This window comes from Amphiura filiformis, chromosome 11 (assembly GCF_039555335.1).
Source record: "Amphiura filiformis chromosome 11, Afil_fr2py, whole genome shotgun sequence".
NCBI classification, from domain to species: Eukaryota; Metazoa; Echinodermata; class Ophiuroidea; order Amphilepidida; family Amphiuridae; genus Amphiura; species Amphiura filiformis.
Genome location: NC_092638.1, coordinates 55,629,654 through 55,773,832, shown reverse-complemented (window position 1 = coordinate 55,773,832; position 144,179 = coordinate 55,629,654). Strand labels below are relative to the sequence as shown.

At 37.4% G+C, this 144,179-nt stretch overlaps 4 protein-coding genes and 1 long non-coding RNA gene across 5 annotated transcripts in view; all 5 read left to right on the top strand.

Moving 5' to 3' along the window:
• The window catches only part of LOC140165025 (probable tubulin polyglutamylase ttll-15), a 76,246-nt gene extending 47,870 nt beyond the window's left edge, over positions 1-28,376 (top strand). Inside the window, exons 10-12 of the mRNA XM_072188439.1 lie at positions 21,227-21,314; positions 21,731-21,844; positions 26,248-28,376. Coding sequence (XP_072044540.1) covers positions 21,227-21,314; positions 21,731-21,844; positions 26,248-26,367 — 322 coding nt within the window. The 3' untranslated portion in view covers positions 26,368-28,376. The remainder of the gene's footprint in view (positions 1-21,226; positions 21,315-21,730; positions 21,845-26,247) is intronic.
• On the top strand, positions 3,792-12,963 carry LOC140165030 (probable tubulin polyglutamylase ttll-15). The gene is made up of 5 exons (XM_072188444.1): positions 3,792-4,147; positions 9,306-9,473; positions 10,669-10,791; positions 11,477-11,559; positions 12,827-12,963. Exons 1-5 carry the CDS (start codon positions 3,959-3,961, stop codon positions 12,831-12,833), a joined length of 570 nt encoding a protein of 189 aa, XP_072044545.1. The 5' UTR covers positions 3,792-3,958; the 3' UTR covers positions 12,834-12,963.
• Positions 28,377-64,385: 36,009 nt separating the features above from the next.
• On the top strand, positions 64,386-95,347 carry LOC140165026 (probable tubulin polyglutamylase ttll-15). The gene is made up of 12 exons (XM_072188440.1): positions 64,386-65,200; positions 66,467-66,628; positions 67,080-67,202; positions 71,346-71,427; positions 71,584-71,855; positions 77,953-78,013; positions 78,278-78,377; positions 86,737-86,809; positions 89,856-89,980; positions 92,300-92,387; positions 92,909-93,021; positions 94,923-95,347. Exons 1-11 carry the CDS (start codon positions 64,985-64,987, stop codon positions 92,996-92,998), a joined length of 1,392 nt encoding a protein of 463 aa, XP_072044541.1. The 5' UTR covers positions 64,386-64,984; the 3' UTR covers positions 92,999-93,021; positions 94,923-95,347.
• Positions 95,348-103,826: 8,479 nt separating this feature from the next.
• On the top strand, positions 103,827-119,045 carry LOC140165024 (probable tubulin polyglutamylase ttll-15). Its single transcript, XM_072188437.1, has 12 exons — positions 103,827-104,082; positions 106,268-106,444; positions 106,904-107,026; positions 108,165-108,246; positions 108,763-109,037; positions 112,986-113,046; positions 115,586-115,685; positions 116,239-116,311; positions 116,830-116,954; positions 117,578-117,665; positions 117,820-117,933; positions 118,314-119,045. The coding sequence occupies exons 1-12, from the start codon at positions 103,843-103,845 to the stop codon at positions 118,431-118,433; spliced, it is 1,578 nt and encodes a 525-aa protein (XP_072044538.1). The 5' UTR covers positions 103,827-103,842; the 3' UTR covers positions 118,434-119,045.
• A 24,467-nt stretch (positions 119,046-143,512) lies between these two features.
• LOC140164050 (uncharacterized) overlaps positions 143,513-144,179 on the top strand; it is a 3,293-nt gene continuing 2,626 nt past the window's right edge. Inside the window, exon 1 of the long non-coding RNA XR_011860480.1 lies at positions 143,513-143,602. This is a non-coding gene — a long non-coding RNA (uncharacterized lncRNA). The remainder of the gene's footprint in view (positions 143,603-144,179) is intronic.

Here is a 144,179-nt window from a genome sequence, read left to right as displayed (position 1 = left end):
AATCCGATTATTACGTAACTTCGCCAGCGTATAGAGGTTGTGCATATTTACGTATCATACCGTAAATATGGCGGAGTACTCAAATGCATTCAACAAAAGCATGATTGCAATCTACCGCGACAGTTCGTCTCACACACATAACAAATGCCAGGGGGGTGACACTAAATTCACGGCTTTTATTTAGCCACGCAAACCTATGGACATTTTGTTGGCTTGCTCTCAACAAAGTGAGGCAAGGTATCGATCGGTTATGAATAATTCACATCAACTCTTACTCAGCCCATGTGATTGAGGTCACCACATAAAGGTGTCGTAAGTTTAGCGAATCGAACCTGTTGAAGATAGTAAAAAGCGCCCCCAAGCAAGGTTAGACCGGGCGGAAGTGGGTCAACTACTATGATCCCATCAGGCCACAGTGATTTGTTTCTGCAAGAAAGTCTTTTAATTTGATAATGGAATGTCTTGTTGATATAGTAATGTCGAAATTGAGACTAACTATCGATAATACAAAGGAAATATACGACAAGCATAAGATATGAAATACAGTGAGTATTTGAAGTCAAAAAATCACGTGACCTTCCAAAATGGCATCCGCGGCAATAGTTTTTGCCATGTGCTTCCTCCCTGTGGAAAAGTATCCCGAAAAATATCAATCTGCACTAATACACTTATTGGTGTAGCCTGCCAGTATGAATTATTGTTGAAAAGTAGAAAAGCACCGTAATTTTGACATTTAATTGTATACCGCCACTAATAATCCAAAAATCCGATCTTTATTCATCACGTCTATTGGCTCATTTTCTTACATTGAACTATTATAGGCACTTCAACATCGATGATAACCAGCGTACACCTACAAGACCCCAGAAAAAAAATCATAGGCTCACGTCAAGCCGTCTGTACACCTGTCTCCAATCATATAATAGATTGAATACAATACCGTTCTTTTCAAAGAGACTAATCTTACAGGTGCATGAGTGATTAGCATTTCTTTGACATCTATGGTTCAATGCATCGGTAGGTCCTACTGCATGAACGTGAGTGCGGGCGATATAGTCAAAATTGTATTCATCTATTGTTATGGTAGTTAATCCGATTTAAATACGTCACTTCGCCAGCGTGCCTATAAACGTATTCTGTTAGGGAGTAGCCTACATTAAACAATTACAATTTCAAACTTTGTGATTGGCAATAGGCCCCTACCGGTATGCAAAAAGTATGCATGGGTGACACCCAGGAGCGATTATAGTATTTGTTTCCTTGCTACATCATATTTTGATTGTTTCCGTTTGCCATAATTTAACACAGAATAAAAGCAAAACTCACTGAAAAATAACATTTGCTGAAAATCAACTATTTAGGGAGTGTTCAGAAATACTTTGGTGGGGGACAATATATTTTTTCGTGTTACAAATTTTTTAACCCCCCTATCCCCTCTTCTTGAACCCAAAACTTTGTTGACCCCCGGTCTCACAAGTTAATGGACCTAAAACTGTTATGACCCCACCCTCATATTAAGTACAAAACTATCCCCCCCCCAACCTGTACCATTGTACATCAAACGATAGAGGAAATAATGTTATTAAATAATACTAAAACTTGTATTCATGTCAGTGTTGTGAGTCGGTAAAGTACCGCTTAATTTACATGGTAATTTACCGCCATCTTAATTTACCGTAGTAAAATAGGGTAATTTAAAAGAAATTAAAACTTCAAATAATATTGTTTTTGTTTGTCTGTTTTAGATGACAATTACAGTTTCATGCAAAAGAGTTATGCAAATACTTAAAAATGTACGTTCGGCAATCGGCACATAGGCCTACGCGTCATGGCCTACTCTGCCTGGCAAAGCTAGTCTGGTCGGAATGTGCATAATAATTATGTTTCGTTCGGTAGCCGATACAAACGGCAACTACTCTGTCCCTTGATCAAACGTCTATTATATTAACGCCCTCTAGCCAGGTCAGACCATCATTTTAATAACAATATGCTATTAACATATGAATTGGACACATGCAAATTACGAAGTGTCACATCCTGATTTAATAATCCTTGCAAATGCACTACGATCAAATAGACTGCGACAACGTTTGATTGAATGCACTGCACTGCGTCATGATTACGGTGAAGGGCACCGGTTCAAATCCTTTGTTTGGAGCCAATCAATAATTTCACGCATAACCTCTATGGATAGAAGTCCCTAATATTCAAATGAGGTTATCCTTGAGTAGGCATCCTTGAGAGGGCACTCTATTCGCTGTCGTAGTGCACGTTACAATATGACCGTTGCTAGGCCAACTGGATCACGCTTATGGCAAGCCAAGGGGGCCAAAAGCGTGGAACAGCTACGCGTAGCTTCTTTCTCGTTACGAGCAGCTGTTTGACCAATCAAAATAGTCACATTTAATCACGTGGTTGGGTCGTTAGCTGCGCGTAGTATAGTTATAGGTATCCTCTTTCACAATTATTATCTTGTAATTAATTTACGGAATTAGCATAGATAACGAACGGGTAAAGGAGGCCAAATCACAGCACGTGTCAAGAGAACATGTTGCTATAAATGCCTGGCTAAAATGACACAAAGCATATTTATTTAGTGTTTCCAAGTTTACACCGTGTTTAATAGCAAGTAACTTTATACTCGGGCTGTATTAGCGGTGCAGGGGATATGAAGGTCAAACAACAACTACTACTGATGTAAAGCGCTGTGTAAAGATATTGCAGGGAAAGCGATATCACATGCCACTGTGTAAATATGGAGAGAGTAAAATGGGTCATCATTTTTTCGGAACGGGGGGGGTGGTTCCTAAATTTACAAAAAGTCGGCGTCAATAAATTGCGGCCCTCGCTATTTCGGCATCAAAATGTTATGACCCCCGACTCCCACCACCGATACACCTTACCCCCTAGACAGGCTAAAATTGTATTGAAATCAGTCTTTTTGAATACAATAAACACACTATCTGTAGTCATCTTGTGACTCCCTACATTTTGTCATTATCAATTTATGACCCCCCTCCCCTTATTTTTCTTTCCAAAAAGTATGACCCCCTATATTTGGGAACCCCTTCCGAAGAAAATGATAGCCCCCTAAATATAGAACAATCATTATTCTGTTCAGATATTACTTTAATAGCACCTATACCATTTTTTGCTGATATACTACAGATATTTTCATTTACAAAATTAACAACATAATATTTGTGAGAGAGGATGTTTACATCAGCTCCACGTGTTTAAAACCGCGAATCTGATTGGTTAATAAGCTGCACGTAACGAGAAAGAAGCTGCGCGTAGCTAGTCCCACGTTCTGAGCCGCTTAGCTTGCCATACACGCTTTCTTTGTTACGAACCACTGATCGAAAAGATCACAACACAAAGCCTATGGCATATCAAAATTCGGAACAGGTGTATGAGCCCAGGCTTGGAGCAGTAACCAATGGTTACTAACGTGCACTACGACAGCGAATTCATGTGGTTTCTTTTATTAAACCTCATTTAAATACTTGGGACTTCTATATGATACATCTACCCTATGTGTTCAGTGTAAGGGATTGAATCGCCAATCAGAATGAGTGATCCTTTGACACTGTTTGTCATATCTCCTTCACCAAAAGTTGACTATATATTGTTTTAATCCTTTATATCACAAGACGAATATGCATTAAACAGTAATCCAAGCTTTTTTTCATTTTGACCCCGGTTCCGTAGAAGTTCATGGCAATTAATGTCATCATGACAATGGACCTGCGTGCATTCAGGCTTGAAAAATCACGAGTGAAAAATTGTATTCATATATGACAAAGATATGTCGTGCGGAAAAGTTGTATGCATAACATAATAATACATTTTTTTGCCTGCTATCAGTAGTGGCAAATCCTCGAGAGCAAATGCAGCACGGATAAAGATCGTTTCTAAGCAGGCTTATTTTCATGTCAGTCATTTTTAGGATATTATAATGGTTTGGATGTTGCGATTGATGATACTGGTACAGGTTCTATCTGTAACTTTCTTATTATGCCTGACATATCTAGACAAACAGGACGGAAATCAGTGTGCACCTATGTGTAGTAAACGAGAAAATATTAGTGACCTATATGGAATCGTCAATAGTCGGCCAGTAGTTCATTTCTATCGACGGAAAGATGTGAGTAACTTGAAACACTGTATGATGTGTGGCACTCAGTGTGGGGGGTGTGTGTGTGAGGGGGATGTGTAATGTGTAAACACCTGTCAAATGCCAGTAGCCCTATATCTACTCTCTGGTCAGTAGTTTTATATCCTAATAGTGGAACAGTGCCTAATTTGCATAAATCCAAAATGGCTGCTTATGCAGGGATGAAATTTCAAGGTTAGTCAAATCTTGATAACAACCATACCAATGTATTGCTATCATCATAAGGATTCAAAAGTATAGTTTGACCAGTATCCGACATATAGTTCGTGAGTTATAGGCAAAAGGTCAATGGTCAAATATTTGGCCTAGGAGAGTTTGCATTATTGAAATATGGCCCAATTTGAACTGGTCTCAAATTGTTCCTTTGGCAAAAATAAATTGAAATGATAAAAGAAAAGTTGCATTGTTTTGGATGTTTTGTTACATAGGTAACAGTACAAAATAAGTCTTCTTTTTATTAAATGCTTTTGCAAGCGGAACAATATGGGCCGAGAAAGATAAATCAATGAAATGGACTCCACATTGGTAGGGCTAGCACAGGCGGCGAGTGGCATGATGAAGCCGGCAAAACCGCTTCGCCGTTCAATGTTATGGCATACTCCTTCCAGGCTAAGCTTTAGTATACCCTACCACATTTGTGACCCCTCGGCACAACTGAGCCCTGAAGTCGCCAATCATCATTTTTGAGATATTAAACCAAAATATTCTGCTTGCAATTAGCTTTAAAATGATGTATATCATGTCTATAGTACTTGACATTTAAGTAGTGAAAAATCAATAAAACAGTCAATAAATCCTTTGTTTCCTATTGTTTATTGTTAAGTTCGATGGAGCATATCTCAATAGTGGCACTGGCGACATCCGGGCTCAGTTGTGCCGAGGGGTCACATTTGGCCGTCGCCGAAGCTACCCTAGTTTTAGCCCTGCTACACCGACGGCGCGAAACTCGATGATAGGATTACATTGAATAATGTATGGATTAACTCAGTGCAATAAATTCAGCAAATTAAATAAACGAACGAGAGAGATTCAAAAACAACATTGTAGTAATTTAATTAATAATGCCACTATAATGAATTTAATTAATATTCATAATTATTGCTTTGATGTCCATAATCAGCCAGGAGTCATAAATCTGCATAATGATCGGTTTCCATTCATTAATTATCTTATTTAAAGAAGAGATTAATAATTATTAATTAACTTGAAAACATTAAATAAAAACATTAACTTTTAACAATACTCAGTCATTAATTATTATGTAAATTGTCTGATGCCCATGACGAAGGTTACTGTTGTTGCAGGGCTACAGCGACTTCGCCGTTTGATAATTAATCAATTAATTAACGTTCTTAAGCAATTAACTTTTATCAATATTCAGTCATTAATGTTATGCCCATGAGGAAGGTTATCGTTGTTGCAGGGCTACAGCGACATCGCCGTTTGATAATTAATGAATTTAATAATAAACAAACAAACAAACTTTCTAAATATTCACCCATTAATGCGATGCCTTTGAGGAATGTTATCGTTGTTGCAGGGCTACAGCGACTTCGCCGTGTGAACTTTAAACGACAATTTCTCAACAACCCTACTACCGATTTCCATGATTTTTGTACCAAATTTCATCTTTTTAAAAGACCTTGCTAAGTATAAATGATAAAAATTATCATGATTATACGTCGTTCATAAAACGCCCCTACCACTCACAAGCTTTACTTTACATTGACCGCGTTCTTGCGTTCAATACAAATCTGAATAAAGATGGAAGATAATTACAAGTTCTGTTTCATTCACAATGTTTTGTTGAACTTGTAAAAGAAATGTCTTATGATGCTTATTTTTTCACCTAATTAGTCGGGACTGTTTAGTGGTTTCAGTGGTCAGGGTCCTGTTTTTCAGTGGTCACGGTCCTGTGTTTATTTATAACAACTGCAAAGTATCAAACGCCGACATACTTTATTAAAAACCTGACTCATATACCTATAACTTAATTTAAATCTATCCCATTAATCAGTAATTCGCGCCGACGTCGGTGTAGTTTTACACAAAAAGGTGCAGCTTCGCGGCGCCGTCGATGTGGTAGGGTATTCTAAAGGTATTCCATTTTCCATATACTCAGTTAGTTTTGTGGGGTTCATTACCGAACCCCAATGGTTTTAGCTTGCATTTATATTATTTATCAACATAGGCCTATTTGTTTGTGATATTTCATGCGCTTTAAAATGTCAAAATAATCCCATTCAATTACACGGTTGACGATGGAAATTTACTGAATTTAGAGAATGCACTGCGCACACCACCTGGACTAGCCTGCTGGCTTAGGAAGCCTGACCACTAGCCATGGTTCGAGAAACCGGCCCTAAAAGGCCATTTTTTTAATCAAAATTAGAATTTATCATTTTTTGTCGTCCTGTGGAGTCCAAATTTTGACACTTTTCCCCTTACAACTCAAGAAATGTACATTGGAGATAGGTCAAACTATACTTTTTTGAATCCTCGTGACGAGAGCTATACACTGGTCTGGTTTTAACCAATTTTGAAATTTCACCCCTACATAAGCGGCCATTTTGGATTTATGCAATTTAGGTACCGTTCCACTACTTGGATTTTTGGGGACTTTTGATATGTTTTTATGAGCTTTACGGAGATGGACGCATGCGAACTGGATGCTGTTGCAATTAGTGGTAGGTAATTTTTTTTTATTTGACTAGCCTAGGCCAATAAAATTAAGGAAAATCAGGACTTAACCCACCACTGATTGCAACAGAAACCATTTAATTGCCATTAATGTCAGAAAAGTATATTAAAGAAAATATCAAAAGTCCCCAAAAGTCCAAGTAGCGGAACAGTGCCTAATTTGCATAAATCCAAATTGGCCGCTTATGCAGGGGATGAAATTTCAAATGACCAAGTTTCTTCCCTGCATAAGCGGACATTTTGGATTTATGTAAATTAGGTTCTGTCTACTGCTTGGATTTTTGGGGACTTTTAACATGTTTAGAAATGAATGGTGATTAAATGGTTTCTGTTGCAAGTGGTGGGTATTTTTTTATTAAAATTTGATAGACCTATAAACGACGAGCTTGGTGAAAAAAAATGAGGTCTACCGGGTGTCCCAGAAAAAATTACCGGGCGAATTAATTTGGACGTAAGTCGAGAAATAGACATCAGAATCAATTTGCTCAAAACTTTGACTACGATAGTGGTAAACATAGCAATGCCTAACTCCGATAAAACAAGCAATCTGATTGGCTTGAAGGGTACAAATGTCCAGGGCTGTATATGACGTCATCGCAATGCCACAAAAACGGCATTTTGGGCATATACAACGCTCTGTGATGCCGCAAAAGCGGAATCTCGGGTTCAAATGGTCAATGTTTTTGGAATATTTCCAAGAAATTGTAACGCAAATCTTTTAAAACTTCAACATAAATGTTACATGGTATCAAAAATCACACGTAAAGCTGTAAGCCCTTGATCATTGTCATTCTTGGCTCAAAATGTTCTTTGGAAAGTTAAAATATAAATATAACATATTTGCACAACATCAAGAATTAAAGTTGGATAGCTCCCAATTGCAGATATCAAAGTTTTATCGGACAAACTGTTATTCATCTTCAGTGAAAGCATGAATGACATAACACCGTCGGACTAAATTTAATGAGATATACAAACTTTAGGAAGCGGTGAGCGAGTATGAAAAAAGCGCCCGTTATCAAACTTGGAATGAACTACATTGGCTGAGGAGGAGACGGGTCATTTTGCCATGCAAATTATTTAGTTTCAGGCGTTTGATATGACCACGTGTCTATAGTACTGTATAATGGTAACGTATATGTAACACGTTGAAGCAAAGGCCTATTAATGTTTTTTCCACAAATCTCCATCTAATTTTATTTCAAGAATGGCATAGATTGGCATAGAAACAGTGGCGTACCCAAGAGGGGGGACAGCTTTCCTTGGGAGAAGTCTTGGGATTGGATGAGGGAGGAAGGAGGAGGATGGGATATGGAGAATGAGAGGAAATTGGAGGAAGAGAGAAATGGGAAGAAATGAAGAGAAAGCATTTAATAGGCAGCCATTCGATGACGTCAATGCCTTTATGCGTTACGTAATTGATACGCCCAGTCAGATGTATTTCACACCTGCTAAACACAAGTCACCAAATTTTTAAAACTGGACGTTGAATATACACTCTCATGAGTATTGATTGGCAACATTTTACAATATGTTAGCTATGTCACTATTAAATCACACCGAGATGTAAATTGGGTGATGTCATAGCCCATTAAAGTTTGTCACTAGGTGTATTGCAACATGTTGAATGCATTATTAGTTTTCCAATGATATGATGTTGGCGGAGCAATATATATGCCCTTTAACAGAATGGGTTGACCGAAAAGTCTTGATTACAGTAGGTTCAGGTGCACTAGTTCGAATCCTTTCGTATGAAATCACTTTTTATTGTTAACATTCTTCCGAAAATGTACTTAGAGACTACTAAAGTAAAGGGATGCCAACCGAATATGATGGGACAGGGATATGGGAAGAGGTACGATTTTAGAAGCACGAGAAATTAAAGGGAACCCGGACAAAAACCTGCGAGGACGGACATGGATCGGCGACGAATTTCACATGTGGCAACGCGGGGAGTTGAACCCGGGCCGTAATGGTGTGAAGCGAGTGAGAAGACCACTACACTAACCCGTCCTCCTTCATTGATATTAAAAGCATGACACGGTGTAAAACAATGGATGTTCGGAAGCCGTCGATTTATATGACGTACGGAGGATCGCATTGGATCATGCAGCCTCCTGTGGTTAAAAATTTAGGCTATTCAAAATAGGCAACCTTTGCTCTGCTATGACAAAAAAAAATATACAGTTGACTCATCAAAATAACTTTCATCCACATTTAAAGCTTTGCCAAAATTGTCATCGCTGATCTATCATCGATAAATTTGAAGTTAGACTTGTAGTGTAATTAAGAGCCCATTTGAAGGTTAAATGGTAAACGCAAGTCCAGTTGAACTGCTTTCCATGCTTTCTGCCTGTTGATATTCCCAAGTGAAAATCCTCTCTTCAGCCGCAGAGGAACACTATAATTCCACACCTCCTCATTTCAGAGTCCACTGAAGCATGGATTTTCATTAACTCACATCAGAAACGTGTTAAAGATGTTGGGCTTTGTGAACCAAGTATCTGAGGATGGTACTCAGTGGGACGTTTTATGGGCACACGAGACTCCCTTTGCATATGGAAACCTAACGAACGAAGTACAGCAAAATCAAAAGGTGAGATAGACCAACTGTATATAAACTTTTATCCTGATTTGGTCATTTTGCAGTCAGGCAATTTCTTTTTTTTTTTTATATATGGTAGTGGCTTTTTTCTACAATGTGTAAACCTGCACCTTATCTAGAGCCTTATATAGAGAAAATCTGGCTGCTATACTATAAACAGTGATAAAGGGTCATTTTAATAACGACAGGATACATGCTAATTTGAGTGTCACTTCCAGGTTTGATACTCCTTGCGTCGTCTTCGGCCGGAATTCCAGCAATCGATCGGCCTTAAGACGGTCTTGTTATTCATCACCAATAGCTATAAAGCAGGTAATATTAAAGACGTCTTTCAGATGCAGATTTAGAGCAACATAAGAAAAGTACATTGACAACACCCCAGGACAACACCAAGAGTACAAACTGCGATGCATTCACGCCCCCCCCAACTCAACACAAAAGTTGACAACCATGAGAGTTAACAAATCTTTCAAAGGCCCTCTTTGCAATGGATTTTCATCAAATTTACACCCCTTTTTCATGCAAAATCGAGGACACAATTTGGCCAAAAACAACCCCTTTTTGTATTTTTTAATGACCAGAATTTCAAACTTCCCTTTTCCATGTTTTCAATGATTAGGATTTCAAACACCCCTTATCAATGACACTAAATATTGACATAAAATTCGTATTTTCTCAAGGGAGAATTTTTATCCAAATGTCGCGGACAGTGCAAATTAAATACCCATATTTTGCTGATTTTACTGTCAAATTTCACGGACAGTACAAATTAAATACCCCCTATTTTGCAAATTTCGCGGTCCTTGCTACTGGTAAAAAAATAACCCCTTTTCTGCGCAATTTGGTAACTCTCATGGTTGTCAACTTTTGTGTTGAGTTGGGGGACGGGCACGCATTTCAATCAATCTTGATTTGGGGCCCATTTATGCTTATTGTCCTATCTCAAGGACGCAAGGTGTTAATTTCACCATATTTCGGCAAGCATTTCAAAGAGAATACAGTATTAAGATACACATTCTGACCATTATTTTGTTGTTTATACACCTAAGAAAAGGAGGCAAAGTTGGATAGTGCTTGTGTCGAAACACCGTGAAGTTCTTAATTAGACACGTAATTCGCATCGCCAAGATACAAAGGCAAAATATACGTTAATTTATTCATTCGCAGTTTTATCACCCTTTTACAGGTTAGTCAGGTTCCCGGCATGCATACAATTACCCACAAGGCACTGTTGACAACTCAAGGGAGACTAAAATATGTCCCAAAATCCTTTCTGATCCCGTGGAATACGCCACACTTTTTGGAAAAGGTTTGTGTTTTTATGTTTCTCCAGACATATTCTAGAGTAAGTGATTGAATGAATGAATCAGTGGCCTGTTTCTTTTAATACAAACTTTAAAACACGATAAATTACAACTTTTAATATTCCGTGCTCAAAAGTCAGCCGAGTAATTCTGCTTTTATAAAGATAAACGGCCATATCCGAGAGGTAACCTGGCGGACAGTTCTGGGGTTTCAGCCGATATAGTAAGGGGATATTTTGGATTTTAGTTTGACAAAACCAAGTGAATATTTGGTACTTACTACAATATTTCGTCCTACTCATCGGAGGACTTCGTCAGGTAGGACTGATATGGTCATCTGATCCCCTTTCCCGGGAAACAAGAGTGGTTTCCGGAGTTGCTTAGTCTCTTTTGCAGACTTCAGAAGTGGATCGTAGACGTGACTTAATAGGTATGTGCCATCCTCTCTGTTTAGGGTCTTGGTGCCCCGTCTCCTTGTCTTCATTGCTTCCCGAACCTCTTAAGTAGGACGAAATATTGTAGTGAGTAACAAATATTTACTTGGTTTTGTCAAACTAAAACCCAAAATGTCTATTTACTGAACAAACCTGAAGAATATATTCAACGATATGGTAAGGGATTCACGGTTGTATGTATTATTGAAATTGCTCATGTATGTATCAAAACAACTTGTCCACTTATTTCTTGCAGCTTAAGCAAAACAAAGACATAAATCGTTTATGGATGCAGAAAAACATTAACCACAGAGGAAATCAAGTAAAAAAAACTGAAAGGTAATGTATTCATGTCGTCTGCTAAGTGTAAGTAAAGAACCCGCTTTCAGAATCAGCAAAAGAGAGTTTATATATATCCTTCATTAATATATTCTGATTAGTTAAGGAGGTACTACACCCATGGCCAATTTTGTGCCTATTTTTGCATTTTTCTCAAAAGTTATAGCACATTGGTGACAGGTAAGATATGTATATTATAGGGGCAAAGACTACAAGTACTGTACCGAAAATTCAGCAACTCAAAGCAAGTAGTTATTGATTTATTGATCAAATATTGGTTTTCTTTAATTTTTGACTGTAACTCCACTAACTGTTGTGTGTGCTGAAATAAAATATCCAGTGCAGTAGTCCTTTCCCTTATAATATACATATCTTACTTGTCCCCAATGCGCTATAATTTTTGAGAAAAATGCAAAAATAGGCACAAAATTGGGCAGGGGTGTAGTACCCTTAAACGAGTATCATGTGAGTAATGTGACCAAAAATAGTTTTGCTATTTTGCAAAGCAGTCAAAAAGCCGATTGCCTCTGAGCGCGTATGACCTCATAGCCGCGTCGCAGTTCCTAGTGGTCGGTGCAACTCGCCACACACACGGGATATCAGTACCGGTTCCCGGGGTATTAATGTGTAGCAAGTTATGATGTCTTGCGAAGCACACAAGCAGTGAGGCGTGCATCAAAAATACGGCGGTTTCGTGGTATAATCTGAGTTACATCAGGATCAGTATCTTAATATTGACGGTGAAATAACAGAGAACATGGTTACTCGTTTCCACGCCGGCGGTATTGCAGAGGAATAACAACATTTTCACGGTAAGCTTTAGCCACTCAACTGTGTGCGTGCTTTGTGCACACCTACGTGCATTCAATCAAAACAAAGCAAGGCCAGCCTGGCCTTGACTAGGCCTAGCCTATACATTTATGCCTATGCCTGTGTCTATGGCAAAGGCCTTGTGTTTCTGATATTTTAACCAATCGATGAGCAAATATATTAATGAAGGATATAAAACAAATACTTACTGTTCTTAATTCGGGATCTAGTGGAATATATTGGTCACCTCGGTGAACTGGAGACCGTGAGCCCACTATTTTCCCTCGACCTGGCGGTCTCAAGAAAATATAAGGCTCACGGTCTCCAGTTCACCTCGGGGACCAATAAATTCCACCAGATCCCCCATGAGCAGTAAATATTTGTATACTATATTATTAAGTTCTGAGCAAAACACAATAGGGCTTTTATTTTTGGTTAATTTGTTCATTCTTTTCAGAGCTTGACCTGAAGAAGAAAAGTATAATTCAAGAATATATATCCAATCCATATTTGGCACAGGGACGTAAGTTAAGTCTTGGTATCTATGTGATCGTGACCTCAATTGACCCGCTTAGAGTCTATATCATGGACACGAAATATGTCATCCGCTGCTGCACAAAACTCTATGACCCGGAAGATTTCAGTGACCCGAGAACCTATATTACCGATGGTGTTGACCAGTCGAATGGAGAAATCTTTCGTCTCGAGTTGGACAAAGGGAAGGACCAAGTATGTACATATCTTAAGCTGGTTTCATACTACCATGCTGCCTGCCGCTGAGCGGCGTGGCGCACGCGCATTGCAGACAAACGAACACAATCAAGGCTTGTCATTGGCGGATACGCCATGCCGCTTGCCGCAGTGGCAAGCGACAGGAAAGCATGACGGCGGCATTAGTCGTCTACACCGTTAACAGTGTTTAAACCTTCTATAGCATTTCTTACAGTTTAAGGAAAAGGTGGTTCCATTTCGCAGATGCAAACTTGAAAAAAAAAGGGCAAATCACGCGTCGTTATTCCCATTTCAAATGCTTTCGAAAGTTCGAAAGTATAGTTAAATTCTATTGCGGTGCTACCACGGATAGGCACTCGGTGCTTGTAGCCGAGGTGAATGTCCCTCACTTCAAGACAAAGAAATACGATGGTTATTCGTACGTAATTTGTTAGTGATAATTTAATCCACTGTAGTTTGAGGTTTTGTTTTCGATCGTGCATTATGCAAATTTATAACACTGATTCTGGATTAATAATGGAGCGTCAAGTACAACCTAGGAACAGGTAATTAAAAAAGTTAATGTCCACGAATATGCCATTGATGGTTTTCAACGCACTGCAATAAGTTTACTTTCTCCCTTACTCCCTTTCTTGGACACATGTATCCACAAGATGACCGTAGCACCAAAGTCACCATATACAGGAAGCCCTGGATGTTTAAAACCCCCTTACCTAAGAGAAATAAAGATCCAAAGAAACCACCGGACAACTTAAGGGAAAAAATATCAGCATTCCTCTGACATAATATCAATGGACTTTCTGAGAATCCTTCTGAGGATCTCGCATCTTCCATGACCACAGAGTCAATGCTTACCACAAACCGGTCAATATCACCTGGTCCTTCTTAGTACATCTGAAGGACAAGACTCCAACAAATATGGTCATGTAATCTACAGCTGCCCCGAATGCAAAAACCACAATCCCGAACAGGAGTCGGTGAACACTAAGCTGATAATAGACTAGACATAGACATGACATAAGTTTGGTTGATGTGGAAGTTACTATAGGCTCTAGGGGGAATTCGTGTACATGACTCTTTTAGAAATTTAGTCCCAAGTCCTGATGACTATGTTTTCACTGTTACCCGTTACCTTTCTGCTCCACTAGACAGACAGATAACGCACTATGTTAGTCCAGCAAAATACCACAGTTAGTTGATGGAGATATTTTAGTCTGCCGCTTCTTTGAGTTGACAAAACGATAAAGCACTATTGGCTTTACTACCGCCTTTGGCGTATTTTATTCTCTCCAAAATACAAGAACCGCCAACCGAAGTTTGAATACTTCAATTATGGTACATGTTATTGTAACTTTTGTACCGCTACTAGCTAACATAAATTTCACAGAGTTCCCTCTTAGAACTTCATACTGCTGTCAAGATAAATTTATCTCCAGGTCTTATATCTTATTTATTCCTGGATCCCCTCCTAGAATACGCATCCCCATATATGGCACAGTACATCATTTCTAAAATAGCTCATTACCTCAACACAAACCAATCAGAACCATTCACCTGTATATATCATTTCTAAATATAGCCCATTACCTCAATACAAGCCAATCAGAATCATTAGTGTGTATACATGGTTTTTACTGTAATAGCGCCACCACCTATGTTCTAGAAACGTCTGGGAAAACCATGACCATTTCAGTGGTTTACATTATGTATTATCATTTTCCATTGAGTTTCCAGAATATTCCATCGAGTTTCCAGAACATTGCATGTACAAACCAATGGAGATAAATATCAAAACTAGTGAAAACTAATATCTGATGATAAAATATATAATTTTTAATGAATATTATGGATTATTTTGGGGACACATAACAGTGTGATCACATGGTAATCTGCTGTTGGTTAAAGGTTTAATTATTGTTTACTCGATTTTATCTAACGAAAATGTACGACTTAATGTTGACTGATTTCTACGTACTAATATAATCATGGTTTCGACCAAGGTCTTGGATATTGTTTAATTTGAGGCCACCAAGTATAACATTAGAATTTACCAGTCGAGTATGTTGTAACATCTGTTTGCTGTTTTCTATTTTAATGTTTCAGATCTCAATAAAGTACAAGTACAAAGGAGCTACTGCGGCTAATGTTGTGTTTGCAAGAGAAGGTGTATATTTATTTTCGTATATTTTTATGTTCATTGCAGTGGCTGCCAAAGCTACCCTGTACAGTCATGCGCGAATTTTCGTTGTGGCTTTGGTGGCGCGAGCCCCCGGGGTAAAGCCGGAGCGGCAAAAACGACGGGGCGGCGGAAGAAGAAAAAGAAAAAAGACGGCAAAAAGAATTTCTAAAGAAAAAAAGGCGGACATTTTTTAAAAGTTATAAAAAAAATTGTAAAAAATGGTACTATACATGAAAATGTGTAGTTCCAAGCTTGCTTCTTATTGCCCAAATTAGCGTTACCCATCCGGCACCACGTGGAGGTCTGGGTTGAGTTGCCCGCGAACAAAATACTATACCAGTTCTGCGGACCTTGCCTGACAACCTTCCCCGTACCTCATTTCTGTTTTTTCTTATCAAAATATTAGTTTTTATATTCTATTGTGTCAAACATTTATTCGCAACGCTTAAGAAAGTATTGGAGAGATCAGGTTGAAGATGTCAAGGTATTATGGCAAAGAAATCATATTTTACATACATCGTGAATACTTTTATCTAACCCAAATTTGCATTTGCCAACATCCGGCTCTTTAATTCCCTTTCTCGTTAAATCTCAGTACGTCTTTGTGATTGTCTTTGTTTAACGGTACATACATCACACCGTGGCACAAATTTTTACTATACATTGGTTTACCTCAAGTTCAGTAGCACAGTACTCTCCAAATTGAAAAGACCGATTGATGACACACGTTGACTCTATTCAATCTATATAGTCAAACATCTTGAACTATAATTGAAGACAAAGATAAAAAGACTAGTTTGCGTCTGACGTCACTGTCAATCAAATTCTCTACGATCCTTGATTGGTTAATTAGCGCGTAAAAGGAAGGTCGATTTATCTGGTGCTGATCGGAGAAAAGGAATAGCAGTGAATGCCGAAAAATTACGTACTTTTACAAGGCAAAAAGCAACTTTTCTAGGCATTGTTGACATGGTGCCTTCGCGAAAGAAAATTTCCTAGTATAAAGACCTAACTTTTGAGATGGTTTACAGGTTTGATGGTGCAAAATTAACAATAAGGCGCCCGGTTTTACCGCCGTGTTCAGCAACTCATATCATCACGACACTTGTAAACAAACCGTGCTCGACTTTGATTGACAGATGACGTCAGACGCAAACTAGTCTTTTTATTTTTGTCTTTATAAGCAAGTTTACACCACCACCGATCTGGACTGATCTGTAATTCTTTTTATCCAAGTCACGTGTCAAATTTTTATTTTATCGTGGTGAAATAAACTGAAACTTCGCACGTTCATATTAATTCTAATATTTTTCATTATTCGTTTTAAGACCAATCAAAACAAGTGTTTACTTTCTTTCTGTGCGGTATTTACTTCTATATTCACCAGGCTATGATACCTACTGGATTCAACGTCAACTATATGACGCCGTTAGAGATGTGTTTGAACAAAAATGGTCATCAATGAAACATTATATAAATCCTACCAAGTAAGTATATTAACATAGTTTTAAAATCTCGGCTAGGCCTAAATTAAAGGTATGTTTTTGATTCCATGATGGATATGACGTTTGACTTACTGTCATGTATCTAGGCACATTATCTGTTAAGGTGTTCTCTCTCAAAATGTCATATATGTCAGCTTACTCGAGCCCCCCCCCCCTCCCTCCCAAAAATAGATGAAAACTACAAGATACAAGATACGGTATGAAGTCGATAAGATTGTACTGTACACTGGCACGATTCAGAAAAAAGACTGGAAAAATCTGAACAGATACGTTATGACAGATACGCTACCCTCAATACGTACATGTAATGTTACTCAAAATATTACAAAATCACCCATGTATTGTTCCGTCTTTCTGAAACTATTAAAGTTTACGATTCTGAGTGGTTTTCATGAGTTCTTCGTGGTTTGGTATTTTGTCATTTTTGAGACCAAACTTGAACACTTTATCGGAGCTCTAACATCTTGAAAGATGCATTTATAATGAGAATTAATTTATCAAGTGAAGTATGACACTACTTATTTGCACCCAGACAACAGGTAACAATCAAACTGGGCTATTCCAGTTGAAATCCATACACCCCAGGCTTCACGGTTAATCTTCACTGTTAATCACAGGGACGAGTGCGATTTCAATGGGTTTACCTGAAAGTGTTACTCCATTTAAAATCGACACCCCAGGATGGGAGATAATTATAGTTATGTCTTCCATAGGGAGTGTATGGATTTTAAATAGCCCAATTCTGCATATTATAGTTTTTATGAATATAATTATATCATTAAGAAGGAATTTAGACTGGGGGACGTTGGGGCTAGCAGATGTTATGAAATAGCGTATAATTCAGCAGAACCTTGTTTGTTATCATGGTTATAGTCCTCGTTGAAAATAATGAACTCATCATCAATAACCTACAGGAGAGATTCGTTTTTTTGCATCACAAGATGGGACTTCGTGCCGGATGAGGACTTCAATTTGCATCTTTTAGAGGTAAGGAGACGAAAAAATTACGTACAAATGAGACGTACAAATGAATGCCGACCCAAATTTCGGAAATTTCAGGAACAATTGTTTTTTGTATTTTCTCAAATGGCAAATTGTTAACAGATTTTGGTGATTTTTTGGGTCATTTCCAAAAAAAGAAAAAGAAAAAGGCTGACCGACCGACCCTACTTGAAAGGTCCGTCCGCCCGTACAACAGGGTTTCTTTTTTTCGTCGCCTAAGCACATTATGTACCCGGATGTCGATGATGATGGGATGGATATGATGATGATGACAGTGATGATGACAATGGTGATGCCGATGAGGATTGTGCGACGATGAGGATGATGATAATAATATTAATATGATAAATATGATGACAATGACTACTATACAAGGACGCCGGTTCTGATGAGGATGATTATGAAGAAACTGCTGATAATAACGTCGTCATGATGATGAGACGATAATAATAACGACAATGACGATACAGCTGACAATAAAAAAATGTTTTGAATTTTTAAATAAAAATATGAAGAAAAACCCTTCTACCCTCTATTTTTTTTGGGGGGGGTCGGCCTGAACATTGCAATACATCTTTTTTGAAGCCAAATGATGACAATAATGAAGATGTGACGATAATATTGAAAATAAATAACGACAATGACTGCGTTGATGACAATGACGATGACGATGACAATGATGACTACGATCACGCGTTGAGGATTATGTTGCGATATTAATGATGCTCGTTTTATCTCCTATAGGCAAATATGTCGCCCAATATGCCTGACGCTGAACATAAGTTTCATGTTGCGTTTTTCACTTCAACTTTGTATAACTTATTACGAATATCTGGTGTTGAAGCCATTCGCAAGCACAACAGTACAAGGTATGTAATTGTCTGAAATAAGCGTAAGCGTCACAAAATTGCCGCTCGACATTATGCAGTTACTGTCCGTTTTTCCTATTCAGTGGACACACACCGCTCCAATTGATGATTGACCTCTAGCTCACTCACTGTACTGTAGGTATAGGCAATAAACTAGTTAGTGAGCTGGTGGGAAAACCCTTCGCCCAATATTAGCCATAGAGGCTCACATGTGAATTATAATATTCATCCTTAACATACTACAATTTGAAGTAAAAAAATGTCACGGGAAAGCTGTTGTCGAGCTATTTTTCCGAAGAGAGAATTCCACAATTTCATAGCAGTTGGACGTGTAATGGCAATGGCAAATTGTGCTTAACAGCTGACTTGTGATAGCTCCAACTTCGAAGGGGCGCCGTCGGGTGATCGGTTTGATCAATTTTCGCCATAGAAGCTGTAAATAAGCTTCAATTCTTTCCCTCTATGGTCATCTAAATATTATTAAAATGCGATTTTGGGAAGATTGCTGTCGAGCCCTCCCAAATATGGAGTTCTGACTGCCCGATAGGGAGCTAAAAAATTAAAAACTTATTTCCAAACCGTGTTAAGTCTAAAACCACATGTTTCTCATTTACTTGTGTAATACAATCACAATTACTCTGACAAGTGTGACATGAGTTGTACCATCAGCAAGCCTGGTTAACCATATGCAGACTATTGTTCTCATTTGGGAAACAAAGGCCACGCACAGTATTGTTACTGTGCGTTTGCTTTATAATGGTGCATCCAACTGAAATCATGATACCTATATCGCACAGGTAAATCAGAAACATGTGTTTGTGGATTTAACCATGGATTCAATGAGGTTTATCTTGGTTTAATGGGGTGTACGTCCTGCAAAGGTCGTGGTGAATTCTGCTGTAGACATGACTGCATAATGGTAAACGTCGACGTTCAGGTATTACAACGTGTCGTGTAATAAAAAGAGATCCTGTATAGGGCTCGCTTGAAGAGACGCTTCCGAATTATGAAGTAATAGATAAGTAAATGCAAGTGTCACATTTTTGTACCGTTGACTAGAATTTGCCCCACTCTGCAGCTGTCACCGTGCACAACCAAGATTACAATGTCGAAGGTCAGGGCCATAAACAGTGATAAAAATATAATATACTGCGCCAATAAAGTATCCTTACACTTGGAAAAATAATCACAATTTCCAAACCGGACAATATTGGGGTAAATTTGTTTTTTTAATAGATGCACTATCTAATCTTGCACATTATGACACCACATTGAATCCAATGTGACTTCAAGAAGCAAAGTTACAATCATTTGATTAGACGAAGGTCCAGTTTTAAAAGTGACAAACTGGCCTATTCAAAACTCCACACACTAGACATCTGGTTTGAGAGTAGTGAATGGCTGATGTATGCGTTTTAAAACAAAAAAGGAACAAAAGAAAACTGAAACAAAATAACTGACAAATAAAATGAAAGTTATGAAAAGTACAGAGAAGTAAAAACTGAAATAAAAGCTGCTTTAAATAACGCTTCATTGAAGAAACCGTTGTCTCTTTGTTGCGCCTGTTGGAATCTTTTTGCGCCTTGTATAGGCCAGTTTGTCACTTTTAAAACTGGACCTTCGTCTATTCAATTGCTTGTAACTTTACTTTTTGAGGTCACATTGGATTCAATGTGGTGTCATAATGTACAGGATTATATAGTGCATCTATTAAAAAAACAAATTTACCCCAATATTGTTTACCCCAAAATTGTGATTATTGTTCCAAGTGTAAGGATACTTTATTGGCGCAGTATAATAGCTAGCCCTACCACATTTCAAAAAGGATATTAGATAAGAACCTATATGAAAAAGTACGGTACGGAATGATTTTTCGTATGGGTAAAATACACTGTGGGTCAGGGCTATAAATAGTGATAAAAAATATATAAACCAATTTAAATAGCTAGCCCTACCACACATTTCAAAAAGGTTATTAGATAAGAACCTTTATATACCTCATAGATTCCTGTCATCTGATTGGTTGAATGTGCAGTCATTGAATTAACTATGCCCTCAAAATGAACTATGGACCGGTCCATGGAAATGAACTATGGACCGGTCACGTGCGTCCTGATCAAACTGCGCAATCGCAACATCCACGTATCCATTCGGTATATAAAACAAATATTGACTGCTTTATTCGGGACATGGTTAAGATTATAGGCCCGCGGTGATCTCAAAACCATGCTATGACCCTCGGCTGCGCCTCGGGTCATAGCATGGTTTTGAGATAACCTTGCGCCTATAATCTTAACCATGTCCCTCACCGCAGTCAATATTTGTATAATATAAAAAAGTCATCTTTTAGCTTCAAGAACAGATGAGACAAGACGTTTTAGCCCTTTTGGAAATTTACATTTAACCTTCGACCTTTTTGTTACTAATGTTCGAACAATAAAGTGGTTAAGAATAAAACCGATAGGGTAGGTCAAACTATACACTTTCTAAATGATAAGCGCAGTGACTTCTAAAATGGTAAAACAATACTTTTGCAGCCGGACTAAGTAACACCTGTTTTTACACTTCAGACCATCATACATCATACGAGACAGTGACGTCATGTTAAACAGTATTCCAAGTTGCTACAACTCATCAAACATATCATGTGCCAATACCGTAAGTAAAATTATGCTTAATGATAAGGGAAATATCTAATGCAAATTTAAATTGCGCCATGATAGAGGTTCGCCATGTTCATTAATTCAGAAAACTGGAATCATACACTAGCTTCCAGAAGAGTACGGCAGTAGTTTGCTCTGATTGGCACGAGCGCTCTGCCATGTTATTGAGCGACATGCGGAGCTTTGTGTTCCCTTCAAGAGCGCCGCTCTGCGCCTACCAACGCTTTGACGCGTTGATTGTCAGATGATTGAATCAGCCAATCAGAACCCTTCTCCCATGTTTACGTTGTGTACGCTCTCAAAATGTAAACTTAGTGCCGTTTTCTCTGCCAGAGACTTTTCACATACCCGGGATACCGAATGAGTAATAATTATTTCCGTATGAAAATGATATTTATTTCTTATTTTCAGGAGTGTTCTCTTTGCCCGCAGTGCATGACACAAAATCAGATAGAAATGTTGAAATCGTTAGTTTTTGAGCATCTCAATAGTCACGGCATGAAACGTGTATTCCACACGCAAAGGGTGAGTAGGTCTTTCAACGTACACTATGACAGCCTAAGTCGTTGAATAAATTCGATGCATCAAGTATTCGTTATTCAATCTCCTCTATAATCGCACATGTCATGTTCCCATTTGTAATTTAATTTTTAATTGTGCTAGTGTGCGATGCGTAATTCTTCTTTCCCCAGTATATTGATATAAACACAGCCAAAGGTTCAACCATCGTGAGCATAGGAACCGTTGTTTGGAAATTCGTGCAATTTTAAAAATGATAAATTACCAAATGACCACGCAAAAGCCAATGTATGGTATCAGCTTATTATGTGGCCCGAAGCAACCCGTACAGGAATCATTGTACACTTGCCTGCGCACAATTAAAAGAGCGGGGTATTTGATTTGCATTTTGACATGCTGGGTAAACCTTTATAACCCAGGTCAAAGGTCAATACAGGGGTGAACAATTAAAGTTTCTATGTGAATTCCAACTGTTCCTTAAGTTCAAGGGATTCAGGAAAAGAATAGTTTTTAACATCTGCGATGTCAAGTTCAGAATATAGATGATAATAATAATACACAGGCTTTTATAAAGCGCCATTTCAGGTGATCACAGCGCATGAATTTACAGTACATAAAAAACACAACAACAATTAGAAAAATGAAGCAAAAAAACAACATGATACAATGCAAGAACTATTATTGTGGGAAAAGGTGGGATTTGAGGCTCTTTTTGAAGACTGGAAGTGAGCCGGTGGATCTTATGGTTTGAGGCAGGCTGTTCCACATGGATGGTGCTGTAAAAAAGAACGTCTTGTCAGCGGCTGATTTGAGAGTTCTGCTGTTTATTTTTGGTAATTCAAGACGTCGGTGGATGAGCGCAATCCCCCACGGGCAGGAGCATGAGTGTACAAAGTCAGGAGGGATGACAAATAGACTGGTGCAATATCATTGATGGCCTTAAACACACACCGCAAGATCTTAAAAGCTATCCGCTCCTTGACTGGCAGCCAATGAAGTTGTTGGAGAAAGGGGGATGCATGGTTATATTTGGTGGCGCGAAAGATCAGCTTAGCAGACCAGTTCTGCAGACGTTGAAGTCTGGAGATCGGCTTGTCTTGCTCCTAGAAGAAGAGCATTACTGTAATCAAGGCGTGACAGAACTAGAGAGCGAATTAGGTGATTGCAGGTGTCAAAGTCCAGGTAACGACGGATGCGTGTGATATTCCTGAGATGTGTGTAAATAAATAATATACAAATTTCATTGAATCCTGTGGAATCCTAAATATTTTTTGACTCTTTGCTGTGTAACATGCTAATTAAACATCGCAGATAGTGCAAACTATTCTTTTTCTGAAACCTCTTAACTAGGCGAACAACTTGTCACAAACTTTTACGAAAATTTGAGCAACTTTGATTTTTGACCCATACACAATAAGCAAATCGACCTGTGACCTTTTGTACTCCATAACTTCTTAACGGTAGGTCGTACACGAACAAACATTGCATTTCTGGGATCCATGACGCATAATTTGACGTGTTCGAAAGTGTTATTTGCCCCCTATGCAATCCTATGGGGTCATTTTGAGGGTCACAGACTCAAAATATTGCTTGGCAGACAACAGATTCGAGTTCAGCATACCCAAGCTAGTTGCCAACTTGTACGCAACTTTGCCACTAGGAACGAGATTTTTTCACAATAGAACCAGTTTATTGCAATTTCATGTTTAAGGCACCAGAAAAAAATGTATTCGATCTTTGGATCGACCGTCGATTATGCTTCGATGCTTAATGAATTATAACTAATTAATGAGAATTGACGCTAAATTTATATTTAGAGAATAAAGGTATTGTTTTTAGTCCCTGGAGTGTATCTATCGTCTCATATAACACGGGCGACATCATTATTTTAAGTAAAACAACGAGGCGAAGCCGAGTGAGTGATGTTACGCCAAAAATAATGATGTCGCCCGTGTTATATGAGACGATAGATGCACGACAGCGGCTAAAAACAATACCTTTATTCTCATTCTTAAACACTTCAATTCAAATAAAAATATAATACAAATTTAATCAAATTAAATCCTACATTTTGGAAGGAATTACCTAGGGCTTAAAATCGATCAGTCCCGTTGTTGCTGTGCGCCTCCGATTGGTTCAAATAGCCAGTACACGTAACGCATCGACGCACACGCGCTGCCCCGCTGTCATATCACACGGGTAAAGCTGAGTAAGAACCAATAAGATTGCAGGAACGTTCTCAAGTGTTTAAGAATGGTCAATATCACTACAGGTACAATTACTATTTCATCACAATTAAAAATAGTAAATTAATTGATTTCATAAATAGTGAGGATCGACCAAGAATCGATGGTCGATCAAAGATTGATTTGTTTCTATTGCCTAATTGTGGTAGTGTGCGATGCGTATAATTCTTCTTTCCCCTGTATATCAAAATAAATTAACATATCCTGAAAAAATCAAGGCTTTAGATGTTATATTTATGACAAAATAGACAAAATCTTTAATAATACATCTGAGCAAGTTGTTGGGGCCGCCCGCTACTGGGGCGCCCGCTACGGCGGCGGCCCATTATTTGGCTTGACTTTGCAAAAAGCTTCTAATTTCGGTCTTGCTAGATTTACTTCGCAACTGTTTTGCTTAAAAGTATGCCCAGCTTGGAAATAAAACCACAATTTGCTTGGATTTTATTTTATTATTGTTTTCTGATATGCACGGGATAAAATGTTGTGCGTATATTGTTTGTTTAAAATACAAAATTAATGGACTTATAAAAACACTAAATAAACCGCGACCTTTGACCAGTTTACAGTCTCTTAGCGCCATCTCTTGAAATCTCTTGATTGCTAATAAGATCTTAGATTTCAAGAGATGGCGCTATACTAACACAGAGTATGTTCCGGATGATGTGCGACACGGTAAAACCGCTCACTCGTATGACACGTATTTTGTCCAATAAAAATATTTTTAGGTGTATTTCCACATGGGGAAATGCAATATTATCGGTGTTTAGACTAAAGATAATTTGTCAAACTACCTGACTAAAGGTGATGGAAGCCCTGCAGAGCTAGAGAGCTTCGATATTGTATGCCTACATGTAGTTTTGGCATTTAGTTATCAGTCTTGTTAAGCACATATTGAGATATGTATTGGCTTTATTCACAAATAAATTCTGGCTTAATTGCAATGATTATTATTTATGTATGCATGTATACTACACGTAGGCCCTGAACATGGGCTATAAAAATATTTTGTGAAAAATTAAATGTTTATAAATCACCTCAGTAACAACTTATAGTTCTTATTATCTATTTCTATAACATGTTAAGTGGTCTAATCTAGGACTAGTATGTCTCGTACAGGCCTAAAGCATTGCTATCTAAATGTTAATATTCATATATCTTTCAGTATTGATTTAATGATTGATATAAATCACTAAATAACACTTCTTCAGATTGTTTGTCCTTGTCTTCTTTACTGATGCAGTCAATCATAAGAAATTTATAAATACCCCTATTTGGAAAACAATCCATAAGAATTAAATATGCAAACCTATATTCTGAATAAAATAATTCTGCTCCAACAATTACCACCACCCCTCCCCCATCAAACTATTTCCTAACAAATGGTAACCTGATGCAGTCAATCATAAGAAATAAAAGCTGTTTTACAACAATCCATAAGGATACAATATGTAAACCTATATTCTGAATAAAATAATTTTGCTCCACATGATCTACCATTTCCTAACAATATTAACCGAAATGGTAACCTGAGCTTTATTCCTTTTTATTTGAAACCTATCCTCTTACATCCCATGCAAACGATTTTACACCTTTTTTTGCTATCTATGCTAATATTACATTATTAAATTTAAAAAAAAGTATCCAAACGGTTACATTGCAGCACATTACATGAAAGCTCCATTGGGCGCCCCATTCCTTTTTTAAAGGAATTTGTATTTAATTCACATAACCGAAATATCCAAAGCGTAAACAATGTTCAACACTGTACGTACATGACGGGAATGTTCCTGCACATTAAGTCGATCGTCCTCCGTCACGTTCAACGTACTGACACGCATTGGTGATATAGTAGATAAAATAATAGCGATTTTCTTTGTATTATCTACTTTGATTAATCGTTCCACTCAAAATTAAAGGGTGACATATCTGATGGTGAAAACTAACATTTTGTAGAAAAAAATAAATTTCATGGAAAAGTTATATATAGTATTACTTTAATATTTTTGTAGAAAATAATTTACATTTATGAGGAAGTTATTTTTCTCAATATGTTAATGCGTCAGCATTCCTTGATCAATTTATTGTCGGTTTTGTTCTGTTTGTTGTTATTGGTGTTAAATAATTATATTATTTATTTATTTATTTTCATTTCTGTCCCTACAGATGGATGATTTTAGCAGCAGCAATACACAACGTGTCAGCACCAATCTTGGCAGTAGCTTCGATTTATACCACGATTGGCTGTCGCACAAATGTCAGTTGGATATGTATTGGTGCTACTAACAGAGAGGCTACTGAAAAAGGATCACAAGGATACAAAAGGCACTTGGAGGAATTTTTGCTTAAGGGGGTACTACACCCCTAGCCAATTTTGTGCCTGTTTTTGCATTTTTCTCAAAAAATATAGCGCATTGGTGACAAGTAAGATATGTATATTATAGGGGCAAGGACTACAACTACTGCACTGAACATTCAGCAACTCAAGGCAAGTAGTTATTGATTTATTGATTAAATACTGGTTTTCCCTCATTTTTGACTGTAACTCCACAACTGTTGTCTGTGCTGAAATAAAGTTTCCAGTGCAGTAGTTGTAGTCCTTGCCCCTGTAATATACATATCTTACTTGTCACCAATGCGCTATAGTTTTTGAGAAAAATGCAAAAACAGGCACAAAATTGGCCAGGGGTGTACCCCCTAAAGTAACGCGATTCTCGTGCAAACACTTGAACTGTCTTAAGGATTCCGATCCCTAAGTTTATCATATCATATCATATCATATCATTTTATTTGCCAGCAAAAAGACACATATACATATAAAATATTGCACAATATCAAAATTACACATAAATATATAAATTACACATGCAAAGATATAAAAATGTAAGCCATGGAAGGTCATAAGCAAGAAATTGAAATTGAATTGACCCATGTTGGAGAAAATAGAGAGATGGCATGCCTTAACCAGGAACAATTTAAACAAAGGACAAGAGAACCCCTGGCAGGGATAGCCAGATAGTGACAAAGTCACTTTCAAAGTGGCTAAACCTAATTGATTCCCACAAGAACACAGACAATCAACACAGGGGAACAGGGCAAAGGATGAATCTACCTACATTCTCCAACATAAGATGAGGCGTGATAATACAATGTAGGCACAACCTTTAGATAAAAAATAAGCCTAAGCCCAACTAAAAACTATTTTGAATTCCAGCTAATTGTTTTGAAATGTTTTTTGAGATTGTCCAGGAAATTAAATATACTAAACAAGAATTGGTCTTTGAGAGATGGAGGAAGTTGATCAAAATAAACTGGAAAACGATTGAAGACAGTGTATTTAAAACTATCGGTTCTAGCATAAGAATGGGAGAACTTAAGAAAATTACTATGACGAGTATTGATGGAAATATACTCCAAAGGATCAATATCATGCTTGCAGTAAAAACACTTGGCAATAAAAGAAATAGCAGGATAATTGTATCTATTGCACACAGACATCAGACCTAGTTTTTCAAGGCGTACGCCATACTCAAGCTCTCCCCTGGGTGCTGGGATACAGGCACGTGCCAGACGTCCCTGTATTTTTTCCAAGGATTTTAAGTGTCCACTTTGATGTGGAAGCCAGGCTGGGATACCATATTCAAGAATTGGACGGCAGAGGGAGGTATATAATTTGACCAAAATATCTGGATCATTGCAGCGGACCAGTCGCCTAATAAATCCCAAAAGACGCGAGGTTCTTGAAGTGACTGATTTAACATGGTCCCCCCATTTCAGATTTGAAGAAATCATAATGCCGAGATATTTATAACTATGAACTACACCTAAGGGTTTGTTAAGTAAGGTGTACTGTGGAGTGGATCTATTAACACCAACTCTCCTGGACAATCTCATAACCTTGCACTTGTCTGGATTTAAAGACATTTTGTTAATATTGCACCAGTTAACTATACTGTCAAGATCATTTTGGACAGTGTTGATGTCATCTTCCGCCTGGATGGGTCTGTACAGGAGCGTGTCATCAGCATATTGCATATTGGGGGAGCGATGAGCTAACAAAATTTGGCAAGTCCAAAACAAAGAGATTAAACAACAAAGGCCCCAGGACAGAACCCTGAGGGACCCCGGACTCAACAGAAACCCAATTTGACGATGCCCTCGGAATTTAACACACTGTGAGCGACCTAAAAGAAATGAGGAAATCCAGTGCCAGAGAGGACCACAAATACCATAACGATGAAGCTTGGCTAAGAGCAAAGAGTGGCTGACTTTATCAAAAGCCTTGCTCCAGTCCAGGAAGATTACATCAACATCTGGTGGGGATCTTTGATCCAGAATTTGTAGCCAGTGGTGGCAAACCTTACTGAGGAGAGTGGTACAGGAACGCCCAGCAATAAAACCATGTTGCTGAGGAGAAATAAGACCATTTGTCCCAACATATATCCTCAAGAACTAGAAGTTCGCGATTTCCCCGAGTGATCTTCATCCATTCATTCTTTCATTCATTCATTTTATTCATTCATTCATTCATTCATTCATTCATTCATTCATTCATTTTTTCACTTATCAAATAACAAAAATAGAATACATACAAAATCATAATACAAAATGTGTGAGAAGAGGCCTGAAGGCCTATGACCCCTCATTATTTGACATGGCAGCAGAGTGCACCAATTATTTTGATACAGCCTGTACACCTGATCCGTGAACTTCTTGTTAAAGACAGTTCTTGTTAAGTTGTTATTTTACTGTATCCAGTCCAGTAAGCAAACCCAGTGACAATAGGCAAACGGCCTTGACTATCCGAATTTGTGTGCATAAGAGACTCCGACGCAGTCTTTGTAGTCGCACACTGTTAAAAGCAGTCTCGGTGCACTGCACGGAAGCATCCCAGCTAACCAAATAACGTTCTCAAAACGTTCTGAGAAAGTACCGTTGACGTTTTCTAGACGTTTCGATAAAACGTTTTAAACACGTAATTTTGTTGAAGGTTTTTTACGTTCTAAAAACGTTATTAAAAGACGTTCTAAAAACGTTTTCACAACGTAAACAACGTTTTAAAACCTTTCTTTCTGTCACCCAGGACGTATCCAGGACCTACAGAAAACGTATCGGACGTTGGAGCACGCAACGAACGTACTACGAACGTTGTAGAAACGTCCAAAACGTCCTGAAAACGTTATAGGAACGTAAAAACGTATTGTATATTTTGTTTTTATTGCAGGACGCACTTATGTTCGTTTCTACTACGTATTTAGAACGTTATAATGACGTATTGAAAACTTTTATTAGTACACTTTACAAAAGTACCAAAAATATCATACATAATATACAAAACTATAGGTCCGGCTTCTAGAAGAAAAAACGCGGTCCATGGCAGTTTTACAGTGACCAAGTGACGAAAACTGTAGTATAAACACGAGAACCGTTTGTAGTGATACGTCTACCATGATGATGATAGTATTCACACCAAAGGTAATACGTATGACCTCAACAGTTACGTGTTCGACAGCAGCAGCAGGTTCTTTATTTTACCGGCAGGAATATCAGCATGATCCCGGGAAAAATATACACGATAAGCAGAAACACATCCCTGTATGCATACCTGTTTGGGATAATTATTATGTTTGCACCTTAATAATTCCGCCAATACATGTACCAACAAGATACTTGCATTACAAACACTACAACACACTTTCCGTTTTCACAGGGAAGTGGTTAGTCGGTAACACAAATCAAGGAAAAAACATCACTATAGGCGGCCTACCTGAAAATGTCACTTCTTGGAAAACGTTGATGCTTTGATAATATATATATAGAGAGAGGAATTATTCCCGGAGCCATGTGTCACAGTGAGATTCCGGCATACATAATAATACAGTTGATACATACACGTTGCATATAGTACTGTACTTGCTTTGGTGAGTGACCGTTAAGGTCAAGTTCAACCTGATGCATTCTTTCCATATTCTGCGTGGGTGCTATCATAGTCTTGCTCTTGAGGTCAAGACACAAAGTGAAAGTGTATGTGTATACGCACATACACACCGTTTTCATGGGACCATTTGAAATCTTACTTCCCTTTCAGTTTTTGAAATGTTTGCGTTCTACGTGTACATATAGGCCTATAGAACTATTTATGCATGAGTATATAAATACAAAATCGCAATAATTATTTATATTGACTCCATAGGCCTATGCAAAATGCAAATAAACGCGTCATCTTCTTGTACACGTTTATGAATAAATTAAAATCAAATTTCTACTTGTAGAATTTAAATTCTTCTTTTAGGCTTACATTCTATTGTACATTTCCAATATTCTATTGATAAAGAAACGTTTAACAGACGTCAGCACAATATGTTTTGAGAAAGTTGCAGGCGAATGTTTTATACACGTCGCGAAATAACGTTCAGTTTATAACGTTCACAATACGTCTTGTGAACGTCCTAATAAGACGAAATTAAAGCTTCAACATTATAACCAAATCGCAACGTTTTAAATACGTTTTAAACACGTTTTGGAAGACGAAGACGTAAAAGACCTAACCAGAACCTAACAAAAACGTTTTGTAAACGTTTTGTGTTTGCTGGGATGTATACTAATCTAGCACTGAAATAATAAAAGCGAGTAAGATGTCAACATGGAAGAAAGAGATGAGAAGGAACCACAATGACTTCGATCGGCCAAGTTTTAATCCGCTTATCTATTGACGCATGAAAAGAAAAGCTACCAATGGTACTTTCATGTATGATCCATTTACCGCGATCGATGCTTGGCGAAATCATTACTGGAAAAAAACTATAACAAACCCATCCAAGAACAAACAAACGCTACCCAGAAGTAAGATTATGGAATTTCACTGATGCTCTGAACATGTATAGTAGCTTTGTTTTGGGATCTACAGTCAAACTGTTTTCTTGATCGTGTTGTGTAGAAAATGTCCTTTAACACATCGAAAAGGTCATCAAAATCGGCCGTTTTTTTGCTGAGTTTCATCTTTAGCAAATAAGGTAAGATTTTGGTGGCTTTTTCGATGAAAAATAGATGCAAAATGTTCTTAAATAATGCACAATGTTCCGGTTGAGTCCGGTACATGAAACCTGTTCAATTTAATAGTTTATATGTGTATAATCGTAACTAGCTAACTCGTTTCAGTGCCAAAGACTGCCAACTCTGAGAAAAAAGTCATCAAAGTTCGGGAAAAATGGGCGAAATGGAAGAAAAAGATGTAGGCCATCAATGACCGATGATCACGTCACCAGAGAAAATCCTATAGAGTGCTTGCACGGAAGGTCATTAGTTCAAATCATCCTTCAGACACGCGCCAGAAGACATGCAAATACATGGAGTACAATACCAATCACCTATTTAACGCGGGGTATTGATCAAAGTAAATCCTCATGAATAACAATGCAATTAAATGTCGGTAAAGGGAGTGGACAAAGTGAATGCGTTCGTTGTGGTTCCTTCTTATCTCTTTCTTCCATGATGTCAACAAATCAGTTAATTTTTAACATGCATAGACATATCGACTTAACCAAAAAAACTCACCAAAAATCGCTTGTCCCCCTCCTCCCGGACCGTTAAAAATCTCTTGCCCCCCCCCTCGGCCCGCCAAAAATCTTTCCCCCTCTCTTGCACATGTCAATGTTTTTGGATCCCAATTTGCAAACCTTGAATGGTCTATATACATGTTAAAAGGCGCCCCAAGAATGTGTGCCAAAATCACTTGCTCTCCCTCTCGCCTTGCCAAAATGTCTTGCCCCCCCCCAACTTTCCCTTCCCCCAGGGCTCATGATTATTGCACAGCCTTTTTGAGGTACATAGGAGCTCCCAGCAAACATAAAAACATTTAAAATGTCGGCTTTACGCACAAGACGCTAGTCAGTCGATGGCTATTGTTAAACAAGACACTTACTCACTTAATTAGGCACTGGAATCGATTTGGTGTTGAAATTAGCAAACTTGAATTTTTAGTAAAACCTTTTCACTTCATAATTAATTTTCTCGGTCAAATGAAAAGCAATAATTTTCATTTCTTTGGTAAATGTAAAAAAAAAATCAATGTTTGGTACTGTTTATATTTTTTTCAAACCCCGGTGTTTCTAGTGTAATATTTCCGATTTTCACTGGCTTCAACTTGACCCGTGAGCTCTTTTGGGGGCCAACGTTTTTGCTTTTCAAAGTAACACAATTCGCTAATGAAAACTTTCTAAAGCACATCATATAGGGCTATAGTCATAGTTTTATCGGAATTTCGGTTTTGCTCCATTTTTCAATTCCGACTTCCAATTGTGTCAAAATCAACTCGCGAATGTACCCATGGAAAAATGTGTGACCTGTTGAAACATGTGTGATTTTTCACAGTTTTTTTAAAGCAATCACGGCTTTTTGTCTCCTATCGATTATTTTTGCTGGTTATATTACAAATTAAGTACTGGTTGGACATTTTGGTAGTTGCAAGTGAAAAAAAGACACCCACGAGGTCTTACAGAAGTGGGAAATATCTTTCTTAGCGAACTTTATTAGTTTGAAACGCAAAACAAATTAATTCCGAAAAAAGCTCACGGATGAAGTTAAGGCCTATAAAAATCGAAAATCTTACAATAAAAGTAGGGATGACCAATGAACCATCAACTTGATTAGAACACTCCCATAGACATGCAGGGATCTCAACTGTGCACCGCTTGCACAGACATTTCTAAATTGATCTCATTCTTTTATTTTTCTATATTTTTCTCTAAAAATTGGGGAAGTTAATGCCAATTATATTTTGTAACTATCCTGCAAATTACAGCAACATAACTTATTTTGTTTTCCTGTAAGTGTGAGTCAAAATTGGTCCATCGCCACAGTGCGCTTAATTGCCAGTGGCTGAGTTCAGCACTGCTCAAGAATGGCACAAAATATTCAGATCAGTAAGATCAGGTGAAAAACTGGCCTACTGAGCTGTAATTTGGCAGAGTTGCTAGTAATACCGCTATCATACCCTCTGTAAAAAGGTTAACAAATTGAACAAGTAGATCTCGAGTTACAAATTAAATCACCAGCTTCCCTTTGGAATTTCCATACTCCTTTCCAATCATGTTAAGAAGACACCTTTCTGAACATTCGATGTATTTTTCACCTGATCTCAACCCTAAACGTTTTCTTATATTTAGGCCTATACCATCTACAACTTGCTGCTGGCTATACCTTGTTTAGGACTTTCAAAAGAAGTACCTGAATGTGCAACCATAACTGTTTCAAAATAGCCCGCGAAAGTCATGCAGGTAACTCCGAGGTCATGCATTGAATTGTTTTGAATGAGCAATGATGAGGAATTCGCTGTCGTAGTGCACGTTAGTAACAATTGGTTACTGCTCCAAGCCTGGGCTCATACACCTGTTCCGAATGTCATAGGCTTTGTGTTGTGACCATTTCGATCAGTGGTTCGTAACAAAGAAAGCGTGATCCAGTTGGCCTGGCAACGGTCATATTGTAACGTGCACTACGACAGCGAATACTGCGGGAACCAGCGCCTTTTGTTAGAAGTCACACATGAGCATGATGAGTGAATTGGATAACCTCTATTGCTGTGAATGAGTCAATGACCTTGAATGGCACTTCAGATTTTGTTTACATACACCTACTAATTGGTCATATTAAACCCAATAACATTGAAATTCTTGGTTGTGAAAAAAAGTTCACCTGGACTTAGTGCAATTTTGATTTTGTGCCATATCGGCCATCTTGGATGAGTTTTGGCAAATGTTCTCTAAATGCATGATTTCAATGCCTCGGTTTGAAAAAATAATTTATGCCAGTGACTAGTAAAGTGCCATTTAATAAGAAATCCCTTTGATACTTTCACAATTTGTTTGTTTCATGTTTGCATATATGTTAAAATAAAGAAATATATAAAGGTAAATATATGCTTATGCCAATTTTGCTATTTTTGGACCTTGTCATTTTATTTCGTTCCAATGACCGTTCAGAATGGGAAACTTTGATAATTCATAATTCGAAAAGTTTTTGACCGATTTTGACCATTTAACCACCAAAATACTTCTGTTGATGAGTTCTACCCAGAAAATCTTTTGTAGCAATAGGAGCAACATGACATACTAAAAGACACAATTTCATTCTCAAATTTAACACCAGGATTTTTTTTTTAAAAGGTATTTCCAAGCACTATATTTTTAACTGACATTACTGAAGAAAAAAATATTGCTTTATATTAATTTGACAGAGAAAATGAATTTCATAGCAAAAACGTGTATCGCTGAATTGTGCTGATTTCAACATGCACGACTATGCATAATAATTGAAGCTGGTCAATGTTTAATCATGCAAGTCCTTTTATTGTTTTCTCACTTTGCCGTGTACTGTAGAAGGTCAATGAAGTTCATCATGACAAACGACTGTCGTGTCCCCTGTCGTGCCTTCAGCCTTGGAAATTTTTATCCACAATATTAGCCTGCTCATCACCGTATCGTAGTGGCAATATAAAGATAATTTCGAAGCAGACTTATTTTCATGTCAGTCACTTTTCAGCTGATTTTAAAGTTATTTTTGCATTATAATGGTTTGGATGTTGCGATTGATGATACTGGTACAGGTATTGTCTGTAACTTTCTTATTATGCCTGACATATCTAGACAAACAGAACGGAAGTGCACCTATGTGCAGCAAACGAGAAAATATTAGTGACCTATATGGGATCGTCAATAGTCTGCCAGTAGTTCATTTCTATCGGTGGAAAAATGTGAGTAACTTGAAACACTGCTTGAGTTGTGGCAGTCAGGTGTGGGTGGTGGTGGTGTGGGTGTATTTATGTAATATGATTATAAAATATGTAAAAACCTATCAAATATCATGGTTGCGAAGGATATCGAAGTGCAGTACATACAAATACGAACATCTGCTCCCACTACCCAGCAAACACAGAAATGCTCTTAAAATGTGTGTTTTTTGTTTGTTTTTTGTTTTTTCAAAGCGTTTTAATAACATTTAAAAAATTTACTTTATGCTTGTTGATATTCCTCGGTAGAAACCTCCTCTCCCACCGCAAACATGGCAAAGGTAACTAACACTATAATTTCAACCCTCTTCATTTCAGAGTCCGCCGAAGCGTGGATATAAATTAACTCACGCTGGAAACGTGTTTAAAATGTTGGGCTTCGTCAATCAAGAATCTCAGGAATCTGGAGACGGTACTCAGTGGGACGTTTTATGGGCACGCGTAACGCCCTTTGTTTATGGAAATCTAAAGAACGAAGTACAGCATAATCAAAAGGTAACATAGGCCAACTGCAAAAACTTTTAGCCTGGTTTGACCACTTTGCTATTAGGGACCGTTCACAAACACTTGTAAGGGGGGCCTGATGCAAAAAGGGGGGCCCTGAAATTTTTGACCCTCCTAAGGGGGGGCCCTGAAAAAAATGACCACAATTTTTTCTGGGAAAATTGAGTTTATATGCTTTTCTATGGGGTTGACCGATAATTTTCATGTCAAAAAGGCCCCCCCCCCCCCTTAATAGCCTTGTCACTATCGAGTAACGCAGAACGGGAGAATCAATACCTACGGCCTCATTGTGATACACCAAAGCAGATTGATATATATAATATAATATGCCGTAAGAGAAAATTATATGGTACTTATCTCGCTATTCATCACTGCTGTCTGTTCAATTAGCTTAGATTCTTGTATGTTTAAGATATTTGAAAATATAAAACAATGTGGTCAAAGTCATCAAAGAAAAGTGTTAGCACAGCCTTAGACCCAACGTGATTTATACTTTTCAAATTCCAAAGTTCAATTTGAAACCCCATTTCTTTTCAATGTTGGTCTTTTCCCGCGATATTTTTTTAATAAAAAGCCGTAGAACATCGGGTACCATAAACTTTTCTGAATCAATCCATTTAGTGCAATGGGTACGAATACAGCAGTGATCGCCATACGCCAAGTGTTTCTAGAATGCTGCTAAAATAAAAAAAAAATTCAATGCTAATTTATTGCACATTCTAGGGAAGCGTGGTTACCTTTTTGAAATCGCCGAGTGGGAGGGTTTTCATGAATTTTTTTTAAACAGTTGACCGAAGGAGTCATTTTCATTGTCCTCATAATATTACATGTAGCTTGCCAATGATATGATGTTTGTCGGAGCAATATATGTGCCCTTTAAAGAGCTGCTGCTTGGATGGGATACCAGAAGTGGATAATACAAGAAAAAAATCGAGCGTTGTAAAATTTCCCTCAAAATCAGCCCTTTTTGGTAAACATAATTATAAATTTCTAAAGAAGATTTTTTTTTTATAGAGAAGTGATGATTGTTGATCATTTCTGTTTTATTTTTTTATGTATTTTCCTGTCATAATTTCTTGTAAACCTAATAAAGATATTCTGATAATTGAAAATCTGATAATAGAGGTTATCCGTGTTCTATAAGCTGCATATCCTACCAGCGACTCCTATACCTTGTTTAGGACTTTCAAACGAAGTACCTACATGTGCAACCATGACTATTTCAAAATAGCCCGCCAAAGTCATGCAGGTAACTCCGAGGTCGTGCATTGAATTAGTTTGAATGAGGAATACTACGGGAACCAGTGCCTTTTGTTAGAAGTCACGCATGAGTAAAGTGGATAACCTCTATTGAGACTGGATGACAGGGCCTGCATGTATGGTATGCATGGCATAATGAAATGCAACCACTGACCTATCCGTAGTAGATAAAGGGTGAGAAACAGACCATTACCATAGATAATCGGTGTCTTGTTGAGGTATGGTGAGCATGTTAGTCGCTCGGAAGGCGAGACCCCGAAGGGGTCGAGCCTTCAGAGCGACTAACATGCGAACCATACCTCAACAAGACACCGATCATCTATGGTGATGGTCTGTTTTGAACCGTTTATCTTACATATACGGCGAGCAAAAATAAACGAATTTGTTGTATTAAGTGTATTAATTTTCCAAAAAACAAAATGGAAAAAACTGATGTATTATTTTGTAAAAGTTGTGGGTTTTTTCCCAAAATAAAAACACCTCGAGATAGTTTAATATTCTTCCCATGTGTCCTGCGTGCGAGTCTATTTAATGACAAATGCAAGAGATTTAATCAAATCAATACAGAATTGATCTCAATTGACAATTGTATTTGAAGTGGTTTGGTAGGTTATTCACTTGCTTTAATCCGCTGGAGTTTATTCACCCCGTGACCATTGTTATTCAAATGATTAATGAATAATGCAAATTATATAGAGTTGTCAAATATTTGGACTGCAATCTGTTTCAACACCATGAAATTTATATCTTAGAAAAATGTGAGTATAAGCAGATATTTGAAAGACCTAGTAACGTTGTGTCCAATGGTGCTCCCCATTATGGGTAGGTCACAGTAAGGCTTTGCACCCCCAGCCTCTTGACTTGTAATGAGTACTGCAGGTTAGTTTGCGAAGCTCCCCTGGTCGGGTACTATCCCGGGGGTTCTTGCCTAGCAGCTGATTTGCATGGACCGTTGAGCGTTTTGGGTTGGGCAAGGATAAAGGCAGATTCCCTTCTAAAACCAATGGCAAGTTTATATACATGTACTGAGTTTACATTCAACGAAACGGTTACTTTTTATTTATGAATATTTACTTCGTTATGCTAATTAAAATTTAGTTTGCATAAATCTAACCGAGCACCAGTGGTGTTATATGAATTACTGTTATACGGACTGCAGGAGCCCTCTATAATTTTCTCTTGCCATGTAACATTTGCATTTAAATCGAGCTGTAGGCCTAAATGCATTTTTTTCCCAAAATTCTATCTGAGACTATTAACCAACTCAGATTCTACATGTATGTTGTGATCCTTTCCATAGTGTTTCTAGAATGCCCATGGTATTCCTTTTGTTTAGCTCGCTGCCCGAGACCGTTATCTTGAGCTATTGTGTTGATAACGGTCTCTGGGCAGCTAGCTACCTCCATTACTCTAGGTAATGATCGAGGCAACGAACCTCAAACAAAAGGAATACAATGGATAATCTGTGAATAGAAAAGGGCTAGACGTATATCTTAAAGTAGTTATCTGTAACGTGTGTACCACACACGTCAAGGGTTCAAACCCCATTGTGGTATTCTATTGTTAAATGGCATGTCTATTGCAAAAACAAAGTTGACACTCGTTGCAATTTGTTTATGCGTATTTCTCCTGAAAAAAGAGAAATTGTGTGGGTAAAGTTCGGGCTCGTACGTGTTCTTCCCCCGTTTGAAGTGAAATTAATTTTCAAGGCAGCGGGCTGATGACGTAAGTAAATGAAGCGGACACTATATCATGCTCTTATTTACTTGTGTGACACAATCACAATCACTTTGACAAGTTTGACATTAGCAATAATGAGTTGTACTATTATTTGCCTATAACAATGCTGCATAACAATATGCAGACTATTGTTCTCATTTCGGAAACAAAGCCTGACACAGTATTGTTGCTATGCGTTTGTTTTGTAATATGTGACCATCCACATCGAAACGCTCGTAAAGTCGGCCCCTGGTCAATTTTGTTTTCTTCCATGTTTAGAAAATATATATCATAAGCTTTACAATGATATATCATTGACTTCAAACGATATCCAGAAGTGGAGTTATGGCTTGTTAAACTTTGCTCCTTCAGTAAAAAGGTACATTATTTTGGTGCTACAATATATCTCTTTTTCTACATTGCTGGTATTAAATATCAAATGGTCATAATTGGCGGTCACTTCAAATCATCCCCAAGTCAACGAGGTTCAGAAATGTCCTCTCATTGTTAATTGTTGGTTAACCCACCACTTGAACAGGATTTAGCTAAATCAAACAAAGACTAAAGCTATTTACTATAAGTATAAGCTTATTATCCTCTTCAACAATAGGATTAAAGATTGGTATATGACTGGACTGAAATGAGAAACTTGTAGGACAATTATTAGGTACATTATGAATACAAGCTTTATGCACATTTTGGACTGTAACTCGAAATTCAATTTGCCGACTTTACGAGCGGTTTGAGATGGATGGTCACATATTTCATCCAACTGAAGTTATAATAACTATCATGACTATAGCATTGTAATATCGCACAGGTAAATCAGATACACGAGTTTGTGGACTTAACACGGTTTATATGCTAGTCTCAGATTGATCACACTGAAATTCTAAGCTCAAATTATTTTTTTATTTTTTAGCCCAAATATTTCTCATGATATTGATATACATATGAATTGTAATATCACAATTTACTAATATAAAAAAAAAGAAGCGGCTGATTTTATCCATATGTTTAAAAACAATTAAAATTGTAATACTTAATTCGGAGTTTTTTTCTGTGAACAACAACAGTATACATTCTGTGCATTGAGAATGTTTATAGTCCCTTATCGCAAACCAGGCACAGTCATTTCATGACGTCAACTTTATTCTAGGTCAAATCTGTCTCGTTCGAAGGAACTCATCGCTTAAGTTGGTTTTTGCGGAATATCAATTTTAAACGTCTTATTTTCTCAAAAAAGAGTAATTTTCATTGTCCTCATAATATTAGCTTGCGAATGATATGATGTTGTCCGAGCAATATATATGACCTTTAAGCGGCTAAATAGGGTGATTCATCATTTACTTTGAATGGGAGGTCTCACGTATATTTTATTTGAGGATAGCTGGATCAACCCCCTCTTTCTTACTATCTTCTCTGGTTCACCATATTTCGGAAAAGAGAATTCAGTATAAAGATGTTCAAACATTCCGATCATTTGTTGTTTATACATACACGTGAGAAAAGAGGTCAAAGTTGAATAGTACTTGTATCATATCACCCCGTGTAGATACCTAGGCAAAACTCCGGGGGGGGGGACTCAACGCAAATGACTATACGGGTATGTTCCCCCGGAAAGACCCCCCTTTTTGGATTTCGCAGCTCCGAAAGACCCACAATATTTGACCAAAATAGAGCTCCGAAAGACCTTTGATTTTGATAATTTCAGCTCTAAAAGACCCCAAAATTGCTCATTCCTCATATTTCTGAGTTTTTACCAGGCGATTTTTAACCAGAAAGCCAATAAAGATCCTTGATTTTGACTGTTCGCAGCTCTAAAAGTCCCCCATTTTACTTGTTCGCAGCTCCGAAAGACCCCCTTTTACCGGTACGACGTCAGCTCCCAAAGACCCACCACCGCGAAATTCCGGGGGAAAATACCCACCAAACTATGCGTTCATTTATTCATTCGCTGTTTTTCCCGCTCTTTTACAGATTAATCAGGTTCCCGGCATGGAGTTTGTTGCCCTCAAGGCACTGTTGACAACTCAAGGGAGACTAAAATATGTCCCCAAATCCTTTCTGATCCCGCAACAAAAACAACACTTTTTGGAAGAGGTTTGTATTTTCACGTTTCTTTAGACAGATTCTTGTCAATGGTCCTGGGACAATATTTTAAGAACCGTGGCAGCCGAGTAATTCTGCTATTATAAAGACAAAAAGTCATATTCGAGAATGTATGTGTCACAAAACCTTCTTGTCCTCTTATTTCTTACAGCTAGAGAAAAACAATGACATAAATCAATTATGGATGCAGAAAAACATTCATCACCGAGGGAATCAAGTGAAAAAAATTAAAGGTAATACTTATTCGGCAGAGTGACGAATAAGAAAATTCATCAAAAATTGAATTCCCTCCTGAGGTTGGTATCTGTCAATATGTTGACCACATCACCAGGCTGTCATTATAGCTATATAGAAGTAGTATATGGCACACATGGGTCAATGAGTTACATTAAAATGGCCATGTGTGGTATTTGGTTCCCAGGATGTGAGTTTTGCCTGCGGCAATTTTATTTGTGGTTAAATGTTGATCCCTCACTACAAGAGTTATTACCGTCGATTTGGTTGAAAAAGGAGGTGAGACATGATCAAATCTCCAGGTAACAAAACGTAATGTGCTGTTCTAAGTAAACAGCTTTTAAAAATGTTGGAACCATTCCATCGGTCATTACAAAATTTGACATGTATAAATTATATATGTGCCCATCCACCACAAACTGGTCGTAAAGTCGGCATTTACCATTTTGAGATACAATCAAAAACAATATATGGATTTCTATGTAAAATATATAAGAAATTTGACTTTGATGAACCATAACTTCACTTCCAGATGTCAGATGAAGCTGGTTGAGGTGTCATTCTAAAGCTGAAAGTACATTGTTACAAAATCTGCAATAAACAGAAAATGGTCTAGAGCCGACTTTACTACCACTTCGTGGTGGATGGTCACATATATTATAGGAGTAAAAGTGTGGTTTCTATTAACAAAATTTTTACATAATGATGTAGCTAAGAAAACGGGTATTATCAGCTATTTGGCTTAACAACCAATCCAAAATATATCTATGTCCCAACGTTGGAGCCGTTGGGGTAACATACTGATGTATCTTGAAACACAAAGCTCCAAAGGTCTCTGTCTTCAGCTGTTCTGATGAGCTGATGAAAGTCTAGACCAATCCTGTCTTTGGTGTTATTGGTGTTATTTAACCACGTTGAGGCCATTGGTGGATCTTGAATACTGATAATAATAATAATAATAATAATAATACGACTCTTATATAGCGCTTTACACCGAAGTCCCTTAGCGCTTAAACATATGATCTCCAAAGGTCTCTGTCTTCAGCTGTTCTGATGAGCTGATGAAAGCCAGCTAGACCAACCCAGTCTTTGGTGTTATTGGTGTTATTTAACCACGTTGAGGCCATTGGTGGATCTTGAATACTGATGGATCTTGAAACATATATGATCCCCAAAGGTCTCTGTCTTCAGCTGTTCTGATGAGCTGATAAAAGTCCAGGTCAGTCCAGTCTTTGGTGTTATGCATCCACGTGTTTCAAACTAATTTAGCTGCCTGCGTTTCACTATGGTTAACAGATGATAGTGTTCTCCGATATACATGATATGGCGTAACATCAGTTCCCTTACATGCTTGTTTGAAGTGTGAGAAGAGAAATTTACCTGGAGTATGCAGTTCATCTCAAAAGGATTGATTCGTTTTTTCTGCATTCAGCGTGCAGCTTTTACAACCATATAGGAAAACTGATGCGACCAGTGCTCAAAGTAACCCATTCTTGAAATGTTCCTGTCCCTCCATATGGGCTTCAGCTTTGCAGTGATGAGGTGGCATAGCAATCCTGATCTTTATTTCTTGCACTGATCTTGCGTCCTCTGTGATGGTAGTTCCTTTTTTAAATTCGATTCGTCACTCTGTTGAGTCATAACGTTATATACATGTCGTCTGTATAAGGGCTAAGTTAAGAATCTGGTTATAGTAATTCAGTGTAAGAGAATTTATAGAGTTTATATAGAGACTACCTTGTAAAATGGCGCTTAAAAACACTATTGTACGTCTTTTGCCCAGAACTTTAGTGTTTTCATTTTTTTGTTCGTTATTTCAGAGCTTGACCTAAAGAAGGAAAGTATAATTCAAGAATATATATCCAATCCATATTTGGCACAGGGACGTAAGCTAAATCTTGCGATCTATGTGATCGTGACCTCGATTGACCCGCTTAGGGTTTATATCATGGACACGAAATATATCATCCGGTGCTCCATAAAACCGTATGACCCGGAAGATTTTACTGACCCGAGAACCCATATTACCGATGGTATTACCCAGTCGAATGACGATCACTTTCGTCTCGAGTTGGACAAAGGACACGACCAAGTAAGTTCATGGTACATTGGTATAATTAATTAATTATATTTAAGCTACGGTGACACAATGTATGAAGGTAATTCCAGTTATTGAATAGGTTTTTAGGGGTCAGTGATTTAAGGTACTGGTACCTAAAAAAACTCTAAAATCTAAGATGATTGCCGAAATGATCCCTGGCAGACCCCATTTTATAGTGTATATATGCTAGTCTCAGTAAATGTCTTTCTTATAGGATATTTCTTATCTGATGAGCAAGTATAGACAACTTGCGTGCTAAGCAATTAATTTAATGCATCCTTCTTTCTTTTGAACAACCAAAATAGGTCTAAACTGAGCAATAATATTACACATTGCTAGGCGGTTAATGGGCTGTTACATTTAAAATCATACACCCCCTGTGGAAGACATCACCTTAATCTCCCACACAGGGAGTGTGAATTTCCATTGCTATGCTTCCACCCGTAAGATGAAGGATTGCATTTATATATTTTGCAATACTATTATTTCATATTTATTTTTAAAAGTGACTCACTCTTTTAGAGCAAATGTCGGTTGCATTGTCGTGTTACTTTTGAATAAGTACAACCCGGCAACGAGCGTTAATGTACGACTTAATTTTTCACCAATTGGTACGTATTAATATATCAATGACTACTTGGATCAAGGTCTTGGACTGTGTTGAATCTGAGGCCAGCATTGTGAAATTTACAAGCCGGGTCTCTTAAAATATATATGTTTGCTGATTTCTATATATCATAATGTTCCAGATCGTCGTGAAGTACAACTACAAAGAAGCTACTGCGAATAACGTTGTGTTTGCGAGAGAAGGTACAGATTTATTTTCGTATTGTTTATATTCATTGCAGTGGCTCAGTGCCAAAGCTACTCTTATATCAATATTAATGCGTGATCAATAGACCATAACAAATGTTGAACCTTTGGTAAAACTTTCCGCTGGAGGTGCGAAACAGAAATATTCTCACCCAACTACAAAGGCATTAAGCGAATGACCCGTTGGTATTAACTCATGCGTTTAGCACCGGGGTTTAACATAACACGTGTAGGTGTCAATGGGCATTTTTTTTTGTACAAACGAGATACGATTTAACCCCTACACATTAAGATCGTCGTACACAGCATTGCATTCTCTAAATTCAGTAAATTTTCATCGTTAACCGTGTAATTGAATGGGATTATTTTGAAATTTTAAAACGCTTGAAATATCACAAACAAATAGGCCTATGTTGATAAATAATATAAATACAAGCTAAAACCGTTGAAGTTCGATAATGAACCCCATAAAACTAACCGACTATATTGGAAAATGCCATACGGCCGGGCGGTTTCACAAGTTGCCGATGCTTGCTAACAATGCCCTCATCGGTGACATATGGAAGGTTATAACACAAAGGCTTTTGGGATTTCAAAAATATCATGGTATTATTATTTAAACCAAGGCGTTTACGCTAGTGCCCAATCCGAGTTTTAGGCGCCACATAACCAGCGATCATAAACCACGGGTGCCTAAAAATAGTTAAAACAATAATGATATTAAAAAAAATAACAATCGACGCACCTTTCCGCACCTTTTTCGATAAAAATAGTTTGGACATTATTAAAAATAAAAAATCGTTTCTGGAATGGAGTTTCAAGATTATGGAAAAAATTTGAAACAGTGTTTTTGTTGTTGTTGTTATGTACCAAAAAAAATTGTTTTTACACCAAATGTGTATTTGTATTTAGATTCCTTGACGTTTTTTTATGACTCGCGTGAATAATGTCTGAGAGTCACTAGCATTCGCGTATTTTTTTTTTTTTTTGGGGGGGGCTTTGGGGCGCTAGCCCCGGGGTAAAAACAGGGGCGGCCAAAACGAAGGGGCGGCGTAAGAAGAACGGGCGGCAAAAATAGGGGCGGCAAAAAGAATTAGTAAATAAAAAAGGGCGGAAAAATTTGATAAAGTATACAATGTTGAAAAAACGGTACTGTACATAAAAATGTGCTGCTTTTAGGGCGCTAGCGCCTAAAATCCTTTTTTTTTTTTCTTCACTTTTTCAAACCCCAGAAAAAAAAGTTGGGTCAACCTTTTCGGGCTGTTGGGGAAGGGGCGGCAAAATTGAATTTTCTTCAGCCCCCCGGGGTTGGAGCGGCCACGGTACGCCACTGACTAGGATCCACAACATGTTTATCTATCAGGGCGCAGTTCTTTAACCCCATTACATTCGTGCAGTCATTGAATGACCTTAGATAATTTGGGTACAAAACTCATAATTTGCAACTTGAGGTCAAATATTGCACTAAGATTGTTTAATTGAGTTTATTGAACTATGGCATTGGGATGAGGCCATTGTGGTCCATAGTGAGTGCATAGTTGCCTTACATGTTGCCACGATAACTAGTAGTAGGTATGTCACAATGGCTGCTCAATTATTCTGCCACACTGTGCATGCAAGCATAACAGTAAATTGAAAAGCGCGCGATAAAAGTTGTTCAATTTTGGCACACATCCATGTCGAAAAATTAATTTCCTCATAATGTGCTATTTATCCCAGTTGTTTGAATATTTAATATATGGTGTGTGAAACCTTTCTTTGACTACCATCTGGTTTAAAAAAAACAATTTTGCTTCGTTTAAGAGCTACTACCTGTTTTTATGGATTGTTGAAGATCCCTCATAAATCAATAAATATAGACTTTTTGAAATAAAAAACCTACCACCATTTAGCTGAAATACTAATCTTTCTTAGCATGTAAATTATTTTAGTCGACAACGAATGGCACACTTGAGAAAAACCAGGGCCGTTCCTAGGGATTTTGCCGCCTAGGCAAAGCCTCTACCTGCCGCCCCACCAAAGCATACCAAAAATTAGTGTTAAGGGGGTTACCCCATTGAAAACTCATCAGTTTTTTCCAGTGGCGGAGCTAGGGTTTGTAGCGCCCAGGGCTATGGATACATAATGACGCCCCCACCCCAATTCTTGAAACAATTGCGCGCGGAGCGAGCAAAAATGTGCACAAATAGGGCTTACCACTAATTTATTTTGGTTATATAATGAAATTGAATATCGGTCTTAAATTGATATTTCAAATGATTTTGTGTGAAATGCGTGCGAAGCGCGCAAAAAGTTTGACTGTCATCACTTAGAGGGGCGCATAATCTATCCTGAATTGTTCATTTCGGCGCCCCCTAAGGGTGGCGCACGTGCCTCCACATCCCCATCGCTACGCCACTGTGTTTTTTCCCAGTTTTCTGTTTCTCTTTTCGCCCCCCCCCCTCGCTTTTTATTTTTCCTCCCATTTTTTTATCCGCCCTCATTTTTTCTTCCCTTTTCTTTCTCCATTCCCGTTTTTATCTTTTTTCGCCCTTTTTTGCGCCCCTCTATGTTTGCCGCCTTAGGCGACCGCCTTACCTGGCCTAATGGTCGGAACGGCCCTGAGGAAAACGAGTTGAAATATAATATTATCAAAGTGAATTTAGAGGGAGTAATATTACAAACGACAATAGCTCTAAGCCATTGTGTGTGTCCAAAGCCACACCATTTTTGTATACACGGTATAGTGGAATGGTGGTTCCTTTTACTGTTTGCCCTCCCATGTTAATCCAGATAACAAAATGTTAATTTAAAGTCTCATTGCAAATGAATTTTTATATTTACTTTTCGGATTTGGCTTTGAGCAATGGTGACACATACCATGTTTACAGACAAAATTAAAATTCTATTCCGTCAAAATGTCAAACTTTGCATTTTTTGTATTATATTAAAGCAATTAACTGCAGTTTCTTTATTCAACATCATAAAAGGTTCATACTTGACAAATCTATGATGAATGAAAAGACTTTCATTAAATATTGAAAAACCCCAAAATTACTCATGCCTAATTTACATAATAATATCATGAATACATAATTAGCTGTAATTAGCTAATTTGCATAATTAATTTCTTTTTGTGTATTTTTTGTTATCAATTGAAAGAACTTTGTATACATATTATGTGCAAAAGAAACCGCACCCTGATAACATGCACGGTTTTCTATTGGCATCAATTTTGCATATTAATTAGCTGAACTTAGTCATTTTTTCAGCTTTAATTTGTCTGCAGTTGGGCCGAAATTGCTAAAATAGTATATTTGGTTAATTTATTATAATTATTTAATGATAGATTTTTAACTTTTGTTTTCTTTGACGAAGTCAGAAAAGATAGGCATTTATCCTGTGGTACTTAAATTAACGCTGCTTTTTCAAGCAAGCGTCCAAATAAACCTTCTAAATCTCGAAATGTGCCAATTTTGTGATTATAGCCATTTGTGGCAGATTTCCATTCCATTTATGAGCATCCTAAAATTGACACTACACAATGCATTGACCGATTTCAATTCGGTTTTTTGATTTTTGATGCTTTAATGAAGCTTATTCAATGTAGAAACATTAAATAACGTGTTTTTGCTGCGCTTATTTTTAAGGTGATATGCCTACTAGTAGTGGGGAACCAACCGCTGAAATACCAACACAAAATTCGCCATATTTTACTTTCCATTTGGCCTTTTCAGTTCATTAGGGACCGTTCAAAAACAGTAGTAAGGGGGGGGCCTGATGCAAAAAGGGGGGCCCTGAAAATTTTTGACCCTCCTAAGGGGGGCCCTGAAAAAAATGACCACAATTTTAACTGGGAAAATTGAGTTTATATGCTTTTCTATGGGGTTGACCGATAATTTTCATGTCTGTAAAGGGGGGGGGGGCCCGAAAAATTTTAGCGACAAAATTTTTTTGCATCAGGCCCCGCCCTTACAAGTGTTTGTGAACGGTCACTTATGCTTACTTCTGCCGGCCATTTCATTTCAGGATCAAAGTCATAATAATGCGATTGCGAATTTTTTTACACGAGGGAGGCATCAAACTGCAACTAGCACACTATCAATCATTTTTTTAAACGATTCTTTTAAGAACACCCTGAGCACTACCTACCAATCTAACATTGCCTGTGATTGGTCAATTACATGATATCCTCATTTTAATCACCAATCAGAATGGAGCTTTGCAAATAATTCACCCCATTTTTTTGCGTGGTGAAATTATTCTAACAATGTTGCTGATTAGTCCAATTGATAATGAAAACTCCTTTTTGACCAATAGGCATGTAGTTCTTATGGGGTTAAAAGAATTATGAACACTTAAAATAAGGATGTACTTTTGTTTTATTTTGGGTATTTACTTCTATATTCACTAGGTTATGACACCTATTGGATTCAAAGTCAACTATACGACGCCGTTAGAGATGTGTTTGAACAAAAATGGTCATCAATAAAACGTATTATAAATCCTACAAAGTAAGTACATGTAACATATTTTTAATAATCTCGGCTAAATTAAAAGGTATGAGTTTAGATTCCATGAATGATATGCACTCACTAGGACAAATCCGTAAAAATCTGTGTTAGATTTCAGATTTTTCACGGATTTTTCAACCGATCACAGATTTTTGTCTCATAGTGATTTATAATTCGAATTAATGTGAAATATTCAAGTTGACTTATAATACTGATGTGATGTTAAATGAGCCCTCATTAGGTTGAAAGAACAACCCACTAAAAATAGCTGGGAAGAATGCTTTCAATCTTGAGGGACTTGCTAATTTAGAAGAAAGTACAACTTTTACTGATATCAGCCTTGGAGAAAAAGTGTATTCACTTCATGGACAGGGAGCATTTACTATCACCCATGAATGAGGTTATAGGCTGAAAATCACCTTACAGAAATACAGACCGACAGATGCAGCCAGTCAGACAAGATTATTGCAAATAATTTGCCCAAAAGGTTTCAAAAATAGTAAAATTGTCTTGATAGACAGTTTCTATTGGAAACAACACACTTTAAACATAGAATGGGCTTGTTAAAACATCCTTGCCAAAATTTCTGATTGTTTGACAACGTATAGCTAGAATGGTCATTTTTGGCGACAAAATGTCCAAAATGGCCCAAAAGTGTGTTTTTTTAAACCAACCATTTTTTTGCAGATATACACCTTCTTTCTTGTTACATAGAATATGCTTTTCTAAGCATTTGCATCAAAAAATATGATCAAAATGGTAATTTTTTGCCTAAAATGGCCATGTCGTAAGTGGGGTCGATAAGACTGCTCTTTTTGGAAACAGCACACTTTTTTTTTACATAGGATTGGCTTGTCAAACCTTCCCCACCAAATAATCTGATTAAAGACAACTGGTTTACAAGAGACGATCAAAGCGGTTAATCTCGCACACAGTTGGGTTACCTGAATGGGTGACTCTATTTGACATCTACACGCTCTGTGTGAAAGACTACTGCATATTTTTTATCATAATTTTTGAAAATATATCTCATTAAGAAGGAATTCAGACTGGGGGAGCGTTAGGGTTAGCAGATGTTAAGAAATACCATAGAACTCAGCGGGATCTTGTTCGCTATTATAGTCCTTGTTAAAAATAATTAACTCATCATCAATACAAAACTTACAGGAGAGACTCGTTTTTTTGCATCACAAGATGGGACTTCGTGCCGGATGAGGACTTTAATTTGCATCTGTTAGAGGTAAGCACATTATGCACCCGGATGTCGATGATGATGGGATGGAGGTGATGATGACAGCCATGATGATGATAATGAAGGTGACATTAAGGTTAGCCGAGAGTTTTTCATGCGCTTGATTTCAGAGGGGCGTAAGTTCATAACAGAAACAGCCATGCAGAAAATGAACAAGCGTACCGGGACGTAGGCCTACTTACAATAGAATATTGATCCACGGTCAAGACATGAAAAGGCTATGAAACTTGGCTTAGCTCGTGCCCGGAGCTCGGATGCCGGGGGGGGGGGGGGGGGGGAACAAGCCGTTTTCGGCAATTTTCACAAGGATTTTATCAATTTTAAAATTGATTGGGGGCATTTTGAATTTATAGCCTTGATATCTTTGATGAAATCAATGCTGCTATTCCCCTGATTACAATGTAGGCCTAAGGGTAGGCAACAACAACAATATCAAAAAGCAATTATTTGTAAATCGAATTTGGGATGAAAATCAACAAGACAGACTTAGCAGGCCTACAAATTTCTGAATTATATAAAGTGAAAAACAATCAATCACGATTCACTGCACTCAGCGAATCAATCAAATAAAACTAAAAAGAAAGGAGCAAGAAAGAATAAAGAAATAGTGAAAAAGAGAAAGAAAGAGAGAGAAAGAAAATGAACGAAAAGAAAGAAAGAAATGAAAAAAAAAAGAAATAAAAAAAGAAAGGGAGAAAGAAAAGAGGAAAGAAAGGAAGTAAAAATGAGCAAAGAGAAAAAAAAAGAACATTCAGCCACACGGAGACTCGAACCCACAAAAATAGTTCATATTAGATTCCCAGTCCAACGCTCTATCCACTCGGCCATAGATCAGCTTACGCAATTCACTGTTCTCAAAGCGGATGATTTAACTGTAATTGGATGCAATTACATGATTACAATCGCGTCCGCATTATGGCTCTTAGAATAAACACGCATGTCGGCGCTGAAATTTTGAACGAACTGATGGAGGAAAACCTCGTTTTTTTTTTTTTAGCTTCAATTTGGAGTGAAAATCAAATGGAATAGCAATTGGTAGAATGTTGAGAAATAATGTAGGTATTCAGATGTCTAAATTAACGTCTCGTAATCAAGATATCGATAATTTCACAAACCAGCTTTTTCTCAAGCAAATTCTCCAAAATTTTCCCCCCAAACGGGCTTTTAAAATTTAATCGGTACTGTATTTGGTTCTTCCCCATGGCAACATTATTTCTTTGATCGATTTGTAATACAATACGAAAAAGAAGAAAACAATCCCTCGGTGTGGATTTATACGGAGCGCAAAAAAAAAAAAAAAACCTCATGGAACGTGTTTTTGATCTTGTGAACATGGTGGGTAAAAATGCTTTAAACGAAGGATTTTCAAATTTATTCTAATAATTTGTATATAACACACACAAAAATGTTAAGCTACATCCAATGCACCAACATTTCACTCGCTGCGATATTTGATTACTGAGAAAACTCTGTTTTAGAGAACAACTTTATACGTCTTTTATACGTTTTTATACGTCTCTTTGTGTAACCTTAAGGTTGGTCTGAACCCTGGAATTATGGAAACTTTCCGGGCCTCATAACTTCTAAATTGTTGGTCTAAAGTATATAAAAGTATACATATTTAGAATGGCAAATACTTGATAAGTTCATCTGTGAGGTCAAATTTGGGCCAAAATCCCAAAAATAACGGTTTTTGGCCCACATCTTTTTCGTGCATCGTAACAAAAAAAATTCTTGGGCCAATTTTTTTTATATTCATTTTTAAAAACTAGATCAAAATATCTAGGACCCGTTTTTTCATTTTTGGCATTTTGGCCCAAATTTGACCTCACAGATGAACTTATCAAGTCTTTGCCATTATAAATATGTATACTTTTATATACTTTAGACCAACAATTTAGAAGTTATGAGGCCCGAAAGTTTCCATAATTCCAGGGTTCAGACCAACCTTAATGTGATAAAATGACAACGACGACACTGAAGACAACGATTGTGATGACAACGATGAGGATGATGACAGTGAACAGGATGATGATGAAGATGATGATGATGATGATGAAGATGATGATGATGATGATGATGATGATGATGATGATGATGATGATGATGATGATGATGATGATGATGATGATGATGATGACAGCGATAATAAATATGAGGATATTGCTAATAATAATGATGATAATTATGACATTGAAAATAATAACGTCAATGCCGGTGAGGGTAACTAATAATGGTGAATTTAACTGATGATATTGACGATGGCAGCGATGATGACGATGGCAGCGATGATGATGTGATAATGAGAACATTGCTTCTGCTGAAAATGATGAGTATGATGTGACGAGGCACAGCGTCATCATCCCTATATCTTCGTGTCAAAAATTGCCGTGATAGTACGACGAATCCTCTCGTTTTTCAACAGCTACGCATGGCGATTTTGTTCGAGATAGGCCGAGCGACTCAGGCCAAGCATACCATTTTACACGCGATATGAGATTCCGCAGAGCCTGCCACACAGTTTCTATTCTATGTTTTTACACTGAGCGATCCAGCGATCGATTGCTAGCCAATCAGATAGAACTCCTTTTCTTTCGTTCGGTGAATACCACTCGCCCGTCGCTCACCAACGGAGTATTAAGTTTATAGGGTGTCGACACTGTGCGAGGATGACTTTGAATATGACAGTGATAGAGATTTTGCGAAATGAAGTTTGAAAATTTACTTCAACTGCAACGGCAATTTCAGAAATATCGATCGGATGTCTTGCACAAATTTACTTCAACGCGAACGTCTGATTGATTACTCCACCGACAGCGTTTTGTCGCTTAAACTCGGGACAAATCTATCGATGGGCGATCAAAAGAAGGGCATGTGTAAGAGCTTGAAAGCGACTGTATTAAAATGTCTCCCTTTGGTCAAGTGGGTTATTAGTAATACTTCAAGACAAAAGACTCTGCCTTATAAGGGCTTCGTTTGGATAAACTTGAACAAACTCGCTATACTTTCCAGCCAGGACATGTCGGGACCAAGCGCTAATCTCCTCAGATTAATATTCTTACGATCGCTATAATTATTTCATTAGGCTCATTTATTAAAGTTAATGTTAGCTTTGTCAATGTCATGTTTCCATTTTCAAACGCAAAGCGTAATGAAACACCAATTCTTTATTTCTTTCCCCCTCTTGCTCAATCTTCCTTTTACCTCCCATCCTATCTCCATATTCCCCCTTCTCTCTCCCCTCTATCCATCCTCGCCCTCTCAAACTTTGCCCCTCCTATTATACCCACTCGCATTCCAATTTCCCCCTACCCAGATCCGTTGTCGGGGTTTTCTTTTAGGAGGGCATGGGGAGAGGCGACATTCAAGGGGAAACATTATTAACAAAAGAATAATAATAACGATAATGACGGTGATGATGACAATAACGATGATGATGTATAACAAGGGCGTAGCAAGAGCATCGGGGGCCCATGGACAAGGAGCAGTACGGCTCATTTTAACCAGGGCGGAATTTACCTTTTGGGGGCCCTGAGCCAGGCCAAAATTAGGAGGCCACGAACTCACATGCCGAGGAAGGCATGTGCACTCAAGTAAGAGGCCAAGTTTTGGTTCAGTTACGTATAATATATACTAACATATTATTTTTGTTCCGATGTTACTAGGACATTTGCGCGAATAGCACGCGAAAAAATTAAATTTCAGACTATTTTAGCCCCAGATCAACATGAATTTTCCTATTTGAATGCGCGCGAAGAGCGGAAAATTGTACAGTTTTGCCCTATTCTGGCCAAAAAACAATGCTGTTATTGGGGTTAAAAGAAAGATCAGACAAAAGATCTGGCCCAATAGTAAACCCGGCCCTGCTCTCCATTATGAGCCCTTATTTAATTTCCGCTTTTGTGCACGGGGCCACTGAAACCTCGGGGCCCATGGATTTCGTCCACCCTGTCCCTCCGCTTGCTGGATGATAATGATGGCCACGACCATGCGTTGATGATTATGTTGTGATATATTAATGATGCTTGTTTTATCCCTGTAGGCAAATATGTCACCCAATATGCCTTACACTGAAAACCGGTATTATGCTTCGTTTTTCACTTCAACTTTATATAACGTATTTCGAATATCCGGTATTGACGACATTCGCAAGAACAATAGCACAAGGTATGTAATGTTCTGAAATATATTTAGTCGTATTCATTTTTTTTACGAACTTGATTCAAATGTATAGAGGAACATAATTATTACACGTAAGGGATAGGAGACGTAGCGCGTTACACTTGATAGCCGATTATAGTGTTGAAATGCTGACACTTCAGCTCGTAAATATGTGGTAAATAAATAACACCACCTACCATTTCAATCATCAATCATTAAACATGTAATAAATGATTATTTCTCTCATCATACGGATGCATAAAATAAAGTTTGTACTACCTAAATACTACTCGTTACCTATAGACCACTTTATATCATTGTTTATCAACAAAGGCGAGGGATTGGTCTGTCGATATGCCCGAACGAACCGCTTCACTGTTCAATGGCTTTCTTGTACTATATGAAATGTGGTGGGAGATTTAAAATACACATGCCCTGAGCAAACTACGATGCGCACGCACACTGCAGGGCAAAGAACAATGGAAAGTACCATAATGCGTGCGCATACTGCGGGGCAATGACGTCACATGTCAAGTGGTCTATAGGCAACACAGCCAAATTGGTCTTGCCAAATGAGTGCTACTGATGACGACCAATATCGGCATTTAAGTAACGAGTCGTTACAGGTAGTTCAAACAATTCTTTATTAGAATTGAGGAAAATATTTTCCGTAAATTTATGACAATAATTTTCATTTTAAAAAGTCTGTACTGGTCCTTTTGGATTTTTACATTTACTTCGACCTCTTTACTAATAACTTCGGAACGAAAAGTCATTTAATATGTGGATTAAACTATAGCCTACATTTTTCTAAATCCTTATTCAGCGCACTGACTATCTTATGCAGTGTGCGCATGACTCTTCATACTTTTCAATAAGGACTAATCTGTTTTTCCTTTTCAGACCATCATACGTTATACGAGACAGTGACGTCATGTTAAACAGTATTCCAAGTTGCTACAACTCATCATACATATCATGTGACAATATAGTAAGTAAAATTATGCTTAATGATAAGCGAAATGTTTAATGTAAATTCAAATTGCGCCATAGAGGTTCATTAATTCAAGAAAATTGTAATAATACGCCAGCTGACAGTACGGAAGGCTATTGCTCTGATTGACGCAAGTGCCCTGTCAATGAGCGACATACGCGACGATCTGCGTTCCCTTCAAGAGCGCTGCTCTGCGCTGACCAACGCATTGACGGGTAATTGGCCAATCAGATTATCAGTTTGTTGATATGTTTGTCAGACGTCGAATTACAATGTAGCCAGAACCCCACTTGCATGTTAGGCTGTGCAGGCTCTCAAACGTAAACAAATGCCATGCTTCTCTGCCAGAGACTTTTCCTAATTATTGGCATGCAAACCATACCGAAGTAATAATTATTTACCGTTATAGAGGTTGTGCATACGACGTATCATACCGTAAATATGGCGGACTACTCAAATGCATTCAACAAAAGGATGATTGCAATCTACCGCGACAGTTCTTCTCACACACATAACAAATGCACCACGATCAAATAGGTTTATGACAGCATTTGATTGAATGGACTGCACTGCGCCATGATTACGGTGAAGGACACCGGTTCAAATCCTTTGTTTGGAGGTAATCGACAAAAGCATGCGGGGCCTCTATTAAAATGACTTTTTCTTATTTTCAGAAGTATTCTCTTTGCCCGCAGTGCATAACACAAAATCAGGTAGAAAAGTTGAAATCGTTAGTTTTTGAGCATCTCAATAGACTCAACATGAAACGTGTGTTCCACACGCAAAGGGTGAGTAGGTATTTCAACTTACTTTGACAGCCTAAGACTTTTTCCACCTGAAGTAAATGCGATGCAGCAAGTTTTCCATATTCAATCTGCTTCAACTCATTTTAACCGTCTACCTGCTGAATCAATTCATTTTATTTTCTAACTGCTGAATCAATTCATTTTACCTTCTAATGAATATCTGTTGACCAAAAAATGTCCATTATAATCTGGGAAATAGAAAATAATAACGAATATTTGCTGCAATTAAATATCGATATCGAATAAAAAGTATGAATCGGGTTATCGGGGAGGCAGTCGTCGGGACATATACGGCAGTCATCGAGACATATAGGGCAGGCTGACATTGTAACAAACATGTCGGAGTCTGTACTCTTTGATTCTACCTCATTGTTTGTCATCCAAGTAGACTTTTTTATTATTAAAATCCAGATGAAAACACGAAATCGAAGTCGACCTTTGGTAACCATTGTGTTGTCGACAATTAGTCAATTAGCATTACCTACCTTTAGGGACCGTTCACAAACAAACACGTGTTAGGGGGGCTGATGTAAAAAGGGGGCTGGACATTTTTGACCTTCTTAAGAGGCGGGCCTGAAAAAAATGACCACAAATTTTCCTGGGAAAATTGAGCTTATATGCTTTTCTATGGGGGTGATCAGCCCCCCTCATGTCAAAAAGGGGGGGCTGATATTTTTGAGGTCTTTAAAGAGAAGGGGCCGATTTTTTTGTTTTTGCATCAGGCCTCCCTAACAAGTGTTTGTGAACGGTCCCTTATTTTTATTGTCTACCTTAGCCTGTCAACGATACATTGATTTTCAGGTGAAAAAGGTAACTATTTTAGATTTGACGTGTACATGTACTGTATATTTTTAAAGCAGTATTTTATTGTAATAATTATTTGTGAATATTTTTTTCTTGAAAAATACGACTTTAACACGATTTTAATGTATCAAAATAAACTAACATAGTACGTCAAGTCGCATCGACGCATTGGTGATATATAGTGGATGTAATTATATAGCGATTTTCTTTGTTTTACCTAATTTGTTTAATATATCTGACAGTGACAACTGGACAAAATACATTTTCATGGAAAAGTTAAAATATTGATTTTTAAATCAAAAGTATTAAAATACTTTTGTGAAAAATAATGGGGTATATCCGACTCCGGAACAGCTGCGCAATTTACATTTATGTTAATTTTATCAGTATGTAAATTAAATTGTTGTCAGTTTTGTTCTGTTTGTTTGTCCTTATTCGTGTTTATTTATCTATTTATTTATATTTATTTATTTATATTTATTTATTTATATAGTATTGTCCAAAAAGGCAGATTTGTAATTTACATTCCACCGGGCAGTTTGATACTTCTTGCATATTTATTTATATATATATTTATTTATCTATTTATTTATTTATATATTTTCAGATGGATGATTTAAGCAGCAACAATACACAGCGTGTCAACATCAATCTTGGCAGTAGCTTCGATTTATACCACGATTGGCTGTCGCACAAATGTCAGTTGGATATGTATTGGTGCTACTAACAGTGAGGCCATTGAAAAGGTGGAATCTGGAAAATCAACATCACAAGGATACATCAGGCACATAGAGGGAATTTTTCTAAAGTAAATCCTTTTACGAGCAAATACTTAACTTGAACTCCTCAAGAACTAGAAATATTTAGGGGATTTCGCGATCCCCCCATGACTTTCTTGTGATGACCTTCATTACGTTTCACTACCTGAAGAGAATTTAATTGATAAAATCCCCCCCCTTAGTACTGTTAATTAATTGACTAGATCACCAGGCTGTCATGGGTCAATGAGTAAAATAAAAATGACCTTGTGTGGTATTTAGCTCTCAGGAAGTGAGTTTTGCCTGAGGAAATTTGTGGTTAAATGTTGATTCGTCACTGTAAGAATAATTACAGTCGATTTGGTTTAGGTGAGACATGATCAATTCTGTTCAGACAGTGAAACCTAATGTTCAAGTTGTGCCTCTTTTCAGAAAAAAGAGATGAAATTGTTTATTCTACTTGAAGAATTTAGGCAGAAATGAAATGTGATGGATATGTTTTTTGTTCATGGATGAAATTTGCTGTAATCAACGAAATCTGGCGGATGACTCTCTTTCCAGATTTGACACCTAAAACATTCAGATTGGTTACACATTTGACGAAAATGTGATATTTTCGAATGTATTCAAAAATGGCTAAAATATCTTCCTATCGATAATATAGCCCTGACATCATCCCGTCCCCCAGGGGGGGGGGAAGATCGACTGAATTTTGACGTCGTCATTGCTTTAACACGTAAACACGAAAATGTCTCAAATAATTCCAAAAGTGTATGTATGTTATCAAGCACTATTTTATCAGTCTAAATCCGTTGAGGTTCGGCAGTGAACCTCATTGTAAAATACTGTTTTTTTTTTAAAAGTTGTATGAATAACGCACGATAGGTTATTATATATACTGAAAATTTCCCCAATGTAAACAAATGCGATTACGTGGTGTAGCGGTAAGAATCTCGCCTGCAACGCAAAGGGTCCCGAGATCGAGTCCCATCCCCGGCGTTTTGGGCATTTTTTTCTGTAACAGGGCCATAGAGCTAAAAACGCACCTTGGCTCGGGGAAAAATAATTGCGTCCAACGTCCAGGCAGTGTTGCCGTCATATTGTCTGTTTTGTTTACGCTTTTGGCTGTTGCCACATTGAATAATGTCGTCCACCGTCGTCTATAGTTTATATAGGAAGGAGAAGAAATAGATTATGTAACGCTTATTGTTCCTTTGTGCCAATTGGAGTTCCCGACACGCTATTCATCGAGAGGTACCTTTTGTTCGAGACAAAGGGCTTCCGCCATTAAATCGGTAACTGACCTGACCAGCGTATTAACGCTATAATAGGCAGGCTACTGTCAATAAGTGATGAAACGAAAGTCACGTAAAAGCGCCTATACGAACGAGAGGTACCTTTTGTACTAGTCCATCCCAAGGGTGTGCGTGAGTTGTCGCATGCACACAAAACAGAGGTTCACCTACAATACAAACCTATTGCAGCGCCCAAATTGTTTGGGCGCTCATTTGATTATACTCAGTGAACACCCTTTGCTCTACCATTTCGCTACGGACAGTTCAGCAGTATAGGCAAAGTGTGCGCTCTGTGTGGCGGATATAAGAATCTACACAAGCAAGTTGTCTACATTGTTTGCCATATAAGGATTTGAAGTAATTATGATATCACTCCTACTGTAGTATTTTAAGGACATTAGCCGCGGTCCACATCGTGTTTTATTATGTATAGACCTACCATAGTATTTTACATGAGCATCGCGTATATAGGAGTCTACCCTGGACCTCAAATGTGATATATTTGTTGATAACTCGAGAAGCATATAGCCATACTATTTCTGAATCAATCAATAAAGCAAAGCAAATCATACTTGTAGGCCTATAATACTATATTAAATATAATTGCGGACCAACCGATACAGCTCGATACGCCCAATGTATGAATAAAAGCACCTAACAATAAAGTCGCCCAATTGAACAGTTGTAGGTGTCGATCGCACGACTTCATTAATATTGATTGGCAACATTTTCCAATATGTCGGCGCTCAAATCGGACACAATAGAACAATAGACTGTTCAGTGCGTTGTCTGCCGTCCCCAATTGTCAAATTTCCATAAATATTAGTAACCACTAACCAGTAATATACGTCTAGCCCTTTTCTATTCACAGATTATCCATTGTATTCCTTTTGTTTAAGGTTCGTTGCCTCGACCATTACCTAGAGTAATGGAGGTAGCTAGCTGCCCACAGACCATTATCAACACAATAGCTCAAGATAACGGTCTCGGGCAGCGAGCTAAACAAAAGGAATACCATGGACATTCTAGAAACACTATGGAAAGGATCACAACATACATGTAGAATCTGAGTTGGTTACTAGTCTCAGATAGAATTACAGAACAAATGCATTTACAACTAGATTTAGATGCAAATGTTACATGACAAGAGAAAATTATAGAGGGCTCCTGCAGTCCGTATAACAATAATTCATATAACACCAGTGGTGCTCAGTTAAATTTATGCAAATTAAATTTTAATTAGCATATTAAACGAAGTAAATATTCATAATAAATTAAAAGTAACAGTTTTGTTGAATGTATACTCAGTACATGTATATAAACTTGCCATTGGTTTTTAGAAGGAATCTGTCTTTATCCTTACCCAACCCCAAAACGCTCAACGGTTCATGCAAATTAGCTACTAGGCAAGAACCCCCGGGATACTACCCGACCAGGCACAGTGTCATCGCCCCGATATCTTCATGGCAGAAATCGCCATGGTAGGTTGAATCCACCGCCACTCATGGCCATTTTGTATCGACCTGTTTAATAGTTTTGAGTCGCATAAGGGCCGAAGGACATCTGACTAAGGCTACTGACAATAGCCCCGATTAGGCCGGTGACTGACCTCGCTGTGTGTGAGTCGAGCATGGTACGCCATAGGTCATATGCTTTTAGACTACCCTCCACGATTGGCCTATACACTGCGCTATATAATTCGGCACATATAAATCAGAATTTTTGTCAGTTTTTGACTCAAGACGCAAGCTTCTTTCTCAAGACGCAAGCTAACGACTATCATATCTGTTCAAAATATATATTCAAGTGCAAGGAACCATATCTGGTTTCTTTATACGAAATCATTTACGGGAGATATTCATCATTTTCTATCCCGGTATCCAAAGATTTTCGTCTCATATCAAACTCGTGCATAGTACATTCACGTGTATCGATCGAGGGTATTGATTTTAGTATCTCTGCTGACAAAGTAATTATTAGCCAGGCGATGTCGGTGTGCCAGGGGAGCTTCGCAAACTAACCTGCGGTACTCATTAAAAGTTAAAAGGCTGGGGTGCAAAGCCTTACTGTGACCTACCCATAATGGGGAGCACCATTGGACACAACGTTACTAGGTTTTTCAAATATCTGCTTATACTCACATTTTTCTAAGATATAAATTTCATGGTGTTGAAACAGATCGTAGTCCAAACGTTGACATACAATTTGTATTATTCATTAATCATTTGAATAACAATGGTCACGGGTTGAATACACTCCAGCGGATTCACTATGCAAGTGAATAACCTACCAAACCACTTCAAATACTGAGATGTCAATTGAGATCAATTCTGTATTGATTTGATCAAATCACTTGCATTTGTCATTAAATAGACTCGTAGACTCGCACGCAGGACATATGTGACCGTACAGCACGAATGAGCCGTAAATGTCCTCAATTGTATTCCGAGTTACAGTGTAAAATGGGCATGAAGGTCGTATTCATTGGTACCTCAATTTGGTGCTACGTGTTCCTCATTTAATGAGATACACGTAGCACCAAATTGAAATACCTATGAATATGACCTTCATGCCCATTTTACACTGTAACTCGAATACAATTGAGGACATTTACGGCTCATTCGTGCTGTACGGTCACATATGGGAAGAATATTACACTATATCTCGGGGTGTTTTTATTTTGGGAAAAACACACAACTTTTACCAAATAATACATCAGTTTTTTCCATTTTGACTTTTAGAAAATGAATACACCATAACAACAAATTCGTTTATTTTTGCTCGCCGTATAATGTAAGATAAACGGTTCAAAACAGACGTTAGTCGCTCGGAAGGTCGACCCCTTCGTGGTCTCGCCTACCGAGCGACTAACATGCTCACCATACCTGAACAAGACACCGATTATCTATGGTAATGGTCTGTTTCTCACCCTTTATCTACTACGTATTATACATCCATCCCCACTGCAAAAACAAGTGTTTATATTTAAACACCATATTGTGTTTATTAGAGCAACACTTAATAAACACATAATTCATGTTAATGGTCTAACACTAATGTTTATAAATTAACACTTGGTGTTATATTACAAACATTAGTGTTTGTAATATAACACCAAGTGTTAATTTATGAACATTAGTGTTAGAACCATTAACATTAGTGTTAGACTATTAACATGAATTATGTGTTTATTAAGTGTTGCTCTAATAAACACAATATGGTGTTTAAATATAAACACTTGTTTTTGCAGTATCATTCAGGTGTTCAAAATATACACATAGAGCTTGAGACCAGGGCTGGGAGGGTGGCACAGCATGGGTGATAAATAGCTGCGAGTACATAGGGACCCAATTTTGAAGCTCTGTGTACATATTAAATTAAAACCTTCATATGAAACATTGAGTCATTATCATATCCTATATTTATGTGTGGATAAAAATTTAATAATTGATATATTCAACATCAGTTTTGTCTTTAGGGAAAAAGCCGATGACAAATTAAGTTTGTAGGGCATATGTGAAGGGTATAATTTATAGTATAATATTGAACAACGTACCTTATTTAATCTGTTAAATAAATAAATAGATTGGACTATTTAATCATATTAATTTATTCAAGTATTTATTATCTTCATCTATTGCGTTGTCTTTTTAAAGGCAGTTCTTGTTAAGTTGTTCTTGCACTGTATTCAATTCAGTATCGAAGTTACGTAATGTTACTATGCCAAAGGGATCACGCGCCAGAGTAATGAACTACGATCGAAACAATCACCACACAAAGTATATGGTACTCGAAGGATATCAAAATAGCGTGATCCGGTAACCAAGAGAATTACGTAACCACTTCGATGCTGAATTCAGTAAGCAAACGGCCATGGCTATCCAAATTTGTTTGCAGAAGAGACTCCGATGCAGTCATTGTAGTCGCTAGTCGCATACTGCTAAAAGTAGTCTCGGTCGCGGAAAGCATGCATGCATGCAAGTCTAGCATTGATACACTCAGTTAACTGTGTTTCCGATTAAAGGGAGTCTCCGGCAATCACAACATTATGCTATGTAAGACCCCCCCCGCTTTTCACATTCTCAAGCGCCGTGGCTCAAATCATCATGGGTCAAAATGAACATTGGAGTCGGCAAATCCCGGTACGCCTCTGTCTCACGCCAAGCAATTCCAAAAAGTTGACAGCAACGCACTGAAGAGTCTATTGCTCTATTGTGTCCGATTTGAGCGCTGACATATTGGAAAATGTTGCCAATCAATATTAATGAAGTCGTGCGATCGACACCTACAACTGTTCAATTGGGCGACTTTATTGTTAGGTGCTTTTATTCATACATTGGGCGTATCGAGCTGTATCGGTTGGTCCGCAATTATATTTAATATAGTATTATCAGTCCAAGAGAACGCCAAATATGGATCAGGAGTATTACATAATAATACCCTGCTATGACAATAGCTGCACTAGGTTAATCGTATAATCTCCTTATGTGGTTAGCATGGCTGGGCCAGGAAATCCACAAGGTCAGCCAATGTATGTACATGTATTCGGTACATGTGCCATATCTTTTACAATGGGTGATAAATTTCTGGTTTGTTTTATTTCAAAACGCAACATTCGATATTCTAAAGCTTGGTCCAAATCCAAGAGAAGAACCAACTCTAGTAATTTATGTGGTTTCAAATTATATCAGACGTTGCCTTTTTGATAGAAATGGTGTTTGTTGATGTGCACAGTTTCCCATTAGATCATAACATGCTGTTGTACATCCAAGGTCAAAGGTCTTTTAATCCATATTTGGCGTTGTTCTGGGACTGATTATAGGCCTACAAGTATGATTTGCTTTGCTTTATTGATTGATTCAGAAATAGTATGGCTATATGCTTCTCGAGTTATCAGCAAATATATCACATTTGAGGTCCAGGGTAGACTCCTATACGCGATGCTCATGTAAAATACTATGGTGGGCCTATACATAATAAAACACGATGTGGACCGCGGCTAATGTCCTTAAAAATACTACAGTAGGAGTGATATCATAATTACTTCAAATCCTTATATGTAGACCTATTGGCAAACAATGTAGACAACTTACTTGTGTAGATTCTTATATCCGCCGCACAGAGCGCACACTTTGCCTATGCTGCTGAACTGTCCGTAGCGAAATGGTAGAGCAAAGCGTGTTCACTGAGTATAATCAAATGAGCGCCCAAACAATTTGGGCGCTGCAATTCAGCATCGAAGTGGTTACGTAATTCTCATGGTTACCGGATCACGCTACTTTGGTATGCCTTCGAGTGCCATATACTTTATGTGGTGATCATTTCGATCGTTGTTCATTACTCTAGCGCGTGATCCCGTTGACATAGTAACATTACGTAACTTCGATACTGAATAGGTTTGTATTGTAGGTGAACCTCTGCTTTGTGTGCATGCGACAACTCACGCACACCCTTGGGATGGACTAGTACAAAAGGTACCTCTCGTTCGTATAGGCGCTTTTACGTGACTTTCGTTTCATCACTTATTGACAGTAGCCTGCCTATTATAGCGTTAATACGCTGGTCAGGTCAGTTACCGATTTAATGGCGGAAGCCCTTTGTCTCGAACAAAAGGTACCTCTCGATGAATAGCGTGTCGGGAACTCCAATTGGCACAAAGGAACAATAAGCGTTACATAATCTATTTCTTCTCCTTCCTATTTTAACTCCTTGGGTCGAGGCGATTGCATTGAAAAACTAATAAATTATTCATAACAGTTACGTAATCAGTCGATAGTGTGGCCACTCTTTACTTGCAAACCATCAAAATTCGTAATCGTTTTGCGTTGGAAAAAACCGTTCTCTCAAGGGTAGGTACTCTGTGATGAGATGTACAAAAACCTGAATATCATAAAGATCAGTATTCGTTTGTGCATATGGACTGCACATATACGATGCTAAATATTACTCATTAAATATTATGACAAATATTGGTATTATGACAATACGGTATATAATACATTGTATATAAAACGACTAATAGATCCTACTATCATGGCGTCAGGTCAATGGTCCATCATATCCCGTATGTTTCTTAAAATTCATTCATATCTGAGACAAATTGCTGTGCCCATTTTATACGTGCACATGTGGATCAGTGTTGGTTTTTTTATTTTTTTTTCGTTTCTTTTTAATCGGGGGCCACAAGGGTGATACTAAATTAATGCTATATATATTTAAATTAATACGTGTTCCCGGTTGGCTCTATATAGCACAGTGCTCTATAGCGATTTCACAGAAAAGATATTTCTAGTACAATGCAGCGTCGGACTCTAGCTGAGAGCGTATAGCCTAAGTCATTATAGACTCCGAATATGGCTCTCCATACACAAATGAACAAACACAAAGGAGGGTAGTCTCCTCCGTGACCAGCTTGATTTCGATGGAGCGGAACCAAATTGGCTGCGGAGGAGACGGGTCATTTTGCCATGCAAAGTAATGTCTTCAGCCTTGTATGCATGGGTGGATACCGCACTGGCACAAACGAGAAACCATCGGAGCAAACCAAAATATGCGGTATTAGTGTAACTATATAGTTACTATTGTTATTTATACATGCAGTAATATTATAATATTCTTTTCAGGGACAAGCTACTTATCAGGCATTCAGCTACTCCTCCATAAGATTTAATTGTTTGTCGTCTTGATGTATTGTATTTAATATGTAATAAAATCAATTGAATTGAAATAGAAAGAAACTGGGACGCGATATCGAAACAAGCATATGTTCATGTTAGTCATTTTTCGTTGAGGAAGTTATTTCTGCATTATAATGGTTTGGATGTTGCGATTGATGATACTAGTACAGGTACTATCTGTAACGTTCTTATTATGCCTGACATATCCAGACAAACAGAACGGAAATCATTCTGCACCTATGTGTAGCAAAGGAGAATATATTACTGGACATCATACTCCTCTTAGTACAGACCTTGTGCGTGGAATCGTCAATAGTCGGCCAGTGGTTAATTTCTATCGGCTGATAACTGTGAGTAACTCATACAGTAAAGTAAACCTGTAATTTCAGATATCGCACATGCTTAATGCGCACATCAATGAGTATTTTTGATCAGAAGAACCCCTAGAAAATGAATAGGGATTGGCTCAAAAATAAAATTGCAATAGAGAAAAGAAGCAGGTTAATTGAACAAAGGTTTTATATAGTGACTTTGTGTGAAAACATGAAGGAATTTAAAAGCATTTACCATTCTGTTTTTATGACACATTTTTCAGCGATACCTAATTTTAATGTTTGTCCACGAGACATCTAACGTTTGAATTTCAGCACACTCTGTAGATTAGGAACTACTGACATTCATTTTGACAATAACCATTTCAATTGTACATGATTCTGACAAGACACACTATTCAAATTTGATTTTACTTTGAACCGACAATCTTATCAAAATGAAATAGTTTTGGTTTAATTTTAAGTATTAGCTATTCAAATTAACAAGATATCCAACTCTTGTATCCCCATTTGAATAGTTTCACTTTTAATATAATGGCAGGTTTCTCTTTAGAAAAAATGCACTTCTTTATGGATTACCAGCAAACCAACTCTATCGCCTTCAAATTCAAAACACTGCCGCTCGAATTCTTACTTTCACCAGAAAATGTTGCCATATCACGCCAATCCTAAAGGAACTGCATTGGCTTCCTGTCACACAAAGAATTGTTTTAAAACTTATGTTGATTGTATATAAATGCATTAATGATATTGCTCCGTCATAGTTATCTGTACTCCTTTCACATTACATGTATGTTCCCACTCGTACACTTCGATCTGGAAACATGCAACTTCTTCAAGAAAGAAATTCCAACCGCACATGGGGCGACAGATCATTTGCAATCGCAGCTCCACGTCTATGGAATGAACTGTCTGTTTATATTAGAACTGCTATAAATGTAACTGTGTTAAAAACTCATCTTATGTCAGAGACATTCTGTAATTCTTAAGTTATGTTTCTTAATTTAGTTCCAATTTTCTTTGTCTTGTTAGTTTTTGTTTTTTTGTTTTAATGCCTTGAGCGCTCTTAATTGAGTGGATATGTGCCTTGTCGCTATTATTATTTTTATTATTATTATTATTATTAGAAATGCGTAGATCGTTTTAAGAGTGTAGACGTCTCAAGGAAATAAAAAAGATAATTACTTCAGCTTTCCCTCCCTTTTATCAATTTTGATATTCCCAAAGCCCCTTCTCCCACATCAGAAGCAACTAACACTATAATTTCACCACTCCTCATTTCAGAGTCTGAAGCGTGGATATTCATTAACTCACGCCTTAAACATATTTCACATGTTGGGCTTCGTGCACCAAGAATCACACCGTACTCAGTGGGACGTTTTATGGGCACACGAGTCTCCCTTTATATCTGGAAACCTAACGAACAAAGTACACCGTAATCAAAAGGTAAAATAGGTCAAACTGCTTTCATTAGGATTTTAGCCTGCTTTAATCTACAATCCTGGCGGAAATTCGTTCTCTTCCCCACTGACTGTAATGTGGATGATGACGATGTTGTCCATGTCAGCATTGCAATAGGGGAGCAGGGAAGGATGTTGGCCAAATTAACGCTTTGCTGTTGCAACCTTTTTCTCCAGGATTGTAGTTTTATCGCATCTGGAGGATACTACTCCAATATGCGTGGACGAACTTAATTTATACTCATTTTACCTTTCCATTGTCATATCAACGATATATTCGCAAAGAATAGGCCTACAGTTTTATAATAATGTAAGTTTTGAGAGAACCCATTGAATATGTAGATCGCAGCACCCAGATGCATAGCTTAAATATTCGTTGTATCATGTTTATTCATTTGTCTGCTTTACTGTTTTGTTGTTTTCCCGCCCTTTTACAGGTTAGCCAGGTTCCCGGCATGCAGCAAATTACCCACAAGGCAAAGCTGACAACTCAAGGGGGACTGAAGTACGTGCCCAAATCCTTTTTGATCCCGCAGCAAAAACTAAACTTTTTGGAAGAGGTTTGTATTCTAATGTTTTATTCACTTGCGTAGTCTGCATGCTAAGGAGGTTAAGTTGTCCGTACGCTGTGGAAGTGAGTGCGATATTAGGGCTACACTGGGTGTAAAAATGAAATATGGTCCGATATAATCAGAAACGGGTCTATCATATATTTCCTTATGCAAAAATAATCCAAATAAGGATAGTTTACACTCTCTAAAATGCAACATGCCGTATTTCATGCATTGCTTGGTATGGACTAAATGCGTGTACCCTCGTTTTTGTGAATCTACAGTTCCCAACAGAAACACATTTTTAGTAAAGTAAAACTAATTATTTCCTATGTAAATTTGATATTCCCTCTAACCATTATTACCAAAGATGTTTTATTTGGGTAAACAAAATATTCACGTAACCATCGACGTATAACTTTTTTACAACTCGCCACCCTGCGTTCCGGTAAGTTGCATTAAAACACACGCATAATTATGGAGAACCCCTTCCCTGGGAGAACATATCGGTCAAGCAAAAGCTCAACGGGCGGAGTCGATTTGTGTGTCACCCATCTACTCCATATTCAAAGTTACAACCCCTATACTTACAAAGTTCAAGGCAACCACAGGTACCTATCCAATATTCATAAACTATCTCAAACATTATCCCTGTCAACTTAATATGCTAATGACCTAGCTGACAGCGAGTGATCATTTCATGTTAAATGGTGATGATACTCATGGTGTCTTGGTATAGATTATTCGTCGTAATCAACCATGTTAGCTTGATAATCATGTTAGCTCCTGTCATGTTAAAGAAACATAATTTGAATATCCGGACCTGTGATAGTGCCGGGATTGTTTTTCCCAAGTTCAACTTTAGATTTGACGCTGATCAAAAACTTCAAAACATGACCATTTTCCTCAAGATACAGCTCGGTCGGAGAACCTTACATTTTGACCTGACTTTTAACGTCGGATGACTTTTACGGTTTCATACTCCTCAAGAGTCAGGGATCATTGTCCGCAAGTTACAGCCCGATCGGAGTAAATTTGAATTTGACCTGATCATCGACCTCGGATGACCTTTGCAATTTCATACTCTCCAAATGTCAGGGATCATTGTCCGCAAGTTACAGCCCGATCAGAGTAACTTTGAATTTGACATGACCTTTGATTTGCGGTTTCATAATCATCCAGTGTCGCATGTCGGTGATTGTTTTCCGAGTTACAGCCCGATTAGAGCAACCTGTCAGTTCCGAGAATAAGGGCGGACAGACAGAGTCGATTTATGTGTCACTCATCTACTCCATATTCAAAGGTACAACCCCTAAACTTCCAAAGTTCAAGGCAATCAACATAGGTATTTTACCACTGATACCTATCCAATATTCATGATCGATTTCATCTCAAACGTTCTATCAACTTAATAATTATGCTAATACCCCAGCTGACAGCGAGTGATCATCTTATGTTCATTATTACTTGGTAAAGGGTCATAGGTAAATCAAGGTGTCTTGGTGTAGATTATTCATCCAGTTATAACAATGTTAGCTTGATAATCATGTTAGCTCCTGAATATCCAGACCTGTGATAGTACCGGGGCACAGTGCACAGCGATATTTCCCTACCCAAAAAATAGCGCCATCTCTTGATTTACGGGAATGTTTGACGGCGATATTTTGAAGCGTTTCCGAAACATCCCGAGTAACTGAACTATGAAAAACTATCCGTACAACAAATTTCAAAACAAAACCCGGCATGTAGAAGATCATTTTACAACTCATATTCCCAAGAATACATACTGTATTGTAGAAAATAAATGGGATATTTGAATAGATTCAAACAATTTCCGAAGGGCTATTTTGATAAAATTTTCATCAAAGGCCAATATGATGATGACATTTTGTATTCCAATTTTACAATATTTTTCGAGTTTTGTTGAGAATTTTGGAAGTTTATGCAAGTAGAATGCACAGATACAAGCATATGGCATCTTCCGCCTTTTGGCGGATTTTTCCACCTTCAACCATCAATTTGGTCATATCTTCGGATTTTATCGGACCTGCCTTTTACTACATATTCAACGCCTCGGCATGCGATCGGATGTTTTACAGCACACAGACATACTTAAACAGGTAGAGGTTTATAAAAGCGAGTTTCAGTTTGCAGTTAAGTACCGAATAATAGCATGGAATGTAACTATACCTCATGGTATCAGTTAAACTCTAAAGTTCCTAGAGCGATTTTTTTATAAACTCATCACAAGAATATTCTGTTAGCAATATGAACAAAAGAGTTTATCCGAGTATTCATGATACCAGCATGGTAGCCCTTGTGATAAATGCCTGGTATTGTCTCTTGAACATGCTTTGGCCGTGCTTGGTACAACCTTGAAAAAAGGTACAATGCAGTCTTGGGTTCGAGTCCAGTAGAGAAATAATAATTTGGTACGTGGTCAATAGGTGAAATATCACTGTGCAGTGTCATCGCCCCGATATCTTCATGGCAGAAATCACCATGGTAGGTTGAATCCACAGCCACGCATGACCATTTGGTTCCGACCTGTTTAATAGTTTTGAGACGCAAAATGGGCCGAGGGACATCCGACTAAGGCTATTGACAATAGCCTGGTGACTGACCTCTCTGTGTGTGAGTGGGCATGATATACGCCATGAGGTCATCTGCTTTTACACTGCCTCTACAAGTGTCCTACGCTGCGCTATAGTTCGGCACATATAAATTCAGAATTTTTGTCAGTTTTTGAGATCAATACGCACGGTTCTTTCTCAATACGCAAGCTAACGACTATCATATATTTTCAAGACATATATTCAAGTGCAAGCAAAAAAATATGGCTTCTTTAGAATAAAAACAATACGGGAGATATTCATCATTTTCTACCTCGGTATCAAATCGTGCATAGCACATTCACGTGTATCGATCCTGGGTATTGATTTTAGTGTCTCTGCTCTACAAAGTAATTATTAACCAGGCGATGTCGGTGTGCGGGGATTGTTTTTGCCGAGTTCAACTTTAAATTTAACGCCGATCAAAGCAACTTCAAAACTTGATCTTTGACCTTGGATGACCTTTGCAGTTGCAGTTTCATACTCCCCAAATATCCGGGAGCATTTTCCGCAAGCTACAGCCCGATCGGTGCAACTTTGCATTTGACTTGACCTTTGACATCGGATTACCTTTACGGTTTCATACTCCCCAAGTGTCAGGGATTTTTTTGATGATTTTTTGATGTGTTCTGAAAATTGGGCAAATGGATGTAAGGGGTTTTGAAACAAAGCTCTTCATATACACTTTTTCAGTGCCAATTCCATGTTAACGCCGCACTGCGGCAAAAACAAACCAAACACTGCGACGCAGATCCCGAGTTATGCAATTTCATCATCGTATACAGCGTCTTGTTTGAGACCTTCTCCAAATGTTCGTGCTATTTATAGGTAAAACGGCCATTCCATCTTTTTACAAAATGTGTTATCTTTATGTAAACAAAAGGCTAATGAAATATAAACTGAACTCAAAAAGAAACTTATAAGGTCATATCTTGAAATCCTGTCCATCAAATTGAACCAAAATTACACACAGATTTACTTCAATACTCTACTCTTAACACATGTCAGTAATTAAGCAGTTATCCAACTGACACAACAGCAAAATGCACTGACATGGGACAGCTTCCTGGACCACATTCTCAGCCCAGCACTATAAAATAAAAAAAGTGTATGAAAAGCAGAAAGCAGCACCGTTTTATCATCTGTGCAAGGATCTTGTGTGCATTCCCACAGATTTTTTGTCCTGGGTGCCAAATATTGGGCTGTGAAAGTGAAGGAAGTCCAGGAAGCTGTCCCATGACAGTGCATTTTGCTGTTGCGTCAGTTGGACAACTGCTTGGTTTCTGACATGCGTTTTGAGTAGAGTATTAAGGTAATTCTGTGTGTAATTTTGGTTCATTTTGATTGACAGTATTTTAAGATATGACCTTGTGATTCACAAGTTGTAAAAATTATAAGTTTCTTTTTGAGGCCAGTTTATATTTTATACCTCTCCGTCCAGCTGCATGCTAATAGTAAGGGAACTTTTGGTATCTTCATTATTGAAATTGTTCATTAGTATCTGTGTCACAAAAACTTTCTGTCCCCGTATTTCTTACAGGTAAAGAAAAACAAACACAAAAATCGATTATGGATGCAGAAAAACATTGAACACAGGGGGAATCAAGTGAAAAAATTACAAGGTAATGTATTCATGTCGTCTGCTAAGTAAATAACTTATAGTTATCAGTTTAAAAGAGCCTACATTCCACGTAAAATGGCGGTTTTATAAAGAGTTACAAGTTGTGAACAAGAGTGTGCTTATTTTGCGTTAATTCTGTCGTTCTTTCTTTTGACAGAGCTTGACCTGAATAAGGAAAGTATAATTCAAGAATATATATCCAATCCATATTTGGCACAAGGACGTAAGATGAGTCTTGGAATCTATGTAATCGTGACCTCGGTTGACCCGCTTAGAGTCTATATTGTGGACACGAAATATGTCATTCGGTGCACCTCAAAACTGTATGACCCAGAAGATTTTACTGATCCGAGAACCTGTATTACCGATGGTGTTGACCAGTCGAATGCAGCAAACTTTCGTCTCGAATTGGAAAAAGGAAAGGACCAAGTAAGTACATATCCAAACTCCTTCAAAAAACCAATATAATCTTCTATAGTATTTCTGACAGTTTACGGAGCAGGTACCTCTGGTGAGCAGAAGCAGAAAAACAAAACAAACAAACAAAAACAAAAAACAGGTAAATCCCATTTCAAGTGTGAACAAAAGTACAACTAGACTAAGCTGTGGTCTAACCCACGAACACAGCCGTGTTGTTACCCCTAATGACCTTTGACCCCAAAATATATGAAAACGGCCATAGACATTGGCTAATGTCAATGCATGGGTGCATGTGGCACCACTTTGCTATGTTACTTGTGACAGAAGGGCATTTTGAAGGTTTTTCGTCTCAGACCGGAAGTGACCCCTTAATGACATTTGACCCCAAATAAGAAAATACCACATATGAATTGGGTACCCACAATTCATGTGTGAACATACTGTTACTGTCCTATGTTTTTCTTAGCAAATAAACATTTTTGACGGTTTTTCGTTTTATACCGGAAGTGAGCACTTAATGACCTTTGACCCCAAATCTGTGAGGACCCCATAGACACTGGATAATAACAATGCATGTATGCAAGTGGTGTTACTGTCCGACGTAATTTGTGGGAGAAGAAGCATTTTAAAGGTATTTCGTTTTGTACCGGAAGTGGCCCCTTAATGACCTTTGACCCTAAATAAAAAAACCACATATACACAGGGTAACTACAATTTATGTGTGAACATACCGTTACTGTCCTATGTTTTTCTTAGCAAATAAAAAAATTGAAATTTTTCGTTTTATACCGGAAGTGACCCCTTAATGACCTTTGACCCCAAATCTGTGAGGACCCCATAGACACTGGATAATTACAATGCATGTGTGCAAGTGGTGTCACTGTCCTACGTAATCTGTGAGAGAAGAAGCATTTTGAGTTGAAATCACGTTTTTGACCCCTATGACCCCTGCGTGACCTTTGACCCCACGAGTTTCATATGACATGTAGGGGCATGGTCAATGATGGTTGTGACCAAGCTAGGTCAAAATCGGTGTAAGCATGTAAGTGCTAGAGCAAATGTAGTGGTCGGCAGAAAGAAGAAGAAAGAAAGAAGAAAGAAGAAAGAACCTGTAAGAAAAAAGACACAGCCGTGACTAACGTCACGGCTGTGTAAATCCCGTTGCGGTGCTGCACACTACATGTAGATACGTGTAGCCTATTTGTATGTGCCCCTCTCCTTGAAAAAGAAATACGATGGTTATCCCTGCGTTTCTGAAAACTTAATCTACTGCAATTGCATAATCTACTGTACACCACTCCATATAATTATACACGTATACAACGCCCAAGGCCGGTGAAACCTCTTAGTACAGGGCGCTATCACTATCCTTCTGTACGGGTGCGAGTCATGGGTAATCACCAAGGACATGGAAAACAAGATCAATGCCTTTGCAACATCTTGCTACAGAGTCATGTTAAACATCAAGCGTGTGGATCGGATCCCAAATGAAACCATGTACAATCTGACCAACACCACTCCACTGGTTGCCAGAGTCAAGATTCATCAACTCAAATTTCTCGGCCATATACTGCGTCTTGAAGATGACGAGCCTGTGAAAGAATATGCCCTCTATATTCCACCACATGGGAAGAGGAAACCGGGACGGCCGCGGACACTGTACTTACAGTATGTACAGCACCTCCTGGGAGATACTGAAGGGATGCTGCAGCCAAACAAAATTGTTTCGCTTGCCCAAGTTCGCAACAGTTGGAGAAAGCTTGTAGTCGCCTGCTCCGCAGCCGACTGATGATGATGATGACAGGGCGCTATGGATTTGGGATTTTGCATTCCTTTATAACCAATGTTTTTGGCATCCTTAAACCTGAAATGATAAATATGTGATTGGTTCCATTTTTTCTATGCCCTGTGGTTCCCACGAGGGGTCAAAGGACACAGTAGGGACAAACCTTAAAAATAGCCCCATCATGTTGTAATGTATCTCAAATTGTTCCTCTTATCACATGGAACAATAAAAATACCTTTAAAAGGGGATGGACCGGGACAGTATTGATTCCATGTGAAGTATGAGTAATGCTTTTGATATATTCTTTTCTTTGATAGTATTTGATGGCAAGAGATGGTCTGAAATTATATTTGGGACATAAAATATAATGATGTACGTGTAATTGAGGATAAATTAAAGAAATCATTCTGCAAACATTATCGGTAATCTTCCTTTAATATTCTGCAAGTTGCGCAATTACCTGCGGTCAGTTGATGTTATTGTTTTGAAATTAGAATATACAATTACAAGTATTGTTCAAGTAATTATCTATGCTATCCTGTATCGTTTTATGGATAAAAGTTTTTAGGTCCTAGCTATAATATGGGCATAATTTATAAATGTAGGCCTATAGTATTGAACAATGTACCCATTTGACATGCACTTATAGAAAATAAACAAATTATTGTTTTAATTTATTAATTATAAATAAAATGACACTTCATATAATTACATTCAACATGATGAAAATGATTGAAGATAAAACACACAATGTAGATTATTATTAAACGGAGTAGGTAAGATGCCATGTCCATAGCTTCGCAGGAGTTTCGGACTAACAAGCAACACAATCAGAAAAATACAGTCTAAAAGTGAAGATTGTATTTGTAGTCATGGTAGTGAGTATGATCAGTCCTTTATGTGCTTGACACTATCTAGTATATATAGTAAACTATACATTGCGAATTAATATAAAATATAATATGTCCATGTAAGGTGAGTTTATATAGCGAATAAACTAAAAACTGCAATGTATTTCTTAATATTATAGGCATAGGTAAAAAGCAGAAAAGACAAAAAGACGAAACAATAAGTAATGGAGTAATGAATGAAACATGCTGTTTCAGTGTGCATGTTCTCATTATTGATGGTTTGGAGGTGAGTCATGTAAATTGGATGTAAGCGTGATCCTAAAAATGCCTTTTACGGTGACCCAAACTAAGTACAAGACCTCTTCTACATTGAGGCTGGCTTTCCCTTTTAAAGGGAATTTTTACTAGTGCACGGGTGTACAATTTATGCAAAGATAGTTTGTAGTCCGATGGTATAAATAGTGAAGGAGACTAGACCCTCACTATCTATCAGGTTCACCCACAGTCTCATACTGCTATGCTAGCTGCAAGTTAAACCCAGTGGGGGTAGTACATGTAATACTAATAACGTCAGCCAGGGGGGTGACACTAAATTCACGGCTTCTGTTTAGCCACGCAAACCTGTAGCAAATTTTGTTGGCTTGCTCTCAACAAAGTGAGGCAAGGTATCGATCGGTTATGAATAATTCACATCAACTCTTACTCAGCCCATGTGATTGAGATCACCACATAAAGGTGTCGTAAGTTTAGCGAGTCGAACCTGTTGAAGATAGTAAAAAGCGCCCCCAAGCAAGGTTAGACCGGGCGGAAGTGGGTCAACTACTATGATCCCATCAGGCCACAGTGATTTGTTTCTGCAAGAAAGTGTTTTAATTTGATAAAGGAATGTCTTGTTGATATAGTAATGTCGAAATTGAGACTAACTATCGATAATACAAAGGAAATATACGACAAGCATAAGATATGAAATACAGTGAGTATTAATTGAAGTCAAAAAATCATTTGACACTTCACGTGATCTTCCAAAATGGCACCCGCGGCAATAGTTTTTGCCATGTGCTTCCTCCCTGTGGAAAAGTATCCCGAAAAATATCAATCTGTACAAATACACTTTCTGGTGTAGCCTGCCAGTATGAATTATTGTTGAAAAGTAGAATAGCACCGTAATTTTGACATTTAATTGTATACCGCCACTAATAATCCAAAAACCCGATCTTTATTCATCACGTCTATTGGCTCATTTTCTTACATTGAACTATTATAGGCACTTCAACATCGATGATAACCAGCGTACACCACAAGACCCCAGAAAAAAAATCATAGGCTCACGTCAAGCCGTCTGTACACCTGTCTTCAATCATATAATATATTGAATACAATACCGTTCTTTTCAAAGAGACTAATCTTACAGGTGCAAGTGATTAGCATTTCTTTGACATTTATGGTTCAATGCATCGGTAGGTCCTACTGCATGAACGTGGGTGCGGGCGATATAGTCAAAATTGTATTCATCTATTGTTATGGTAGTTAATCTGATTTAAGTACGTCACTTCGCCAGTGTGCCTATCACTGTGCGTGCCTATAAACGTATTCTGTTAGGGAGTAGCCTACATTAAACAATTACAATTTCAAACTTTGTGATTGGCAATAGGCCCCTACCGGTAGGCCTACATTAAAAAGTATGCACGGGTGACACCCAGGAGCGATTATAGTATTTGTTTCCTAGCTACATCATATTTTGATTGTTTCCGTATGCCATAATTTAACACAGAATAAAAGCAAAACTCACTGAAAAATAACATTTGCTGAAAAATCAACTAAGTTTAGGGAGTGTTCAGAAATACTTTGGTGGGGGACAATATATTTTTTCGTGTTACAAATTTTTTAACCCCCCTATCCCCTCTTCATGAACCCAAAACTTTGTTGACCCCGAGGTCAAAGGTCATTATGGAGGGGGTCAAATTTCAAACTTTGTCCGATCGAGCTCTACCTTGGTGGGTCGAAACCTTCGTATGAGGGGAGCATGAAAAACATTATATGGAGGTCATCGGAGGTCAAAGGTCAAAGGTCATGGATTTCAAACTTTGTCCTATCGGGTTCAAACTTGGTGGGTGGAATCCTTGATACGACGGGAATATATGCGCAAAACAAAATTGAGGTCAACCGAGGTCAAAGGTCATATAGGGGCTAAATTTAAACTTTGCCCTATTGGGCTCAAACTTGATAGGTGGAATCCTTCGTATGAGGGGAGCATGAAAAAAATGCTCCAAGGTCAAAGGTCATCTGGGTCAAACAGTATCGCTATCATGCCAGTGCTCTCACAGCATCAGAGCTCTCACAGCAGCAGGTGCACTAGTGTGCATAATAATTATGTTTCGTTCGGTAGCCAATACAAACGGAAACTACTATGTCCCTTGATCAAACGTCTATTATATTAACGCCCTCTGGCCAGGTCAGACCACCATTTTAATAACAATATGCTATTACCATATGAATTGGACACATGCAAATTACGAAGTGTCACATCCTGATTTAATAATCCTTGCGTCAGCTGTAGCGTGTCCCGACCTCGACCATGGTGACCTTTGACTATGGCAGTCTCTTTAACTTGGTAAGCCCAAGTGAAACTACACATGAAAGAGTGACTGTGAATGCTGAGTAAGGTGAATGCTGTAACCGTCAGAGCGACTGACTTGTAACAATTTAACAACGTTTAATTTCATTCCTAAAAAAAATAATCAACCTGTTAATTTTTCATCATTGTTTCAACACAAAAATTCCCTTCACATACAAGTTTAATGTTTACACGTTTAAGCATTATCAAAACAACTTGCTCCAGGTCCACCTGTTTTCTTTACGAATTCTATCTAATTCATATTCTAGAAACAACAATTTTTTATTCCGAATAATACGTACCGGGCCAGCTCATGCTGGCCCGGTCCAAAAACGTCAATTGTCATATTTTTCTATGGTGCTTAGTTCATAAGGTCGAATAGATCAAATGTCAACAATTTCATACACAGGGGTCAAAATTAAAAAATGGTCCGATTTCTACAAGCATATATAGAATGCTTCTGATGAAAGCTAAATTAATCCAGGTGCCATTATAATGGATTTGAGCAAATAAATGACAGATCCAAGCATATACGAACAAGTATTATTGTAAGACCAATCTTTTGTTTGTATTTTTGTATGAACTAAGCTTTCATCAAAAACACTATATATGCTTGTAGACGAGGTTTTACGGTATTATAATTGACTCTTTTAGAGCTGATGTCAATTAAACATCGTCATGCTACATTTGAATAAGTGCAGCTCAGCAGAGAACGAAAATGTGCGACTTAATTTTGACCGACTTGTACGTATTAACCGAAGCATGATTTGGACCAAGATTACTTTTAGATTGTTTCAGCTACAAGCCGAATCTGTTTAAACATCTGTTTACCGATTTCTGTTTTTAATGTTCCAGATCACTGTCAAGTACAAGTACAAAGAAGATACTGGGAGTAATGTTGTGTTTGCGAGAGAAGGTTGGGATTTGTTTTATATTAATAATAATGTGTATCTTTATTGCCTTATGTACCCCACCTGTACACATCCTATCATAAACTATCTCATACATTGATTGTTATCACACTTGTGACGACCTTCATGACTTCCCACTCCATTTCACATTACAGCTGTCTTAGCGATGATTGTCTTTTTAAAGACTATTCTTGTTAGAATTATGACCACTCAATTCAAGAAAAGTGTGAACTTTCTTTTTGTGCGGTATTTATTTCTGTTTTCGTTAGGTTATGATACATACTGGATTCAAAGTCAACTATACGACGCCGTTAGAGATGTGTTTGAACAAAAATGGTCATCAATAAAACATTATATAAATCCTACCAGGTAAGTATATTTTCATATTTTTATAATCTCGGCTATGCCGAAATTAAAGCCATATTATAACATTTTCATACAAAATAGATTAGCATTTCTTTTGCCATAAAATGTTAGTTTTACTGTCAGATATATCCCTTTTATTTTTGAGCCGAACAACTACGGCAGAGCAAAGAAAATTGGAATTTACTACCAGCGTGTCACGTCAGAACTCGCATTTTTTTTAAAATATATTATTTCTGTAAATGTCCAGCGCCGTCTGATTCACTTGATCATTAAGTTTTCAGGCATAGCGCCACACGCGGCCGATATTTTCGCATTTCCTTTGTAAGTTAATCGGACCACCTGGATTTATACCGGGATTTTAAAATCACAATGGAAGTATTGTGACCCGATTTTAACGTGCGCATTGGAAGAGCGTTTTCATTTACTTTCGATATAATTTCTGCGGTGTAAAGTCGTGGGTTCATCGCCACCGCCTTGGTGGTTCACCTTTATTAATGGGCGCGGTCACAGTACCTCTGTGAAATTAATTACTCAGTTGGCAATTGCATGCGTAGTATGAGCAATTGAGGTCAATTATGTATTTGATGATGAGTAAAATTTCCTGGTTTTGAGGTTAGACCGGCGCGGGTGTATTTAAAGACACTTGAGACTGTGATGGCAGTCCTGGACGTGGGTGTTCTCAAGAGACTACCAGAGCGATGCATGCAACGCCGCATAAACTATATCTGAAGTCAACGTAAGTAAAATATATTTTGTATATGTAATTAATTTGGGCCCAATTATGGCGAAATATTTAATTTGGAAATTTGGAAAGTTTCTTTTAGCATGTTTGATCTCAAACGTTTGTGTTGGAAAATTTTAACCAATTTTTGGAAAGGTAATTATTTGATTCATCAATTTACCAATTCTTGAACTTGAAAGAATTTCCCACGTTTAAAGAAATGAATGGCTGGGAATGTCCAAAATGTGGGTTGGAAGAAAAATTCAGCTAAAGAAATTGTAATTAAATGAATTAAAAAAACGGTTTTGTGAGAATAGTTCTTCCCGTAAAATGTTGGGAGTCTATAATATCGTTGCTGTGTTTATATTATTGTTTGTATTATTTGTATATATGTAGGCCCTAATTTACAATCGTGAAATAAGAATTTACGACATTGAGAAATATTTATATAATTTCGGTGGATTGCGAAAGCAACTGTTTTGGAAAGAAAATGTACTGTTGTGCAAGTAAGGAAACAAAAGAGATGCACCTGTATGCAAATTAGATGACGTCAGTGCCACGCCCTTGTTAATTAAATGGGGTTTAAAAGTGGTCGTGTGCATCAATTTAAAAATGAAAGTGCGTATTTTATTGTTTGGATATTTTGTATTAAAATCTATTTCAACTTGCGCACGTATTTTCAAATTTTGGGTTGTTTGTTTGTTTATATTCCAGTCCATATTTTCATTTGAGGAACTGGATGGGTTAAGGGGTTTTCACCATATTTTCGTTTGCTACTGGTTACCAACGACTGGAATCACTTTCACCACTTGAACTTCACCTCGCACACAACTTCCGTCAACAACAACGACCCGATCTTCAATTGGATATAGAACATCATTTTCTACCGGTTTATGAACTTTCGCGATCAGCGTTTGGCATTTTACATCGTCATTTACGCATGAACTTATCGCGAATACATTATCGGTACCAATTCTTCGGATCAGCTTCAATTGAACGGCCGTGGGTTTGTGTATACTTTTGTGAGGTTGTGTATTATATTTAATATACAGGTTTATACATATGAATTTTGATATTTCAAAACACAGCTAAACCTTAGATTATAAATCGGTCAAATCAATTTATATTAAATTTTGGATTTCACTTTCAACATGGCGCTTGGTTGAAGCGAGCATTGATTGACCGTTACATTTGGAAGCCCTTTGTGATTAATCATACACTTGGACTTTATTGAAATTTATTGTTGATCATTATTATTATTATTAAATTCAAATCTGAGTGGATGATTTTCAAATTCAAATCCAAATAGAATACTATTGTGTCATATACTTAATATAACCACTGGTGTTATAGAAATAGATTATAATATTTTTGTACTCGAATTATTTGTATTGGAGTTGGAATCAGGTTGAAAAAAAATAAAATAAATCTGATACATTTATTTATGATAGATTACGTATATACTTTGTCTGGAGTACTCATTGTATAGATCTAGTGTCTACCGCATCCCAATAACTTGCTTTTTGTTTCAGTAATCCGGTCATTGTGATCTTCAATTCGGGTTTTGGTCACAATTTGTGGGGGCTCGTCCGGGAATTTACAAAAGCAGGGGTGCAAGGTTATTCTAGGTTTGTAGACACGAGTGATCCGTACGATGGGTTGGTTCAGACATTGTTATATTGGGTGAAAAATAATTGTACTCATAATTTATTCATTACATTTTCTCTCTAGGTAGCCTCTTGACACCATCCAGTATCCCGTTCTGCCAATACAGATTTCAAGGCTTGTCTTTGCGGTGTTTCGCCACGGTCTGGTGAGTCCGAATTGCTACAAACGGTAGTAATTCGATTTTAAATTGCCTCATTGTCATTTTACTTCACCGTCAAATACAATTGCCTCTTTATAAGCGCATGTTAGCCTAATCTGTTTGCTTTGTTGTGTTTTCATTGGCAGAAGTTATTAGCAGCGTTGAGAGCGCGTATGAAAATTATTCTTTTGAAATATATGATGGCGGCTAGCGTATTCAAGTTCAATTAAATTTTTGGGAGTTCTCTCGTGACAATATAGTATTTGTTTATTTAGTGTTCATAGTTATTATATTGATGTTATGATTGTATTATGATATTGTTGTAGTGTAAGTCACAGGCCTAATTTTAGATAGGCCTTATTGTGTATTATATATTGTATGTTTATTCATGGCCAAGTGCATGACAGTAGAAATGGAAATCGAGAAGCTTGTAGAATTGGGAAAAGAATTGGGTTTTGAAGGCGCTGAGTTAAGAGAATGGGTCAAAAGTGAAAGGGTTAATTTAAAGGAGCAGCAGGATCGGGAGCGACAAGTTAGAGCTGAAGAGCGCGCTTTTGAAAAACAGCAGCAAGAGCTACTTTTAGTGCAGCAAAAGCAGCGCATGGAACAAGAGCAGCAGCGTATAGATCATGACCAACAAAGGGCAGATATTGAGCGTCAACGCGAACGAGAAACAGCAGATATTGAACGTCAACGCGAACGAGAAACAGCAGAAATTGAGCGCCAGCGCGAACGAGAGACAGCAGAAATGGAGCGTAAGAAGGAACACGAAATGGCAGAAATTGAGCGTCAACGCAAAGAGCAGGAAGCGTCAATTGAAGAAAAGCGCATGCAGTTCGAATTACAATGCAAAAAGGAGGAAACGGAGACGATGGGAGATGTTGACGAAAAGGCTATGCAGCGCGAAGAACGCAGAGTTACTATGGAAATTCATTTGAAAATACCAAATTCAAGCGTTTAGAATTGCAAACGGCTAATCCTAATGGTGCGCAAGGTAAAGGTAGCGGCAAATTTGGAAATTATAAAGCGCCAAAATTGCAAAAGTTTGATGAGACTAAAGACAACATGGACGCGTTTATAGTAAGATTTGAAAGGCATGCAACTTCACAAGGTTGGGACCCACAATTTTGGGCCCTTAATTTAGGGACTTTGTTAACAGGCAAAGGTCTTGAGGCGTACTATAATCTAAATGTGGAGGAGGTTAATGACTACAAGTCACTGAAAAAGACATTGTTGAAACGTTATGACCTCACAGAGGAAGGCTTTCGTAATAAGTTCAAGGACTCAAAGCCTGAACCCAGTGAGACTGCCACTCAATATATCACTAGAGTATCAAAGTATTTACAAAGGTGGTTTGATCTTTCTGAGATTGAACAGACACTTGAAGGCCTAATTTATTTATTAGTGCAGGACCAATTTGTTCATAGCTGCCCTAAGGAGTTAGGCCTATATGTCAAGGAGCATGATCCAAAGAGTAGTAAGGAGTTGGCTAAAATTGCCGATAGGTATATTGAAGCACACCATGGTTGGTGGGCCTTTCCCAAGAAGAAGAGTCAAGACGAAAATAGGCCTAAGAATAATGCGCAGTATGGTAACCAAGGTAAGACTCATCATCAAGAGCAGCAGAAGAATACAAGGTACCAAGGTCAAGGTAATCGTTACTTTAATAGGCCTACATCAAGTCAACCATTTAGGTCTAGCATAACGTGTTACGTGTGTGGTAAGCAAGGGCATCGTGCACGCAGCTGTACCAGCAAGAGTACTTTAGCAGCATTAGTTGACAGTGTTAGCATGTCTAATGCAACTTCTAGCCAGACATCTCAACCCAACACCGACAGAAGGTCTATGTTCAAGTCGGATAGGCCCCGTAGTCTTAGTAGTCGAGAAGGTGAGGTAGCCAGCTGCAACAACCAGTGTGGGTTGATGTCTAACTTCACTCCATCCAACGTAGGTGCAGTGACTTTTGGCAACCAGGGTAATGCAGGCAACCAGAGAAGGCCTACAAGTAGGCCTAATGCAGTGAACAGCGGTCACATCGGGGATCAAAATTTTGACTCATCTCACGTGATGGGTTACTTCTCAGAGGATGACCCTCACGTAGTCTCTGCATGTCAGAATGGTTACTTAACTCTGGACTGTGGACATCATTTAGAATTGACAGCAGCGTGTCAGCATAATGAAGGTCGGAAGAGATACATGCGTATGGGGATGATTGGTGATCATCGCGTGTTAGCTATGCGTGACAGTGGATGTGATGGAGTTGTCGTGAAAGCAGACTATGTGCAACCAGAACAGTACACCGGTAGATATAGAGGGTGTATCCTCATCGATAGGACCATTCGAATATATCCAGTCGCAGAAGTATACATAGACACCCCATTCTTCGTCGGCAAAGTATTAGCGTCCGTGATGAAGAATCCTATCCGTGATCTCGTCGTAGGTAATATTCCTGGTGTTAAAGATCCTGAGGAACTCCCAAATCCACCAGACGAGCGAGAGAAAGCTGAGATTGAGCAGGAAATGGACACCAATCTAGTTCGTACATCTAGTCAAGTTACTTCAGACGTTATTCAGCAGTCAGACGTAGTTCCGCAGTCAGAAGTCAACATCGGGATGGTAGCAGAAGCAAGTGTGCAATTGACGACCAAAGCGAAACCACTCCAACTGCCAACGGTGACAGATGACGAGGTCGTTAAGCTAGATATATCGCCACATAACCAGAATGATTCTACACTTCGTCATATTGAGGAGGTGGAGGAGTCAGAAGGACAAGGACAAGGAATAGTTGGAGGCTCTCCAATACAAAAAGACGAAAGAGGAATTGGTGTAATCTTCATGGTCTTGATACAGGAAATCATGGGTATATTGTTTTCTTGTATCTACCCCACCAAGAAGTCAGAAGTTGAATGTACTCGCTCTAACGAAGATGGATGCCTGGCGATCGTGTGGGTTTTGCGTAAAGTTGGTACTTACTTACAGCAGAGAATCTACCATGCAAACCGATCATCAGCCACTACCGTGCATCAATTGGTCGGAAATCACTCCATGCAGAATCATACGCCCAGCTTCGACTCCAAAGCCAGTTTGGTACCATCTTGGAGTACGAGTAGTACACGAGTAGAGTCATATCGAGAGCAAGATAAAGTGAGATAAGGCTGACGTGTAGCTTTAAAATGTATGTGGAAATAATATGTATTATTGTAGGCCTAAACTGAAAAGGCCTAGATGAAAAAATGTGTAGAGTTTTAAGATGTTGTAGATTAAGTGCTTATTAGCAAATGTATTGCATACATTTCCTTCGAAAGGAGGGAGTGAATTGTCACGTCAGAACTCGCATTTTTTTTAAAATATATTATTTCTGTAAATGTCCAGCGCCGTCTGATTCACTTGATCATTAAGTTTTCAGGCATAGCGCCACACGCGGCCGATATTTTCGCATTTCCTTTGTAAGTTAATCGGACCACCTGGATTTATACCGGGATTTTTAAATCACAATGGAAGTATTGTGACCCGATTTTAACGTGCGCATTGGAAGAGCGTTTTCATTTACTTTCGATATAATTTCTGCGGTGTAAAGTCGTGGGTTCATCGCCACCGCCTTGGTGGTTCACCTTTATTAATGGGCGCGGTCACAGTACCTCTGTGAAATTAATTACTCAGTTGGCAATTGCATGCGTAGTATGAGCAATTGAGGTCAATTATGTATTTGATGATGAGTAAAATTTCCTGGTTTTGAGGTTAGACCGGCGCGGGTGTATTTAAAGACACTTGAGACTGTGATGGCAGTCCTGGACGTGGGTGTTCTCAAGAGACTACCAGAGCGATGCATGCAACGCCGCATAAACTATATCTGAAGTCAACGTAAGTAAAATATATTTTGTATATGTAATTAATTTGGGCCCAATTATGGCGAAATATTTAATTTGGAAATTTGGAAAGTTTCTTTTAGCATGTTTGATCTCAAACGTTTGTGTTGGAAAATTTTAACCAATTTTTGGAAAGGTAATTATTTGATTCATCAATTTACCAATTCTTGAACTTGAAAGAATTTCCCACGTTTAAAGAAATGAATGGCTGGGAATGTCCAAAATGTGGGTTGGAAGAAAATTCAGCTAAAGAAATTGTAATTAAATGAATTAAAAAAACGGTTTTGTGAGAATAGTTCTTCCCGTAAAATGTTGGGAGTCTATAATATCGTTGCTGTGTTTATATTATTGTTTGTATTATTTGTATATATGTAGGCCCTAATTTACAATCGTGAAATAAGAATTTACGACATTGAGAAATATTTATATAATTTCGGTGGATTGCGAAAGCAACTGTTTTGTAAAGAAAATGTACTGTTGTGCAAGTAAGGAAACAAAAAGAGATGCACCTGTATGCAAATTAGATGACGTCAGTGCCACGCCCTTGTTAATTAAATGGGGTTTAAAAGTGGTCGTGTGCATCAATTTAAAAATGAAAGTGCGTATTTTATTGTTTGGATATTTTGTATTAAAAATCTATTTCAACTTGCGCACGTATTTTCAAATTTTGGGTTGTTTGTTTGTTTATATTCCAGTCCATATTTTCATTTGAGGAACTGGATGGGTTAAGGGGTTTTCACCATATTTTCGTTTGCTACTGGTTACCAACGACTGGAATCACTTTCACCACTTGAACTTCACCTCGCACACAACTTCCGTCAACAACAACGACCCGATCTTCAATTGGATATAGAACATCATTTTCTACCGGTTTATGAACTTTCGCGATCAGCGTTTGGCATTTTTACATCGTCATTTACGCATGAACTTATCGCGAATACATTATCGGTACCAATTCTTCGGATCAGCTTCAATTGAACGGCCGTGGGTTTGTGTATACTTTTGTGAGGTTGTGTATTATATTTAATATACAGGTTTATACATATGAATTTTGATATTTCAAAACACAGCTAAACCTTAGATTATAAATCGGTCAAATCAATTTATATTAAATTTTGGATTTCACTTTCAACATGGCGCTTGGTTGAAGCGAGCATTGATTGACCGTTACATTTGGAAGCCCTTTGTGATTAATCATACACTTGGACTTTATTGAAATTTATTGTTGATCATTATTATTATTATTAAATTCAAATCTGAGTGGATGATTTTCAAATTCAAATCCAAATAGAATACTATTGTGTCATATACTTAATATAACCACTGGTGTTATAGAAATAGATTATAATATTTTTGTACTCGAATTATTTGTATTGGAGTTGGAATCAGGTTGGAAAAAAATAAAATAAATCTGATACATTTATTTATGATAGATTACGTATATACTTTGTCTGGAGTACTCATTGTATAGATCTAGTGTCTACCGCATCCCAATAACTTGCTTTTGTTTCAGTAATCCGGTCATTGTGATCTTCAATTCGGGTTTTGGTCACACAGCGCATATGTCGCCAATACGTACCACTCCTTCGGTCATGTTATGGTACGGCCCTTTCTTGTGTAGATCACCGTCGCGCACGCCGTGTACGTACTGTGTGTTATGAACATCGTGTTTCTGTCGAAATCCATACACTCCCTATGGAAGACATCACCTTAATCTCCCACACAGGGAGAGTTAATGTTAAATGGGGTTACCTGAATGCGTGTCATCCATTATAATAGGGGGTTTATGGATTTTAACTTGAATAGCCCAAATCGTCATATTATAGTTTTTAAGAATATATTTCATTTAGAAGAAATTCAGATTTGGGGAAGCGTGACGGCTAGAAAATATTAAGAAATAGGGTACAACTCATCGCACCTTGTTTGTTATTTTAAATAATTAACTCATCATCAATACAAAACTTCCAGGAGAGATTCGTTTTTTTGCATCACAAGATGGGACTTCGTGCCGGATGAGGACTTCAACTTACATCTGTTAGAGGTAAGTCGATGTGGAAGTCGATGATGATGATGATGATGATGATGATGATGATGATGATATGATGATGATGATGATGATGATGATGACGATGACGATGATGATGATGATGATGATGATGATGATGATGATGATGATGATGATGATGATGATGATGGTGGTGGTGGTGGTGGTGGTGGTGGTGGTGGTGGTGGTGGTGGTGGTGGTGGAATAGATATGATGAAGATGATGATGATGATGCCAGCGAGTGATAATCATGGTGATGCCGGTGAGGAATGTGTGCCGATGAGGAGATGCTAATGAAGATGATAATTTTAATGTGGTAAATATGATGATAACGATTATACTGAGGACAATGATTGTGATAAAACGATGAAAATGATGATGATGAAAGTGAACATGATGATGATGATGATGATGACAACGATGATGATTATTATGAAGATATTTTGATAATGATGGTGATGGTGCCAATTAGAACATTACTGTTGCTGACGATGATGAATGCAATAAGGATAATGTGTCGAAGATAAGCTAGAATATAATGAAGGCAGCAATGATGATTATGACGAAGATATTGCTGCTGCTACTAATGCCGATAAGTATAAAATAAAAGTTCTATTGTCCTAAAAGTCAGAGTTGGTCGATAGGATATTTTTTTAATTTATTTTCTTGTCTACTTTTTAATATTTTGCCCCAGATGATATTAAAAAACTCAAGCTGCTCGCAAAATGCGACGGTAAAGAATGATTTAAACCGTTTGTCTTAGTCATTTCTGATATAAATTGGATCGATTGAGCCCATATTTAATTTATTGTTACGAGTTTTTACGGTTTGTCCAATATCTTAAAACTCATAAAATTGTATCATTATCATGTTTTATCTAATTTTCTCACACTTGGATTTATCAATACATAAGGCTAAAAAATAGTTGACTTGTCCTTTAGGTACCAACACCTGGGTCGGTCGGTCGGTCGATATATATTTAAATGTAGTGAATCTGGGTAATTAAACCATCACTCAATACAGAACTGTTTCGTATAGGTGTTGGTAAATGTGCAAGTGGAAAGCGCCATCTGTGGCAATTAGAAAATACTGTTGTGACATGATGCTTACAACAATGTCAAGGGAACAGTCCTAGCTTTTAAATACCGCTTGTTTCATTCATTTTGATTTCGGCAATCCCGAGATCTGCTTCACTGAACACAAAATGTATGAAAACCCTTTTGTGCCAAGAATAGAATGTTATATTCAAATACCTGTACATTACAGTTAATGAAAGAACATTCATTTGTAGGATTAGAAATGATTATGTAACAATTGCTTAGTATAATTGTATTGAAGATGAGGACAGCAAGATGCATTGGTAAAGGTGACGGTCACGCAGAAGGAAGGGGGCTCTGAGTGACCCATGTAGGCCCTACACGAACAATAATGTTAAAGACCAAACTGTAAAATGGACTAAACTGATGATTTCAAGCACTGTCGGATTCAGCTGCTGCACACTCGGAAATATACTTATGATTTGATGAAAATCATCAATGAATTTTAAATCTTTAGTGTAAAATTTCAAACGTATAATTATGATGTGCAATATTTCGTTGACAGGATTCTAATTTTACAACAGAGTGTGCAATATTTGTCTGGCGTGTCTTTTAACATGCCTTGAGTGACAAAGAGAACAGTATTTACCATGATTAAATCATTGTCATAGTACATGTATTTAATTTTACAGAAGAACCGGAAATATGTATTTATCTTTTAATCTGTTTTAAGTGGAAAAAGAGAGTCATTATACCTGTATGGTGATAAAACAGTAAAAACAGCAAAACACTTTTGTATTGTTGTGTAATCGTTGCATCCTTTTGATTTCAAGAAGGAACTCTTGATAAACTTGATGCTATCATTGATTTACATGTACGACCCTCTTCCCTAGTAAAAGTGGCACAATTGTGAATTCACCCTTTCGTTGTTAACTAAACATATCTCGAGATTAAAACAAGCAAATTGAACAGAACAAACGGCATTCGGGAGCTCTGTCTACGGATGGGATTTGGCTACATTAAAGATTAAAATGAAACACACGATTAATGAAACGCATTCACTATGAGCGAGGATCACCAGCTAGCCTCCAACATCTTTCCAACAGTATTACTGTTGCATTCGCAAGTATACGGCGCACAAGGAAGGTAATGCAATTGATGCAATGAGGACCAGGGCTGAAACCTGTATTTGTCAAGAGGCAACCAGGTAAAGCAGCACAGTAAACTCACTTCAGAAGAACCAGTGACATACCAAACAGCCCTTTTTAGGCTACCTTTAATCCCCAAAAGAGAAAATGTTCTAAATAAAGAAGTAAGAAAGTAAGAAATATAATAAAACAAAAGGGCATTTATAACCAAGATAAAATAAATTATTGAAAGTACAGCAAGAGAAGTCCATCCCATATCCATTTTGCCGACAAGTTAATGACACTTGTCACATTCCATAGCCCATAGGTCAACCGGTAAAGCCCATTCCCTAAATAAAGTTCGTTATTTTATAAAGTTATCATTGAGGAATGCTTGATATTCGTGTATGGTACGTGTACTTCTTTTCAATCTTTGAAGTAGCCAAACCTCCTCCGTGGACAGGGTAAAAAACGGGTACATGTCTTTAAAAGAGCATATCTTCAAAAATTGTGAGCTGATTGAAATATTTCTTTCGGTTTCAGGTAACGAATAAAGGTTTCTTTAAATACCAAAATATATTTGTTTAACTTTTCAGAATAGGAAAAAAAGAGGGCTCAATGAGGGTTCTGGTTATTTTTTTTTTTTGGGGGGGGGGAGCCACCCTGTATAAAAAAAAAACCGCGACCTTATATTTTTCAATTTGTGGGTTAGTGGGAAAAGGGCACTATACTTATTTTTTGAGGATGTGACGATGATATTGAAAATTGTAACTACATGTACAATGACGGTGATGATGATCACAATGACGATGATAATGATGACCACGACCACGGTTGATGAAATGCTGATATCAATGATGATCTTTTTATCTCTTTTAGGCAAATATGTCGCCCAATATGCCTGACGCTGAACATCCGTTTTATGTATCGTTTTTCACTTCAACTTTGTATAGCTTATTGCGAATCTCTGGTGTTGGCGACATTCGCAAGAACAATAGTACAAGGTATGTAATTTTCTGAAATATAATTTTTGTCACTGATATTTTCATCTGAAGAACATATGTGACTGGAAGCGGCGAATCAGCCGTAAAGTCGGCCCGGTCAATTTTTTTTTATTTCGTGTTTAGAAAATATATACCATAAGCTTTAAAATGGTATATCATTTGACTTCAAACGATATCCAAAAGCGGGGTTATGATTTGTTGAACTCTGTTCCTTCGACAAAATTGTATTTTTTATCGGTTCTACGTGTGTCTCTTTTTCTACATTTCTGGTAATAAACATCCAACAGTCATAATTGGCGGTCATTTCAAATCATCCCCAAGTCAACGAGGTTCAGAAATATCCTCTCATTGTTCATTGTTGATTATACATACCTAGACAGAATACAATGCTTTGTTATCTACCACTTGAACAGGATTTAGCCAAAGCAAACAAAGACAAGAACTAGTCTATAGAAATAGGTAGAAGCTTATTATCCTCATCAGCAGTAATATTATTGATTGATTTAAACTGCGTTTGATAAGATACTTGTCGCAACGAATTGATACACCTATGAATACGACCTTCACATACATTTTACACTTGAACTCAGAATACAATATTGCCGAGTTTACGGCTGATTCGCCGCGTCCACTCACATATGTGGCCCGCTCTGACAAAACCGGGAGCATTTCATGATTTGATTACAAATGTAAGCACTAGACAATAAGCTTTAAAATGATATCAACATTATATAAATAACATCAATACGTTTTAAGATATGGATAATTTTGTAAATAATACCTTGATGTTTGCCGAATTGATATTCTGAGTAATGGGCCAATTAGTTTCCTGCCTTACACATGATTGAATAGGGATTATCATAGTTCAACTGTTATTTATTGATTAAATAAACCTTGTTTTAATAAGTACTTTCAAGGATTTGAAAGTCCACTTAGTCCCACAGTCAAATACCATGAAATTATGATTTCCGAAATTTCATTTTTTTATGGGAATGTCATCTTTAAAGGCCTATAACTGAAAAACATGTCTGGCGACTTGTTCCGGGTTTTGTTGGAGCTGGTCACATATGTTTATATATTTTACACGTAAGGAATATGGCACGTAGTGAGGTACATTTGACATGCTTGATAGTGTCGAAATGTTGGCACTTAAATATATTATAACATTTGCGGAGGAGAACGCCCTAAAAAAAATTAAATTCAGGTTTTTGCACGATTGTAATGTACTTTAGTAAACAAAGATTCTCTGCAAAAATCAAGACTTCAGGTGCTATAGTTTTGTCAAAATCCGAGATTTTGAATAAACCGCCTGAATCAGCGTTTTATTATTACGATGGAAATATTAGTCGAACGCGTATTCGATGTCAACACAGTACTACGTACACGGCGTGCGTGACACACACACACATGCCAGAGGATCGTACCATATTACAACCGGCGCGCCGGAGTAACATGCATTGGCGCTAGTAGTAAATTCCAACTTTCTTTGCTTTACCTCACTTGTTCGGCTCAAAATTAAAAGGGAACATATCTGACAGTAAAAGCTACCATTTTATGGAAAATAAATACTAATCTATTTTTAAAGAAATGTTATAATATGGCTTTAATCAGACGTAAATTATGTGGTAACTATCCAGCCAGAACGTCAGCGAGAATCACCTTGTTAGGATCATGCATTTAAAAGGCCCATGAATAAGTAAGTAGCTGTTGTGCAATGATCGTGCGTTTTATATACATAGTTTGGCTATTAATGAATATATCCTAAATCATAAGATATTGAGAAATTCATTGATGATCATTATTGTATAGCAATAAATAAGCGGCAAATATAGAAAAATAGCAGGTCAGTGGGTGAAAAAGACAGAATTGTAGTCATCTAACAGCAAATTACGGTAATGTTGAAAGAAGCTAAAAGAAGCCGACTATTTCCCTTTAAAAAAAGTCCGTGTCTCATTCAAAATGAATGAGTGATATGCTGCAGTAACGTTTCACCAACCTTGGCTACAAATATAACAGCGACTCTTTGTAGTCTGTATTTTGCCGCAATTGTTTTTTGTTTTTAACCTTACGACTAACTCGAGACGCTTTTTTCACAAACACAATTTTAATGAAAATGTCTCTTTTCTTTTGGATTTTCACATGTAACCTTCAACCATTTTGCAATTAATTTTCGAACAATAAAGTTGTTGTGGATAAAAATGATAAGGTAGGTCAAACTATACACTTTCTGAATGTTCAGAGCAGTGACTTCATAGCAAAACCATCTAACATGATAAAAAATACTTTTGCAGCCGGACTTAAACCTGTTTTTGCTTTCAGACCATCATACATCATAAGAGACAGTGACGTCATGCTAAACAGTATTCCAAGTTGCTACAACTCATCAAATATATCGTGTAACAATGAAGTAAGTACAATTTATCTAATCTTATTGTAAAATGTCAAAATACGCTACCTACAAGAGAAGGTAAACCTTTGCTCACATTTACGAGAGCGCCCTAATGAACTATATAGGCGGACCACTGTGTTTCCTTCAAGATCGCCGCTCTGCGCCGACACTTTCAGCCAATCAGGTTATAAATAAATAAATAAATAAAGCAATTTACATAGCGCATTTTGCCAGGCCTCAATGCGCTGAACCATCTTCTCTGGCTGAACAGAGACACTAAACCTACAAATACATTATGCACAAACTACAAAAGTACATATTCTAATAGGCAGATACAACCAATATAAATTATAGTAAACACATTTAAACTATTGAATTAGCCAATCAGAACCCCGCTTTCATGTTTACGCTGTGCACGCTCTCAAAATGTAAACAAGAGACAGCGGCTTTACCAAATTATTGACATACGACATACAGACCATAACAAAGTAATATTAAATTATTTCCGTATGAAAATGATATTTATTTTTTATTTTCAGGAGTATTTACTTTGTCCGCAGTGCATGACAAAAAGTCAGATAGAAATGTTGAAAGCGTTAGTTTTGAGCATCTCAATAGACACGGCGTGAAACGTGTGTTCCACACGCAAAGGGTGAGTATGTAAAAATGTAAATAAAATCCCATTAAAATGCACGTAAATATACATGAGTGTTTTTGTACCCCATGTAAAACCATTTTTCATATTTTGGTGGCACCAATGTCTTAAATAAAGATCAAATTTAATTTAAAATATATTGGTTTTTGGAAACAAGTTGAGACTAACTTTTGAGCTATGGGAACCTGAACAGCACCACCATTATTTTTAGCTTGCACGCGGATTAGTTTCGGGAGCCAAATTTTTTGACCAGATCGAGATACAGCATTTTGTGATATTCTGAACAATGAGCAATTGCAAATCTTTTAATGTAATTATAATAAACAATGATGGCTAATCATTTTGCTCCCAAGGGACACCCACTTGTTTGCACTACCGATATATCTTTACCGGAATTATCAAGGGTTACACAATGCGGAAGGATTTAGTGGTGTGCTGCCTTACTCTTGGACAGCCAGTCACAGCCTAAGACTCGATTCATACGGGGTTTTTTTTGACGTTGAATAAATTCGATGTAACAAGTTTTCCTTTAATGCAACCTGCTTCCACGAATGTAAAGTGTGCTGAGGCTTGTGGATCAACGTCTAGGCGTTGTGCCTGTGCGTTAATATGAAATGGATAAAGGTGTAGGGCTGGCACTTTCGCTGTAAGGGGCATTCGGTGAGAGTAACATGTAAAAAATATGAGGTCATTGGATGAGAGCATGATATTTGGCATTCGGTGAGAGCAAAATATAAAAAATATGGGGTCACTGGGTGAGTACATGACCTTTTTCTATGATGGGTCATGGGTGAGATCCGACAAGAGCGCCACAGAAACCTCGAACATCGAATTTCTAGTTCTAAATGGCTTCAAATTTCTTTGTTTTTCAAAATAAGTAACAAAAAAGGTGATAAATGAAAGTTGCTGTTCAAATTGAAAAATAAGGGTCATTGGCTGACGGATCAAAATGGAAAAATAGGGTCTTCGGGTGACAGAAGATGTGTTCGTAAAAAATATGGGCGACGCTGAAAAAGAGGGTCTTAACAGCCTTACATACGCGTCACCTCCAAAGTGGGAGTACACCCCGGGCACGAATGTCTGTTGACAAAAGAAAATCAATGATATTGACAGGGCCTGGATATTGACGTCGAATATCTGCAATTTTACGTCAACAAACATTTGGTAAAAGATACAAATGACAGAAAATAGAACAAATAACGAATATTTGCTGCTTTAAATAAATAGATATCGAATAAAAAGTATGAATCGGGACAAATAAGGCAGGCTGACTTTGGTAATAAATGTAATATTTAAACCAAGAATGGCGGAGTCTGTACTCTTTGATTCTACCTCATTGTTTGTAGTCTTTTTGCTATGTTTTATGTTAAAATCCAGATGAAAACACGTTGAAATCGAAGTCAATTGTCGACCTTTAGCAACCATCATGTTGTCGACAATTAGTCAATTATTATTGTCTACGTTAGTTTATTGTCAACGATAAATTGATTTTCAGGTGAAAAAGTTACTATTTTAGATTTTGGATGGAATCATATATCTTTGTTTTACCTAATTTGTATAATTGTTGAAATTAAAGGGGGCATATCTGACAGTAAAAACTAACATTTTTTGGACAAAATGCATTTTGATGGACATGATATAATATTGCTTTAATATTTTGGAGGAAAATAATAATAGGGTATATCTGACCCCGAAATAACTTCGCAATTTACATTTATGAGGAAGTTAGTTTTCTCAGTATGCTAATCAATTTATTATCTGCTTTGTTCTGTGTGTTTGTTCTTATTTGTATTTATTTATTTATTTATTTATTTATTTATTTATTTATTTATTTATTTATTTATTTATTTATTTATTTATTTATTTATTTATTTATTTATTTATTTATTTATTTTCAGATGGATGATTTTAGCAGCAACAATACACAGCGTGTCAATACCAATCTCGGCAGTAGCTTCGATTTATACCACGATTGGCTGTCGCACAAATGTCAGTTGGATATGTATTGGTGCTACTAACAGTGAGGCCACTTAAGAAAATGGAATCTATCAACATCACAAGGATACAATAGGGACGTCAGCAAGGAGGGATTTTTGCTTAAGCAACGCGATTTTTTCCTTAAAGCAATAATGTGTGATTTGCATAAAGAATAGATTCCTATTTAAATGTCTGTTTTCACTGATCACATTATCCCCTTTTAATTTCGAGCCAAACAAATTTGGTATAATTGCGATTTCATTCCAGCGCTTACAATGCGTGTACTACGCTCGGCGATCGTATTATATGTAATACTGCACGGAGCATCGCGCTGGACTTGTGTACACATAAAGCATTCGATCGGTGAACTCTGAATAAAACCGGGTCAACCCAGTTTTAATATAAAAAGTTAAATTTTACTGTTATTAAAGCACCACAGGCTTAGTTATAGTCTTTTACGTGGTATTTTAGTACACCACTGTGCATTATAATTATGCAAAAAGTAGAAATCCGAGTAAAATTGAGGGCGTCGCTGTGAAGCAAATCACACATTATGGCTTTAAGCAACGCGGATCGTGCAAACACTTGAACTGTCATGAGGATTCCAATCCCTAAGTCTGTAACACATTATCCCCACGAACTAAAAATTTGAGGGGATTTCGCGATTTCCCAGAGTGATAATCCTCGAGTGGTCTTTTGATCTTTGACACTGTTTGTTATATATACTTAAACCAAAAGTAGAAACTATACATTTTTTTATGCTTATGACAAGACGAATAGTTTGATATGCATTGAAGCTCATTGAACAGTAACCCAAACATTTATAATTTTTGTCCCATGTATTGCAGGGCGATATATTCACAAATTGTATTCATCTATTGCTATGGTAGTTAATCCGATTATTACATCCCTTCTACGACGAATAAACAAGCTCATAGAGCATTATTGAGAGGGCACTTTACAATGCAAATGCATGACCAATTTTGGTGGTTTGCGAGTGAAGATGTCTGCACTATTTATTGCCTGATTACGTAACTGCTATGAATTATTTATTAGGTTTTCAATACAATCGCCTTGATCCATTTTGCAATAATCTTAATATTAATATGAAAGTAAACTGTCCTTCTAAAAGAAACTTATAATTTTTCACAAGGTCATATCTTAAAATCATGTCCATAAAAATTAACAAAAATTGCACACAGGATTACTTAAATACTCTACTCTAAACACATGTCAGTAACCACAAACAGTTGTCCAACTGACACAACAGCAAAATGCACTGACATGGAACAGCTTCCTGGACCACATTCACAGCCCAATAATTGGCACCTAACACAAGAAATATGTGAGTAAGTGGAATAGTGAAGAAAGTGTGTGAAAAGCACAAGAATCCACGTTCCACACTATTCCACTTACTCTTTGGAGATAATCACCTGTGTAAGGATCTAGTACGCATTCTCCCGGTATTGTCCGGTAGCTACAGGCCTATTTACCAGTAATTCGTGTTGAAACCCCACTGTTGAAACATAAGGCCTACGTTATTATAAAAATGTGAAAATGAACTAAGAATTTCAGAATACGCCCAGCTTATATAAATACATTTCTTGCGTAGTTAGTTAGTTAGTTAGTTAGTTAGTTAGTTAGTTAGTTAGTTAGTTAGTTAGTTAGTTAGTTAGTTAGTTAGTTAAGTTTATTTATTACTTTATTTATTTAGGTGTGGGCCTAGGCCTATTATAAAACTACACATTTATTTTCAATTTGTTATTTCGTTTTGTTTGTTTAATACAAACTGAGAAAGACATTTGGAAACAAAAGAACTTTTGTACAAGAAAATACTATTTAAAACAATGACTTAGGTTACAACTTACATAAAACAATTCTTATAAAGTTACTGTATCTGAACATGTCAAACGAATGCTGATATGGAAAGAATGGTGGTATTAAACAAAACTCAATTTACGGCATTGTATCGATGAAACCAGTTGAAATAAGAACAAAATTCGTAATTTTAATGTCGTTGTTTGTGAAAAAATAATGCTCGGAATAATGTTATGCATAAAACGTAATCGCGCATAACTCACGGAGCTTCACCTAATTTCGTGGACCATCATCATCTTTAGACCCTATCCAAAAACCGGAACGGTGTAACAATTGAAATGGCAGGACAGATTGGTGGACAGATTTTTTTGCTAAACACTATAATGCCCTAAAGTTGAGAATGGACCATCCCACTCGATTTGTGAAAAGGTCGCGAACCGGTGGATCCAAGTAACTGCCTAAAATGAACTTTGGAATTTGAAAACTGTAAATCACGTTGGGTCTAAGGTTGGGCTAACACTTTTCTTATGACTTTTTTTTATGACGCAGTTGTCCAACTGACACCACAGCAAAATGCACTGACACAGAACAGATTCCTGGACCACATTCACAGGCGAATAATTGGCACCCAGCAAAAAAAACCCGGGAGAATGCGTACAAGATCCTTACACAGGTGATTATCTCCAAAGAGTAAGTGGAATAGTGTGGAACGTGGATTCTTGTGCTTTTCACACACTTTCTTCACTATAATGACTATTCCACTTACTCACATATTTCTTGTGTTAGGTGCCAATTATTGGGCTGTGAATGTGGTCCAGGAAGCTGTTCCATGTCAGTGCATTTTGCTGTTGTGTCAGTTGGACAACTGTTTGGTTACTGACCAGTGTTTAGAATAAAGTATTGAAGTAAGTCTGTGTGTAAATTTGGTGCATTTTTATCTACAGGGTTTTGTGAAAAATAACGTACTTCATGGGGAATTAGTTGCTTGCTCTCCCTTTAAGGGTGGGGTATAAGCGTTTCGACAGTATTTTTGTGGGACATGGGAGCACATCAGACATATCGAATTGCATTCTGAATACGAAGAATGTCCTTCTGATATTAAATAATTTGGATTTTTTGAAATTCGCGATATAATACACATTTTATGTCAAATGATTAAAAATTTGATATAACAGTCCTCGAAATAAACTTCATAAATCTAATGATATGTACTTAAAGTGTATGTAGCAGGGATGAAAAGCCGACGATCAATTGAAAATTTTGACCTTCCTTGGGTCTTTTTGGGAAAAAATGTATATCTTCAATATGAAAGGGAAAGATTTTCAATTGATCGTCGGCTTTTCATCCCAGCTACATACACTTAAAGTATAAATCATTAGATTTATAAAGTTTACTTCGAGGACTGTTAAATATCAAAAATTTTATCCTTGTGAAAAATTATAAGTTTCTTTTTGAGGCCAGTTTACTTGCAATACATGTAGCATTCGAATGAGTTAGATGAAATACGCCGTGAAACTGATGAAGTTAATCTCTCCAAATGCAAATGAACAACAATACAAGAAGACCAACACATATGACCTGCTTTATAGTGACATGTTATCTGACTTGTACAAAAACCTGAATATCGTTGTGCAGTATGGACTGCACATTAAGATGCAAAATATTATATTATGATAATTATCATATTGTTATGTGCCATAATATTCCATAATATTCATTCAAATCTATGTATATATTTTGCCATCAGACATTAGTTTTTACTTTTTTTGATATTTTATCACCATTTTGTTTGTACATGGAATATTCTTTTCAATAGAAAATGCTAGTAAACAATCATACTTAATGTATGTATTGATTTATTTGGTAGATTAGTAAGTAATTAGTAATATTCCATGATTTATCGGTTTATTATTAATTGTTGATGAAACTTGGTTGATTGATCGATTGATAGCCATTTCACATTATTCCTAGTTTCCGCATGGAACGTCTATTTGAATAGCATCGTACATTAGATAAATATCAGTATTGATTTATTCTATTCAACAATATCAAGGATTACTATCAAACTTCTCTTAGAATAAGTCGAAAAATATTTTACGAAATGTAAAAATGTAAAAGGTTATGTATAGCCTTATTTGTTTTACACATGATCATGCTTTATAATACTGTACAAATTTTAAAATTCCACTGTCGTGTGTTTTAATATAGGAAAGTAGATTTTAACGTTCAAATTACAGAACTATAAAGTCCCGTTGATATTGTTATATAGTGGGACGTCAAAACCGATCGAACCACGATAAAAATGATCACAACATAAAGGCAATTGGTTGGAAACCATGCGTGAACAAGTTACTAAGGTATGACGCATGGCGTAATCGATACAATTGACAGTTAACTTATACAGTGATTGATTTTCTTGATCCGTTTAACATCACACCACTCCACGCCATACATAAATTCTCCCAGTCACATTTCCCCAATATGAAATTTAAAAAAAGTTAAATTTCAATATTACTTCTATTAAAGTTTGGCAGAGGCGGGGTTCGAACTCACGGCGGACCACGCCGCTTTGGATATGCTCTATGAGCCTAGCGCCTTAGACCACTCGGCCACTTGGCTTAATGGAATCCATTTGAAACTTATTTGAAGATATAATCGCAACTTCAATATAGGCCTACCACGTGACAAGCAAAAGCAGAAAACGTACCATATTTTGGAATTTTATTTGCCTAAAAACATTAATGTGTATTAATAGCGCTCAATTGTTGTTAATCCGACCGGGAATCCGACAATAATAAATGATAAATGTGCGTCTATATGGACAATACATTATATCGATTTTGACATGTGCTCGCACGGTGTCAGTACATTAGCATGGTCAGTAAAATACTATAGAGGAACCTACCATTTTTCTTGTATACACGTTCGATGTTTTTATCAATTACATAAAAAATCCATTTTAGACCCCAAATGTTTCTTCGGGAAATAAAAGATTAGAATACCATAAAAACGAAACAGTAATCTTTTGCCGGGTCTAATGTTATTTATACATAGAATTTTTAACGTTTTTTCTATCCTTATTCTTGCTAAATTAAAAAAATATTTTGGCGTATATAAAATTGAAATAAAATTCTCTGCCTCATAAACGACCTCAAATATGCCACAATTGGGTATCACGAATAGTTATATATGATGTGCAGTTAATATTCATATTTTCTTTTATACAGAGGATGCTTCAGTTTTGACAGGAAAAATATTTTCTTGAAAACCCTCTCACTCGGTTATTTCAAAACAGTAACCACGCTTCCCTAGAATGTGCAATAATTTAGCATTAAAATTTTTCTTATTCTAACAGCAAGCGTTTCTAGAATGAATTATGGCGAAATGTGGTGTAGTTTAACATGGTCAGTGGCCGGACGGTGTTTTTAAAATTTAAGATATTTTTCCTAATATTCAAACTAATTTAATGAATGCAGCAATTAATATTGCCTATTGTTTTAATATACTCAAAGTATATGATGCATAGTGTACTTGTGCAAATGCATTCGTCAAGATAATCGCACTTGCCATGGAGTTATTGCGCGTGCGATTATCTTGACTAATGCATTGCACTCAGTTCATTATCCTTATCATATGTATGATGAACAAACCCATAATCTGGCAGAATGACTAATAGCGTAGTTGTATAGGCTCTCGACTGCTATTCCAAAGGATGTGGGTTCGAACCCTGGTAGAATTTTAATTGTGATAAATTTGTTTATCTTTTGTTAAGTAAGGGGTAATAGTTATGGCAATAAATCCGTCGTATGAAAATGAACACAGCGCAATCCAGCCTCATATACTAAAGTATATCATGTAAATGTATTATGTGATGCAAATGTTGACTACTGTCTGTTCAATTAGCTTAGATTCTTATATTTTAAGATATTTGAAAAAGATACAAATTGTGGTGAAAGTCATTAAAGAAAAGTGTTAGCACAGCCTTAGACCCAACCTGATTTATACTTTTCAAATTCCAAAGTTCAATTTGAAACCCCATTTCTTTTCAATTTTGGTCTTTTCCCGCGATATTTTTATAACAAGCCGTAGATCAACGTCGGGTACCATAAACGTTTTTGAATCAATCCATTTAGTGCAATGGGGACGAATGTCATAATAATTAGATGCGCTGAGATAGTATTTAATCAACCATCCGCATCAGAAAGTATTGTCCGGTAGCTATAGGCCTATTTACCAGTAATTCGTATTGAAACCCCACTGTTGAAACATAAGGCCTACGTTATTATAAAAATGTGACACAAAAATGTAGCACAGCCTTAGACCCAACCTGATTTATACTTCTCAAATTCCAAAGTTCAATTTGAAACCCCATTTCTTTTCAATTTTGGTCTTTCCCCGCGATATTTTTATAACAAGCCGTAGATCAACGTCGGGTACCATAAACTTTTTTGAATCAATCCATTTAGTGCAATGGGGACGAATGTCATAAGAATTAGATGCGCTGAGATAGTATTTAATCAACCATCCGCATCAGAAAGTATTGTCCTGTAGCTATAGGCCTATTTGCCAGTAATTCGTGTTGAAACCCCACTGTTGAAACATAAGGCCTACGTTATTATAAAAATGTGAAAATGAACTAAGATTTTCAGAATACGCCCAGCTTATATAAGTACATTTCTTGCGTAGTTAGTTATAGTTAGTTAGTTAGTTAGTTAGTTAGTTAGTTAGTTAGTTAGTTAGTTAGTTAGTTAGTTAGTTAGTTAGTTAGTTAGTTAGTTAGTTAGTTAGTTAGTTAGTTATTTTAGTTATACTATTTAAAACAATGACTTAGGTTACAACTTACATAAAACAATTCTTATCAAGTTACTGTATCTGAACATGTCAAACGAATGCTGATATGGAAAGAATGTTGGTATTAAACAAAACTCAATTTAAGGCATTGTATCGATGAAACCAGTTGAAATAAGAACGAAATTCGTAATTTTAATGTCTTTGTTTGTGAAAAAATAATGCTCGGAATAATGTTATGCATAAAACGTAATCGCCAATAACTCACGGAGCTTCACCTAATTTCGTGGACCATAGACCCTATCCAAAAACCGAAACGGTGTAACAATTGAAATGGCAGGACAGATTGGTGGACAGATTTTTTTGCTAAACACTATAGACGAATCCAAATTCACGCATTCCTATACCTTAATGGCTGCCAAAGTTGGGTCCCCGTCGGCTCAATCTCACATAAAATGTGAAATAATGCGGCCTTGGAGGGTATTTTAAACTGCATTCTATCACCTGTGTTACACGTAGACAAAAGAATAATGACAGAATACAACACAAAATAATCCAACATCGAATTTTAAGCGGCTTTAATCCACCCAATTGGGCAGTCACTACACCAGTGTGGTGCATGCGGGGACCCGCCATGGCCGACCAAATCCTGACCATGACTTGGCTCGTTGGATTCGTCTATGGTCTATAATGCCCTAAAGTTGAGAATGGACCATCCCACTCGATTTGTGAAAAGGTCGCGAACCGGTGGATCCAAGCAGAGAAGATGTAAAGAAAGGAGATAGATCCAGCTATCCTCAAACAAAATATGTGTGTTGCCGCTCATTCAAAAGCAATCACGCTATTTAGGTTTAACAATAAAATACAACAAAAGGGTTCGAACCCATGACGGGTGTGATACACAAGTTGCTGCTTACTAGTTTTAGGGAAAGGTCAGTGTCTGTATACCATCAATACTATGCATACCATGCATGCAGATCCTAACATCCAGTTTATTTCAAATAAAATATGACCGAAGTTCCATGGCAAATAATAATTTTGCACGCTTGGTTACGCTTTCAACCTCTACGATTTATGATACAGACTATTCTCAATTATCAACATTTCTTTATTAGGTTTGCAGGAAATGACAGGAAAATACATTAAAACAATAAAATATAGATGATCAAAAATCATCCCGTTTCTAACAAAATCCTAAAACACTCTCCTAAATAATTAATATATGTTCCAAAATGGGCGGATTTTTTTTGAATCTTTACAAAACTACATTTCTTTCTTATAGTATCCACGTGTGGTATCCCTGCAGAGCAACATCAGGTACTTAACACACACGTGTCATACTTTCAAGGAATTATCTATAGAAACATTGGATATGGTTTCAATTCTGGAGTGAAAATTAATTAACCGTAGTCGGCAACACACATCACATCAAAGGCTACTTTCAAGTAGATGTGTAACTACTTGAGAATAAAGGACTATGAATAGGTGCGACAGGATAACCTACGGGATTATCTCAAGGATATAATTCCGTTCTTCCTCCTTCTTTTTCAACTTTCCTGATCCAAGTAACTGCCTAAAATGAGGCAAAATTGAAAAGAAATGGGGTTTTAAATTTAACTTTGGAATTTGAAAACTGTAAATCACGTTGGGGGTAAGGTTGGACTAACACTTTTCTTATGACTTTGACCGCAACTTTTTATTTTTTCAAATATCTTAAAAATACAAGAATCTAAGCTAATTGAACAGACAGTAGTAAAAACAAAATAACATTGCGTCACGTAACACCAGGCTCACAACAAAATATATCATTTTCTGTATAACAAAAGTGGTCACGATGTTGCCGTCGTACTCTACTTTACCATGTGCAGCGTTCCGTAGAAGGCCGTAGAAATCCATGGAATAATTGTTATAGTCATGATAATGTGATTATCACAAAGCACTGTTGTGTCTTCATCCTTGAGTTTTATGCATGATTCGATGAGGTCTTCTTGCTTTCTATCACCGCAGTCACTATGGACCACAACGGCCTCATGCCATAGTTCAATAACCTCAATTAAACACTCATAGTGCAAAATTTGACCTTAAGTTGTAGAGTATGAGTTTTTGTACTCAAATTTTCTAAGGTCATTCAATGAATGTTCAAATATATTGGGGTTAAAGAACTGTGCCTTGATAGATGAACATGTTGTGAATCCTAGTGAGTGGCAATGGGATTTCCTAGGAGCATGCATTTTCATGTTAGCCATTTTTCGCTGTGGAAGGTATTTCTGCATTATAATGGTTTGGATGCTGCGATTGATGATACTGGTACAGGTTCTATCTGTAACTTTCTTATTATGCCTGACATATCTAAACAAACAGAACGGAAGTGCACCTATGTGTAGTAAACAAGAAAATATTACCGGAAATAGTACATGCCAATTATGTGGAACCGTCAATTATCGACCAGTAGTGCATTTTCATCGCCAGAAAGATGTAAGTAATTAACTTGAAACACTGCCTTAGCAAGGAGGTGACACTACATTTAGAGAATAAACGAACTAAGGTACATTGCTATAAGTGTTTTAATGCCCGATTCACAAATTATAGAGATAAACATTTTTTTTTTAAAGAACACGCAAACATTATTTATGTCCGACAAACCGGGGTGGAGGCATCAATCTGGTTTTTGATTTGTTTTTGGTTTTTTCTACATCAGTCGATTTAAATATGGAAACATTCAATTGGGCATTTTATCTCCCTGATAGTCATATATTGACCAATAGATATATGACGACTATCATGGAAGACTGAGTTCCGCAGTCTATGGGCATTTGTAGGTTATGTTTGAAGCATAAAACATTTTGCATAAAACATTACTTACCATCACTACAGCATGGGAATGCTATTGACTGCCAGGCATGTTCCTACATGGATCGAATCCAAGGGTTCCTACAGTCACCCATGGAAAAGAGTGTACTGAAAACCAGTACACAATGTTCATATAGGCCATGAGTTAGTTTGTTTACATTGCAGTAATTCCTTCAGAATAGTCAATACAGATTCCAAACAGATAAAACTTACCTCACATCAGTTTTAGTTGCCCTTAATAACTCCAAATTGACATGACATTGAATTCTATTTGCTCAATTTCATACCAAAATCAAGGAAAACATGGTTTTGATATTGCAAAATAACATGGAAATCAAACAGGGTTATATCTGGTCATTCCAGTAGGCCACTTGAAGTAATCAATATTGGCACTTGAATGGTGTGACTCGGTGACTTTCTGCCCATTGTAAGACTGATGTGTTGTAAACTTGATTGCATAACATTAAGATTGCCAACTGATGTCCTTTGTATTTGAGTTTTCAATTATGGGAGTACTTCTGTCATTGATGTAAACATTGACAAAAAATGTCAACAAAACATGCTACTGCACAACTCTAGGGGTGTGTGTGTTGAGGGCTGATGACACACATTCGATGGGTGTAGCATGTTCCTTTTTCTAGACGTCATGTCATAAAATGGGTACGCTTGTACCGCACTAAGAACATTTTCTTTCAGTTAGTTATCAGCAATTTTGGAACTATCCAGGCGTATTTTGACAACTGGGCAGGTTAATTTTCATTGGGGATTTTTGAAATCATCGTTCGTCAACGATATTCAGGTGACCTCGAGCCTTTCATATGAATCAATACGCTGGCGAAGTTACGTAATTAATCGGATTAATTTCCATAGCAATAGGTGAAAACAATTTTGAACATATCGCGCTTCACTGCAACTCGGCGTGTCATCATCATTCGTTGCCGTATATTATTTTGACGACCCTCCTCAATTTTGAATGCTTCTGCCGCCACTGGGTGTCATGTGGGTAAAATTGCACAATTGTTTGCTATCTAGAATATGCAACTTTTGCTCTACTATGACTACAAGATAATGTTGACTCGTATCAAAATAACTTTAAGGGGTGGGGTATGAACGTATAGGTGGTATTTTTTGTGGGACATGAGAGCACATCAGACATATCGAATTGCATTCTGAATACGAAGAATATCCTTCTGATATCAAATAATTTTGATTTTTTGAAATTCGCGATATAATACACATTTTATGGCAAATGATTAAAAATCGATATTTTTGAATATAACAGTCCTCGAAGTAAACTTCATAAATCTAATGATATGTACTTAAGGTGTATGTAGCCGGAATGAAAAGCCGACGATCATTTCGTAATGAAGATATGGATTTTTTCCAAAACCACCACAAAAAAAAGGTTTATTTGGGAAAAAATGAAGTATTTTCAATATAAAAGGTCAACATTTTCAATTGATCGTCGGCTTTTAATCCCAGCTAAATACACTTTAAGTACATATCATTAGATTTATAAAGTTTACTTCGAGGACTGTTAAATATCAAAAATTTAATAATTTTTCATACTTTTTTTTATTATATCGCGAATTTCAAAACATTTTTGAACTATTTGATATCAGAAGAATATTCCTCGTATTTAGAATGCAATTTGACATGTCTGGTGTACACTCAGCTTCCACAAAAAATACGTGAAAACGTCACTTAATGTTAATATCAGATCCCTTAATGCATTTTGTTATTCCCCAGTAAAATCCCCCTCTCACCGCAGTGGCAACTAACACTATAATTTCACCACTCTTTATTTCAGACTCCACTTAAGCGTAGTTATTCATTAACTCACGCCAGAAACGTGTTTAAAATGTTGGGCTACGTGAACCAAGAATCTCAGGAATCTGAAGACGGTACTCAGTGGGACGTTTTATGGGCACACGAAACTCCCTTTGGATCTGGAAACCTATCGAACGAAGTACAACACAATCAAAAGGTAAAATAGGTCAAACTGCTTTAATTAGGCTTGACAAAGGCTACATGTACTCGCAATCGAGGGGGGATGAGAAGCAAAGCAACGCGTCGGGCGCAGAATGCGCGACAGAGCGGCGAAGCCACGACGTGGAGTCTCTTTTGCTTGAGTCTTGGGTAACGCAAAACTGGGAATCAAAACTAGTAAAAAGCGCACTGATTAACAGTACGCTAAGGCACAGGTATAAGCCCAAAGCCTCGGCACACTTTTTAGCAACATCCAGGGATTTTGCATCTAAAAAGCGCACACCCTATACATACCACAATAAACCATCGAAGTTTAAAAATATGTACAAAATCTAATCACTTGTTGTTTATATTTATACACTTAAGAAAAAAGTGTCAAAGTTGGATAGTATCTGCCTTGAGAAAACCCATTAGTACTGAAATATTCGTTCGTTTTTGTTTTCCCGCCCTTTTAAAGGTTAGTCAGGTTCACGGCATGCGGAAAATTACCCAAAAGGCGTTGCTGACAACGGAAGGGAGACTTAAATACGTGCCGAAATCCTTTCGGATCCCGCTGCAAAAACTACACTTTTTGGAAGAGGTTTGTATTGAGTAATGTTTCTTTCACTTGCGTAGTAACTCATAGTAAGGAGGTTACGTTATTCGACGGTAAGCAGTGGAAGTGAGTGAAGTATTCAGGCTCCACTGGGTCCAGCAAATGAAACATGGTCCAAAATAAAAGATACTGGTCTCAAAATTATACCGAATACAGAATAGTTTGCACTAGCTCCCTATATATGTTTCGTTTAGTGGTAACACCACAAAACAGATCGTGGCCAAATATTTGAAGTGGTCAATAAGGTTCAATGGAGTCTGACCTTTAATTTCTTGCTCTGTCTGTCTATTGCATTACTGTTGTAATAAAACAAGGGATTTTTGGCCTCCGTAGATTCAAAAGTTTACCACATCCATTTCCACTGCGCACGCAAGATTTCCTTTAATAGTGAGTGATTTAATTAGTGAATGAGTCATGGAATGAATGAGGAGTGAGCGAGTGGCCTGTCAGGGATTTGTGAATAATAATCTTCAAAAACGGAAATAACATACCGCGAAAGCTTGACTATTTATATGTTCATGTACCGCACCAGCATTTGAATATATAAATGGATAAGTAACCATTGCAGGCCTTGCCGCTAGTAAGGGGATTCTTGGCAATGGCGTAGTGTAATAGGGACAGGGTGGGGCGTTGCATATGCTCATAGGCCGCCAATCAATTTGAAAATTTAGAAATTCCCATAACAAACTTATGAAAAATGGCTAATGCCCCCAATCAGACCCAGTTCCCCCATTATGGTCGGCGCCTTCTCAACCCCCTCCCCCATGCTCGATCCCACAACCCCACCCCCTTAATTGGATGACTCACGCTATGCCACTGAATCTTGCTTACAGCGTATATCAAAATGATTGATACCCATCAGTTTTGTTGTCTAATAAAACGCCTGCTTCTTCCCAATTCAGCATTAGATCATCCTGAAAATGACTACCGTTTGTAGTTTTATGACCTTTTATTACGTAAATATACCAATTTGGTAGATGCTATGCTCTATTTTGAAGTGGCAGTCTTGGCTTTGCTCACTGGATATTGATGGGTACCAATCATTTTGATACACCCTGTATCTTTATTATTGAAATTGCTCATGATTACGTCACAAAAATTCTCTGTCCCTTATTTCTTATAGCTAAAACAAAACAAAGACATAAATCGATTATGGATGCAGAAAAACATTGACCATAGAGGGAATCAAGTGAAAAAATTTCATGGTAATGTATTCATGTCGTCTTCTAAGTGTAAGTAAATAACCCGGATATAGTTATCAGTGTAGCGAGAGTTAACCGAGTCCACTACAATGGCTCTTTTATAGTGTAAGAGAGTTAATTGATTCAACGTACAAGAATTGATCAAAAGCAGGCCCGTACGCAGGATTTTTTGGGGTGCTGATTTTGAAAAAGTGGACTTTTTCCAAAGGGGGGTCCATTTTGACCAAAAACCGTAAAAAACTGATTTTTTCCTCGCTACGCTCGCAAATTCTTACATTTTGTGACTCTGTGTATACTTTTGCACCCCCCCCCCTGCGTACGGGCCTGATCAAAAGTGTTAGACATTAATTGACTTTTAAATTACAAGGTAATGTATTCATGTCGTCTTCTCAGTGTAAGTAAAGAACCCGGGGTTATAGTTATCACTGTAGAGAAAGTTAACTGAGCCCACTAAAATAAAAGTACTGAGCAAAGGTGTGTTTTTTCGTTCGTTAATTCGTTCGTTCTCTCCTTTTTCAGAGCTTGACCTGAAGAAGGAAAGTATAATTCAAGAATATATATCCAATCCATATTTGGCACAAGGACGTAAGATGAGTCTTGCAATCTATGTGATCGTGACCTCGATTGACCCACTGAGAGTTTATATTATGGACACAAAATATATCATCCGGTGCTCCACAAAACTGTATGACCCGGAAGATTTCAGTGACCCGAGAACCTATATTACCGATGGTATTTTTGACCAGTCGAATAGCGATCACTTTCGTCTCGAGTTGGACAAAGGGAAGGACCAAGTAAGTACTAGTCGTCAAGACATCTTGAATGTTGTTCAAACCATAATAAGAACTGTATTAACAATAACAATGCGCCTAAAGATTTGTCTTTGGCATGTTGCTTTTTTGAAACATCACCAAAAATATCAGCTTTTGGAAAAACGTCCAAAATTTAAAACAAACCTGAACCTTCCAAAATAAATACTCGGCGGCCCAATCACTACCTGCCGCTGTGATCTGGGGCAACTCGTTGCTTCCCCTCTCCAGTTACCTGTACTTCAGCCGCCCAGCCCCTAACTCATCAACAATTCCACATCTCGTTGCCTTTACCTGTATAATGCTGCGTACTAATCAATTATCAAATTGTACGAATGATTTCAACAAAACAGTTAGTCTGTTGAAGAACTCCTATACTTAAAGGGTATATCTATTGCAAAAACAAGTTTATCTCCATTCGCAGAGAATAATTATTACATTACAAGTTGACACTCGTTGCAATTTTTTGTATGCGTATTTCTCCTGAAAGAAGAGAAATTGTCTTGCTGGTAGGTTCGGGCTCGTGCGTGTCCTTCCCCCGTTCGAAGCGAAATTAATTTTCAAGGCAGCGGGCTAATGACGTAAGTAAATGAAGCGGACACTATAGTGGAGAATGAGGTAATCTCGAACATCTTTTCATTTAAGCCCATTACTACTCATTAAAACAGCGTAAGATAGAATGAACCATCACAATATCAAGAGTGGGATTAACCGCCATTCTTCTATCATGCCTATGTTCACGATAACACAATGAGCCTAGAGCTCTTTTCATGTTCATTCATGCATAGATAATCTAGATGATCTATGAATCCTGTTATAAATGCACGACCTTCAATGGTCAACAAAGGCGTGGAAATAAGGTTAGCTACCAGCTCATTGAAATTGTTTATATGCATACTAAATACAATATTGATCGCTGAGACTAGTATACCTGAATATACTAGTTTCAGATTGATCACGCTGAAATTCTAAGCTCAAAATATTTTTTTATTTTTTAGTCCAAATATTTCTCATGATATTGATATACATATGAATTGCAATATCACAATTTACTAATAAAAAAGAAGCGGCTGTTTTTATCCATATGTTTAAGAACCATTAAATTTGTAATACTTAATTCAGAGTTTTTTTCCGAGAACAACAACAGTATACGTTCTGTGCTTTGAGAATGTTACAGTCCTTTCTCTCAAAGCAGGCACATCTCATTTCATGCCGTAACATTTTTTCTAGGTCAAATCTGTCTCGTTCGAAGGAACTCACCGCTTAAGTTTTTGCGGAATATCAATTTTAAACGTCTTATTTTCTCAAAAAAGGAGTCATTTTCATTTTCCTCATAATATTAGCTTGCCAATGATATGATGTTGTCCGCGCAATATATATGACCTTTAATGCTTGTATACTTCTCATGTATTTGATCAAAAACAACTTATCGCGAAACCAGTAACATGCTTTATTACACCCACCCCTTCTAATTTATCATTTACTTTGTTTCGGCATTTTTCACCCATTTTTTCGTAAAACATTTTTGTAACATTTGCTGAGAAGGACGCCCTTGATATTTTTAAAAGTTATGTTTTTACAGGAATATCAGGTACCTAAGTAAGCTAACATACCCTACAAAAATCAAGATTTTAGGTGCTGTAGTTTTCTCAAAATCCGATATTTTGAATAAAACACAGGAACCGTAGTTTAATTATTTCCATAATGGGTGGAAATATAGGGTCCACAACTTATAAGTTCCCCTAAATACTTTTTAAAATAAATCGAAAAATATTTTACGAAACGTAAAAATATAAAAAGGTATGTATAGCCCTGTTTGTTTTACATATGTGGACCAATGTATAGCGTCACACATCATTGATCAGTCATAATGGTTAATTGAGTAAGAAAAGAGGCCGTTTTAAAAGTTGCACCTGAGTCCATAGCAGTCAGGTTTTCTTTAACAAACACATGAATTATAATAGATCTGGCCTACTGTATTGTTTGTGAGTTGATTCCTATGGACTTAGATGCAACTTTTAACACTTTTTAAAGCGATTTCTTTTTTTACATAATGAACCATTGTGACTGAACGCAATGACGTGTGAGGCTATAATTTGGTCCATATGTGTAAAACAAATAAGGGCACTTTGCATTTCGTCAAATATTATTCGACTTATCTCAGCTGTTCAGCTCAAAATTAAAAGTGGAGATATCTGACGGTAAGGGGCTGTGCAATAATTATAGGCCCTGGGGAGGGTAAAATTGGGGGCGAGCCGAAAGGGGGGGGCAAGCATTTTTGGCAAGCCGAGAGGGGGGGCACATTCTTCGGGCGCCTTTTAAGTAAAACGCTCTAAAACGGCTTAGGAAAACCGTACGGAAACGCTTAAATATGCAAATCTTTCTGCTCGCTGCGCTCGCAACATATATATATGGACCATTTAAAATTTGCAAATTGGGATCCCAAAAATTTGGCATGTACAAGGGGGGGCAAAGAATTTTTGGCGTGCCGAGAGGGGGGTAAGCGATTTTTGGCGGCCCGTGAGTGGGGGAAAGCGATTTTGGTGGGGCTCATAATTATTGCACAGCCCCTAACAGCTAACCTTTTATGGAAAAGAAATTCTAATCTACTTTGTATGGAAATATTACAGTACGGCATTAATGGGCAATCAGAAGGGTATTCCGAGACAGAACTTTTGACATTTGACCTGTTAATTCTATTAAACAATATGATAAAATTGACTCGGCAGAGAACGAAAATGTACGACTTAATTTTGACCGACTTGTACGTATTAACATAACCATGATTTTGGACCAAGGTCTTAGACGTTGTTTAATTTGAAGCCATCATACCAAGTATATACAGGGTGTCCCAAAAAAGAGGCCCCTCATTTCGCCCTCTGTTTCTCCTATTTTTGAAAGGTTGATCAAATATAATTTGGTATGTAAGGACACCTTGAGTCTTTAGCTTTAATAACCCAAAACAATTATATCAATCGGCTCACAACTTTTGAAGATATGCTCTTTTCAAGAAATGTACCAGTTTTTCACTCTGTCCACGGAGAAGGTTTGGCTACTTCAAAGATTGAAAAGCGAGGAGTACACATACCATGCATGAATATCAAATTTTCCTCAAAGTAACTTTATTTATAAAATGGGCTTTACCGGTGGATTATGGCAATGGATTTTGTTTTTTGATTTGGGTAATTAATTTGTGGGTAAAATGGATGCCGAACATTGCGAATGGGACTTCTTTTGTTTTACTTGCAATTACTTATTTTTTCTTGGTTATTTATGCCTTTTTGTTTTATTATGTTTCATACGTTCTTACTTTGTTGTTTCTTGCTTTTTTGCTTTTTTTTTTTCTTTACAACATAAGTCAGTTCTCTTTTTAGGATAAAAGGTTGCCCTAAAAGGCTGCTTGCTTTGTCTTCTGAAGTGAGTTTACTGTGCTGTTCTGCCCTCTACCTGGTTGCCTCCTTGGCGAATACAGGTTTCAACCCTGATTCTCATTGCATCAATTGCGTTGCGTACCACCCCTGTGCGCCGGATACTTGCGAATGCATTCAGTAATACGTTTGCGAATATCTTGGATTTTGCCATAAAGGAAAAAAATCAAGTGGTGTGAGGTCTGGTGATCATGCAGGCCACTCCACAGAATGAGCCATCCAAATCACTCTGTTTGCTATCCGTGGACAGAGTGAAAAACGGGTACTTTTATTCAAAAGGGCATATCTTCAAAAGTTGTGAGTCGATATAATTGTTTTGGTTTATTAAAGCTAACGATTAAAAGTTTCTTTACATACCAAAATATATTTATTCAACTTTTCAGAAATAGGAGAAAAAGAGGGGCGCAATGAGGGGCCTCCTTTTTGGGGGGACACCCTGTAGTCGAATTTACAAGCCGAGTCTGTTTAAACATCTGTTTGCTGATTTCTATTATTAATGTTCCAGATCCCGTTGAAATACAAGTACAAAGGCGCTCCTGCGGCCAATGTTGTGTTTGCGAGAGAAGGTGAGGATTTTTTTTGTATCTTTATATATTCATTGCAGTGGCTGTCAAAGCTACGTTTGTATCGATATTAATGCGTGACCAACACACCATAAATTATATGAAAAATGTGTAACCTTTGGTAAAGTTGCAAGTGCGATAGATAAATATTCTCACCCAACTAAAACTACAAATGCATCAAACAAATTCGCCCCGTTAGTAATAACTGATGCTCGAGAGCATACTACTACGGTATAAATAAGTTTAGCGTCTCAAAATCCCATGCGCATTTGCGGTTTGAATCTACACAATACGTTCATCGCGCCATGAGCTCCCAACGCACTTAAAAAAATTAAATAAAAAAAGAAAGAAAAGAGTTCCAAGGATTTTATCATACGCAATTCACAGCTTAAAATGTGTGTAATTTTTTTCTAATTGCCGACCGACGTACCTTTTTAATGTTACGCCAATCAAACAAATTTTTAGGTCTTACAAAAAACGTGGTCGTTACGCGCTCATATCCCGGATGCGGATTCGAGTGTCGTGTAGAACTTTCTATTATGCGTGTCCCGAAGATCGCGTTGAAACGTTTTAAGGCTACGCTAAGTTTTTACAAAGTTGACCTCAAATTTGATGCACATAGCCTCGTTCAATTTTTTTTAAAATAAATATCATAGGGAGTAAATTCACATTGCATCTTAAAGGTCTGAGGATTCTTATTTTAGTAATCATTATTATTCTGAGCCAAAAGAAAACCATTGTTGCTAGTGTTTGACGTTTTTACCACATTCAAGAACCAGTAATTTAGATATCGTTTTTATCGTATCTTTAAAAGTAATGATGAGGAAATGGTGCAAGGAATCCAACTAGCATAACAGATTCCTTCAGAAATGAACACTTTTTGAGATAATCTCAAAATTTACATTACAATTACATTACATTAACCAACACTAATAAAGCGCCTTTACCGCTGCCCGCTGGATTCAAAGCGCAATAAAAATAAAAACAAAGCAGCAAAAACAAGAGAAACTAAACATAGGAAATCTGAAACAGGTGAGTTTTGAGGGCAGATTTTACTTATCGATTCGAGGAAGATAATACAGACCAAACAGCACACGACACTAAACTACATAGTATTAAATTTGCTACCATCCGTTGTCGAAGAGATTAATTTTAGCTTCAGTTGCATAATTAAGCAGTTTCTATAGCTGAGGTAATTCATTCTATTCAAGTACTCTGCTTGAGGGCGGGTTAGTGTAGTGGTCTTCTCAATCGCTTCTCACCGCTGTGGCCGGGGTTCAATCCCCCACGGCGCCACATGTGAGTTTGGTTGCCGATCCATGCTCGTCCTCGCAGGTTTTTCTCCGGGTGCTCCGGTTTTCCTCCTGCATCTAAAATCGGACTTCTTTCCGTATCCCTGTCCCGTCATATCCGGATGGCATCCCTTGAATTTCGTAGCCTTTGAGCACTATTGGGATTAGCCTGGCTTCGGCCGAATGTTATAAATAAAAAAGAATAATAAAGTTATCTTTTGTTATGAGATACACATCTGATACATCTGAGTTACTATAATGCCATAGTAACAGTAAACAAAAAATAATAGGACAAAAATGAAATACTAGGATGGTTTAAAATTACTTTGTAGGTATATAGAGATATTTTATAATTTGAGTCCATGAGGTGAACATATTTATATAGAAATGTCAAGCTGAGATGACAACGTATTCTGGCAGAGAAATCGTACAATTGATATGAACAGGGGAAGCATTCTGTTAGCTGCACTATGACACCTCACTTGTGTAAAATAAATTCGGAAAACTCGAGATTTTAATGATTGAATGCAATTTGGTGTGATTTCGAAATTAGAAAGTTGTAAGCATTTATATTACTGTGATGGATATCAACCACGCATAACGCTCTCCAAATTAAAAAGACCGCGGTCAGTACAGGATCTTGCCGATTGATAACACACGTTGACGGCCACTTAATTCAGGCGAGTAAAACATCTTAGGATGAGTACATGTACCGGGGGTCAGAATACGATATCACCATTGTGACGTCGCCATTGGATTATAGGTTTCATGTGTTTTGAAAGCAAAATATTTATATTCTTAAATCGTTAGGGTTCGACAAGTTCCCTAATGTAAGTATGTTGGTCACAGGTCGATTTGCTTGTTGTGTATGGGTCAAAAGTCAATGTTGCTCAGATTTTCGTAAAAATGGAGGCAAATTATTTGCCTAGCTTAGAGGTTTCAGAAAAAGAATAGTTTGCACGATCTGGGATGTCTACTTAGCATGTTACACAGCAAAGAGTCAAAAGATATGTAGGATTCCATAGGATTCAATGAAGTTTGTATTTATTTATCATCTATCTTCTAAAATTGACATCGCATAGTAAAAACTATTCTTTTCCTGAATCCCATGAACTTGAACAGTTTACTCCAATTTTTACGAAAATCGGAGGAACTTTAATTTTCACCCCTGTATATAGTTTTATGAAAATTATGACCACTCAAAATAAGTGTAGATTTTTTTGTGCGTTATTTACTTCTATATTCACTAGGCTATGACACCTACTGGATTCAAAGTCAACTATACGACGCCGTTAGAGATGTGTTTGAACAAAAATGGTCATCAATAAAACGTATTATAAATCCTACCAAGTAAGTATATTAATATATTTCTAATAATCTCGGCTAGGTCTAAATTAAAAGTTTTGATTCCATGAAGGATGAGATTTGGCCGTTGCTGTCATGTCTCTAACATCTTGAAAGATGCTTTTATAATCAGAATTAATTTATCAAGTGAAGTATGACACTACTTATTGTGCACCCAGACAGCTGCTTGACAATCAAACTGGACGATTCCGGTTGAAATCCATACACCCCCATACATCACGGTTACTCTCCCATACAGGGAGAGTGAATTTCAATGGGTTTACCTGTATGGTGACCCCATTTGAAATCTACACCCTCCCCCTTGTGAGGACGATTATGTTATGTCTTCCATAATGTGTGTTTTTATTTTAACTTGAATTGCCCAAATCTGCATATTATAGTTTTTAAGAAAATATCTCATTAAGAAGGAATTCAGATTGTTGGGAATGCATTTGGGCTAGCAGATGTTAAGAAATGGCGTAGAACTCAGCAGAACTTTGTTTGTTATTGTAATCCTTGTTGAAAATAATTAACTCATCAATCAATATAAAACTTCCAGGAGAGATTCGTTTTTTTGCATCACAAGATGGGACTTCGTGCCGGATGAGGACTTCAATTTGCATCTGTTAGAGGTTAGCACATAATGCAAGCGGATGTCGATGATGATGGGATGGAGATGATGATGATGACGATGACGACGACGATGACGATGACTATGATGATGACGATGACGATGACGATGACGATGGCGATGACGATGACGATGACGATGATGATGATGATGATGTCAATGATGATGATGATTTTGACATCATGATGATAATGAGAACATTGCAGATGCTGACAATGATGACAACAATGATGAGGATGTGTGACGAGGAGACTGAATAATATGTTGAATGTAGTGATGCTGATGACAATCTTTTCAAAACAGAAAAACGTTTTTCCAAAATTTCAATAAAATATTTAAAAAGCAAGACCCTATATTTCCCAATTTTTGGGTCAGTCGGAAAAGTTTCTTTTTGACAATAATACGGATTTGACGACAAACATAACGACAATGACGGTGATGATGATGACAATAACGATGACGATGACGATGACGAGGATTATGTTGTGATATTAATGATGATCGTTTTATCTCTTTTAGGCAAATATGTCGCCCAATATGCCTGACGCTGAACATCCGTTTTATGTATCGTTTTTCACTTCAACTTTGTATAGCTTATTACGAATATCAGGCGTTGACGACATTCGCAAGAACAATAGCACAAGGTATGTAATGTTTTGAAATGTATTCGTATTTTTTACGAACTGGGTTCGAAAGTATAGAAGAACATATTATTTTCTAAAAATTACACGTAAGGATAGGAGACGTCATAGCGTGTTACACTTGATAGCTGATTATAGTGTTGAAATGCTGACACTCCAGCTCGTAAATATGTGGTAAATAAATAACACCACATATCATTTAAATCCCCAATCATTAAACATGTACTAAGTTATTATTTCTCTCATCATAAGGATGCATAAATAAAGGTTGTAATACCTAGAACACTACTCATTGCCTGTGGGCAACACAACCAAATTGTTCTTGGCAAATGAGTTCTACTGATGACAAGTCGTTACAGGTAGTTCAAACTATTCTTTATTAGAATTTATGAAACAGTTCCGACAATTTGAGAAAATATTCATTAAAATAACTGCATTAGCCCTTTTGGATTTTCACTTTTAGCGTTCGACTTCTTCGCAAATAACTTCGGAACGATAAGTCAGGTAGATCAAACTATACATTTTCTATATCCTTATGAATCAGCACAGTGACTTCCTATCAAAACCATCTAAAATGGTAAAACAATATTTTTGTAGCTCCGGACTAACATCTGGGTTTTTTTCAGACCATCATACATCATAAGAGACAGTGACGTCATGTTAAATAGTATTCCAAGTTGCTACAACTCATCGAATATATCATGTGACAATACAGTAAGTAACATAATGCTTAATGATTAGGGAAATATTTAATGTAAATTGAAATTGTGAGATTCGTCAATTCAGGTAAAAACAAAACAAAAGTACCTAATTATTCACATCGTAGTAATGTTACCGTATGAAAATGATATTTATTTTTTGTTTTCAGGAGTATTTACTTTGCCCGCAGTGCATGACACAAAGTCAGGTAGAAATGTTGAAATCGTTAGTTTTTGAGCATCTCAACAGACACGACATGAAACGTGTGTTCCATTCGCAAAGGGTGAGTAGGATTTTCAACTTACACTCGATTCATACTGGCGGGAGTGTAAAATTGGACAAAGACATTTTGGCGAGCCGAGAGGGGGAGAAAGCGATTTTTGGCATTGTGAGGGGTGAAAATATATAGCGATTTTCTTTATTTTACCTATCCTCTCAGTCAAAATTAAAAGGGGGAATTCTTGACAGTGAAAACTTAATGGAAAAGTATTTATTGCTTTACTATTTTTGTGGAAAGTAATTAACATTTACGAGGAAGTTAGTTTTCTTAGTATGTTTACGCGTCAGCCTTCCATGACCAATTTATTGTCAGTTTTGTTCTGTTTGTTTGTTCTTGTTTGTGTTTATTTATTTATTTATTTATTTTCATTTCTGTCCATACAGATGGATGATTTTAGCAGCAACAATACACAGCGTGTCAATACCAATCTTGGCAGTAGCTTCGATTTATACCACGATTGGCTGTCGCACAAATGTCAGTTGGATGTGTATTGGTGCTACTAGCAGTGAGGCCACTGAAATGGAATCTTGAAAATCAGCATCACAAGGACATAATAGGCACGTCCACAAGCCTGAGGGATTTTTGTTTAAGAAACGCGATTCTCGTGCAAACACCAGCCATAGGCCTTAAGTATCATATTCCTGGGAGCGGAAGACACGGAATTGGTGTTTTATGACCTGATAAACAAAACGAACTATTCCATGTCAATTATTTACATTGCTTGTGATTTTTGTTGAACAAATTCCTATTTTGTCACAACGACACACCAAAACATAAAGATCGACTATCTACTAACTTAATACTCTACACTTAGGCCTATTCCAATTTTACCATTATCTGCGGATTCCTCTCTGTTCAAAGTTGAATTTCTAGTTTTATCTTTATGGTATCTGTGTGACTGTCGTGACTAATATTGATGGGCAATACCATCTTTTGGTATCTAATATCCGATACCACTTGTATCGGCGGTATCGAGGTATCCAGTATCGAGTATCGCCCAACGCTAACGTGACCATCCCCAGCGATATAGAATAAAAAGTAGATAACTAAAGGACCGATCACAGGACGATCTAGCTGGCGGAATGGCGACCATTATGCTAATTAGGAGATTGTTGTTTATGCCAAAAATGTTTGTGCCAAAAAATGACGAACAACTTCAGTTTTCTTTCCATTACTGTTATATTGTGAAAAACCATATAGCTGTGGAGTTAGTCCAATATGTTAGGAAAATATTCAAACCGATGACCCCATGTTGACACTGGCTAAATAAGCTGTATTTTCACTCGTAAGGGTGACAGTCACTGTTGCAATTTCGTAATTTTATTTTTCACAGACGAAATGAGAAGATTTGACCTTTTCAGGTTATTTAGTAGACATGTTTACCAGTCGTTTTGATTTTCGTAACAACAGTTCGCCCTTTGAAAAGTGAACTTCGACGTACGTGGTGCGAAACTTTCTTGCCACCACTTGCCAAGTTTTCTTACGGTGCTTCCCGAATCTTTTTATCGTGTGGTTGATCAGTGCATGAGCGGTAATGACACACGGCACCAGGGCATTCGCTTAACTGCCTTGACCATCCCACATTGCAATGGGCGAAAACATGGCCGTGTACTTTGAGTAGGAACAGCGACGTTTTGCAACCAATCCCTCCAAAATTTATAACAAATAATCATCTGATTTTGATGGGGAAAGAACAAGAAGAAACCATAATCATATACGACTAGAGACACGTTCAATAGAATAGTAAGTGTATGCCTCTTAAAAACTCGGTCCCAATGTAAACTGCGGAACTCAGTCGTCCATGATAGTCGTCATTTATCTATTGGTCGTTATATGTGATGCGATCAAGCAAAATCAGCCGGAACTCGGAAATATTTATTTTGAGATATAGCCAAACAAAGGAAATATTTCCTTTTGATTCCTCTTGTTTTTGAAACTCTTTTTAATTGCTCATATCTTTGGAACTGGTTGTTCAATTTCAATGGGGTTTTCTTCAAAATCCAGCTTTGTAAATGATTTTTATTATCCGATAGGAAACTGAAAATTTAATATTTCCGAGTTCCGACTGATTTTGCTTGATCCATCACATATGACTCTCAGGGAGAGTCTGAGCCCTTAAGACGCATACACGGAGGAGTACCCTTTTGCATGTTGGTTATCTGTTATTTACCTTAAGGGAAGGGGTATGAACGTTTTGACAGTATTTATTGTGGGACATTAGAGCACATCAGACATATCGAATTGCACTCTGAATACGAAGAATGGCCTTCTGATATCAAATAATTTTTATTTCTAATTATAATTCGCAATGTAATACACATTTTATGCCAAATCATTAAAAATTGATATTTTTGATATTTAACAGTACATGTACTCGAAGTAAACTTTATAAATCTGATGATTTCTACCTAAAGTGTATGTAGGTGGGATGAAAAGCCTACGATCAATTGAAAATGTTGACCTTTCGTATTGAAGATATGGATTTTTTTTCCCAAAACATAAAAAAATAGGTCTTTTTGGGAAAAAAATCCATATCTTCATTATGAAAGGTCAAAATTTTCATTTGATCGTCGGCTTTTCCTCCTAGCTACATACACTTTAAGACTATATCATTAAATTTATAAAATTTACTTCGAGGATTGTTATATCTCCAAAATGTGAAAAATATCACATAAATTTGATAATTTGTCATAAATTTGTATTATATCGTGAATTTCATAAAATGAAAATTATTTGATATCAGAAAGACATTCTTCGTATTCAGAATGCAATTCGATAGGTCTGATGAGTTCTCATGTCGCACACAAAATGCTGTCGAAACGCTTAAAACGCTCATTCCAGTTCCCTTATCAATTACGCACACTTACTATTCTATTGAACTTGTCTCTAGTCGCATTTGAGGTGACTATGGTTTCTTCCATTGTTAACTCCATATTAAAATCAGATGATTATTTGTTACAAATATTGATAAAAGTGGTGACAAAACGCCGACATTTTTACTCTAAGTAGGCGTCCATGTTTTTTGCGCAATGCAATGTGGGAAGTCAGGATTAGTCCACTAGGCTATAGGGGAGGTTATTGACTTTATTGACAATTGACAATTGACGGCGATCCCACACATGTTTTGAAGTAAAAAAATCCCAAGAGTACTCGAGCCTGCGCTCTAATTCATAAATTGGATAGTAAAATTAGCAGGCACTCAACTTGGGCTAGCCAGCTACAACCCTGATAAGGCCTACTAACAAAATAATTCCCACTGCGCCGGCACGTTCACCAAAATTGAAACTAGGGAGTATGCGATTTATGAGACGTCTCTGAAATATGATACTGTTGTGTGACATGACGCTTCAAGAGTATTTGATATATCAGAAGGACATTCTTCGTATTCAGAATGCAATTCGATATGTCTGATGTGCTCTAATGTCCCACAATAAAGGACAGTTCACAAACACTTGTAAGGGGGGCCTGATGCAAAAAGGGGGCCCAGAAAAATTGTTACCCTCCTAAGGGGGGGGGCCTGAAAAAATGACCACAATTTTTCAGGGAAAATTGAGTTTATATGCTTTTCTATGGGGTTGACCGATAAGTTTCATGTCAAAAAGTGGGCCCTGAATTTTTCGAGGTCTGTAAAGGGGGGCCCCGAAAATGTTTTTGCGATAAATTTTTTTTGCATCAGGCCCCCCTTACAAGTGTTTGTGAACGGTCCCTAAATACCGGCCAAACGTTCATACCACATCCCTTAACCAAAAGTAGAAACTATACAGTAATCCAAACATTTTTCATTTTTGACCCCTGTAGTATGAATTTACACCCAACCCCGTAAACCCTTTCAATTGTTTTCGTACTCTGCAGTGTGCAGCGGTCCGTACAGTGACATCGCCCCGATATCTTCATAGTAGAAATCGCCATGGTAGATTGAATCCACAGCCACACATGGCTATTTTATTCGGACCTTATGAGATGCATATTATTAGCGAAGTGACCTGACTAAGGCTATGACAATAGACGGGGTAATTGATTTCTCGCTGTGTGAGCAAGCTTGTATACGACATTGCGGTCAATGGTTTACTGTCTCCACTTGAGTGAGTGCCGCTATAGCCTGCTGCGCGCTGTAGTCCATAGGCCTACAGGACCAACGCAATATAAAATTGAGAGTTTTGGTCAAATTTTGAGTTCAAAGCGCACGGCCAATTTTCAAAGCGCACGCTAACGACTATAATATCTGTTCAACACGTATTTTCAAGTGTATGAGACCACATCTGGTTTCTTAAGAAAAATTCATTTACGGGAGATATTCATCATTTTGTAACCCAGTATCCGAAGATTTTCGTCTGATATCAAAATCGTGCATAGCAATTCACGTGTATGGATCCCGTGTATTCATTTTAATGTCTCTGCTGCACCAAATAATTATTAGCCAGGCGATGTCGGTGTGGTCCGTACAAGGTCGCAGTTGTGATCATGACAAAGGACTGTTGTGCCTTCAGCCTTGAAAATTGTATGCAGAGCTTTAGATTCACTTGCCTCGAGCGCTCAATCGGATAAAGACAATTTCTAAGCAGGCTTATTTTCATGTCAGTCATTTCCAAGGTATTTCTGCACTATAATGGTTTGGATGTTGCGATTGATGATACTGGTACAGGTTCTATCTGTAACTTTCTTATTATGCCTGACATATCTAGACAAACAGAATGGAAATCATTATGCACCTATGTGTAGTAAACGAGATAATCGTAACACAGACCTATATGGAATCGTCAATATTCAGCCAGTAGTTCATTTCTATCGGCGGAAAAATGTAAGTTAATTGAAACACTGTATGATGTGTGCCAGTCAGGTGTGGATGGTGTGTGTAAGGGGCAAGGGGTTACAATCGTTCATTTGCATGGCAGAATGACCCGTTCATTTAATCTCCTCCGCAGCAAGTCATATGGAAACGTTTTAGTGCAAAAGTCTGTGGATAGCGCAAGAGCATGCTTTGACCATGCGCAAAAAAATGAATATCATGAAGATGTTTAAGATTGATTCTTAGATGTTTCAAAAATTACCGTCATATTGCATAGATTCATAAAAGAATGGTTTGAAGTACTAACCTTATTTAGTAATTTTAAAAAATCGGGAGAATTTTACAAAATCAATGTTTTTACCTGTCGGTATTACAACTCGTGAAACACATTAGTGATGTGCCTGGGTGACCTAATCTACTAACCTTTAACGTTTCCTCTATGAACTCCAACCCTCCTGCAATATGGCGCCTATTGTCTAGAGTTAAACTACATCTTTCGGTGTGTTACGTAATACTACGATGCCTATCCCATTATATCGATCCCTGTCTATACGCCGTAGAAGTGACGTCATAATCGGATTAACTACCATAGCAATAGATGAGTACAATTTTTGAATAGACCGCCCTGCACTACAAGCAGATTGCACTAATTACCTGTGTATGTCAGCAAACATAGATTGAATACAATACCGCTCTTTTCAAAGATACTTATCTAACAGGTGCGAGGGATCAGCCTTTCTTTGACATCTATGGTTCTATGCATCGGTACCGCGTGAACGTTGTAGTGCAGGGCGGTATAGTCAAAATTATATTCATCTGTTGCTATGGTAGTTATATGCATATGTGTTTACATTTCACAGATCAATGATTCCAAGGACAGGCTATTGTTATTCGCATGGACAATACCATTTTCTTCCACGGGTAAATCAATAGGCCCACATAACAATGAGACCATAAAGCATTAATTTTAATGATGAAAATACTTTTCTCACTGTACAAATTAGTTACTATTGGTAGTAAGCCTACATTTAAATATTTTTATATTTAAACATGTTCAATAACAATAGTTGAATTATCAATATTCTGCATGGGTTCCCCGCACTCATGAATGGTACCGTCCCGTTCATGACAACAAACACACAACTAGCGTAATTGGATGGGGCTTGACGTTTTCCTATCGTTCGTCAGCATTTTTTTAACCAACCAGAATAACTTTAATGTTGTTTGGAAATACATTAGGAAGAGAATAAAGAAAAACTGGCCATCATCAGCCAATGTTATCGGCCAATATGTGCTGCGTCGATTGCCCAGCTGTCAACAAAGCCCGCCGTGTGTGATATCACAGACTCCCCGTATGAAATCACTTGCCCGTATTTGATATCAGAGACGTCTTTGAATTACGAGTGCCCCGAACTGACACCCGTGGGTCGAATGACAACAAAGGGTTCCTTTCGTCAGGGCGATGTGACTTCATAAGGGCAATGTCGGGGATTATAGGACACAATTGATGGGGAGAGATGAGGTCCGACCAGGTCCGACCGAGACTCCTGCACAGGTTACGCTCCCTGTGGAGGGGAGGAACCAAACTGGCTGATGTGGAGACTAAGCCAGTTTGCGTCGGTCTGATACTCGTCTTTGACCATGCGCAGATCTGGCTGGTCAGGAAGACATTTAATACCCCGAATTTATAATATGCCTACCAGTTCCATCTATAACCAATTTGCTAGAGAATATTTGTTACCATGTTTAATAAATTCGTATTAATCGTATAATAAAATGTGACCAAATGTATATTTGTGTACATAGTGTGTGGATCCACTCTTCTACGGACTTGGCTACTAAGCATGTCGGGAAGGATATGGCGGTATGCTGACCTGGTTCAATATGTTCTGAGCAGATGAGGTCCGACCAATTGCCTACGACCTTGTGTGCGATCATGTGTAACAGGCAATTCCCGATAATAATAGACGTTCCCTGCTTTCGTTTGACCACTGACAGTAGCCTGCATATTAAGGTTAGCCGAGAGTTTTTCATGCGCTTGATTTCAGAGGGGCGTAAGTTCATAACAGAAACAGCCATGCAGAAAATGAACAAGCGTAGGCCTACTTACAATAGAATATTGATCCACGGTCAAGACATGAAACTTGGCTTAGCTCGTGCCCGGAGCTCGTGAGTCGGGGGCGGGCGGGGGGTTACATGAGGGGCGACATGCCGGGTCGGATGCCGGGGGAGGGGTACAAGCCATTTTCGGCAATTTTCATAAGGATTTTATAAATTTTAAAATTGATTGGGGCACTTCGTCAAGCTACGCCCTGGAAAATGTGTTGATTTTGAATTTATAGCCTTGATATCTTTGATGAAATCAATCAATGCTGCTATTCCCCTGATTACAATGTAATAGGGTACAACAATAACATCAACAACAATATCAAAAAGCAATTATTTGCAAATCGAATTTGGGAAGAATATTCAAAAAGACAGACTTAGCAGGCCTACAAATTTCTGAATTATATAAAGTGAAAAACAATCAATCACGATTCACTGCAGTCAGCGAATCAATCAAATAAAACTAAAAAGAAAGGAGCAAGACAGAATAAAGAAATAGTGAAAAGAGAAAGAAAGAGAGAGAGAAAAGAAAAAGAACGAAAAAGAAAGTAAGAAAGAAAAAGAAAGGAAGAAAGAAAAAAAGAAATAAAAAAAAAATGAAAAAAGAAAAGAGAAAGAAAAGAGGAAAGAAAGGAAGTAAAAATTAGAAAAGAGAGAAAAAAGGAAAGAAAATTCAGCCACATGGGGACTCGAACCCACAAAATTGTTCATAACAGATTCCCAGTCCAACGCTCTATCCACTGGACCATACATCAGCTTACGCAATTTCTTATTCTCGAAGCGGATATGTAACTATAATTTGATGTAATTACTTGATTACAATCGCGTCCGCACAATGGCTCTTAGAATAAACACGCATGTCGGCGCTGCAATTTTGAACGAACTGATGGAGGAAAAACCTCGTTTTTTGCAATACTACCTTCAATTTGGAGTGAAAATCAAATGGGATAGCAATTGGCAGAATGTTGAGAAATAATGTAGGTATTCAGATGTCTAAATTAACGCCCCGTTATCAAGATATCGATAATTTCACAAAACAGTTTTTTCTCAGACAAGATTCTCGAAAATGTTCCCCAAAATGGGCTTTTTAAATTTGATCGGTACTGTATTTGGTTCTTCCCCATGGCAACATTATTTCTTTAATCGATTTGTAGTACAATACAAAAAAGGAGAAAACAATCACTCGGCGTGGTTTTATACGGAGCGAACATTTGAAAAAAACTGCATGGAACGTGTTTTTGATCTTGTGAACATGGTGCGTAAAAATGATTTAAACGAATGATTTTCAAACGGATTCTAAAATTTTTTATAAACGCACAAAAATAATGTAAAGATACATCCATGCACCAACATTTGACTCACTGCGATATTTGATTGCTGAGAAAACGCGGTTTTAGAGAACAACTTTATACGTCTTTTATACGTTTTTTATACGTTTCTTCGCGTTAATACACTGTCAGGTCAGTTACCGATTTAAGTGGCGGAACCCTTTTGTCCCGAACAAAAGGTACCTTTCGATGAATACCCTGTAGGAAAATCAAATCGGCACAATCTATTCTCCATCGTTAATAGCTCCATGGCTCTACCTACCTTACGAAGCCACTCAATTTTGGAAAGTAATGTTTTCCTGAAAGACAAACAAACACGCAAGTAAACAAACAAAAAGAAATATATTGGTGACCATTGAAATTTAGAAACTGACGGCTCGAGAAATACATTGAAAATCTGGATAAAAACAGAGAATCTTTCTCAATCTTGGCCAGATCCTTGGATTCAAGCCTACATTTAATACCTGACACAAATGTTTCACAAAATCTGCCCAACTTCTTTGATTTTTAATATTGATTTATTCATTTTCCCGAAATGTAAATACACTGAAGATCAGGACGGAAGGCCTTTAGAGACATTATTCACTGTTATTTGGTGAAATCTACATGGACCTCAAGATGTTTGATTTTATCATTTTCTAATAGTTTTAATACTAATTAACATTTTATAACTTCACTAAGAGTGAAATATTGTGGCGCCAAATTCAAATCATTTGCTATCTACTCTAGATAGCACATGTAGAAGGTCATGGCGGTACGGAAATGGATCAAATTAAAATCAGCAAATTGTACATAAAGGGTCACTTGTGTGTTTTTGTGCGTTTTTAACTGTATGATAATGGGTTGGGGTGGGTAAAACACCGATTTTGCTATGTTTTCTTTTGAGGTGGGGAGCGTGGCGCAATGGTTAGGGTACTTGCCTTTAGTGCATGAGGTCCCGGTTCATTTCCCAGCGGTGGCGATTTGCTGGGATATTGACTTGGAAAAAAATAGTCTGAAATTAATTGGCAACTTCAGACTTCCGCTCTCCCCTATGGTTTATTTAGAATTGGGTAAATGAATCATGAAAGTACTCCGTCCTTCGGAGGGGACGTTAAGACGTCGGTCCCGTGTGCAGAGAGTCATACCTGTACATGTATCTCGCACACCGACATCGCCTGGCTAATAATTACTTTCTCTGCAGATATACTAAAATCAATACCCGGGATCGATACACGTGAATGTCCTATGCACGAGTTTGATATGAGACGAAAATCTTTGGATACCGGGGTAGAAAATGATGAATATCTCCCGTAAATGATTTCATATAAAGAAACCAGATATGGTTCCTTGCACTTGAATATATATTTTGAACACATATGATAGTCGTTAGCTTGCGTCTTGAGATAGAAGCTTGCGTCTTGAGTCAAAAACTGACAATATTTCTGATTTATATGTGCCGAATTATATAGCGCAGTGTATAGGCCAATCGTGAAGGTAGTCTAAAAGCATATGACCTATGGCGTACATGTGCCATCCTCGACTCGGCGAGGTCAGTCACCGGCCTAATCGGGGCTATTGTCAGTAGCCTTAGTCAGATGTCCTTCGGCCCATTATGCGACTCAAAACTATTAAACAGGTCGATACAAAATGGCCATGCGTGGCGGTGGATTCAACCTACCATGGCGATTTCTGCCATGAAGATATCGGGGCGATGACACTGTGTCTCGCAGCCAGATTCGAAAAGAGTAGGGTGTTAACCCCTGATTGTTCCCAACCCGTCTCGGTGTTCAAATGGACCCCAATGGAAATAAACTTCAATAGAGGCTTTCTTGGGTTATCCAGGGTTGTCAAAACCCGAACAAATCAAATCAAATCAAAAGAAGAAATGAAACACATTAAAATGAGAATAGAATGAGCCAGAGTTTACTAGTTGGTGACTATGGTGCATTCAAATAATCAAACATTCAAACAATGGACATATCCTCCCTCTCCATCTCTGTGGCCAATGGCGTGCTTTTTGCAAAACACCTTAGTAAGTGATTCTCATTCTCATTGGCTAGGCTTATAAAAAAAGCCTAGCCAGTGAGAATGAGAATCACTGGAAGGGCTTAATTTTACATTCAAGTGAAAACCAATCATATTCAATTAAATACCAGTCTACCATTTTTTTTTAATGCAAACTATATTGGATGTTTACAGAAAAGTCCTGGAAAAAGAGAAACGTTAGCTGGTTTAGCAAAAAACACAATCTTTTTCCAAAATATCACAGTCCATCCACAGTTTCAATAATACACAGCAACCTACCTTTCATTAAAAGATTAAGGGATTCGTAAGGGGCGTGCACCTGGTTTGGATTCCAGATGGGGTGTGCCTGTAAAGAGACACAGCCATCAGAAAAGGACCAGCTCAAATCGCGCGCCAAATAAATAATAATATTTCTGCAGTTCAGAAATAGCATTTTTTCTCAGCCTTGGAACCCAGCCAAAGAAGTCTGTTGGGCTGTTAATGTGGTCCAGGAAGGTTGTTCCATGTCAGTGCATTTTGCTGTTGTGTCAGTTGGACAACTGTTTGGTTACTGACCAGTGTTTAGAGTAGAGTATTGAAGTAATCCTGTGTGCAATTTTTGTTCATTTTTATGGAGAGGATTTTAAGATATGACCTTGTGAAAAATTATAAGTTTCTTTTTGAGGCCAGTTTATGTGCCCAAAGAGTTGTCTTTGGCATGTCGCTTTTTTGAAATATCACCAAAAATATCAAATTTTGGTAAAACGCCCCAAAATTTAAAACAAACACGAACCTTCCAAAATAAATACAAATTCGCACTCGGCGGCCCAGTCACTGCCTGCCGTTGTGATTTGGGGTAAGTCGTTGCTTCCCCACTCCAGATACCTGTAATTCAAGTTCGCCCATACCCCATGCCTTAACTCATGAAGAATTCAATAGACTGCGATCAGGACGGAAGGCCTTTAGAGTCATTATTTGGTGATGTGAAATCTTCATTATCGGATGCAGTGGAAATGTCAATATTAGAGAGCTTGCGGAATGAAGTTACTGGAACTTTAACGGCAACGTCAAAAATATCGATTCGATTTCTTGCTCAACTTCACTTCAACACGAACGTCAGATTGGTTTTTGTACACATGACAGCGTCTTGTTGTTTAAACTAGGGGAAGTGTATCAATGGGTGATCAAAAGATGTAAAAGCGACTGCATCAAATTTCTCCCTTTTGTTTGCTGAAGTGGTTTGTTGGTTTATTACAATAGGCGCTTAGTTTGAATAAACATGGATTACATCTCTTGGCGATGACCAATGCAATGGGAATTAGGTCTATGTTATGAGCTATACGCTAATATTATACTTCTAAACATGTTTCAATTAAATATTCTTGTGATATACCTATATCATTGTCCCGGATTATTATAATAAAAGCTCAATTATTATTCCAGGCTTTGTCAATTTTACATTTCCATCAGGACACAAGTCCATTTTATCTGTTTGCTCTCTCTAGCCCCCCCCCCCACCACCACCACCATCACCACCTCTCCATATCATCCCCTCCATCCATCTATTCATCTCCCGGGGGGCCACTCAAATATAATGATGTAAGCATGCGTGACCAAAAAAACGCGTGAAAAGGGGTGTTTTTTTCGGTTGGGCACGTTACGCGCGTGACGCGTTAAGGGGGCAAAAAACGGTGATTTTTATGAAAAGGGGTTGTTTTAAAATCGTTTGTAACGCATTTAGGGTACCATTTTAATCCGCTTTTCAAATCTGCTGAAACTCCGATTCCGAACAAGTTTATTCCAGTGTCGTATAAATGTTTAAAGCACTATGTTATGCAAATATATTTCATGACGTGTTACATGTTATTTAACCATGGCCTCGTACTTTTATGTAAAATACCGTTTAGATTAAAAAACGTGCATATTAATAAATGACGTCATGATTATGATGATGGGTATATAGTTCAGTGGACAAAACGGGGAGACGAAAATCCGGAATGAAAATATCATGTATTTCAAAAAGATTAGGACCTTTATAGATTCCTCACATTATTTCTACTCCTGCTGGTAGATTTGCGAGCTTCCCCTTCTCTGGATTACTTTAGGAAATTTTATATGCAGTAGAAAGCATGAAAAGGGCCGCTGATATCAGGACACGATAATCAACTTTAGGTGCCGAATTCTGAACTAAATACGATGTGAATACTGCTTTAACGTTGCGTCTGGATAAACTATGATGATAAATTACGCTGAATATTGGTATATTCTCACAAAACTACTTTACGAGAATCCAATCAGATTCATGTAACAAGCTACGAATATGAATTATTTATATTTTAAAGGGTACGGTATGGTATACCGGAGGGGGTAGGCCTATATCCGGGAGGTGGACTCAGTTTTAGTGTTCAATGACAAGTTACTAACTTAGAAGGCCTACAAATTTGTTCAATTTGTCAAAATCCATCAAAACTTGTAACGTGGGTCAAATTTAGACAAAAACTTGTTTAGGGGGTCAAAATTAGACAAAAACTTGTTTAGGGGGTCAAAATTAGACAAAAACCTGTTTAGGGGGTCAAATTTTTTGGGAAAGCGCGCTAAAAACTTGTTTAGGGGTCATTTTTTCACAGAGAAAAACTTGTTTAGGGGGTGTTCGAAAAAAATTTGGTCACGCATGCGTACACTCTCATATTTGAGTGCCCCCCTCCCCCCCCCGGGATTCATCTATCCTCACTTTCCCACTCCCCAGTGGCGTTGCCAGGAGTTTTCTTTTAGGAGGGCAAGGACTCCTCTTTGAATTCTGATCGAATTAAATATATCTCCCCGAATGAACCTCATAAAATACCTGAACAGTACAAACATATTTGGTTATATAGAGGTGTAATTATAAGACACGCAACGTTGTAAAAAAATGTTCACAGTAGCTGCAATTCGCAGAAGTTCACTACACTGCTGGGTCTCGTAAAATCAGTCCATTTTACTGGAACTTAATCCCCTTGGCGTTGAAGTCAAGCCAAAAACTTAGTTCCGCAAGCTGATTTGGTGTACGTCATGATGAGCACACACAAATGTATATATCAAGTGTGACGTTTGGAACAAAATTTATTTTGATCTAATTCAATCAGTAATTTTTAGCATCACGTGGCATGTTTTTTACCCAAACCAAATTAGATTTCCAATAATTGGTCTATTAACTAGACAATACATAAGTGGTAATTATGAAGTCTATGAGGAAATATGCAAACCATTGTTTTAATTATGACGTATTTTCATCATAATTTACGGCACACTATAGATTCTGGCATTAACTTTAACTTCAAGCGGCTTTAATGGCAGAGTGATTTTGAATACATAATAGTTAAAGTAACTCCATTTCGCAAGCTCTCTATTATATATATAATACTCGACCAACCATATCGGGGCATAATAATAATTCGGATGCAAATTAGTACCCTAAACACTCAGTCACCAGCTTCTAATTTTATGCATAGTCACGCTAAAAGTCGATCGATACATGTTGAAATCAGCACGTTTCAGAGATACGCCTTTTTGCTATGAAATTTATTTTCTCGGTCAAATATAAAGCAGTATATTTTTTCCTTCAGAAATGTCAGGTAAACACATAGTGCTTGGATATACGTTTTTTTTAATCCTGGTGTTAAAATTAGACATGAAATTGTGTCTTTTAGTGTAAGATTTTTTTATTTTTATAGGCATTAACTTCGCCCGCGAACTTTTTTCGGAATTCATTTTTTAGCGTTTCAAACTAATATAGTTTACTAAAGAAAGATATTTCCCACCTCTGTAAGGCACATTGTGTGGGTCTATAGTTTAGTCACAGTTTCCGTTATCATTTCACCTTTTTTCCCCTGTGACTGCCATGCAAACTGTCCAACCAGTACTTCATTTCTAATATAACCAGCAGAAACAATCGATATTGTAGCTTGTAAAATCACCCATCCATAGGTACATTTGCAAGTTGATTTTGACAAAATTGGTAGTTGGAATTGAAAAATAGTGCAATCAAAACCGAAATTCTGATAAAATTTTGATAAAATCACATAGTTTTATATGATGTGTTTCCGAAAGTTGGGAAATATCTTTCGTTAGCGAATTATGTTACCTTGAAAAACAAAAACGTTGACCCAAAAAAGCACGCGGGGCAAGTTGAAGCCTGTGAAATCGAAAATCTGACACTAGAAGCCTAAATTTTACACCTAAGTTGAATATCAGGGCTGGAAAAAATATACAGTACCAAGCATTATAGTTTTCTTCTGACATTTACTGAAAAGAACTAAAATTATTGCTTTTCATATGGCCAAGAAAATTAATTTTACATTGAAAAGGTGAAACTCAAAATTTTGCTCATTTCAACACCAAATTCGATCGTTTGTATTGCATCATTAAATGACTGAGTACATGCCTTGTACAACAATAGCCATCGGTTGACTAGAGTTATGCGCCTTTGGTTCAGTAAATGTCAGCTTCTTAAAACTTTGCATGCTCATAAATTTACATGTCGGCTACAAATGAGATTAAATGTATATTGATACCCTTTGCAGGTTTTTGTAGATAACCGCAGAAGCAACACAAGATTTGATGCACCGGAAACGGTAAAAAATCATAAATCATTTACATAAAAACAATACGTAAACGCTTAAATATGCAAAGTTTTCTGCTCGCTGCGCTTGCAAAATATTTCTAGACCATTTGCTTCGCATTCGGAACTAGAGTCCCAGAAATGGCACCATACAAAGCAATGGATGGTCGGCAGTTGAAACACAGCCAATTTATATGACGCGTGATCGCATGGTCATGCAGTGTCATCATACGTAGCGGAAGGGGGAGTCCCCCTAAAATCATAAGAGAAGAAAATATAAATCAATAATTGCCCTGTATATCTTTTTAGTAAGACAAGCACCGTGTTTTTGACCCAAATAGGGTAAAATTCGCGCACACTGGCCCATAAAATGGCAAAAAATCACCTCAGTTGGGGCATAAATGAAGGTTAAAATGATCTAAATTGGTCTGAAATTAAAAGACTCGGTAAAACCGGAACAAAATATGCTCGTCCCCGACCCCCTCCCCTAAAATTTGAATGCTTCCGCTGCCACTGAGTGCCATTTGGCTAAATGCACTAATTGTATGCTATTTAAAATAGGCAACCTTTGCTCTACCATGACTACAAGATATAGTTGACTCATATCAAAATATTTGCGTCGCCAGAATCGTCACCGCTGACCTGTCGCTGAGTTTATTCGACTTTTCGAGTGTAAAAAGGTTCCATCATGGAGAATTAGTTGCTTGCTCTCTCTTTTAGCATTTTGTTAGTCCCCAGTAAAAGCAACCTCTCACCGCAATGGCAACTAACACTATAATTTCTTCCCTCTTCATTTCAGAGTCCGCCGAAGCGTGGATATAAATTAACTCGCGTTGGAAACATGTTTAAAATGTTTGGCTTTGTGAACCAAGAATCTCAGGAATCTGAAGATGGTACTCAGTGGGACGTTTTATGGGCACACCATACTCCCTTTGGATCTGGAAACCTATCGAACGAAGTACAGCACAATCAAAAGGTGAAATAGGACAAACTGCTTTAAATAGGCTTTGCCTGGTTTAATCTAGTCTTTGTCAAAGATTACTAGTGATCGAGGGGAACGACCGGCGAAGTAACGCGTTGAGCACCGAAGGCGTGATAGAGCGGCAAAGCCGTGAAGTCGTGGTACCCAGTAGTTTCTTTTCCTATGGATAATATAAGTTCGTGGTCTATTTTGATTCATTTTAGACAAAAATCTGAAGAAATGCTTGCACGATGTTTACCAAAAAATCAATAATTGCTTAACTATGTTTTGTACATAGGCAGAATTTCTCAATTTCAAAAGAAAGTACTCACATTATGACGTCATAGTACCATAATGTGGAGCAAGTTTTGGTTCATTTGGTATTATTGGATCTCAATAGAATAGATTAATTATTATAAGGCCTACATTTATTTGTCATTCCTTTCTTTTCCTTTCTCTGTACTTATTCTTTCCTTGCTAAATTATCACTCCCTCTTCTTTTCTCCCTTCCCTTCTCCATCCCCTCTTACTTTTTGTCCCCTCTCATTCCTATCATTTTCCTTACCCTTCTATTTATTTACTTCTATTTATTTATTTCTCTTCATTTCTTCCTCTTTCTCTCTTCCTCCAGTCCCCCTCTCATTCTTCATGTCCCCTCCTCCACCTCTTCCTCCCTCATCCCCTCCCAAGAGAGCTGCCCCCCTTCGGTACGCCACTGTTTATGCCAATCTCCTTCTTAAAATAAAATAAAATTTCAATTTGTGAAACAACTTTTATATAGGCCTATACCGGTACTTATTATGTTACATGTATACGTAGCTATTACCATTATACAGTACTATAGACATGCGGACATGGCATACATAATACATTCAGATGTTTAATCGATCAGCAAGCGCATTTAATTTATTTAAATGAAGCACCTAAAGTCATTGGGTGACGACGAACTGTACGTCGGCGGCTAATGTGTGCCTTTTGTGCTTACGGCTACTCAATCACACCCTTTGGTTGTATGGTAACAAAAGGTACTTTTCGTTCCAGTAGGCGCTTTCACGCGACTTTCGTTTGATCACTTATTGACAGTAGCCTGCTAGGTAAAGCGTTAATACATTGTCAGGTCAGCTTACCGATTTAATGGCGGAAGCCCTTTGTCCCGAACAAAGGGTATCTTTCGATGAATAGCTTGTCGGAAATCAAATCAAAAAGTGAACAATGCGTTACATAATCTATTGCTTCTCCATCTTTAATAGCTCCATGGTCTTGCCAACTGTAGGAAAGATCTGGTCGTTTGGCCCGCAGGCCCTCAACACTGAAAGACACCGCCACCTACTTCCAGAGCAGAGATCTATCAAGTACAATCTCCGTCGCAGCAGAATTTTTCGTGAACCCTTCTGTAAAACAAACAGGTTTCAGAATTCCACTATTCCGGTTCCGTTCTTCATCAGTAAACTCAATTTGGAAAATTATAATTATGCTGGTGTTTTTACTCCTCTGCGCGTATCTCTGTTTTTCGTTTTGTTTTTAAGTAAATTATTGAGTGTGCCTGCCGGCTATTTGTATACCGTGAATAAATATAAATAAATATATAAATAAATTGTGAATAGACCGAATTGGCACCCCATCACCTCTCCCCCTTAGTAAAACATGTAACCAACAATAGGTGAGTAAGATACGGGTTAAGGCTGTATTTTACATTCTATTACCCCCACGACCCATTATTCAAAATCGCGCACTGTGATTTGTTGAAACGCGTCCCGTGACAGACCATTAATTAGCGATAAAGTGTCAAGGGCAACGAACTTTATGTTTTTCTATCATCACAACGCACAGCAGAGCGCACAGCACACCTGCTTATGTAGGGGAGAATGGAATGTCAGGGGTGTGTTATTGTATGTGCATACCTGCTTATAGGGGAGAATGGAATGTTAGGTTGTGTTATTGGAATTGTGGTAAACAACTTGAAATATTTGGGCAAAAAATTTGATATTTTCTCTTTAAATCACACTATTTTGTGGTAATAGAATAGAAATAAAGGGTGCAGCATTATCTTTACACGCAAATAATGTGTCCTCGGCAGTAAAACGTTTAAATAATGGGTTCGGCTGCGCCTCACCCATTATTTACGTTTTTACTGCCTCGGACACATTATTTTCGTGTAAAGGATCATGCATAACCCTTTATTTCATAATTATAAAACCCTAAAAACTATACGTAACTTAACTGTATACATGCTGAGGGGCCAAGTGGACTTACGTTCTTCTTTCGCTCAGGTCTTCAATTGTACTGATGCGATATGATGGTAGGTATATCGCAACATAAGAAAAGCACATTGTCTACACCTAGAATTTTATTGTCATATCTCAACGACATGCTAATTTCGCAAATTTTCTTCAAACATTTTCAAAACGAATACACTTTTGGATAGTATCTGCATTGAGAGAACCCATTTGTACTAAAATATTTGTTGCCATATCGTGTTTATTCATTTGACTGTTTCATTGTTTTGTTGTTTTCCCGCCCTTTTACAGGTTAGTCAGGTTCACGGCATGGTGAAAATTACCCACAAGGCATTGCTGACAACTCAAGGGATACTTAAATACGTGCCCAAGTCCTTTCTGATCCCGCAGCAAAAAAAACACTTTTTGGAAGAGGTTTGTACTCCAATGTTTCTCTCACTTGCGTAGTCAGCACACTGACTAAGGAGGCTATCTTTTCCGCTGGGTCTATAAAATGAAAAATTTTCCAATATATTAGAAACTGGTCTCAAATATTTCGTCAAGCAATATTAAACTAAATACATAATGTTTCGTTAATAGTGTGGTAAATCTATGAATATTCTCAATCATCCAGGTGTGTTAACACTACACATAAACTACTTAACAAAAGTTTCTTCAAGCATCTATATCTCATATTATTGGCGACATGTCCATATCATGTTGCATATCAATGAATAACTACTTTATTCCCTTTTACAGTGATACCACATTTGAAACAATCATGTATGTCACGGCTGAGTGCACGTCTTGTGAATGTAGTGAGGTCTCAAACAGAATGTGCCAAATTAACCATTATTCTGTGCTCAAACAACATTAGTCGCTAACCTCAATTGCTAACCTTAATTAGTAAAAAAAGTCATGAATTTGGTGACTTATTGAAGAGTAAGCAAGTAGCCTGTCAGGGGTTTGTGAAGTAAAAAAGACGGGAAAAGCTTACCACTAAAATTGGACTATTTATATGTTCACGAACCGCACTAGGATGTTTAAATGAATAAATAAATAAGAAACCAGTTCAGGCCTTGCCGTTAGTAAGGGGATTCTTAGCATAATATCATAAGGACAGGGGGTGGGTTTTTTTTGTTTGACGGGCCGTTGAAAATTGAGAAATTCGCATAGGAATATCTTACGAACGACTAATACCACCCCATTATGGTCGGCGCCCCCGGCCATCAGTGTTGTAGGTCTCGAGACCGGCCTCGGTCTCGAGACCAGACCAGCTAAGCCTGGTCTTGGTCTCGGTCTCGGTCTCGGTCTCGGACCTGCTGGTCTCGGTCTTGGTCTCGGTCTCGGCCATTTTGGTCATTTGGCAGCAGTTAATTCTGCACAAACAGTTTTCATAAATTGAATCATAAAAGATTTAAACTTAAATCTCAAATTACCATTCTCATTTTTACCTCCAGATCTACTCAGTTATTTATAATCAGGCCCAATTATTAATTAAATATTCTATAAATTCATCATTACAAACTCTATCTCGATCTCCAGAATCCTACATTATATTTACAGTAAAATCTATTTTCAGCAAGACCTCATATTTGTCTGCATTTGCCCAAATGGTTTTTGGTACCTTGCTTGAAAAGAATATGGATTTTATGGCCCATCTTGTACCAGTCACTGAGATAATTATCAATTTATCATTCATTATTAACATAGGAGCGGGGATGAGGGACGCGCCCCCTAAATATTTGCAACGGTTACGACCCCCCGTCCCCCCTAAAAATCAAAATATAAGACAAAATAATTCAGGATTTGCCTGTGATTATTGTGTCTTCCTTTTTATCACAAAAAAACACTGTGTTTTGGGCTAAAATACGGTGAAATTGCAGCATTTTCTGCGCGTACCCATAAAAACACACCTTCATTAACGGCTAAAATAGTCTGATATTGATTTTTTAATGTCTCAATACTGAAAACCGACCAAAATAGGCCTATTATTGTTCCCAACTGACCCCCCCCCCCATTCTAATGCTTGAGGCACCACTGTTCATTGATATTACTTTCAAGCCCGGTCTCGGTCTCGGTCTTGGTCTCGGACATGCCGGTCTCGGTCTTGGTCTCGGTCTCGGACCAGCTGGTCTCGGTCTTGGTCTCGGTCTCGGTCTTGGTCTCGGTCTCGGACTGCCGGGTCTCGGTCTCGGTCTTGGTCTCGGATAGGCCGGTCTCGACTACAACACTGCCGGCCATGGTCGACCCCCTTAATAGGACGACTCACGCTACGCCACTGAATCTTGGTTAACTTTATTTGCTTACGATTGCATCACAAAACCTTTCTGTCCCTTTATTTCTTATAGCTAAAACAAAACAAAGACATAAATCGATTATGGATGCAGAAAAACGTTAACCACAGAGGGAATCAAGTGAAAAAACTGGAAGGTAATATATTCATGTCGTCTGCTTAGTGTAAGTAGAGAGCCCGGTTATAGTTATCAGTGTAAAAGCTCCTAAAATGGAGTCGTATTCTTACTTAAAGTGTAAGTAAAGAACCAGGTTATAAATTTAGTTATCAGTGTAAGAGTTACAAGCAAAAGTATGTTTTTTTTCGTTAATTCGTTCGTAATCTCCTTTTTCAGAGCTTGACATGAATAAGGAAAGTATAATTCAAGAATATATATCCAATCCATATTTGAGACAGGGACGTAAGTTAAGTCTTGGAATCTATGTGATTGTGACCTCGATTGAACCGCTTAGAGTTTATATCATGGACACGAAATATGTCATCCGGTGCTGCACAAAACAGTATGACCCGGAAGATTTTACCGACCGGAAAACCTTTATTACGGATGGTATTGACCAATCGAATCTAGATATCTTTCGTCTCGAGTTGGAAAAAGGAAAAGACCAAGTAAGTACTAGTCGGCAAGTCATCTTTAACCTCCTTCAAAAAATCCTTCTGTAGTATTTCTGACAGTTTAAGGAACACGTGATTCTATTTCGCGGAAGCAAACTTGGGAAAAAACGGGCAAATCACGTGCTGTTTATTCCGGTTGTGCTCACGAAAGTATAGTCAAAATCCCGTTGCGGCGCAATGTACTCGAGGCTTGTAGCCTGTGCCCCTCTTCACGACAAAGAATACAATGGTTGTCTGTAACAATAATTTAATCCACTGTTTTTTGCGGTTTTGTTTTCAATCGTATAAATATGCCAGTGAATATTATAGTTTGAGGGAAGCTTCTGTGACCACATGGTCAATGCTTACCACAAACCGGTCAATGTCATCAGGTCCTTCTTAGTTCATCTGAAAGACAAGATTTTAACAAATATTGTGTAATCTCCAGCTGCTACGAATATGCGAACGCTTATGTTGGTGAGACAAGTACATCTATCGGCACCCTGTTCAAAGGACATTCATGCAACACCCCCCCCCCACACACACACACACCACCACACACACCACCACAACCCCCCCCAACCCCTAGCAGAGCCGGTGGTCACAATTCTGGGAAGATCAGGTTAGGCCAGGTAAAAATAAAAACATGTTCAGCGTCCTGGTGTTTTGAAAAAGGGGAAGGAGGGGCTTTTTTAACGACACTGCTCTAAATAGCGATATTTAACGCCTCATTTTGTGTATACGGCGTTGTGAATGATATCCGAAAATGAGGAGGAGGCACTTTTTATTTTGTTGTTTTCGGAGGTAGGCCCCTCCTGCGATCACAAAAAACTCTTTTGAAATGTGTCTTATACATTTCCAAGGCTGTATACAACATTTCAACTTCTCAAACATCTTTGAGAAGAAGTTATAAATAAAAAATTTAATAGAGATAAGACACAAAGCCTGCACTCAACAGGGAAGCCGCCTGGCCGAATACGATCTACACCTGCCCGCCATCTACGATGATCTACTGACACTTGTCCACGCATTAGATGGTCAGGTGACTGGAGGATTGTAAATACAGGGTGTCCCAAAACACAAACAAAACTTTTATTGTGCCGTCTTTTTCTCCTATTTCGAAGGTATGTAAGGAAACCTTTAATCATTAGCTTTATAACAAACCAAAACAATTTTTTTAAACGGCTTATAACTTTGAAGATATGCCTTTAAAATGAAATGTACCTGTTTTTCACTCTGTCCACGGATAGCAAACAGAGTGGTTGGATTGGCCATGCTTTGGAGAGCCTGCAAAATCACCAGACCTCACAACAATTGATTTCTTCCTTTGGGGCAAAATCCAAAGCAGCGTCTATGAGCATGATGAGCGAGGACCACCAGCTAGCCTATAAGATTTTCGCAAACGTATTACTACTACATTCGCAAGTATCAGGCGCACAATGATGGTATGCAACATAATTGATGCAATGAGGACCAGGGCTGAAACCTGTATTAGCCAAGGAGGCAACCAGGCATGCCAGGTAGAGTGCAGAGCAACACAGTAAACTCACTTAAAAGAACCAAAGACAAACCAAAAAGCCCTTTTATGGGCTACCTTTAATCCCAAAAAGAATAATGACTTATGTTGTAAATAAAAAGAAATAAAAAAAAAATGAAAGAAAGGAACATAATAAAACAAAAAGGCATTAACATCAAGAAAAAATAAGTAGCTGCAAGTATAGCAAAAGAAGTCCCATCCCACACCCACAAATTAATGACACTTAACAAAATCCATAGACCATAAGTCCACCAGTAAAGCTCATTCCCTAAATAAAGTTATTTTATAAAGTTATTGAGGAAATCCTTAATATTCATGCATGGGTACGTGTACTCTTTACAATCTTTGAAGTAGCCAAACCTCCTCCGTGGACAGAGTTAAAAACGAGTACCTTTCTTTCAAAGAATATATCTTCAAAAGTTGTGAATTGATTTAAATATTTTTTTGGGTTTACTAACGCTAACGATTCAAGCTTTTATTACATACCAAAATAATTTCATCAACTTTTTTAAGATTGAGAATGAAGACACCGCGATGCTATCTCATGCGACGTGCTGCTAAACCAAGATTCCAGAAAATGGTAACTTGTTCATCAAACTAAAGTATGTAGGAGCTTCTCGTATACCCTTCTAGGCACTTCTAATTCAATCGGGTGGTAACTTGACATACATCGCCGGGAATACCTTCCATATCAATCTGTAAGCGCCCTTTTTTTAAAGTCATAGTTCATTGAATTTACAACCGTATGACAAAACAGGCGAAAATAGTAACTTGTTGCACAAGATTTGCAATTGAAAGAGAATTGGCCATTGCTCGTTCTAGTGACTCTAGTATATGGTCAATATAAGTCTGCTTTTCCATTTAATGACATAAAATTTGAAAAATATTGTAAGGAACACTTGAGATTTTGACTTTTAAAACCTACTTGTTGGTCAAAAAATGTGCTTGGATAGGTAGTTTTCAACAGATTTTCCACATTCGCCTTGCTATTACATTGAATTGCGTTATCTGTTGACCTAGTGACGAAAAGTGTTTTTAGGGGGAAGTGTTAGCTTTCGTTTGATATAAAAAAAAATTCTGATTAGATGAAGGGAACACTTGAGGTTTCGACAAAAACCAATCAAAGATGCCCATTTTTCAGCTAGAGGCTCCACAGGTCTTGCATTGCTATGCACTCATTCACTGCTTGTTGTTCTATGCTAGGAAGCTCGTGGACGAAAATGTGTGCCCAGGTGTATCGAGGTGGAAACTGTGCGCATGATGATTTATAAGAGAATCGTTTTTGTATAGAAACCTTTCCATATGTCTCACTAGTGAAACTTTACTTTTACTCTTTTAGAGTGATTTATCACTAAGACTCCTGACGATATCTTGGCCCTCGGTGCAAATTATTTGGCTGTTAATGTTGTCCAGGAAGCTGTTCAATGTCAGTGCATTTTGCTGTTGTGTCATTTGCACAACTGCTTGGTTACTGGCATGTGTTTAGAGTAGAGTATTGAACTAATCCTGTGTGTAATTTTGGTTCATTTTGATGCACAGGATTTTAAGATATGACCTTGTGAGTTTTTGGGGTTTTTTTTTGTTTGTTTTTGGTATTTTTTGGTACTAAGTGTAGTAGTCTGTTTTAACACCTGTTTGCTGATTTCTATTTTTGATGTTCCAGATTGCTGGGAAGTACAAGTACAAAGAAGCTACTGGGGCTCATCTTGTGTTTGCGAGAGAAGGTACAGATTTATTTTCATATTTTTTATATTCATTGCAGTGTGGCTCAGTGCCAAAGCTACTCTTGTATCGATATAAATACGTGACCAATAGACCAAAAAATGTTAAGCTGCAAGTGCGAAAGAGAAACGGCCAACTTTAACTACAAAGGCATAAAGGGAATTCCCCCGATGGTAATAACTCATGCCTCAAAATGCCTCTAGCATAACACATGTAGATGTTAAAGGGCATACTAATACTGTATAATAAATCGGTCATTCCATAAAATCCCGTAAACCCTACGTACTACGTTTATGGCAAGTATATTATACAACAGAACAGAAAAACCCAGGTTTAAAAACCAAGTCGAAAAACCAAGTTTATCAAAAACTCTGACAATCGAATTGAATTTGAAAAACCAGGGTTTTCTGGTCGATATTGGCCATATGCACAGTAACGATGGTTGCTAACAATGCCTCCATCAGCGTGACGTATGTTGGTTAAAACGCAATGGCTTTCGGGATTTCCAAAATGGTATATTCTTTAAAACCACGCCCCGTGTCAATTCGCCTCCGGGTTTTTAGGCACCACAGAACCAGTTCCAATGTACATCAAAAATAAAACGATCGCCGTTTGGCGCAAGAATGTTCGCACCAAGTACGTCGAAGTTTACATTTAACAGGATAAACTGTAGTCGACTGTAAGAAAGTCTGCTAGATGACCTCATCTGTTAATCGGTAAATATAAAATGGCAACAAAATGGTCACTAACTTGTAGTCTTTGAACTTGGAAAATGAGCTATTAACAATCGTATTGTTTCCAACGTGAATTGGGGATGAAGTTGTTGAGCTGCAGCCACAATTTGTAGTAAATGAGGTTGTTATGTCAGTGCTTAGTTGTTACTTTCAAAAACTCAAGGAGATATTCTATTGTGTAATCATTTCTACCACTTCGAATACCCCATTGTTTAAAACTACCTATCATAAGAGCACCGGCCAACTGATCCATGGTTCAACTCTATTCAGTCACTTTTGTAACACTTAGACAAAAGTGGCCCGAGCGATTTTAAGACTAGATTACATAATTGGCCATACCTTCACTTGTATACCATCGATTTTATTGAAACAAAGCTTATCTGGTGGCTAAAGAAATAATCTTGATAGAAATATAAATATCAAACCAAAACATAAGCGGCATATTTGTGTCATATTATTTTCAAAATTGTACCAATTTTATTGTTACACCCAACCCATATTCGTAATCAAGGCTATATGAGACTGAATAATGAGTCAACATTAGCCCTTTGCACCAATTTACACAAAGTCGTTCAAATGTGGATGAATTGAAATTCTTTTTATACATTGTGTGGCATCAAACTGGAAGACTTCTTCGCTCGTTTATATCGTTTATTATTACCACCCAAAACCGAAGTAAACTTTCTTTTTGTGCGATATTTCTATTTAATAGGCTATGACACCAATTGGATTCAAATTCAAATATACGACGCCGTTAGAGATGTGTTTGAACAAAAATGGTCATCAATAAAACGTTATTTAAATCCTACCAAGTAAGTACATATGTGACCAGCTCCAACAAAACCAGGAACAAATCACTAGGCATGTTTTATATTATAGACATTCCCATAACATAAAAAAAATATCAAATTTTGGAATTCTTAATTTCATGGTATCCGACCTTGGGGACTGAGTGGACTTTCAAATCCTTGAAAGTACTTATGAAAAGGATTATTTAATCAATATTTGACAGTTGAACTTTGCTAATCCCTATTCAATCATGTGCAAGGCAGAAAACTAATTAGCACATTGCTGAGACTAGCGATTTGGCAAAAAAATAAAGGTATCATTATTTTACAAAATTATCCATTCTCTTGAAAAGTGTTGATGCTATGCATATACTTTTGGTATAATTTTGAAGCTTAATATTGTCTCGTGCTTACATTTTTATTCAAATCATGAAATGTCAAAAATGCGACTTGTTCCTGGTTTTGTCGGAACGGGTCACATATATATTAGCACATATTTAATTACCTCGGGTATGCCTGAAATAAAGGTATGATTTTAAGTAAGATATGACATTATAATATTTTGCAGTGCCCCTATGACGAGCGCGTAAGTTCCGTGATG

Bases quoted from the DNA above. Each gene is read 5' to 3' on its own strand.
- LOC140165030 (XM_072188444.1), top strand. From the start codon at position 3,959: ATGGTTTGGATGTTGCGATTGATGATACTGGTACAGGTTCTATCTGTA. The intron at 4,148-9,305 runs GTGAGTAACTTG...TCCTCATTTCAG, and splicing joins ATTTCTATCGACGGAAAGAT to AGTCCACTGAAGCATGGATT. The intron at 10,792-11,476 runs GTTTGTGTTTTT...TATTTCTTGCAG, and splicing joins CGCCACACTTTTTGGAAAAG to CTTAAGCAAAACAAAGACAT.
- LOC140165026 (XM_072188440.1), top strand. From the start codon at position 64,985: ATGGTTTGGATGTTGCGATTGATGATACTAGTACAGGTACTATCTGTA. The intron at 66,629-67,079 runs GTAAAATAGGTC...GCCCTTTTACAG, and splicing joins AAGTACACCGTAATCAAAAG to GTTAGCCAGGTTCCCGGCAT. The intron at 71,428-71,583 runs GTAATGTATTCA...TTCTTTTGACAG, and splicing joins TCAAGTGAAAAAATTACAAG to AGCTTGACCTGAATAAGGAA.
- LOC140165024 (XM_072188437.1), top strand. From the start codon at position 103,843: ATGTTAGCCATTTTTCGCTGTGGAAGGTATTTCTGCATTATAATGGTT. The intron at 104,083-106,267 runs GTAAGTAATTAA...TCTTTATTTCAG, and splicing joins ATTTTCATCGCCAGAAAGAT to ACTCCACTTAAGCGTAGTTA. The intron at 115,686-116,238 runs GTAAGTATATTA...TAAAACTTCCAG, and splicing joins CGTATTATAAATCCTACCAA to GAGAGATTCGTTTTTTTGCA.